Consider the following 144,179-nt stretch of genomic DNA (forward strand, 5'->3'; position numbering starts at 1 on the left):
TAGTTAGTTGGGAAATGAATTATTGTTTTCTTGGTTATTTTCTTGGATATTTCTCGGTTATGGTTATAATTTTTAATAATCTTTAAAATATATTATGCGTATTGTATAATATTGCATTGAGTCAACTATATAAACCTATTTGTTTTTACTCATATGTTGTGATATTGTCGTGTGATAATAATATATAATAAAAAAAATGCAATATTTAAAAATCAGTAATAATAATAATAATAATAATAATAATAATACCACTAATATGTAATAAATATATTTAGATAATAAATAAATTATATATTTTATACGCATTCATATTGTTTTTGGTGAAACTCGAAGGGGGGGAGGAGCCAAAACAAAGAGGTGGAGAGAATGAGGTATGATTTCCTTCAATCTGATTGGTCCATTTCGTGTTCCTGCGGCGCGCACGTGACCCTCACTTTGTCTCCCTCCGCGCACACGCGCGCACACGCACGAGTGTCGCTCTAGTGGTTAAATCAAAACACAACAGCACCGAGTTCTCTCTCTCTCTCCCTCATCCCTTACTTTCTGGTTTCCTCCACGCCATGACGCGGTTGTGCTGAAAGCGCGGCGTTACTGCGCGTCCTCTCCCGTTCCCCCCTCCCCGCCCTATCCATCCCGCGGCGGCCCGTGTGGAGGACCGGGAGCTGCGGCTGCGCCATGGCGGCCGCGCCGCTAACGAAGCGCTCGGGGACGGAGCCCGCGCGGAGGCGCGCCGCGGACCCCCGCAGGAGGCAGGCGGCGCTTTCGTTCCTCAGCAACATTTCTTTGGACGGGAGGCCCGTGCGCGGGGATTCGCTCTCACTCGGGGAGGAGGACGGCTCCCTGGAGGCGAGGACGACACGCAGCCCGGTCACCGCAGCCGAGGAAGAAGAAGAAGAGGAGGAGGAAGAAGAGGATGAAGAAGAAGAGGAGGAGGATGACGAGGCACGGGTTTCGAGCAGGCGCGCCAGCTTCGTCGTCGGCGCGAGCCCTCCCGCGGACGCGCACCTCTACCACGCGCAGGTCTTCGGCTCGCCTTTCTCCTCCGCGGCCACCACCGCGCGCGGCCGCCTGCACACGTTCACTCAGGGACTTCCGCCCTCCGCGTGCTGCAGGCAGCAGAGTCCGTGCTGCCCCGAGGTAGGAGGAGGAGGAGGTGTTGGAGGACACATCAGCACCTCCGCTTTCGACCTGCACAAGTCCAGGTACACCAATCGGCTCATCGACCTCGTTTTATGACGTAATAATGCTGACACGTGCCCGCGTACACTGCAAAACAGCGTTTTATGACGTAACAATGTTGACACGTGCGCGGTTTGCAAACATGTCAATGCTCCGACCAAGATGTTCACGTGTTTATATATATATATTTTTTTTTATTAGTTACGCATGCCAATATATTTACTCTACTTCTTATTATGGTGGCTCTAGCCCCGCCGCTCTCATTGGCTGTTCAGATTCTCCTGTTTTCTTTAGAAATTCCTCCTTGATTCATAAACACTTGCCCATTTTACCCACAATGCAACTTTCCTGTTAAGTAGTAGGATTTGAAACCTCTCTAGGTGAAAGATGCAGTGGCGCTTTAGTGCTCTGAGCCTGCCGGGCTCTGTTACCTCCTGGTATGTAGGTTCTCATCAAACTTTCATGCTGAAACCACCATCAATACCTTCACCACCATCGCACTCGTCACCTCATACGCCGCTTACTTGAGTCTCTGCCCCAACTACATCCGATAGCTATCTCATGTTCCGGCAACGAACGAGCACCACGTTCGCAGATCCACTGTACGCAGAAAAGTATTTGGACACCTGACTTTTCCAGCCATGTCTGGTTCTTGAACTATGAATTGAACTAGGAGACCCAAACCTGTTCCAGCATGACAATACCCCAGCGCACAAAGCCAGCTCCATGAAGATCTTCTTTACAAAGGATGGAAGATCTTGAGTGGCCTGCTATAGACCTCAAACCCTACAAAACACCTTTGGTATTAATTGGAACGCTGACCACACACACCCCAGTCCTCCTTACCTCACCTCACCTACATCTGATGTCTGACTGAGCACAAATCTCCACAAGCATATTCTAAAATCTAGTGGAACATCTTCCCAGAAGAGTGGAGCTTATTATAATTAGCAAATAGGAACTACATGTGGAATGGGATGTTCCAAAAGCACATACCAATGTTATGGTGAGGTGTCCACAAACGTCTTTCCAGATCAGTGTTTGTGGCAAAAGTGCTGACACTGGAGACTCCTTTAACTATTTCTTCAGGCTGTTCCTCATTCAAAGAGTGCATGCTTTGCTAAATTAGCAGTTCTTCAGCACTATAGCGTGTGTGTGTGTGTGTGTGTGTGTGTGTGTGTGTGTGTGTGTGTGTGTGTGTAAGGAAGTCAGGGTGTTTGAGCTTATCTCTGAGTCCCCAGCTGGAACACTGTTCACAGGCAGGCTACCGGTTTGCCAGCGGGGCATTAAGATTCATGAGACTAAAATGATGGAGGAAGGTGGTGAGGGAATCATGTGATCACCAACATGCTTTAGATGCATATCAGCTTTGAAAAATATCAGCTATAGTACTATAGTCTAATCGATTTTTTCACTCGAGCTTCCAAACAGCTCCAGGAAGTCCGTGATGTTGTTAGATGTTTTTCTGTAGCCGTAAGTCCGTTTTCCTGCAGTCAGCTTTACCTGTTTATATACAAAAAAATTTTTCAGGAACCTCCACGAAGGTCATGTTAGTTAAAGTTTCTGAACATTAACTAACCCTTCGTTCGTGGAGGTTCCTGAAATAATAAAACAAATTTGTACGTATGTCATGTTGTACCTAATAAATACAAATCAGAAATGTTTCCTCAGTACAGTGACGTACGTTGCTGTCGCAGCGGAAAACGCGTTTGTGCGACTGTTTTTATTCCCGCAAGCCAATCACGCCTGGAACTACAAAATAATAACCCGGAACAACTGCTCAGAAAATAGTAACACACGCGATAGTCATCCGTTCAGTCCTAAACGGTTCCAGATGTAATTGTGTGTTATTGTGGTTTTACCGTGAGATATTGTATTGTGTTCTCTCCAGATTCGAATGAATCCTTCGTGTTTTTATTGGAGACTTAAGGAAATTCCTTGGGGGTAGAAATTTAATTAACACAAGGTCAGGTCGATTAGACAGCAGAGCTTGGGGACTTGATGTGTTTTTTAATTTGCACTGTTGATTGAGGCTCCCACATTCCTCCGTTTAACATTCATGCACACACACACACACACACACACACACACACACACACACACACACACACACACACACACACACACACACACATTTCAGCTTTGCTGGACTCCCACAAACTCATTTAGATTCAAACTTGTTTTCGGTCCTTATGAGGACCTCTAACTTATAAGGACCTTCTCCAGAGATTTAAAGCAGCTCGTTAGTGCTACAAATTGATCCTCATGAACTCAGTAACATAAATTAGGCTTCTTCTAGTTGTACATATTTATTTGTTTGTTTATTGTTTGTTTATTTATTTTTGGTTTACAAAATCCCTGGGGACCAGATAAATGTTCTCATTAGATTTACAGTAAGATGGTTAGATTTTTGGTTCTCATTATAATATTAGAACATGCCCAGCAAACACACACACAAGCCCTTTTGCTTTTTACACACACACACACACACACACACACACACACACACACACACACACACACACACACACACACACACACGCACTCTCATCAGCTCTGCTAGACTCCCATTAACTCATTCAGATACACACTAATTGTTTGTCTGTCCTTATGAGGACCTCTAACTTATGAAGACCTTCTACTAAGATTTAAAGCAGCTCATTATTGCTACAGGTCGATCCTCATGAACTCAGTGACCAAAATTGGCTCTTTTTTAGTTGGATTTGTTTGATTATCAATTTGTCCATTATTCTATGTATTTCTGGTTTAGCAATACATTCTTATAAGATTGACAGTAAGATGGTTAGATTTCGGTCCTCATTATGATCCTAAAACATGCCCTAACAAACACACACACACACACACACACACACACACACACTAACCCTCTTACTTTATTTCACACACACAGGAGCAGCTGGTGAAAACAACCACAGGCTCCTGGCTGTAAGGAAGGGCCCAATGCCCAGTTTTTATTCTCCCTCCTTTATACCCCTCCCTCCTTCCTTTTCTACCTTCTTTCCAACCTCCACTTCCTCTCCCAGACTCCCTCCTGCTGCCCGCCCTGCCACTCTTCACCACAGCTTTCAGCCTGGCTGCCAAGAATGGCTTTGTAAAGGAAACACTCAGCAAACGAGTCACTGTGTGTTTGAAGACGTTTAAGGGTCTGACACACACACACACACACACACACACACACACACACATACACACACACGAAAGCACGCTTCAGGCTTTAATATCTGTGGCTGTGTTCAGGTCAGCTGAGGTTCGTCTCTGCGTCAGTGGTTTTGCAGCTACTGAGCACAGCACAACCCTTCACCCTTCACCACTCGGCGTTGTGTAACTCACCGCTATCTGCCCTGTCCAGATCCACCCCGAGCCACGCCCTACAATTAGTGCTACACTTTCATGCAGTCTAAAAGCTTAATAAACGTGATGTTTGTAGCTGCAGAAGACGGCGATGAAGATCTGCCAAAAACCCAACACTGCCCAGACTTTGTTCAGGCAGGCGCATCAAATGAGGATTTATTGGATTTAATCAGGCTGAAACATGAAAGCCGATATGTAGAGTTTAGTCCAAAATTCGAAAAGACTCAAAGTGCTTGTTTTATTTCACGTTCTTTTTAAAATCGGTATTAATAATTTATCAATTATTTTCTATTACTTTGTAATAATCCGCGTGAAACACGGCTTGAGGGGAAAAGTTGAATCCTGAGAGTTTCTCGGTATTTGGGGCACTTCTGCTTCCATGGATTTAACAAGTCTGTGCGAATGCTGACATCAGATTCAGAACATCCGAGCGAAGTCTGAACACATGCTTCAGCGAGAGACATGAAACTCGAGAGAGTGAATCAACGCTGCTTCTATTTTCATAAAAGTGACCTAGAAATATTTACTGAATTTTTTCGAATACTTTTCCTTTCCAAATAAATGAAGGTTATTATTAAGACCTGACTACATCTGGATTATATCTGGAATGGGATGTTCTTCAGGGATGGATTACGGCGAATACATTTGGCTGAAAGGGTTGTTCAAATTGCACTTTACTCCGAGTAAGATCCCAAACCAGATCCTAAATTGGATCCCAAACCGGATCCCACATCACATTCAAAATCAGATCCCAAATCAGAAGCCACATCAGATCACACAAATTGGATCGCAAACCAGATCCCAACAATCCAACATCAGAACCAGATCCCACATCAGATCGCAGGTCCCATATCAGATCACAAATCATTTCTCAAACCAGATCTCGCATCAGATCCCAAATCAGGTTTAGCATCATGTTTTCCATTGTTAAGTTACACTGTTTGGAGCAACATATGCCTCATATCACGTGCTTTGTACCGTCACAGAAAACCTCTTCCACAGACCCAGAGGCCACGCCCCCCTCTGCTGATACATTTTCCGTGATTGCGCACACTATATTTCCAAAAGTATTGGGTCACCTGACCTTTCCTGCTATATGTGCTTATTTTTCAAACTGCTACCCCAAAGTTGGAGGCACTCAATTGTCTATAAATGCACTCTAATACAATTTTCACTTGAACTTGGAAACCCAAAACCTGTTCCAGCATGGCAATGCCCTTGTGCACAAAGTGAGCTCCTTGAAGATCTGGTTTACATGCTTTGGAGAGGAAGATCTTGCTGCTATAGAGCTCTGAACTCATCCCTACTGAACACCTTTGGAATGAATTGGAATGCTGACTGCACCCCAGGTCTCCTCACCTACATAACACCCTTGTGGCTGATGAACACACGTATCCACAAACACACTCCAAAATGTAGTTGAACATCTTCCAAGAAGAGTGAAGGGAATTATAAGAGCAAATTGGGACTAAATGTGGAATGCGATGCTCAGAAATCACATACTGTACTTTAACCAGGTGACCCAATACTTTTGGAAATATAGTGTATACAGGCTCCTTCCTGGAGATCAAACTTCACCTCGTTCAGGATCCGTGCTTTAGCTGTTCAACAGCTTTTCTCATGTTTGTTGACATCCTGATGTTGCAAATATGCTAATAAGAAGTCTAATTTAGATTAATTTAGGAATCAAATATCAAGGATTCATTTTTAATTGTAGGGTAAAATATGAGCAGTTTGAACAGGATAACGCAGGATACCATCTTCTCAGGGATTCGAATGACCTGAGGTTTCTCCTTTCTCTCCGTCTCTCCAGGGTTCCATTATGTGTGAAATGTGTACATGAACCATGATTTACAGTATTGGGAATTAGTTCCCTGACCGGGACTCGAACCCGGGCCACGTCGGCGAGAGCGCCGCATCCTAACCACTAGACCACCAGGGAACCATAGTATTGGGAATTATTGAGCTTGATTAATCCCAGTATAAAAGAGGCAAGAAGGGGGTTAGTATGTCCCTGGGTTTGGATCAGTTAGGACACTGTAACCCCTGATTCCTATCTTTTATTACGAATAAAACCACTCTTCAGTTTCTGTGATGTCATCAGAGTGCGATATGTGAGGAAACTTGCCTACCATCAGATTTTATTTCTTACAAATGGATTCTAATTTGTTTTACTGACTCACGAGCAAATTCGACACACTTGAATTGAAATATAAACCCTTCTGTATTTAAGGTTGAGGACCAGAAAGCTGGAGAATCAAATCCCATAACTGTTGAAGCCAGAGTTGAGGGGCGGGGCTTATACAGTCAAAAGTGTTTTAATAGATGAACCTGAGACGAGTGAAGGATGAGGCATAGACAAATTACATTTTTTTTCCTTCTCCTTGGAAGTGATATGCTGTATTATAAGCTTTTATGGTTTGAAAATAATAAATAAAAAAATGTATAAAATAAAAATATATATAAAAATATAAAAATATAAAATAAAATTTATATATATATATATATATATATATATATATATATATATATATATATATATATATATATATATAAATATAAATATATATATATATATATATATATATATATATATATATATATATATATATATATATATAAATAAATAAATATAAAGAAAATAAACTGTAACAATGGAATAACAATATTGGGAAAAATGGAATGGAAATTGCTTTTTTTTTTTTTTTTTATAAAAAAAATGATAAAATAAATACAAAAAAACTCTTGAATAAAAATATTGAAGAATTCATTGCTCCCGGTTAAAAAAAAATATATAAACTGTATAAAATAAAATAGAAAAACAGTTTAGATATGGAATAAAAATATATTTATATAAATATTTATTTATTCTATCTTCAAATAAATATTTTCATAAAAGTATGAAGAAAAAAAACTCCACAAAATACATGTCCATAATGATAGTTCTTTAGAATAAAGTGCAGCTGAAGTAGTAATGTATGAGCGTAATTCAGCGTGTCAAGGTCCAGGCAGGGACATAAACCAGTTCACTCGTTGCCGCATTCCTTCATGCTTCATTGCGCTTAAATCGAGCGCTGCAGTGGGACAGGGCCTTTGTTTTTTTCTTTCTTTTTTTTTTTTTTTTTTGTAGCACATTTCCCTGACATCACCCACATTCCATGAGCATGTTTGACCCTCGTGAAATACAGCAGCACGAAAGCGAGAGCAGATCGAAAAACAAAACCCACTCCACGTATAGATCTTTATAAATAGTTCTTGCGAATGCTTTCAGTGCTTTCAGGAACTCCGTGACGTTCCATCCTGCGGGATTTCCAGAACAATGGCGCCGTGTTTATTAGAAAGGACGAACGAGGAAATTCCATTGTGCAGTAATGCCGAGCTCTCGTTCGGGAGCATGTTTGTGTAGGACCGATCTACTCGTGGTGGTGGTGTGTGTCAGGGAATGAGAAGAGTGGAGTCTAAATGTTGCAGCTACTTGTCTCATTGATTTAGGCATTGAATAAAAGTTTGTGAAAAATCCAATGCCTTAACACCTCTAGTGCTATCACCTGAGCATGGTACTTACGTAATGTTATCTTTACAAAAGCTTGAAGGACTTAAATCCGCTTTAAAGACCTTTTCTGTACAGATATACCTTGATCTTTGCCACTGGTCTGGTCATACAGGGTTTTTAGATTTTAAGTGCATTTGAGTGTAGAGATTTGTGTTGATTGAGCGACAAAGGTGTGAGTAAAGTCAGGTAGTGATGTAGGTGAGGTTAGAAGTCCTGGGCTGCAGTCAGCATTCACATTTGTTCATGTTTATTAGGTTTGAGTTTATAGCTCACTAGCAGGCCACTTAAGATCTTCTGAACACTTCCAACCCATGCAAAAGCAGATCTCCATGGAGTTGCATTTGTGCACAGGGGCATCATCCTAAACAAGTGTGTGCCTCCATGTTTGTGGTAACAGTTTGGGGAGGAACCACACATGGGTGGAAAAGTCCCAATACTTTTGTCGTTATAGTGCATATGGCGAATGTTAACGTATTCAAAAAGCGCTAATAATGTAAAAAAAAACAAAAAACAGCTGTAGCGACTGTTGATTGTAGTTACACTGATTAGGCATAAGATTATGACCACCTTCCTAATATAGTGTTGGTCCCCTTTTGCTGCTAAAACACTCCAGAGCAGTAACATCATGAACTTCTTCAGCAGTTTGAGCTACAGGAGCTCGTCTGTCGGATCGGAACCACACGGACCAGCCTTCGCTCCTCACCTGCATCAAAGAGCCTTCGGCCGCATGTGACCCTGTCGCCGGTTCACCACTGTTCCTTCCTTGGAGCACTTTTGATAGACACTAACCACTGCAGACCAGGAACATCCCACAAGAGCTGCAGTTTTGGAGACGCTCTGACCCAGACGTCTAGACGTCACAATTTGTCAAACAAACTTAAATCCACGCTTGCCCATTTTTCCTGCTTCTTACACGTCAACTTTGAGGACAAAATGTTCACTTGCTGCCTAATAAATAAATCCACCCACTAACAGGTGCCATGATGAAGAGATAATCGGTGTTCTTCACTTTACCACTCATAATGTTATAAAGTGATGTTATGATGTTATGGCTGATCGGTGTGTATGAAATTAACCAACACCTTCAGCACGGTGGTGTTTATCAGACGTCGCTGTTTATAAATGATACTCACGTCTCTACATTTTGGAAAGCACCGTTTCTCCTTGTCATAAAGCCTATTCTTATTCAATGTCATGTTCTCGGAGCTTCAGTAGAAGACTCCTAAAGGCAGTGGCATTCTCAGGGTCCTTAGACCGCTAGTTACCTCAGTGTATGGGGAGAAGCCATGTTAAGCTGGAGACGTTGTTCACAATCGGTGCTGCAAACCATTGTTTTCTCCCGGCTGCACAAAACACGTTTTACCTGTTTATTATTAAACTAAAGAACGATTCTTGCTGGAAGAGCCGGAACAAAGTCCTGTTTAATGTTTAGAAAAATTCGAGACGATTCGAAGGGCCGATGGTTTCCTTGTGTTTTGGTCTGATGAATAAACTGAATAGATTTTCCCCTCCTTGCTTTTGTAAAAACTTTTTTTATGTAGTTTTAACCACACGTTTGGTTTCATTCGAAGGCTTGTTTTTTGGACCTGCATGGTCCCAGTAGGAGCACCATAACCTGCTTTCTCTTCCAGGAGAGTGAAAGTTTCCCAGCGTGACATCTCTGAGATGAACGATAAATGTGAGGATATAAAGACGGGTGTTGCGTAAAGGCTTATCAGTGATCTTAAGTGCAGTAAAGTTTACAAGTTAGAACGGTCCCTGTATAAAGAGGTCACCAGACCACCAAACATGGGGCCAGACACATATGGATTTCGGAATAATACTTCACATCACGCTGTAGTCTTCCTCTTCCAGAAACACCTACCATATACTGTGTAATGTTTCAGAAGGTGGACAGGGATCTGATGGTTACCACAGAAATAGAATCCTGTTTCTATGGAAGTGACGAGCGCATCGTGATGGTTTCATACGCACGGTTGCTGAATGATGGAGGATTCTTAGTTGTTCTTTCTCAAGCCTTATTAATCAACCTTTTACTCGTCAGATGATCAGGAAATGATTGTTGCGTGAGTGTGTGGTGATTTTCCTCCATTGGGAATGCAATGATAAACTGGCTTCTCCCCCTTTTGCTGAACAGACCCCTTCAATTTGTTAGACTGACTCCTTTTATTTGTGGTCAACTGTCTCCTCCCCTTTGTGCTGAGCTGACCCCTTTGATTTGTGGTAAACAATCCCCTGTGGTAAACAAAGCCCCTTTAATTTTTGTTAGACTGACTCCTTCCATTTGTGTAATTATACCCATTTTAATATTTGTGTTAGACTGACTTCCTTCCCTTTGTGTTCAATTGGCCTGTTCAATTTGTCAGATTGGCCCCTCCCCTTTTTGCCGAACAGACCTCTTATATTTACGTTAAACTGTCTCCTCCCATTTGTGTTAAACTGGCTCCACCCCTTACATTTGTTTTAGTGTTCCCTCCCATTTGTGTCAAATGGGCTCCTTCTCTTTTTGCTTTTACAGACCCCTTACACTTGTGTTAATCTGGCTCCTCCCATTTGTGTTAAACTGACTTTGTATTAGACGAACTCCTTCCATTTGTGTTGAATATATATGCTGTTTTACATTCACTGGGTCACAGTACATCTTCCATTCTGGTTTATTCGGGTTTAATCTCTGTGTAGAAACATTTTAATGGCTGATCAATTAGCTTTGTGCAGAACCTCGCTAACTGTGTTTGGAAGCTCACACACTCGTCTTGCTGTTCTCAGGCGGAGGCTAATTTCCCAGCGTTCCTCACTCGAAACTCTGGAAGACATTGAGGAGAACGCTCCTCTTCGCAGGTACGGAGAATTTCACTGCACACACACTTTTTGTCTTTTGTTTTATCTGCTCCAACAAGTAGAACTAGACAATATATCATACTTATATCAGGGTGATATCAACAATAATTTATATTATTCTTTATTTAATTTTTGTCGTGCTAATCTAAAGCGACTATTTACACAAAACACATCAACAGCTTTCTGTCTAATGTTTTGGCTGTGCAGTGTAACTACATACACAAAAGATTGTGGACACCTGACCATAATTCCACATTTAGTTTGCTGGTTTAATGACCTCCCACTATTCTGGGAAGATGTTCCACTAGATTTTGGAGTGTCTTTCAAGAAAAGGGAAAATTTCATGCTACAGCAGCCATTTACCTCCAACTTTGGGGTAACAGTTTGGAGGAGAACCACATATCACAAAAAAAAAGCTGGGTGTCCCAATACTTTTTGTCCATGTACGTATTCTCGGAAGGAAATTGAACCTCCTACAAGAGACAGATAACATTATACACTAAAGCTTCTACACTCTTTCCCTTTTCCCTCAGATGCCGGACCTTATCAGGTTCACCTCGACCAAAGAGCTTCAAGAAGGTCCACTTTATCAAGAACATGAGGCAACACGACATCCACAACGGAAGGTACATACACACACCACACAGCTTTTCAGTAAGTTCCTGTGAATGTTGAAACTTCTGGATTTAGGATCCTCAAGAGTCTAATTCCTGGCATGCAGCCGGCTTTGAGGTTCTCCATTTCCATATGATTTAGAGCTTCATACTTTGCTTATGTTATGTTGAAGTTAAATAACGAGGGGTAACGTGACTGATCAGTGGTCACAGTTTAAAGGTGCGGATCAGAAATGGTGCAAGTTTACATTTCAGGACTGTTGAACCACAGGTGTCTGATCCATAACTGTACTGTATCTCAACTCGCTTTAGATGGAATAAATCCTGTAATCATCCATGGAATGAACATAGCAAAAAAACGCCTGCGTTTGTTTCGTAGAAAATTTTACCATTCCAGTATAACGATGTCACACAATTAAAATTCTGTTTAGGTTCCCGACTTTTCTTTCACCGTTTTCCCTTCAGTAGATTTGCTGCACTCCAGGTTTGTGTATGAGATTTGTGTATTAAAACTTTATAGCAAATGAGGAGAAAGACAGTGGTGCGATTTACAAACGAGTGCCAAATACAAATGATAGCAGGTTTTTGATTTCGTTTGCATTGAGAATGTAAAAAGTGAGAGGAAATACGCATTCAGACACTTGTTTGTGTTTACATATACAAATATATGTTTGAGTTTTTTATTTTTTTTTTAGTACAAATATTAAAAAATGTTCCAGATGTAAATGGTGCAAAAACATTTAATCTGGCCACATCATTAAAAACCAAATAAAATTAAATAAAAAAAAAAATGGTTTTGGGATGTTTGGATCACACAATCATGGTCATCTTTAACAGACTCATCCACCTTGACTTCGAAAGTGTGTTAAAAAGATCTTCTACCTTCTCTATGAAGAGCTTTAAGAAACTGTCTGGTTTCACTGCAAAGAGCTTCAAGATGCTGCTTCCCTTTAATCATGGAGAGCTTTATGATGTCCTTCAACATTCACCATGAATAGCTTAAAGATCTTCCACCTTCGCCATGAAGCGCTTAAAGAAACACTTTCACTTTCATGAAGTTCTTTTAGAAGCTGTTTCTCCTTTTTCATAAAGAGCTTCAGAGAGATTTTGCATCCTCGCCATGAAGAGCTTGAGGAAGCTTTTACACCCTCACCATGAAGAGCTTTAATAAGTTGTCCAACCTTCACCACAGAGAGTTTTATAAAGCTGTAAAACCTTCATGCTGAACAGCTTTAGGAAGCTGTCCAGCCTTCACCACAAATAGCTTGAAGATTTCCTTCCACCTTCACCATGAGGAGCTTTAACATCTCCTTCACCATCACTTGCCTAAAGTATTAAATAATATTTGAAAGATAAAATATACAGAATCATAGGGGTCCCTTAAGAAGACTCGCAGGATAACCTGAAAGCAGCAGGAACAACAGTTACACAGAGAACAACAAACAACAAGCAACAACATGATTATCTTTGTTCGAACATCTCACCTGAGACACGGAAACATGGCTAACATCTACACGTGATCATTTAGACAATTTACAATTCTTTCACTTAAAAATAAAGAACACAAACGTGTCTGAAAACATTGTTTCTTCTCACTGTATAAGAATCTAGCACTTTGTCAGTTTATAAAACGTTTATGAGGCATCATTACCAACGTTCTCGGAAAGATTTTTGGATAGCGGGTTTGATATGACTTCAGTGATGTACGTGTAGCATCAGGCTTTACTATAAACGCTGTTGCACGTGTTGTCGATATTTTTCTCCTCAAGAATTTATGCATGATTTTTTATTTTTTTTTCCATTTGATCTTACAATTCAGTATTTTAACACACACACACACACACACACACACACACACACAAACACACACAATTCTTGTATACACTAAATGGACTAATGTTTTTGGACACCTGACTATAAGATTTGTTTGTGAACATTCCATTCCACATTTAGTCTTCATTTGTTGTTATAATAAACTCCACTCTTCCGGGAAGATGTTCCACTAGATTTTGTGGAGATTCAATCAACCATAAAGGTGTTAGTAAAGTCAGGTACTGATGTAGGTGCTGTCAGGGTTCACATTCATCCCAAATAGGGTTTGGGCTCTATAGCAGGCCACTCAAGATCTTCTACACACTTCCAGCCCATGCAAAGCAGATCTTCGTGGAGTGGCTTTGTGCACAGGGGCATCGTCATGCTGGAACACGTTTAATTCTCCTAGTTCGAGTGAAGGGAAAATTTCAAGCAGTACCCAAAGATGTTCTATACGATTGTGTGCCTCCAAGTTTGTGGGAACAGTTTGGGGAAGAACCAAATATGGCTGGAAATGTCAGGTGTCCCAATGTCCATGTAGTGTACATTTCTAATATATGGCTCCATTTTCTGATCTGTTTCTCAGCATAGTTCACTGAATTAGTTGATTTATTATTTTTTGTCTTTATAGGATAGTCCTTATCAGTGGCAGAAGATCCTTCTATAGTGTATTTTCTGTCCTGCCCTATCGAGATTGTAGCCAAACAGGGTATGTATTCTTCAGCATGTAAACCTTTTACTTCATCACGCCTTTCTCGCTGCTTTTTTCATTTATTTTCGGCACTTGCTCCTAATTTGACTTCACAAACTGACACATGAATTGTGTTTTTCTTCTTGTTTGGAGATGAAGCAACTAGCATGTAGCATTATTAGCTGACCGGTTAACCCTAAACAAAATGTCCTTCAAAACATTTAGAGCAATTCAAATTCTTCTCCTCAGCGCATTTCTGTGAGGGAAAAATCCAGAAAATTAGCAATCTGGCGCATAGACTAGCAACCATATCTTAATGCAATCAACATGTAGCAATTAGCTACAAAAGTTTACTGACTTTTACTCTACTGAAAAATCTTCACGCAAAACAATTTCATTGTTATATACAGAACTGTTGAAGCTAGCAATGTGGCTAATTTTCACACTCTTGCTTAATTGTTTAAGTAAAACTCCTATGAAAGTTTTTTTTTTTTTTTTTTTCTCTTTTTTAATCATTTTTTTTGTGAGGAAACAAGTCAGATTTTTGGGGGGGGTCCAGGAAATGTCCAAGAAATTTTTTGTATAAAGGCTGCTAGCGTAAGTTATTGGAGCATGATGCATTGCTAGCTGGCTGTTTACTGAAAACATTGTCAGATTGTAGTACATGACCCTGTTCGGTATGTGTTTTTGGAGAAATATTCACACCAATGTGAATGTGAATTTGGTTTTTTTTGGTAGGATTCTTCCAACCAAGGAGTAAATTTTTTTCACTCAAGTCTGAATTTATTTATTTATTTATTTTTTGTCTTAATTTCTGGAACAAAAATGAAAACCCATATTTTGTCCAACTTTAGTGCTTTACAGCTACAAGGTCAATGCAGATAAAAAGTAATAAGTTTTGATTACTAGCTAAATTTTTCTGAACCATAAATAAAGTTAAATAGAGTAAAAAAAAAAAAAAAGAGAGCTGTGAGGAAGAATCCAGAAAATTAGCAATCTGGCGACTTGTTTGAAGATTGCTAGCAAGTCAAGTCAATATATATTATTTCAATAAGGATGTAGCATTACTGTTTTTAAGGAAAGGAAATAAATAAATCTTTGTCCTACGTTAGTACATGATGTTTTTGTGGTACGTGCCCGTATCTGAAAGTGGTTTTTAAAGAACCTTCACGCTAAACATTAGCATTTGTGTATTTTGGAGAACTCCTGTAGCTAGCAATGTCTAATTCTCAGGCTTTTGCATAATTGTTTAGGCAAAATTCCCATTAGATTTTTTTTTCCCAACACTCATTTCCTCTGTTCTGCTTTTCCTCTGTTTATTTTTACTTTCCTGCATGATTACGTGGAAAACACACGCTTTGTTCATCACGTCTAACGCTAACATGGTTGAAAAGTTCAAAACGGAAGCTTATGACTAAACGATGAAGCTCTTATTCTGCTGCTTCACTTTGCTGCTTAGACCTGTTTATTTATGAATATTTTAGTCGCATTCATACATTTTTTATTTTTTATTTATTCATTTGTTTATTTATTTTGCTGCTGCAGTGCGAGCAACGCTTATTGACGCGAAACACAGCGTCGTGGTCACAGCTGGCATCATTCACAACTTACAATGCAAACAGTTTTATATGCTTTTTTTCTTTTTTCTTTTTAAAACAAATCTAATACCGATTGAGTTGTTAATCCACCTCGGGCAAAACCTTGGCGCAGACTCCAGACTGCGAGATTTTTTTTCCCTCCTATTTAAACAATAGCAGCTTCGAGGCATATGAGCTCACAGAGTTATTATTGTCTCACGACTGGGTTATGACCTTGAGAATAAAGCGAGCATGTTAATGATTATTGGTTGGGGGGGGAATAAAAAACGCCGATCAACAGTTTAGCATAATACTGAAGACATGCCACAGTAAGTGTAGTCAAGCTGGCGAAAAAGTATGGAAAACCAAGTTTTTTCACGTTTTTGAGAGTCACTTTTTACTTTTGTTTCTATGCATCAACACAGGAATTGGACAGTGAATGACAGCGAGAAAGTTCTGTGGACAGACATTTTTGGCTCTAACAGAAGAACTTATGTAAGGCACAGAACAAGAGAGAAGTTAGAGGAGATGTTAGCTTGTGGTAGCAATGTTGGTTCACTATTCCTTTCAGTATTCTCCAACCTTCCCTGCTCCAAACAACCCCAAACCGTTAACCTCCATGTGGGTGTGAGGGAGTCTGGAAACATCTTCTCTACTTTTCCATGCCATCAAAATACATTTTGGTTTGGTGAAATGGTACATTTCAAATTCGTATATCTTCTAAATGTTTCTTTTGTCCTTGTTTAGGAGCAGAGTCGCCTACAGATAACCTTAAAGCTGAATTCAGTGGTGGACTGTAATGAAGTAAATGTATTACTGTGTTACTGTAATTAAGTGTCTTTTTCACATATCTGCACCTGACTTTTTTTTTTTTTACTTCTACATTTCAGAGTCAAACATCTACTTTTTACTGAACTACATTTTGCGTAAATCAGACGTTCCTTTTTATTTATGAGGATAAAAACGTAACCGGCCAAACACGCAGCAATCCACCAATCAGGGTCGAGCGCACGCTCTGTTTTGAACTCGTTTTGATCACCAACATACAGTTCAGCATCAGTTCAACAGCAAGCAGAACATTTAGAGAGGAATAAACGATGAAGAAACTCCAGACTCAAACTCACCACAACACTTGGAACCAAATTTACACGATTGAATTTTTATTTAGTTAAAAAGAAGGTTTTGGGTTCATGATAATTGTAATATAAATATCATAAGTGACTAATATCATTCGATTCATAGATTGAGTCACATTTAAGTCTTTTCACATTAACTGAGTTGATAAAGTAAAAAGTCTTGTGATAAAAATGATAATAGGAACATTTTAGCCGTAATAAATCATAGTACCTTCCCGTGGGCTCACCACCTGCAGGAGGGACCGTAAGGGACGGTGCTATGAGGATTGGGCGGCAGTCGGAGGCGGGGGCCTGCTTAGACTGCTACCCCCGCGACCCGAATTACGGATAAGCAGGAGAAAATGAATGAATGAATGAATAAATCATAGTACAGTGGAACCCCAGTGTACGAATGCCTTGATGTACGAGGAAATCGGTGTACAAGCGGTTTTACTAGTATAAATATTTGTCAGAGTACGAGCATAGGGGAACACGAGCGGTTTTCAGGAACAAATTAATCTCATACACCGACGTTCCACCCGTACTTTGGATACTTAAGTACATATAAAGGCAAATAATTTTGTACTTTTACTTAAGTGAAGGTTTAAAGGAAGCAATTTTACTTTTAATGGAGTCCGATTTTATCTGTACTGTAACTCAACCACTACTTCATCCACAACTGTCTGATATATTAATACTGAAGGCAACAGAGCTTCGATCCTGACTTCATGTGGTAGCTGCTAAAAATGTCAGTTTAAAAATAACACCCTGGCAACCGAGGTACCGTCCTACAGAAAATGATGAATGATGTAAGATCAATCGGAAAGGGTGTTTTTAAAGGCGATGCCAACCGAAGCTCGTTTCCTTGCTCAGTTCGATCTGGTGCGTCTGAAACACTCCTCACATGATGCTTTCTTAATGTGTCTAAAATGTCCAAAAATGCTGACAACCGAGTGCATTGTCATGACAACAATGACTGGCATTAAACACACACTTGTATACTCCCCAACACACACACACACATTGGATCTGGAAGCTGTAGCTGTTTGGCTTGTGCTGTAGTAATCCGTTCTGCTCCCTCCTGTTCGTCTGATTGATTTTGGCACAGGGAGTTGACCGAAGTATTGGTCCGCTCTCCAGAGACCCTGATGGTTGTATCCAGATCGGTTACATCAGACACGGAGCACACACGGTCCTGTTTTTCATTTTGGATAGGAAGTGTATAGCACTTGTTTTCTCGCTATCTTGTCTCGCTACGTCGCTGTCTAAGCTTCCAGCAAATACATCTGGTTTTTTTTGTTTGTTTTTTTTAACAGCTTTCGAGCAGCTGTGTTGCTTTTCTTTGGATGCTTGGTGGCAATTTTTTTTTTTTAATCACTCCATAGATCAAAAAACAGTTCGGCCTTATAAAATGTACACAATGTTTGGTGAGCCTAGCAAAGCCGTTCAGCCATGTCGAATTAGTTTTCTACCTGATGAGAAACGAGAGTCACTTTCATACTGTATGTTATACAACAATTTTGCATGAAAAAATAACATAGGAAGCACATTTTCAACTGTATTTTTAAGGAACAAAAATGTATAATTAGACCTCAAAAAGGTGGAGTTGGGACTTTTCTGAGCTCCGCAACATCTAAGTGTCGTTAACTTTGTATGTGAATAAAATACGTAAATTGCTTTTATAAATGGTAAAAAACTTTATATCGTGGAGTTGCTTATAGTGGATCGTTTTTTTTTTTTTTTACATTCCAACCAGTCTGATTTTGTTGCATACACCTTATGGTTCCAGCTCAGCCTCTGCTTCTTGCGTCAGTCTGATGACACGCTGACTGTTAGAAACTAAAGCACAACTTCCTCTTGCACCATACAAGCATGTTTTTTTTTTTTTCAGCATTTTTTTATTTATTAATTAATTTATTATTTTTTGCCCCCACAGAGCCAGATTTATACAGGTCTGATTTATATACAGTTTTTTTTATCTCGAGTGCGGTGATATCCAGGGTTTTCCCCCCAAGATCTGTTCATATTTAAGGAAATGCATGAATTCTGTCACCGAGGTGTGAAATGTAACACAGCGGTAAATCAGACTCAACTCGCTCCTGCCGCGCTCGTGAACACAAACACTTGTGAACTAGTAAATTAATCGGTTCCCCTTCAATTGTTTTTATTCACAATCTACAATAAGAAGAAGAATACAATTGCTACAGATAATAATAAATTAATAAAATAAAAATAATCAGCAATAATAATAATTATAAATAAATAATATTGTTAATAATTAGAAGAGATTGACAATAATAATAATAAGAATATTAATTGCTACCAATATAATTATAAAAGCATAATAATAATCATATATAAAATTGCTAATATAATTTTATTAAATTAATGAAATTACTAATTATACTGTTCATATGCAGCTTTTAATCCACATGTTAATGAGTAAATATTTAAATAAGCACTTTCAGGTTCAACTGACAAAATTACAGTAATCTACTTTTGTATGGTGTGAAATAAGCGATTATGGTTTTATCTGCATAATTAATACATAATTAGCCAAAGTATTTACATGTGTGATTTTAAAAATGCTGTCATAATTATTAATTTTATTGATTAATTTCTTTACTTCTCTAAATTAAAAATTATATATATATTTTTTTAAATAATAATATTTATACCGATTATAATTTGCATAATTAATAAAATAAAGAAATTGAAGCGTTAGTTCGAAGCGTATCGTGTAAGAAATAACAAATAATCAGCATGATGAGAATTGTGTGTGTGTGTGTGTGTGTGTGTGTGTGTATCACCCCGACAGAGACGGAGTGAAGATGGAGAGCGGGCGTCAGCGTCACCCCTCAGGCGGCGTCAGCGCCAAAGAGATGGTGATCGGGCTGGAGGGTGTGGAGCTCGGCGCTGACGGCAAGGTGAGGCTGAGGATCAGTGCTGCCGTGTGCTCGCCTGATTCCATTCCCCCTGTTTAATTATTCATTCATTTTCTCCCGCTTATCCGTAATTCGGGTCGCGGGGGCAGCAGTCTAAGCAGGCCCCCGCCTTCAACTGCTGCCCAATCCTCACAGCACCGTCCCTTACGGTCCCTCCTGCAGGTGGTGAGCCCACGGGAAGGCGGCCCCACGTCACTCCGACGTCACGGACCTTGATATTTCCCTCGTAAGGGACCCCCGAAGCATAGAGGGTTAAAGGCCTTGCTCAAGGGCCCAAGAGTGGCAGCTTGGCGATACCGGGGCTTGAACCCCAGACCTTCCGATCGGCAACCCAGCGCCTTAACCGCTGGAGCCACCACTCCCCTCCCTGTTTAATTAAACATCCATATATACCATGATCCTGCAAACCTGAACACATACATATACAGTGCAGTTGAATAGTCTTAGTTTATTAAATACGAATATTTATGATTTGGTTTAGTGTATTATTATTTCAGTAGAAAAATCCTTTTCCGCGAAAATATATTGCATATACTCTATACTCTTCTGGGAAGATGTTACACTCGATTTTGGAGCGTGTTGGATTTGTGCTCGTTCAGCTACAAGTAAGGTCTGGTACTGATGTAGGTGAGGTCACTCCAGATCCTTTACTCACCTATAACCAATGTAAAGCAGATCTTCCTGGAGCTGGCTTTGTGCATGTCATGCTGGAACAGGTTTGGGTCTCCTAGTTCAAGTGATGGGAAAATTTTATTCTACAGAATCCAAAGACCTCCTGTACAATTGTGTGCCTTCAGCTTTGTGGTAAGACTTTGGGGAAGAAGCACGAACGGCTGCAACAGTCAGGTGTCCTGCATGTTTAAACAAAATGGAAAACTTGTAGGTTGTATGCACTCTATTTTTAAGCACACACACACACACACACACACACACACACACACACACACAGTTTCCATAGTGACATTGATGCCTTTTTTGCCTTCCATGTCCCCACAGACTGTGTCCTACATGCAGTTCCTCTACCCCACGAATGTCCTCGGTCGCCGCAACACCATCGATTCCACTTCGTCTTTCTCTCAGTCTCGTAATGCCAGCCATCGGAGCCTCATCCTGGCACGCGCCAACAGCCACCAGAGCAGCCTAGATACGGGTGCGTGCGTGTTGCCAGATCCTCCCTTTTCCCACCTTTTTTTGCCAGCTCATCAATGCTGGTGAACTGGTCCAGGTTCATTCAGCACTTTTGGTTACGCAGGGGTCCCCAAACTTTTTTCTCTGAGGGCCAGATAATTTGAACATATTTAATGGTGGGGGGGCGGGTCTGGGTTAGTGTGTAACACCAAATTACATGGGCAAGAGTATACCAGTATTAATATGTAATATGTGATAAAATGTGATTTTATCATGAATTTAAATCTATTAATTTATAAATGTAAAAAAAAGTATAATTAATACATAAATACAGCACGTGCCGCCCATGATTCGCCTTTAGAGGCCGCTCTTGTAATGGCAGCGGACCGGACACCGGAAAAACTATCTGTATGGATTTTTGCTGATAGTTCCAGCAACCAACTATCTGTGCCTCGATCTCTGTTACTACAGGAAATTTCTGTTTGTAAGTCAACTGTTATCAAATACTGATATGATATGAAAACATTTAAAATGTAATTTCCTAAATATTTTTCTGCCATTGTTCAGAGGGCCATTCCAAATGTGGGGCCATATTTTTGGGACCCCCGCTCTAGAACAGAGATTTTGGATCTTGTCATGAGAAGGACTTCAGTACCTTCTTGTTTTGTCAAATGAACACTGAAAAAAAAGTTTTTGGACAAAAAGAAAGCTTAATTTTTAAAAGGGTAATTTTCCTTATGCATGGAGATTCTTGGGACACCCTGTAACACCCTGTTGGGAATAAAAAAAATAAACATTTCTATTAATAAAATCATCCCTCCATCCCTCCATCCATCCCTGTTCAAGCGATCAAATTCACATTCATAGAAATCTGGAACGTGTTGAAGAACGTGTTGAAGATGTTTGTATATATTCCTGGACATTTTCCTGATGTTTATTTGCTCTCTGTCCTGATCCGCAGGGAACGAAGTTTTAGAGATCAGGGAGTATGACCCCAACCTTCTGGACGACCCTCAGTGGCCATGTGGAAAACATAAACGCGTGCTCATATTTCCTTCCTACATGGTGAGTTTGTGTTTTTTTTTTTATACACTATAACACAAACCTACACTCACGTTCTCACACTGTCCTGCTGTGAAACTTCACACAACTTTAATGCAAAAGCAGCTGTTTAGTAAATTTTAACATTAGAAATTAGTCCCTAAATGTTTTGGCCCTAATGAAAGAGCCAGATGCTGGTGGTGAGGGAAAATCTTCCTGAAGAAACCTTGAGAGGAACCTGACTCAAAAATGAACCCATCCTCATCTGGCTGGCACTGGTCTGGTCTTATAATAACTTCCATTCTTCTGGGAAGATGTTCCACAAGATTTTGTGGAGATTTGTGTTCATTCAGCCACAGGGGTGTTAGTAAAGTCAGGTACTGATGTAGGTGAGAAGGTGAGGAGGTCTGGGGTGCTGTCAGCGTTCACATTCATCCCAAAGGGGTTCAGTAGGGTTGAGAGCTCTATTGCAGGAGATCTTCCTCAGCAACCCATGTGAAGCAGATCTTCATGGAGCTGGCTTTGTGCACAGGGGCATTGTCATGCTGGAACTGGTTTGGGTCTCCTAGTTTAAGCACAATAACATCCTGTACAATTGTGTTCCTCCAAGTTTGTGGTAACAGATTGGGAAATAAGCACATGTGGCTGGAACAGTCCGGTGTTCCAATACTTCTGACATTTAGTGTACTTTAGGATATTCATCTGAAGCCATCATCATGAGCAGCTGAAGAGTCTCTGACATAAGGCATCAGGACATCATGTGGTATCCTGGAAATAAGGATGGAGATATAAACACTGACCAAGCATAACATTATGACCACCTGCTTAATATTGTGTTGGTCCCCCTTTTTCTGACTCGGACCAGCCTTCAATTCTACACGTGCATCAATGAACTTCGACCGCTCACGACCTTGTCACCGGTTCACCACTGTTCCTTCCTTGGAGCACTTTTTAATAGATCCTGACAACTGCAGACCAGGAACATCCCATAAGAGCTGCAGTTTTGGAGACGCTCTGCCCCAGACGTCTAGACGTCCCAATTTGTCAAACTCGCTCAAATCCTTACACTCGCCCATTTTTCCTGCTTCTAACACGTCTTTGAGGACAAAATGTTCTTTCCTTTTCAATTATGTATGTGTGTGTGTATAAATATATATATATATAATTGAAGTCATAAAGCGTAAGGTCGAGATCTTTTCTCTGTAAAAGTGCTACACCTCATTTCTAATTTGATCATACGTGATGCATCAGCTCTACATATTTGCCCGGAGCGAATGTTTCTCCAGGTCTTTGCACTCGGGCGTCTCGGGCCTGTGGGCTCAGGTTACACAAAACGGCACAGAAAGTCCTCGTGCAGGTTTAATTGTTGAGGAAGGAAAAGAATAAAAGACCACCTGGTGCTCCGGGATGGAATTTTGAAGATGCCGTTGAGTCCGGTTTCACTCAAGGGTTCTTCCTTGAGATTTTTTTTTTCTTTTACCAAACTTATTCATTTAAAATGTAAATTTATAGTCTCAGTCTATTCATTTCTTAAAAATTATATTTATATTTATATTTAACTCTTACATGAGCTTAATGAGTTTTTGATGAGAAAATTGATGCATACGAGCGACTACAACTACGGTCAGATTTCTCTGACTCTGGAATTCATCATCTTTCCCTCTCGCAGCGCTGCATGTTATAAGGCTTCGTGTTCCAGCGGAAGCGACTTTCTTTATTGTGTTTACATAAAAGGGTTCATTTCCCCGCTCTGGCTGTGGTTTTGTTTTTTGTGATGAATAGTGCACTTGTGCTTCAACCAAAAAAAAAGTCTTTATTTATTTATTTTTTTGGTGCCTTGCCCTCTTTTCTGCTTCCTACTATTGCTGATTAAGTCGTAGTGTTTTCTGTTGAGAAAATGTTTCTTCGTATATAAAATATATACGGTTATTATTGTTATTCCAAATAAAGGAATTTAGAAAACTTTTGAAATATTGTTATTCAGGAATAAAGTGTTGAATAGAAGAATTTTTTTAGAGAGTATTAATAAAAAAAAAAATAATAATATATATATAGTCTATTTTTATATATATATATTTATATATATAAAAAATACATATTTATATATTTATATTATTTAATACATATATATAATTTATTTTACATGTGTATTTATAAGCATTTAAATAGCTTTGTTTTGTTAAGTACTCTAAATGACTCTTTTCTGAACAATTCAATTGGCACATCCATCTGTTTCTCCACAGCAGACTGTTCTCCAAGCGCTTTCGAGGAAACGTGCACGGCGCCAGGCGCGTTCTCGCAGCCAACGTTTCATAAACTGTGGCCGCTGATGTTTGAATTTACGCTGTTTGCGTAGCAAACTTCTACGGATGATCAATTTTAAGCTGCGTTTTAGCAATAGCGCCCTCTTGAGCCACAAAATACGATGGTCAAAGAATCTGGTGTAACACCAGCGGCGTCTTCGCTGAGCAGATATTTTAAAAGAAAATAAATAGAAAAAAGGAAAAGTCGTGCTCCGAAATCTCGAGCCATTGAGCGTTTGAGAGCGTTAAATGGAAAGCAGGGGTTTTTGTCTCTAAGGAGAAATTACTGCTCGGTTCCTCCGTCCTGAACAACAGCAACTGAGATAAAGCACAAAGCTTGTGTGTGTGTGTGTGTGTGTGTGTGTGTGTGTGTGTGTGTGTGTGTGTGTGTGTGTGTGTGCAAATAATATACTGCATTTCAATAATATATATTTTCAGAGAGAGAGGGAGAACATAGATAGATAGATAGATAGATAGATAGATAGATAGATAGATAGATAGATAGATAGATAGATAGATAGATAGATAGATAGATAGATAGATAGATATGGAACAAATGAATAAGTTGATAGATACACAGATGGGATGGATGGATGGATGATGGAAAGATAGGAAAAAAAAACATTGATGGGTTGATGCACAGATGGGATGGATGGATAGGAAGATAGACAGAAATAAAGGATGGATGGATGGATGGATGGATGGATGGATGGATGGATGAATAACAAATGAATAAGTTAATAGATACACAGATGCACACAAAGGATGGATGGACAGATAGAGAGAAAGGAAAAGAACAAATAGATAGGTTGATAGATACACAGACACTAAAAGGAAGAATGGATTAATGGATGGAAAAACAGTGAAAAAACAACAATTGGAGAATCGGTGTATGTACAAGTGAAGTCAGAGTTAGTCGTTGCCATAGAAACCATGATAAACCGTGGCGTGTTATTGGCGCGCAGCTGTTGGAGAAAATGAATGAATGAATGATTTGAAAAGGCAGTGAGAATGTGTGGATAAAGACTAACATTACTCTAACACTCCTCTGCTTCCACGTGCAGACGACGGTTATCGAGTACGTCAAGCCCTCGGATCTGAAGAAGGACATGAACGAGACGTTTAAGGAGAAGTTCCCTCACATTCGCCTGACGCTGAGCAAAATCAGGAGGTAAAGCCAAACGTGTGGTGGTGTAGTGGGCGTATGAGGCGAGTGTGTGTGTGTGTGTGTGTGTGTGTGTGCGCTGACGGTTGTCTGTTTGTGTGCCGCAGTCTGAAGCGAGAGATCCGGAAGCTGGCTCAGGACGAGTGCGGCTTTGAGGAGCCCACCGTAGCCATGGCCTTTGTGTATTTCGAGAAGCTGGTGTTGCAGGGGAAGCTCAACAAACAGAACCGCAAACTCTGCGCCGGAGCCTGCGTCCTCCTGGCAGCCAAGATCGGTGGAGACCTCAAAAAGCACGAGGTCAAGCTCCTGATCGACGTAAGTGCGCTCGGATTTCAGCCCCGAGGGGTCCGGCGTCTGCCGCGGTCACGGCGAGGCTGAGAGTGAGGTTCCTTCTATTTCAACGATTCGTTTATAATCCGAATGAATCACGAATCATGATTCAACATGATTCTCTAGTGTCTGCAAAAGTTGGGGATTCCCCCACTGCACCCCAAACCTCCTCACCTCACCTTCATCACGACCTCACTTTACTAACACCCTGTGTGGAGGGAATTATAACAGCAAATTAGGACTACATGTGGAATGAGACGTTCGAGAAACACATAATCTCGTGTCTATATACATTTATAATTGAGGGGAAAAAGTTAAAGCACTGATTTCGGAGAGAGAATAAGTAATGCAGGAGCCGTGGGATTACCCTCGTGCCGTCGTCACAGTTTCTCATTTAACGCTCTTCGAGTTCTCGCTTCAGAGTAGCGAGGAATCGCAGGTGTCTCTGAAAAGTATTGGAGTAAAAAGTCATATTACGCATTTAAATGTACTGAAGAAAATGTTTCTCATGATGAAATTTGAAGAAGAAAATTCTCACTCGTATCTACGTATCAAATCTCACACATTATTCATCTTCACATCTTCACGTTCATGATGTTCATGATGACGCTCAGCCCTGGAGGCCTGCTCTATAATAAATAAGCTGATGGTGTTTTTGCTCTGCAGAAACTGGAGGAGAGGTTTCGGGTGAACCGGCGTGAGCTGATCGCCTTCGAGTTCCCCGTGCTGGTGGCTCTGGAGTTCAACCTTCACCTCCCGGAGCACGAAGTCATGCCCCATTACAGACGCCTCCTGCAGAACTCCTAGCAGCAGCTCTTCATCGGGGAACGACGCGCTCATTACTCTCTCTCTCTGAACCCTAGAGAAGCTCTATGCACTCATCCATGAAGGGAGGAAAAATAACACATTTCAGCCAAAGTTTGTGGAAATTCGTTTGCCTGCGCAGGTTTTAATAGACTTGTTTGGTTTGGCTTCATCAGTGGATCTCTCGCTGTTTTCTTCTCACTTCTCGGCCCCGATCCGAAAGTGAAGCCGCTGCATGTCTCGTGCTGTTTATAGCCTTAAAATCAACCTGTGAATGGACAAACGTTTTAAAGATGGCGACGACTGTTTTCTTTTCTTTTCGCTCAGAAGGACCTCGTACGTTTTTTTTTTCTTTTCTACAAAAAGTGCACTTTTTCGGGGAGGGCGGGTTTCCAGGAGGTCAAAGGGCGCTCGTTTCATCTGTAGGTTTTCTGTGAAATTCCTTCTAAGCAGCACTCTAAGCATGTTTAACCATAACCAGTTCCTGTGCAGGAAACAGCGGCAGACGACACGACCCTTCATCACGCTCCTGTTACTCTTTTATCCGTCTCCTGTTTGTTTGTTTGTTTGTTTTTATGACGTAGTGGAGGAGGTGGTGGTGGTGTGACGAGCCGCCATTGCGGTCACTGTCCCCTTGCTCTATGTTAGAGTGGACTCTCGGCACGTTTCTAGTGCTACGCTCGAGGAGGGAAGACGTATACAGAAGGTTCGTGCTGCGAATGAAAAACCAACGGCGATGTGTTTTTCTTTTTTCCCGTCACTCCAGCGCTGTGTATCGAAGACCTACGCAGTATTAACACGGGGGTCCCATTATGAAAGCTAACTTGCACTGGACCAGGAAAAAAACATTTTCTACCATCTTTTACTCGTTCCTTTTTAATCGTTATGCTTGAATCCTTATAGACCAGATGATTGATCAGAATTGTTTTTTTTTGTTTTTTTTTTTGCGTGTGTGATTTGAACACATTTTTCAGACTTTTGTTGAACGACGGAGGGTGAAAAAGGAGTCACAATATTTACTGGATTGTTTTTTTTTTTTTGGTTGTTTTTTTTAAATACATTTTTTAAATGTGTACATTTACAATTTTAGGGTATACGGGACACAAGATTACGCCTCCAATATCATTATATTCGCATGACATTTAAAAAACAAAGCAGCCGAATTCCTGCGAGTGTTAATTCATTTATAATCATTCACCCGTTTTTTTTTTTTTTGTTGTTTTTTTTTTTTTTTAAAGAAAAACATTTTATATTTCCTATTTTACCACCTCGTGAGATTCTTCCCCAAACCTGTTGGTGAAACGGCTGTGAGAATCCATCGTCATCTCTAAGCTAATTAAAGAAGGGGGAAGTCGATCCTGTAGCGTTGGACAAACAAATGTTCAGCAGCTCACGCAAAAGGTGGGCTCTGAAAATCGATCGAGCAATTAATAAACTTCGTTTTTTTTGTTTTTTTTTTAAATATATACCGAATAACCAGCCTCAGGAAAACATATAGAGCTGAAGTACTGCAACACTAACGGGACAAACATTTTTTTTTTTTTAATACATAATACACTTTTTTTTTTAAGAGCGTCTTATATTCCAGGAAATACGGTGCATTAAACACGGTAGCAAAATTCCCAATAAAAAGAGAGAAGTATTTCTATAATCAAATGAAAATGATTGTTAAAAAAAAAAACACTCGTGTAAATATGATGCTTTGCTTGTTAATTAAAATACGGAGGATGAATCATAGTTATTGTGTCTTTCTCTCTTTTTGGTTTGTGGGTTTTAGATTTAGCGTAGCTGCAGGAGATGAAGGAGATCACAAGGATGAAAAGTTCACACATCCTTCACTCCAGTAGACGTGCAGATACTCGTGTTGTACAAGATTCTGGTTGAAGTTCTGACTGCACTTTTTTACTCAAAGTTAAAGTAAAAAAAGTTTGTGCTCTGAAATGTTCTGAAGTAAAAAGTAGTCATTATTACTACCTGTTTTAGTGTCACGCTGGAAACTGAACCTCACGTCATATTAATACAAAAAATGTTTTAATATATAATATCTATTGTCACTGTTCTATTGTATCGTATTGAAACCTACAGTAACATGAAGCTCATTCACACTGAGACACTCAAATGCGTTAAGGAAAAATGTTCCACATTCAACAGTAACAAATTAGGAGAGAAATAAATACTACAAATACAAATTATTCATAGAAAATGTGCTTACATTTAAAAAAAAAAACTGATTTAGAAAGTCTTTCAAAAGGGCAACTATTAAATATGGAGTAAAATGTAAATACAGTACAGTACTGTATTCATAAAACAGCATTTTGTGCCGTTTATTTATCGCGGTTTTTCGTTTATCGTGGGCGATTTGTGAACCGCGATAAACAGAGGATTACTTTATTATCGATTATATTTGACATTTATTTTAACTGTAATGTTTGTTCCAAGTGTTTAATTATAAGGTTAGAAAAAAAAAAACGGTATCTAAATTTCGTCTAAAGCTCACGCTTGAATCCCAAAACAACACCGAGATACAAGTTTTTCACTCGAATTTCAACCCAAAGTGTATTGTTTTGACAACAAACCCCCCTAGGCATGACACTGTATATTATCTGTGACTATTTAATCTTATTCGCAGTCGAACTCAACGCTAATGCGTGTTAAAAACGTGTAAAACGTTCCAGAACGCCATCTGCGCCACTGATCACAGCAAACACTGACAGATTGGAGTCGCTTTAATTGCTCGTAAGCAAATTCGCCTACTGCTGTTATAAACAGACTCGTGGAGAGATGGATTTAAACTCCTTTTCTTTTCCAGTGATGTGCTTCATTCTGGAGATCTGAAGTGAAAGATGATGCAGCACACATCATATCCAACCACCAAGAAGCACCATTTATGACATTCAGGCAGAATAAAGAGAGATTTTTGCTGAATTGAACTGATTATTAGTTTGTATACATGCATGCACACTAAAACCCAGTGAAGAAAAAGTTTCCTTTTTCACTCCATCTCAGAGGTGTTGGTTCTTCAGCATTTCTTGGTCAGCTGTACCCAGATGCAGTGTGATGGTCAAATTTTGTTATATATGTATATATAAATATAATGCAGTCTTATTATATAGACATATAAAACACACACACACACACCCCGATTAATAAACAGACATGAATGTAAAATTGGTTACTAGAAAACTGTGTTCATGCTGTTAACATGGAGCAGATACTGTACATGTATAAAGATACAGAGCGCCCTCTGGTGGTTGAGAAGAGAACAAAAGGAAGTGATAAAAATGGGGCCAAACCTCCTTAAATGTCTAAAAATAGAAGGGCGTTGCAAAAGGAGATCTGGGTTAAGCACTCATGCATCGCTGCGGCTTTTAGAAGAACATCATGAGCTTTAAGTGTTTGAGTTGTAGCGTGTAGTGTTTGCTGCCAAGGGCGTGGACTGTATGTTTACTCATAATCCGGAGTTTTCACACCGAGAAACAGAGCGTTGATAATCTGTGTAGAATTCATTTCAACCAATTTAATCACGTGGGATCATTTCAAAATAAGGATCTTAGAAAAGGTTTGAAATCCAGGTGGTAATTTCTTACCTTCTATTCACTCGAACATTTACTCTCCACCCAAAAGTATTGAGAGACCCGAATTCCCAGCAATATGCGGTTCCTCTACAGACTGTTTACAAACATCTGGATGCACACAATTGGATTCTGGATTTGGGAGAATGATATTTTCCGAACGTGTCCCGGCATGACGACGCCCCTGTGCACAAAGCCAGCTTCATGAAGATCTACTTTGCATGGGTTGGACGTGTGTGGAAGATCTTGAGTGGTCTGCTTTAGAGCTAAAATCCCACACTAAAAAAAATCTAGTGGAACATCTTCAGAGAAGAGTGGAGGTTATTATAACAGCAAATGGAGATACCAATTTTATGGTCAGGTGTCCAGATTTTTGTTCACTTTAAATGTATGAAATGTTTTAAAATGTTATTTTCAATTGGATGTTGAGGTTATAAAGGTGTATTTACACTGTACAGTGCAAAAGGTCAAGATTTCCAGTGTATGATGACTTTCTATACGCACTGTAAAATAAAATCAATCAATTAAATTGAATATAAAATAAATAAATAAATAAAAACACGAATTTTATACTAAATTCTTCTGGCAATAAAGCAAAATAAAATATTCTGATTTCATGTGATGTTCGGATGTCCCTCAACCTTCGGTCAGTGAACAAAGTGAACTTCGATGCTCATGTTGACGCCAAGCGGATTACAAATTAGTAGCACTTTTTTTTTTTTTTTTTTATTGCCAAAAAAACCCCAACAAAATCACACAAATATTAAAGTGTTATTCAGCATGGAATGCAGTCTCGAACTTTTCAGTACATCTCAGATTGAGACATTCATAAAAAAAAAAAAAAAAGTTAAAAAATACAATCTCCCAACCTCACTGTATAACTCTACCATTTCTTCCTCATTATTTATTTATATATATATTATATATATATATATATATATATATATATATATATATATATATATATATATATATATATATATATATATATATATATATATATAAATAAATAAAAGATCCTGTGTCTCAGGATCGACGTTCTGACGTGAGGGAGTTTCCGGACGAGTCGTGAATCTTAAATCGCCAGCACGTGGAACATGTCTAACCCTAGATCTGATATGAACTCCCAAACACTATTATTTTATTTTTATTCTTCTGAAAATTACTCCTCGGACAGTTGAGCGCTGAGGTAAACGTGTACGCTGATCTGTAAAAGATACAGCACTTCATAGAAACCGGTAAATCCTGAACCCGAGGACGTTGTGTGTCCAGCGTCCCGATTTCCTGCTTTTTTTTTAAGCAGTTATTTTGTACCATTTACTGATTTTTCAGCAATTGCAAAAAAGAAAAAACCACCCATGTGAATCAAATACAATCGGATGAATGAACCCAATTACCCATTGGTGCTGTATTTTACTTTTTTTTTTTCTTCAACAGGCGACATGATTTAAAGCATCAGAAGGAAAAAACATTTGGCAAAATAAATAACCCCAGAGATCAGGAACACGTCCGGGTTGCATGTTATTATAGTTAATATTGCATGTTTGTGTAATTCTGTTCTAGAAAGTAGCTTGAACACAGTTTCAGTCACAGCCCCCGGTTTCGTCCGTTGCTTTGCCGAAGCGAAATCCCACAGTTGAACCGTTTTCCCCCATAATCACACTGGATTTTGTGTGTGCGTCCTCCCAATCAGAAGTCCTGAGTTAGAGTCTTATAGTCGAGGTGTGAGTGTGTGTGCGTTTGTTAGTGTGTTTTTATGGGGACTGCTGTACCCACAGAGTCCCTTGTGGATCGATGTTTCAGTTTCCTTGTTGCCGTCAGTTGGCGAGCAGGTATTCGCGCTCTGTCCCGGAGAACCGGCTGCGTGCTGCCAAGACTTTTGCTTTATTAACAGACGGACCTGCGGACGAGATCATTAGAGATTAAAATATAATCCGGGTGTCTGTCTGATTTACATCACAGGGCTTAAGGTCTTCATCAAAGGGAAATACACACCGATCAGACATAACATTATGACCACCCGCCTAATATTGTGTTGGTCCCCCTTATGCTGCCAAAACAGTCCTGATCTTCGAGCATGAACTTAAACAATTTGAGCAGGAGCTCGTCTGTTGGATCGGACGACACGGACCAGCCTCTGTCGCCGATTCGCCACTGCAGACCAGGAACATCCCACAAGAGCTGCAGTTTTGGAGATGCTCTCACCCAGACGTCTAGACGTCACAATTTGGTTCTCGTCAAACAATTTTTTCTGCCTCCGACACCTCAACTTTGAGGACAGAATGTTCACATGCTGCCTAATAAATAAATCCCACCCACTAACAGGTGCCACGATGGGAGAATCAGTGTATTATAACATTATGAGCAGGTAAAGTAAATGTCCATGTTATGCCTGATTGGTGTACAATAATAATTAGCGATCGCTCTGGTCATAACATCAGCTTTGAACAATTGCTCCTTCACTACAGCTCACTGGAATAAACAGCTGTAGGTTTCATACCTGCGTAACTCAGAAGCACCGGGAGGAAAATGAGGCCGTGAGCTGCTCCCAGCAGCACAATGGCTAAATACATGCGGAAGTAGAAGACTTGGAAGATCTGCGATTTGGAGAAAGCCAGGACGATGATCCCGCCAAATTTCGTTAGCGTGATGCCGCTGAACACCTACGGACAAGATGGCGCTTAAGTCATGCGTTTCATAATAATCGACGAATAAATACATACATGTACAAGCAATACAAGTACGCCCGAGTTGGTTATAGAAGAGCCACAAAGAAGACGAAGTTAAAATAGGTAGAGAAAGAAAAGGTCCTCACAGAGCTGCCCATGTGCGCCAGGGCCTCCTCAGCTCTCTCCACCCGTGTGGCCTTAGTACTGATGGAGAACGCTCTCACGATATGGCTGCAGAACTCCACCGATATACCACAGCTCTAAATAACACACAGAGCAAAGTTTAACTATATGTAAATAATGTACTATTAAATAAGGAAATATGATCTGGTAAAAATGGACAAAATATGCAATGTATAAAGAAAGATAAACTTCCTACATGTACATAGAAAAATATTATATTTCTGATGTTTCTTCTCTTGGATTAAAAAACAAAAAAAAACAACGTACACCTATCCAATACTGATCTACGACAGCTGGGAATTATGGTGGCTTCTAATGACGAAAGAACAACCTAAAACTGAGAAAGTGCCTAATTTAAATATTAAAAAATATGTAAATTCAGAACCGTCCACATCATTAAAATGAAACATCCAAGTGGTGTTAAGGTCAATGAATTATGTGATTATATGAATATGTTTATAAAATTACAATAATCTGAATATTAAACGAACTGTACTGATGATCCTCAACCCTACAATGTAAAGTACGGTCATCCCCATTCGTTTATTTACACATGCTCACCATGACTAGGTTAACCAGCGACACGGCATTAAGGCTGATGCCCCACAGCCACATCACACCGAACATGTTGACCAGGATCATGGCGATGGTGAGGGAGACGAGAATGGCCGAACACAGCTCAAAGCCCAGGAGCACTGTGCTGACTATAAAGATGGCCCCCAGGGACACGCCCAAGTTCCGAGCCGTGTCGTGGGCGATGGTAAGGTACTGCTCGTAGAACACATAGAACACACTGGAGGGAAAAAAAAAGGACAAGTTTTCGTTAGTTTTCAATAAAATAAACAAGTGTACGGTTACATTTTTTATATATTAATTTATTGGTGAATGTGCGTTCGATACTAAACTATTTAATGATTTGAAGCACAACCAGGTCATTGGGGAAGATCTTTTTTTTTTTTTTGCATTTCATTTGAATGAAATACTGATAAAATTTGAGTTTTACCCAACTTCAAGGATTCAACCAGCCTCAATAATAAACCTTGAAACATCAGGGAAGGGTGTGCTTGTGGAGATTCAACCACAAGGGTGTTAGTAAAAATCCCATCTATAGCAGGCCACTCAAGATCTTCCACACACACTTCCAACCCATATAATGCGTGTATGTTCATGAAGCTGGCTTTGTGCACTGGGGCATCGTCATGCTGAAACAGGTTTGTTAGTCCTAGCTGAAGTGAAAATTTCATGCTACTGCATCCTGAGACGTCCTGTACTATTGTGTGCCTCCAAGTTTTCGGGAAATACCACTCACATATTACCATTGCACCTTTAATAACGTTTACGCTTGCCTTTCATAACTCACCTGTATGGAAAGACATTGTACGTCTGATTCTCCGAGCCCATGGAGAGCGAGATGTTTTTGGCCAGCTCTCGGGCCATCTTCATGGCGTCGATGTTGTCTGCAGAAGTCTTCAGGATCGTGTGGTAGCTCATGAAATGGGTGGCGCCCACGCTAGTGTCGTCCTTCAGCACCACTGCAGTGCTGTATGCAGCATGGCCACTAGGGGGAGGGGGGGTGTGGTCAAGCAAAGGGATATTAATGCTCATCTCGAAAAGGTCTTCAAACGTGATCACAGTGCTAACAACCAGAACAGATGAGCGACTTTTGGACGATCAAATGGTGGTGGGATTTGAACTCAAACCCTTCTGATCAAAAGTCCAACATTACTGAGGTACCCATTCCCCCTTTTTTACTAATGTTTTACTGACCCTTTCCCACACTTGATGTTGGGGTTATCAGACAGGAACATCGGCAGGAACCTCATGAAGTCAGTGCCGTTAGGTCTCAGTTTGCCACTGGGAGTTGAAGGCCTGCAGTGCACACAGGAAGGATCCACCACTGCCACACACACCCACACACACACACACACACCCACACACTTCAGTAAACATTCAACATGTCCTAACGTGCATGCTAGTTTTCAGAAGGGCAAAGAAGCCATAATTTCCTCTTTAAATGTGTACTGGCAAAAAAGTCCTAATACGTAAATGAAATATAAGAGCACTATCCCTTAACCACATGGGTTCAGCTTTTCACTAATGACTTCCACCAGCTACGTCCTTGAGGTGTGTTGATTCTGTGGCTAATCGTTTACCTGAAGCGTTGCAAAAGGCTCCGGTAGAATTGTAGAATCGGCAGCAGGTAGACTGCGGCTTCACCCAGTCGAAGTAGTCGTCTAACCACGAGGACGGGGTCGTGCTTATCTTCGAGCTGTTACGTAAAGGAAGATTCTCATTCAATTTCTGCCGCATTTACAACAATCCCTGTTTTACGTGTGGAACATAGTTCAAATCTGAGTTCCCCTCACGAACATATCAAGTGGCCTCACACTTTAAACGCAGTCCAAAAAAAAAACAAAAAACAAAAACACTGGCCAGTCAATCCTTCTCAGAAACACCATCTGTGCTGCGAAAACTCGATTTATGTACGGCTTCAAGAATTTCTCTGAAAAAGCATCAAGCATTCAGCATATCGAGGGAGAATATTAATGCATGAATATTGTACTGAAATTGATCAGAAATGTGAATTTTTTGTTCCAATTATATACAGTACATATACAGTCACCGGTTCTTCATACCAGCTTGCTTCACTTTTCTGAAGAAATCGGAGAGATGAGTAACTCAAAAATGGGGGAAGGGTTCAGCCGAGGCTGTAGTCAGCTGTAGTTTTAACATGGCTAAATAAAAACATGACTTGATAAAGAGGAAACGAAACGTAGGCTTCTCTTCTACTTCAGGAAGCATTGCTATTCAGATAGATCTTCTGTGGCCTTGAGCTGCACAGCAATCGTTTTTGATGTTAAAAAAAAGATTGTACAAAAAAAAAACAAAAAACAAAAAAAACACTGGACCGGAGTGAAACGTTAGTGGAAGTGTAACTGATGTGTACGATTCAAGTCTCAAAAAAAAAAAAGCCTGGTGTGTTGTGTGAGGCATTTGTTTATACATTAACCACATTGTTTTAGGAATGTAGGTGTCATTTAAACATCATCGATCCACTATTTTTAACTTGGGGAAAAAAAACTCCCAACAAAAAACTACTGTTTAAAAGTCACCTATTACTCATTTTGTCCAGATGATTAGGCATTCGTGAGAAGGTCACTTACTAGTCACTCATGAGTGATGCAGTGTAGATTTGTTGGACGAGCGAGTCGTTGTTGCAGCCCACGCCGCCACACACTTGGTTCTGTCCCACCATTGTGCGGTAATCGTGACCCTCCTTGACCACGAAGTAGACCGGAGGACCCGTATGCAGGTATTCAGTCAGGTTCCCGAAATAGTACAACACGAACGAGTCCTGTACAACAAGCCAGCAAAATTCTCTCAAATGCATGCACGGGAACAGCAAATAGCGCTAATATGTTTCCTCTGAGGTCGAGGAGTTAATGACAAGAACGTAAGACTCACGTCAGGCATGGACAGCCGCTGGTCGAGTCCGATTTCCACTTTGTCGGTGACCGCTATACTGAACGAGAGCATTCCCACAAACACGGCAACCTGAGAAAATATAAAGCACAACATTACTGATATTATTCACCTTTGATATTAAAATAAATCATTTTAAATCTTGAAAAAGCTAGGATGGGTTGATGTACCACGTTATACTTACCACCAGAGGGCGCACCCAGTCCATCAATATGAAGGGAGCATAGACTTTCTTGAAGAAGCGATAGAGGACACCATCACTATTCTCTTCCTCCTGATTGGACAGCTTGATGCAGCACAGGATGTCCAGTCGATTCCTCTAAAAGATAATAATAATAAATTTTTTATAAAATTAAAATGTGAAGTAGGCAGTAGGGGATATACACACACACACACACACACACACACACACACACACACACACACAACTATAAGCGGTGAAGTGAATGACACTGATCTCTTCATCGTGGCACCTGTTACTGGGTGGATACTGGGTCTAGACGACTGGGTATAAATTGCTGAACAAGTTCATGCTGTTAATGTGTGAAAGATCAGGACTTTTTTTGGGGGGACCGACAATATTAGGCAGGTGGTCATAATGCTATGCCTGATTGTTGTATACACATACATTATATATATAGAAAGACAGAACCAGATGCTTTGAGACAATCACCATTGTGAAAACTATGATCAAAGACACCAAAACTCCCGAATTCAAGCCCTGAATGCTGTGATCAAAGTCCCAGAGATAACGCTAAACGTTAAAACATCGCTCCATCGAACAATCACACAACATGCAGCACACCGATAAGGAGGGTCAGGCTTGGCGATGTTGCAACTAGCAGACAAATCCAATTAGGCTCAAACAGATGAGATCAGACTTTAAGTACATTATACTCAAATAACTCGAACAACTTTCAGTGTTTACTGCAGCACCATCACTACTAACCCAACGAACATAGATTTTTTTTTTTTTTTTTTTTGAAGAATAGCATTTACTACTATAATAATATAAAGAATCTTATTGATTATAGAAAATTTTATTTCTAGGATCTATGTGATCTATGATAACAGTGTGTCTAGGTCACTCTTACCTCTTGCCTCTTGATGTCCAAACCAAGCAGGGAGACAAAACAGCTGATCTGCAAGAGGAAGTCAATAAACACAGCCAATGCAGCAAAGAGCGAGAATGTTCGTACGGCCGGCATGTGGGACAAAGCTCCTGTAGAAAGAAAAACATTATACACATTACACAGAAAAAAAAAACAGAACTATTTTATAATAATTGTATAATCCTGACCATGAAGTCGTTACAACCGTAGAATACGTCCCATTTTCTACAAAATACAGCACTTGTGTTGCAAAGTAAATAAACGGTGTTTAAAGCCGTACGTGGGACATTTAACATACGAAGGACTCGACCCAGTGTGTCTGCAGAAATCCCGCCGATATTTAGCATAAGCCAGGGTTTGAAACGTGGTCCTCACCTAAGAAAAATGCCACGGTCTCCGAGAGAGAGGACAGGAACATGCTTGGGGCGACATCTCCCAGGATACGGCCAATCTGCTGATGCAGCTCTTCGTGCTCCATCCGCTCATCCCTCTGTTTACAAAAAGAGGAAGGGACCAAACACAGTCAGTCGGCACGGAGACTTCGCTTTGACGTCAATACAGCAAATACAAAAATGTATTATGTTGACATAAAATATAATAACAATAAATAACCTCTTATGATCGCACGATTGCAAATTTTGCGTTCGTGCAAATAGACACCGAAAGCAAGCGAACCCTAACCAAACCGAGAAATTTCATAAGCAACATCCTTTTTTTAAAGTCCCCACACACCATCATACGATCATCACCGATATGAACTTTTGCTGAAATTTTAGACTTGTGATGATCGAGGAATGTAACTTCCCTTTAAAGTCTAAAATATTCACACAACCGACACAAAATACAGCAGCTGCATAGATTATCACTGAAGACAAAACCCACAGGTTCTGCAGCTGCAGTTCCATAAAAAAAACAATAACAGCTGAAAAAAGCAGAGAAATTTCAACAGCTATCATTCAAGGTAAACAGCAACCTAGAAGTCATCTCCTACTTGTCTACACGGCCCACTGACCTGGAAGGTCTGCACCATGATGAAGATGTTGTCCACACCTACTGCCAGCACAAGGAAGGGGATGACTTCGATGACGATGAGGGTGAGAGGAACGCCGAAGTAGCTGAAGATTCCCAGAGAGCACGCTACGGAGCTCAGGACGATCAGGATGCCCGCTATACCCAGAGAGATCTTAGAGTCCACCTGAAAAAAAAAAAAAACCCACATGATTTGCAGGACGACACTCGTCTTGTAACAATCAGTTAATCCTGCTAAATAAACTCGAACTCACCAGCAGGCGACTGAAGCTCCTGATGTGTCCCAGGGCCAGGGAGATGTAGATGAACATGGTGGCGTAGCTGATCAGTACGGTAGCGATGTCACTGTTGCTCTCTCGGTTGATCTCATCCTCGATGCTGCGCTCCGAGTTGAAGGAGATGATGAGGTTGGGGTTGCTGTAGTTTTTCAAAAATCTGACAAACCTGGGGAAAACATAAGAGGAACATGCAGGTTAAAGTAAGGACTGCAGTAGTTCAGTGGGGTTTTGTTTCTGTTAGTGGTTTTTGGTAGCAACCATAAAGCTGAAATTACAGAATGGTTCCAAGAGCATGAACAACTCTTCAAAACATCTTCAAATCCTCAAAAAAGGTTCGGATTGTATCTTCTGGGTTATTTATACAAAGTAAGAATGGAAATCTCTTGCATCTTTAATCTTCATCAAACATTTTGTTGGATTTTTTAAAATACACAGAATATACTTTCAAAAATACTCACTCTTTCTCCCAAGCCAGAGCTCTGCCCAGCTTTTCCGTGTCGTTCAGGTAGTTATTGACTGGGAAGGTGATCACTAGAGCGGTGGCGTTATTGTACGTCGTTCCTAAACAGGGAAAACGTGATCAGAAAACGCATTTGGGTACACGTACTCTTTTACTCATGAAATCATCGCGGCTGAAAGATAAGAGATAGAGAGAAAGATAACGGGAAAAAGACAAAAACAGTTCCTGACCTTCGTAGCCTCCGAGTATGAGCCAGGGGAAGACAGGACCGCCAAAGGTGCCCATGCAGGGATCGTGGAAATGTCCCGTATCATCCAGGGCTACTGGGGAACTAAAACGTGTTGAAGAAATTAATCGAAGAAGGAAATAAAAACCTGCATTCATTCACTCATTCATAGAAATAGATAGAATATGTTATCACTCTGTACACTATCCTTAATATGAAAAACAAAAAAAAGGGGGGGGAGGGGTGTGCCATTACTTGCCACAGGGGTATTAGTCAGGTGTCCCAATATTTTTGGCCAAAGTGTAATGTATCTAATCAACAGATTAAAATGCAATAAAAACAATAAAGAGCACGTACCTTACACAGTACAGGAAGTGCGTATGATAATCAAAGTACACGTAAAACTGATCACTCATGATGTGGTCCAAAACTTCATGGCTGTTCTGGAAGTAATTAAGCACACTCAAGATGGTGCAGTTGTTGTTGTAAGGAGCCAAAGGAGATATGCAGATGTCCTTCAAGGTAACTTTCTCTCCATTAAAGTCTGCCTCCAGGTGTTCAATATCAGTCTGGAGATCCAGAATCTTGGTAAGAGAAGATAAAGTTAAGCATGGTGATGGATCTCAAATAACTTTCCGGCATTCTACAGCAAAACAAAAAACAAAAAACAAAAAAACAAAAAAATAGATTCCCTGACCTGATGTAGCAAAGAAATGTTCAAGATGGGCGCAAAGGGGATATCACCGCCGGTGGTGGACTCGAACGTGAACCAGTTAGTCCATGGAGTGGTGATGATGAGCTGCTCTGTGCGGAAAAAGGGGCCGAAGTGCTCGTCGAAGTACTGCTTCTCCTGCCTGGCACGGCTGTCTGGCGCCGACCACAGGTCCACCGGGTCGGTGGTGATGCGCATGTACCTTAAACCCAAGCAGCAGATCACCACCAGAACGATGGTTGAGAAGATCACCAGCAGGGGGCGGCGCACACAGAACGAGCCCCAGCAGCTGAAGATACGGCGGAGGAGATTCTCAAAGCGCTCACCAAGAGACTCGCAACACGTCACGCCACCTGGAATAAGAAGAAGAAGAAGAAAAAAAAAAAAAAAAAAAAGGGTACGTTTGGATTTCTATACTGATATGACAGCTAGAGATCTAAGAAACTTTTTTGGAATAAACTGAAATTATGTAAATTTGATCATAATGTATTTTTTATATATATATATAATTAAAAAATTAATTAATTATCTGCTCCAGTTAGGGGTCCCTACAGTGGACCATCTGTCTCCAGATCACTGCGTCTTCTACATCTGCCTCTTTCAAAACCAATCACCTGCATGCTTTCCCTCACCACATCCATAAACCTATTCTTTGGGCTTCCTCTTTTCCCTTCTTCCTTGCGGCTCAATCATTCTTTTACCGATATACACCATTTCCCTCACCTTGTCTTCAAAACATCCTACATGTGCAGTCCCTCTAATAAACTTGTTTCTAATTCTGTCCATCGTCATCACTCCCAACAAAAACCTCATCATCTTCATCTCTGCTACCTCCAGCTCCACCTACCTCGAAACCACTGTCTCTAAACCTACATCATCGATTAAGTTCTGCTCAGTGACATCAGTTGGTACTTACTGGATGATCTATCAGAGTCCTTGTTCAATGAAAGAGGCTCGTTGGCATCTTGAATGGGGCCATACTCCGACGTGATGTCCCTTTTCCTAAAAACAGGAGAAAAAAAAATAAAAAAAATCATAAATTTTGTAATTTGTTACCAGAAATGCATATTAAGTTCCTGTTTAGTAAGTTTCGTAGACAGGTGATTTTTTTTCCCCTTGTGACTGAAACGTGATTCGTCTGATAAGACATTGTTCTATAAGGAAGTGCATTTCTGACATACTAAAACAACTCCTGAAGGAACTCCACATGCATCGTTTCTACATTTTGTTAAAGTGAGCAAGGAACTGAGAACAATCAGATCCTGCTCATGTCCATCACTATGACTCAGTGAGCTGATCGTCTGGTATCTGCTTTCTCACCTGAAGCACCATGCCAAAGCCAGCAAGCTGCAGAAGACGATGAGAAAGGCCAGGTACGAGAGACACATGATAAAGTACATGGCATCGTAGCCCAAAATTGTCCACGGAGGACGGATGGGCGGAGGGACGGGCGAGGGCCCGCAGGCGGCACTGCAGTCCTGACACGAGCACGGTGCCGAGCCGTCGTCTAGAGACTCGGTGCAGCCAAACGTATGGTTGTTCATGAAGGTCATTCCAGATGGAGGATCACCTGGAAACAAATCAATAAAAAAAATAAAAATGAATAAAATATCTTGTTCACTATTATGACCAATCAGGAAGCAAATCAAATTCACATAAATGTCCATGATCATTTTAATTAAACTGTGTCACCTGTGAACACGGGATCAATGGCAAAAGGAACCTGGCCGTTGTTAGTATCGAACATGTACTCGATCCAATTGGTGGGGGTGCAGGCACTGGCGTCTCGGCCACACAGCAGACTAAGAGCTTTCACGTTACTGGAAGGAGCCTCTACATCCTTGCACGCGTTGTACATTGCTGAAAAGAGTGCATGATTAGCTTAATCCATATAGGAATTATTATACTATCTTCATGGTGTTCAGAATATTAAGTCATTACAATATATTTAGGCACTTTTGCTCAACAATTGTTCTGAAGGACGTAAATCGAAGTTCCCCTTCAGGAAAGTTTTGAGCGGCAGACCACAAGTACGTTTACTCTCCACCCCGCACTTTTAACGAATTTTTTTTATTATTATTAAATATGTAAACAACAATGCCAGGGGTATTTTTATATATAAAAAAATAAAAAATAACAAGAGTTTACGCAGTGTGGCTTCTTCCTCTTCTCCCAAATAGGGTCTGACAATTGTCAAATAATTCATTTTATTTTTTTCATTTTTTAATTTGAACTAATTAATCAGTTAATCAATCAATTAATCAATATATGTACTGCAATAATTTGATTTGCTCTATATGATATATATATAATGTAATTGTATATATTATTTGACCAAGCAGGGATTTTATTTCAAATTGTAAATGTTGAGAAATGATAATAATAAACTGCATTAATTAAAGGGAAAAAAAAGAAGCTATTTTAAAGTTTAGCATTTTTCCCCCTAACTGTACCGAATTGATACTGAACCGTGACTTAAAAACTGAGGTACGTACCGGACTGTGAATTGTGCGTACGGTTACACCCCCTAACAATCATGTACAAGTGATGCAATGCGGATATTTGAAGTATTTAAAACAGCTCACAGTTAGCGAACTCCTGGTTGATGTAGTACGAGAGTTCGACTACGTTGGTGCTGTTGTCCACAGCGTCGGCTGAAAACTGGGTTGCGTTGAGGAACTCGCTCTGCCGAGGGCTGCAGGTCAGCTCGCAGAACAGGGTCATGAAGTTAAAGAAACATGCCGGACACCTGAATTCACAACAACAAATCGTTTTAGTGCTCGGCAGAAACCGCTTACTACAGCTCGTAAACAGGTCATGAGAGGGTCATAAACAAATTATCGCCAGTCAAGTCTCTTTTACATGGACACAGGTAAATAGGGTCATGAGAGGACATTTTGACCTGGACAGGTATTGTAAAGGTATCTGGATGTTGCCCTTGAGTGTGCGCAGTTGCTGGGTGTCGCAGCAGACACTCTGGTTACCGTAGACCAAACCGGGGCAAAGTTCCTGCAAGCAAGAATATAAACAAGGCTTTAGAATCACAAATCACCGAAGCTTTTCAATTTACTGTCAGCCAAACAGCTGATTAAATTCAGAGGAACCGAAAATAACAGCTTATTGTTTTTCCTCATGGCTATTTGCATATGTAATATGCATGATTTTTTTTCCTAACCAGAGCTGTGGTTTATTTATTTATATAAAAAAAAAAATGAAAAAAAAAAAAAAAATGAAAAAAAACCTGCACAGATTTTAATAGTTGCTGCTGGTTTCCATATAAAGTGAGAAAACTAAATAGTTTAACATCCATACAATAGAAAACAAAACAAAATAAACACACACAAGATCTTAAATACCAGTAAAAGGTCTTGTCCATCTTTAGGCAGAGGTTTAGGAGGTCCAGTGTAGTTACAGTTGTACTTTTTATCTGGTAGAATCGTCGAGTTGCCACATTCTCCATACCAGATACAATGCTGTGCCTTGGCCTGGATGGATGGATGGATGGATGGATGGATGGATGGATGGATGGAAATAAAAAGGGGAGAAAGATAGAAACAAACAAAGAAAAAAAAAAGTGTTATATGTCCATCATTTTTCCCTTTATATATAAAATCTCTCATCTTGCATCGTAGACCCCATAAGATTAGTATGTGCTTTCTGAGCATCTCATTCTACTTCTAGTCCACATTTGATGATAACCTCCACTCAGCAGAAGAGAAAACTCTTCATCAGGTAAAGATGTAGGTGAGGAGAGGAGACCTAGGGTGCAGTCAGCGTTCTAAATCATCGTAAAAAGGTGTTCAGTATAGTCGAGGTCAAAGCAGGAGATCTTCCAAACTCATCTAGCATGGGCTGGACAAGTGTATGTAACTTGTGTTCAAGTTAGACATGTGTTACCAAAATATGAAATCCCCTAAACAGAATTGCGAAAGATAAAGTAGAAGTTTTGACTTCAGGAATTTACAATAAGGGGAAATAAATATTGGGACAATCGTGTTTGTTATTTTATAAATTATTCCAGTGCATAACATCTCACACATTTTGCACAGGAACAGACCTGAGGATTGTTCTTCATGCTACAACTACAGAGATCAAATGACAAGATGCCTACACCGAATCGTAGTAATCATCTTAATCATCGGAAAGAAGGAAAGGTGCTTGTATACTTGTCACATGTACTTTACAGCAAAGTGAAATTCTGGTAGCTGGAATCAGAGTGCATGATCTGCAATGATACAGCACTGCTTGAGCACTGAGGATTAAGGGCCTTGCTCAAGGGCCCAAGAGCATCAGCTTTGATAGCCCGGGTTTGAACCTCCGGCCTTCCGAACAGTAACCCAGAGAATAAACCACTCAACTACTACTTTCCATAAATGTCTAAAATTATTGTGCATTCATGCATTGCCTCAAACGTCATGTTTATATTTACAAAAATCACACGTATCCCAGAAACCATAATGAGAAACACTGTGGCTGGTCAATGGTACATTAGCCAATAAGAGTGCACAGTTTTCAGTTTAAGAGTTATTGCTTGAATGTTATGAAGAATTAGAAAACATTAAAACACCAAAGAAACACCTCGAAAGCTGCCAAATCAATGTGAGAGGACTGCCAGAATCTTGCTGAAAAAATAACGAAAAGTTTCCCCATGTCCCCACAGATCTCCACAAGCACGCTTCAAAATCTAGTGGAACACCTTCCCAGAGGAGTGGAGATTATTATTGCAGCAAATAGGGAATAAATGTGGACTGAGGTATTCAAAAAGCATGTTATGGTCAGCATAAGCAAAAAAAATTTACATACTTATTTCCTCTCTCGGTGTTCACAAAAAAAAACCCAGTATTTTTTCCATTTTCACACGCTGACTTTAAATCATCTGACCATGTGAGTCTAATTTTGAAAGAGAAAGCTGGCCTGATAAAGTAATAGCTGATGATCATGTGATGTTCCTGGCCTCAGAAGCAAACAGGAGAGTAACGACCGACAAGCAGATGCCAAAATAAATTTTACTAACGTGCTAAAAACAAACCGTGAACGATCAACGCTGTAAAGCATAGATGTCTCACACTGGTTTCCTTTTTACCTTGAGTGTTTTTATATGAAAAGACACATTAGCAGAAGTGACACTCCTGAGGCTCTCGGTCTGGAGCTGACTAAGTTAGAGAAGAGGATCTGAATGTGTCGGGTTTTGCATGGTCTACACTCTGACACGTGCCGAGGCATCCACACCAAAAGATTGCTGCCAGCTGCTGCAAAAACCGATGTCGACTCACTTCTTCAATTGAACCGACTCGACCCCGGTCACAAACTGTTGAGAATCATGTGTCATTGAGAGAATCTTACCCAAATGGGCAGTGCTTCCTGATGACCTCTGCAACTTGTCTGGAGAGATTACTTCATTCATAGCGGTGCAAAATGCAGAATAACATTAAGAATAAAGTGCTCGGTCTGAATGCTCAGTTCTGATTGGCTGGAAGTTCAGGTGCGAGTACAAACAGTTGAACATGCGGGTTACTGTGTTCAGTTGAATCAGCGTTCTATATTAACGCGTTGCCTTATAGTCAACAGCAAACATAACATACAGTTTTAGTTCCACACAACTATTGCAAATATTCCCTAATGGCCTCACTGAGATACTTCAGGGGGATAAAGAGAGACACACAGATAAAGACACACACACAGAGAGAGAGAGAGAGAGAGAGAGAGAGAGAGAGAGAGAGAGAGAGAGAGAGAGAGAGAGAGAGAGACACACAGAGAGAGAGAGAGAGAGAGACACACACACACACACAGAGAGAGAGACACACACACACAGAGAGAGAGAGAGAGAGAGAGAGAGAGAGAGAGACACACACAGAGAGAGAGAGAGAGAGAGAGAGAGAGAGAGAGAGAGAGAGAGAGAGAGAGAGAGAGAGACACACACACAGAGAGAGAGAGACACACACAGAGAGAGAGAGACACACACAGAGAGAGAGAGACACAGAGAGAGAGAGAGAGACACAGAGAGAGAGAGAGAGAGAGAGAAAGACACACACAGAGAGAGAGACACACACAGAGAGAGAGACACACACAGAGAGAGAGACACACACAGAGAGAGAGACACACACAGAGAGAGAGAGAGAGAGAGAGACACACAGAGAGAGAGAGAGAGACACACAGAGAGAGAGAGAGAGAGACACACACAGAGAGAGCGAGAGACAGACAGAGAGCGAGAAAATCCTGATGCGTCCTTATTTTATTAACCACTAAACAATAAAGCAGATTAACACACTCCAGAGGGTGCAAACACTCTAAACAAACTTCGCCATTAACGAACCGGTGCGATCTAAACAACATAAATAAGGAACTGTATAATAGATGCTCTACATAACCAGATCAATACATGCGTGCTTGTCAATACGGTGAAGAGGATTTGAGAGATTTTGCACAACACAAAGAAAAGATTCTCACACATGACCATGCTTGCATCAGCCATAAAATACTAGTTCAACTGTTTTGGGTGTAAAATGTGCTGCTGTACGCAGAAACTCAAACCAAGTCCAGATAGGAACGAAGTGTCAGTGACAGTGTCACACTCACGAGCTGAGCCACTGGTGAAATACCGAGTTGGCTTCACCACCCACATCGAGGGAAGTTTCTCCTCCCAGTGCTGACGAATTTGGTGACTAATTCGTGTAGAAGAAATCTTTTCGGAAAAGAAAGATGAAGAAATATCACATCTTTAGTTATAGAATATGTATATATACACACATACAGCATGAATGCACAATGATCTGTTAAAACTTAATCCTGATACTAATAGAAGGTTTGTAGGTCAGGAGTTAAAGCTCTGGGTTACTGATTGGATGGTCAGGAGTTCACACCTCAGTATTGCTAAGCTGGAAATTTTGGGGCCCCTGTGCAAGGCCCTTAAACCTTCAGTGCTGACACTGTTCTCTGACCCCGGCTTCCTAAAATCGCTGGAAGCAAGATTTTCACTGCTCTGTAAAGTACACGTGACAAGTATAAACCACTTTCCCTTGTTTTTCACGAGCCAGTGTTTAAAGAGCGTCAAAACCACGCCCACATTTCAATTAACGTTAACGCCGAAACCCCGCCCCTTGAACTCTTGATTGACAGGAGGCCCATCCAAACACAAGCACGCCATCCGGGCCGGAATTTCCAAAACTTTTCCAAAAAAAAAAAAAAAAAAAAAAAGACTGAGGTTATAGCATATATTTTGTTTACAATCGTCTAAACATCTGTACAAAATAATACATTTAAAAAAAGATGTTTTTGTACATTTAATGTAAATTAGATAGCAAAAAAACAAGCTAACATTGTAGCTAAGACCGGGTAATTCTAGTTACCAGTTAATTTCTGTCCCAAATGTAATTAATTGATGCTATCTATACATTATTAGAAACCTCAGAAATAATTATTAATACTTAGCATGAAAAAACATAGCTAGCTAATAAACCGAGCTCGCGCCGGACAGACAACAAGTTTTAGCTTGCGCTGTATTATCCATATTAACTCCGAAAACAAAATAAAACATCAACCAGACACAAAACTCACCCCTGGCGTCTCCGAGAGTAAAATAATAACTCCTGAAAGCACCAAAATGAAGCTTATGGTTGAAGGAGTCATGTTTGTTGCCCTCCTACGCGACACCGGGCTGGGGCTGAGAATGAGGAGCTGCGCTCGCGCTGGGTTATCATCTGTCACTACGCAAGCACTCCGCACCGCGCATGCGCGTCAAATGTAAACATGCGCATGCGCACTGCGCGCCGAGGCTATAACCGAGGGATAATTGGATCAATTCATTACAGGGTCGAAAAATAAAAACAAAAAAAAGGGCCTAAAAATTAATTAATTCGTAGTTATCTATTTCTTAATCACATTAAGCTTGTGTTTCATAATTGAATGTGAAAAAATTATAAAACCAGGGGGTAAGAAAGGGTCACAGGAGGGTTCAGCTGAGATCATGTGATTGTGGGGGCCAACACTTTTGTCAATAAAACAAGATGAGTTGCACAATTTCCTGGAAAATTTGAACGAAGAAAGGATTTGACTGTATACAAACTAATAACCTAAAATGTGTATTAACCGTATATATGTATATATAGATATGCTATACTATTATTAGTTTGTTAGAAAGTGTAACTACTGTATTGTTTGTTTCTTTTCTTTTGTATTTATACACTCTGTATATATTTGTGAGAGTGTGTCTGCTTTATATTTGCACGTTTTTCTTTGCTGCTGGAGCAGAGATTTTCTTTACTGTGCTACAATGATAATAATAATAATAATAATAATAATAATAATAATAATAATAATAACAGTAATGTTAATATCTAGCTAGCTAGCTATCTATCAGTAAACATTTCTTTTTTTGTACAGAAAATAAAATATTATTTCCAACTCCTGGATCTCTGGGTATTTTCCCAGAACTATAAATTAATCTCTGCTGCCCCCTAGTGTTCAGATACATGACTGACACCGAGGCCATTTTTTTTTACTCTTTATCTCAAATACACTGAATCAATAATAATAATAATAATAATAATAATAATAATAATAATATTAATAATAATAATAATAATAATCACAATTAATAAAGTATTTCCCTGAGAGAGATTTTCAAGACTGGGAGGGACTCAAATTCTTATACAGTTATACACTAAATGGGCAAAAAAACTTTTTTTTTTAAACCTTCACTCTCCTGAAAGGGCTTTGGGTCATGGCTGTGAGATTTGGGATCATTAGTGAGATCAGGTAGTGATGTTAGATGTGGAGATCTTGGTTTCAGTCGGTGTTCTATTCATACCAGGGGTGTTTTTTTTGTTGTGGTTAATCTCCACACAGCATATCTACATAGAGCTGACTTTGTGTAAAGCAGCATTGTTATGCTGGAGCAGGTTTGGTGAAAAGAAGCATATAAAGCTACAGCAAACAAAGCCACCGTATACAATTGTGTACTTTGAACTCTGTAAAAAAATCCTTAGAACGAACCACATATGAATGTAAATCTCAGGGGTGCACATACATTTGGCCCTGTAGTGTAAAACGTGTTTACCTCGATCAGATATGATCCATGCTTGAATAAATATGTGTAATGAAAAACATCCCCTACAGCGTTTAACTCGTTTCACCTCTATTCATTCGACTGAAAGAACACACAAAAGATCAGCATGATGAGAATAGCAGCCACTTCCTGTAATCAGGGTTCTTTTCTTTTCTTTCTATTTTTCTTAAATAAAACCATCCGTGCATGTGTGATTTAATAGCTTAACCATGCTGAATCACTTCATTCAGGAAATCAGAGGTAGTCAGTGAAAGTACAGAACCGTGCACTTCTCTACCTCTCTATTGCTTGGACAGGACGTGACCTGAAAACAACCGTATCCAAGATATTTTACGGAATATAACGATGTGATTTTGCTCTAATTATACCGTTTGTGGACACACCTGACCCTAAGATCAGCATGTGCTTTAAACATCCAATTCCACATTTAGTTCTTATTCACTCTTATAATAACCTCCAATCTCCTAAGCAGATGTTCCACTAGATTTTGGAGTGTGCTTGTGAAGTTTTGTGCCCATTCATCCACAAGGCAGGTACTGATGTGATGTAGATGAGGTGAGGAGACCTGGGGTGCATTCGGAGTTCACATTCATCCCAAAGGTGCTCGATAGCCAATGGCCAATGAGGGAAAAGGAGGCCAAAGTCATAACCTGTCCCGTAGACTTTCCAATAACATTAAATATAACTGAAAGCTGAAAAATCCTGGGTGATGAAAGTTATCCAGGTCACAACCACCCCTTATCTTCCTTTTGCAGCATGCGCCCAAGCATTTCCGAGCATTCTGATTGGTTAAGACTTCTCTGGAGGCCCCAAATACAGTGCAGCCTCATCCTGAATAGTCAAATAATCAAAATGTTTAGTGACAATATTGCTAATTTATTTTATACTTATTTATGTTAATTATGTTTATAATCATTTTTTAATTAATTTTTAATGTGAAAATATTTATTCATAGTAAATAAATATCAAGGAATATATGCAGTTGGAATGACAGACTGGAGGTTAGACTGCATCAAGGATCGGCTCTGAGCCCTTTCCTGTTTGCAGTGGTGATGGACAGGTTGACAGATGAGGTCAGACAGGACTCTCAGTGGACTATGATGTTTGCGGATGATATTGTGATTTGTAGTGAGAGTGGGGCGCAGGTGGAAAAGAGCCTGGAGAGGTGGAGGTACGTGCTGCAGAGAAGGGGAATGAAAGTCAGGACGAGTAAGAAAGAGTACATGTGTGTGAATGAGAGGGAGGGCAGTGGAGAGTTGCGGTTATTGGGAGAAGAGGTGGAGAAGGTGGAGGAGTTCAAATACCTGGGGGTCAACAGTGCAAAGTAATGGAAAGTGTGTTAGAGAAGTGAAGAAAAGAGTGCAGGCAGAGTGGAGTGGGTGGAGAAGAGTGATAGCAGGAGTGATAGAAGAGTATCTGTGAGAGTGAAAGGAAAAGTTTATAGGACTGTGGTGAGACCTGAGATGTTGTATGGTTTAAAAACAGTGGCATTGAGTAAAAGACAGGAGGTGGAGCTGAAGATGTTGAGGTTTGATTATGAGGGAGGCACAATTGAGGGCCGTTAATGTCAAACCAGGATTTTGTAATTTTACAAGTATGAAAATGTCCTATTGGTGGTTCCCTGATGATGAAGTGAAGCAGTCTGTTCTAGCAGGCTGTTCAGGTGCACTGACAAACCTTTTATGTTGAATCTTTTCAGTTGTTAGTTAAATGCAGGGATAAGTGTATAAATGTATCAAAGGGAGGATGTGGAGAAATAAATGCAGTTTAAAATGTGCAAAAAATAAAAATAAAAAATCAAAAGTCCCGTTTTATACATTCTTATGGTATTAAAACGTTTCGAGACTACTTTTGTAACACGCCAACAGATGGCAGCACAAAACTGCACGCGCAGTAACAGGCAGCACCGACCACAAGTGTTACCACGTCTGCGTTTTCATCATGGACAGCAAGTTAGAACAAAGAGCAAACATGAAATTCAGGAATATTAAGCTGGAAGGGGGATTATTTTAAAGGTGATGGTGTGTAAACGTAGAAAGTACTTTCTTTTAAAAAACGTTTTGACACAACTTTTTTCTATTTTCCTCCAAATGATCAAACCGGAACTGTAAAAAACACACACTTTATTTACTTTTTAAAAGTAATAATTATAGTCAGAAGAGCATACATGAAAACTTCCGGGAGTGTTCTGAACAATAATGCTTTTGTTTGTATCTTTTAGACAAAAAGTAAGAAAATTTTTTTATCCCAACTGAAAAAGAAATCTGTACACTGTATCACACATTTCTCTTCGACACTACTTTACATTAGCACTACCCCTTAAAACGAACGATTTGCAAGCTGGAACAGTTTACGGCAATATTTCAATATAAAATCTCAAAAGTGCAACAACGCAACGACGACTCGAGAACCGATTAACGTACAGGAGAGAAGGATACACGTGTGACTGTACACAGCTCCTATTGTATGATGTCCATTAACATACTCTATTAATAAACGTGAGAACAGAAAACCTCTCGCGGTCGTGTGAACGTACCGATCGCATGCCGGCTTGTTAAGACCGACCAGTGCTTCCAGCATCAAAATAGTGGTGCATTTTCTCTTGTTGTTTTTGTTTTTATCATCACAGAATAGACGTGTGCTGCTTTAAATCCACCGGAAACAGTTTGAAAGCTACACGTGTTAAACTCAAGACGCTTATGAGCTTGACTTGATGAGACACGTTTTTTTTCCCAAATCATTTTCACATTCGAGGCACGAAAAAATGGATTGCGATTTCCATGATATAAAGGAAGGCGGGATTGTGACTGGGTTCTAGTACAGGAAAGGTGTGCCATTCTTTACCTACGTTTTTTGGTCTCATTAAATTCTATATAAAAAAAAAAAAAACATTAAAACTCTCAAGTTCACTGCAGTTCACAGCCTCGACCGAAGCACTGCATTACAGCCTGCCTAAGTCCAGTCACTTTTATAAAGTCCACACACTTCGGAGGCGTGCTAGTGCACCTCCACTCCCATGTACTCTGAGTTCTCTGCTGCAGGGAGGTGCCCATTCGTCTTGGTCCCCACTGGAAAGAAGTCCTGCTGGTAGTCAGGGTTGTCGATGCTGTTTTGTGAGATGCAGCCATTGACATTCGGCTGCTTCTGGCTGGCAGTGAGGGGGGAAAAGATCAGAGTGTGCGAGGTGTTTAGGTACTCAGGGGCAGGGTTAGGAGAAGTGATAGTTGGTGGGTTTTTGAAGCAGTTTAAGTAGTCCTCCTCAGTCTCGTCCAGGGCTTCACGAGCAGGGTGCTGATAGATGGGGTTAATCATGTCCGAGACGCTGCCGTTCCCGTTCTGGTTTATGTATTCTGGATGGAGAAAAGACAAGAGGTTTAGTTGCAATGAGTGTCACATCCATCTGATTTCATCTCCACACCAGCAGAGGTCCCCATCCCCTGAATATAAACCACATCCTGCATGTGTAGACTATGTAAAATAGTGATGGGAAGATCGGATCATTTTAGTGACTTTTGGGTCATCGAAATGAATGAATCATTTAGTTCATTTTGTTCCTTTGATCGGAAATAAAATGTTTAATTTTTAATAATCAGATCCATCAAAACACAAACTTTGACTATGGTTCCAATAATTTATTTATGTATATTTAACTGCACAGAGTCTATTGGAGTCACATGATAAAAGAATGTCTCTCTGCCTGCCTGCCTGCCTGCCTGCCTGCCTGCCTGCCTGCCTGCCTGTCTGTCTGTCTGTCTGTCTGTCTGTCTGTCTGTCTGTCTGTCTATCTATCTATCTATCTATCTATCTATCTATCTATCTATCTATCTATCTATCTATCTATCTATCTATCTAAGAACATCCAGTACGAAGCAATATTCTTAACATATAGTATAAAAGCTTCCAGAATAAAGATCCATAAACTTCCATAAAAAGTTCAATTGTTAAATTTTGTCACAAAATAAAAATAAATGCAAAAAACACTTTTGGATTGTCTGTCTGTCTGTCTGTCTGTCTGTCTGTCTGTCTGTCTGTCTGTCTGTCTGTCTGTCTGTCTGTCTGTCTGTCTGTCTGTCTGTCTGTCTGTCTGTCTGTCTGTCTGTCTGTCTGTTTGTCTGTCTGTCCAATTCTGAAATACAGAAACAGGACATAAGGCACTGTTTATTCTTTCTTTTTGACACTGCCTATTTATTCTTTAGTCTGATGTGAATGCAATTTGATTAAAAAAAACATTTTCTGTAAAAAAAAAAAAAAAAAGATGTGGCTGAAGTGGATGACCGTACAATTAGAGTTCTGAGCCCGATGGAATCGAATTTTTTCAAGAAAATGTTCTTGTATAACATGTTCGGCGTGATACTTCCTCGCTGATCTTCTAACAGCGTACAGGCTTCCAGGAAGCCGAGATGCATGTAGACGGTATGATTCATGCCGCCGTCACAAAATTAACCTCCTGACATCATGACTCTCTCTGTAAGCTAAGGTGGTAATGCCGTAGACCAGTCCACCATCATTCCATTTTATCCGGTGGTACGACTTCACTGCTAGCCCCGCCTAATTGCTCATCACGCATCACCAAACTCAGGTGATGAGTGATGGTGTCCAGGTATAAACTTTACACTTGTTTACCTGGAGCAGGCTGGAAATCTCCATCCAGGAAGCGTTCGGTGGGGTCAGGGATGTAACGCGGCATGAAACTGTTCTCACGCACCGGCCCGACCGCCTGAGATAAAACACACAAAACAGCATTACTCGCTGATCCTGAGTTACCTGAGAAACTAGTGTTGTGTAACAGATATTACGTGTGCGGTTACACAAGGACAAACCCCGAGTGACAGAAGTCTCAAAACGTTTCATGAAACGTTGCTAGTAAATTGGACTCATATCTTTATTACGTATAGTTTTGTATCTATTTTGATATTTACTGTTAAATAATAAATCTTATTCTTATTATTGCTATATAATATCGATTAATTCACATTTCTAAATTTTTCTTTGAAATCCTGCTTTTAAACAATATGTCTCGTATTTGTTCGAGTATTTACTGTTAGAATAATTGGACTATTGTCAATTTTTTACACTTTATGTATTTCTTTTTAAAAGTTCTTGAATGTCTGTTGTTTTCAGAAATACATGCAGCAGAAACACATTCAGGAGTTTTTAATGAATGAAATGGAATCGGTATATCCAGAAGTGGAAACGACCAAACTGCATCGTTCTAATCGTAGCACTTTTTTTTTAATTTAAAATACAATTTGCTAAACGTTAACACTTCAGGTCTTAAATGTTTAGTACTGAGTCAGAACATCTGAAACTGATACGTATTGCTGGTGTAATTAATCTTCCGTTTAAAAAAGGTTTCCAAAGAAAAAGCATGACAGTGTTTTGCTAATTTTATGAGCTGAAACCTATGAAGGAATCTAATAACGTTAGAGAGCCGAGTTCACTAAACTAGCTAAACGAGTTAGACTAGCTAAACGAGGTGAACTAGTTACATGAGTTAGATCACATGAGTTAACTACAATAGCTAAATGACGTAGACTAGCTAAGTAAATTAGACTAGCCAAATGAGTTAAACTAGTTTATATGACTAATTAATTGAGTTACACTAGTCAACTGAGTAAAACTAGCGTAATGAGTTAGACTAGCTAAGTGAAATAAACTAGCTGAGTTATACTAGCTAAGAAAGCTAGAGCGAAGTAGACTAGCTTATTGAGCTAAATATCTTAGACTAGTTACGCGAGTTAGACTAGCTGATTAAACCAGACTAGCTAAGATTTTTTTATTCGTATGTTTTCTACTGATACAGTTAAGTGTTGGGTTAAAAACATCGAAGTGCTTTTAGAGGATATAGGAGGAAGTAAAAGGAGTAAAATGAGCAGAATGGTAAATGAGCTAAACTAGCCATCTGCTAAAAAAACCAAGACCTCCCAGACTTAATCATTTCTTTTTTTTCTACTTTCTAACTCAGCATGTATATGTATTCGTTCCACCATCATACTATATACATGCAAGCACATCTAACGTGAACCTCCAAACCTCCTCTCAGAGGTATTCAAACTCACTGCAGCCTGAAAGCCTGCAGCCGCTGATTGATGAGGAATCTGAGGTGAGGCACGAAACGAGCATCGTAGTACAGCGCAGAAAAATGTCCACATTTGGTTACACAAGAAACACTCCTGGGCTTTCTAAAAATCAATCACTCACCCCATTCCTGTTCTGGCACGACCCGATGCTGCTGTTCAGGCTCTGAAATGAGAACAAGGAACACGTACACAATCGGAAAGGATTTTACAGAGTAATGGTGCTTACAGTTTTCTAAGAAATCCCAGCAAAACAGGATTTGTGACGAAAAGACAGGTTTTGTCTTTATAATGAATTATCTACTCAAATTAGACTGCTATTATCCCTTTAATTGAGTTGCTTTTAGGTCACATGACCAGACTTTTTTTCTATTTCTATTTCTATTTCCACAAGCTGCTGAGTTTTGGATTTAATAGTTACCCTGTGGTGGGCTGCTTCTTTTCACAAAAATTCAGCTCTCACTGCAAAATAACTTGCTTTAAAGGGGAATCATTTTCCTTCATTATTTCAATCATTATTTTTTCAGACAAGGTCAATTACATTTGGATTACACTATAACTGCAAAATCATTTGGTAAACATGTTTATCCTCAGCCATTGCAACTTACTGTACATATCAAAATCTCATCACTGGCTCACTGGATTTCTCCTGCCTTTTTCTTACTCTCAAACTGTTGTTTTTAATTGATTATATGATTATACGCCCAAATGCATAATATATTTATTTTATTTTCCTACCTTCTTTATTTTTTTAATTTCAGCTAGTTACATGTACATTACAGCACAGTGAAATGGGTTTAGATTACAGGGTCAGACCTGATACAAGCCGCTGGAGCACAGGGCCTTTGTTAAGGGCCTTGCTCAGGGGCCCCAAGAGTGGCAGCTTGGCGATAGTGGGGACTTGAACCCCCAACCTTCCAATCAATAGCTCAGAACCTTAACCAATCATATCTATATAATCAATTAATTATACATAGTTATACAATAAAATATTTTTTTGTTACATTAAAAAGGTTTTTAACTAAAATAAATCAATAAATATATATAAATGTTTTTTTTTATATATATATATATATATATATATATATATATATATATAAAGCTGAAGTTTTTTGAATCTAAAAGAATATTTAGAAAAAAAAAAAAAATATATATATATATATATATATATATATATATATATATATATATATATATATATTTTTTTTTTTTTTTTTTATATTTATTTTGAAATATTCATTCAGATTTTAAAAAACTCCAGCTTTTCTTTTTTAGAATGTTAAATATTGATAATAATATTATCTTATTTTATTAATAAAAAAAAAAAAACTAATTATAGTTATAAAACCAAACTTTTTTTGTTACATTAAATTTTTATTTTATTTACAAATATTTACTTATTTAATTTTTTTTAATAAATTAATTAAAATTCTGTTTTTACGGTTATCTCTTTTATCTTTGCATTATGTATTTACCTTTTTTTTTATTTCATTTATTTATACATTTTTTTTCTCCTTTTTTACTGTCTCTCTATCAGGAGTTAAAAATATGTTACTCTTGATGAAGTGTGTTTATCCTCCCAAGATGGGTGCGGTAGTGATGTGATCTTCAGAGGGAAAAAAAAACATCTTGAACTGTCTTTTGAACATTTGAAGGCCCTGAAGCCTCAAAGGCTTCAATGTAAAAAGTAAATGAAAAAAAAATAAATAATAATAATAATTGTTTATTTTCTTTACTTATTGTCTTCTCCAGAACTTTTAGAATGCATGTAACAATAGAACTTTAAAAAATCCTACCCTTCTATGTTGTATATAAAAAAAATGTAGATGCTCGACAAGGATGTTTTTATTCCTGCTTATACGGTATATAAGTCTCTCTGAGTCTGTACATGTTCAAGATCTACATCTGCATTATATCTGTGCTTGTGCTATCCAGGTATATTCTATTTCCTGTTTCCTTCACAGTTCCTCGTTATTTTGCCACATGCAGTTGTGAAATCGTATCGCCGTTCACTTCATGCCTGAATGCAGCGTTCCCATTAGAGCGTGCTTTGACGTATATTTCTAATCATACTGTTTGTTGAATAGCTCTCTCAACATTTCCTTTTCTTCATGGCCAAGCCACGCTTGATGGATGACTAAAGACAAGATAATAACTCGTCTTTCGGGTTCAGCTTTGCTTTACACGCATGTTTCGAAATAATTATTTTAATAAAAAATCCATAGTCTGGGTTATATAAAACCCTCACTTCACACAGGGTCCCTTCCCCCTCCCCCCATCAGCCAAACATTTCTGAACAAAAAGTTTCGCCTGCAAAGGCAATCACACTTAAAAGGCTTGAGGGAGTTTAGCGAGCACTCTGCAGCGGGAAAGGAGCCAAAACACGACAAGGCCATTTCTGTGATTCTTTCAATGCACGCTGCTCATTAATCAGTGGGCACCTGGGAGGAAGCGTGGGTGCGGAGACGGCAGCGCACGAGCAAACAGGAAACGGGCGGAAGAGTGAAGTTGGGCCAGAGGAAAGCAGGTCGGTATCAGGCAGATGTGCTCAACCGTCTTATTTTCGTTAGATACAGGTTACTAAAGAGAAGTATATCACACACAATAAGCACTTTATGACTCCATTATGCAGTGTAGATCTTCTGCTTATGGCTACTGTAACACCTACAGCGCTGATCCTCTATTACTGAACAACAGCGTGTGTAATAATTTACTATGAAACGTTTATTCGCAGGCATCGGTGTTCAATTCACAGCGAATGCACAGCTGTGTGTGGAAGTGGTGGCTTATTGATCGAAAGGTCAAGGGTTTAAACCCCAGTATCACCAAGCTGCCACTGTGCCCTTAACCCTCTGTGCTCCAGGGGCGCTGTGTCCCCTAACATCGCTGGGATATAAAATGTGCTGTAAAATACATGTGACAAGTGAAATGCCTCTTAACTCCCTTAATACTGCATAATACTCTGAATGCAAATTCTATATATTTAAAGTTATCGGTAAAACACACCCTACTGCATTCATACACATGCACAACCATGATGCTTGGGTAGACAATGCGTTTGTGTGTGTGTGTGTGTGTGTGTGTGTATGTGTGTGTGTGAGTGTGTGTTCTTACCACAGAGTGCAGAAGGTGTGTTCGAGACGTGCTGGGGCTGCTGAAGAAGCCATGTTTGGGCAATAAATACTCATCGGCGTCTACGGCCTCGTCCAGATCCACCCCGCTCATTAGACTGCGGTAGAATCTGGAGTCTGTGGGACCGGGTAGGTGCATCCGCTCATCGCCCTGCAGGACAAAACAAAAACTAAATGATTTTCCTTTTTTTTTTTTGTCGTATCGTTTTTTTTAAATCAGCCTACATAATATAGTTGAACATGAAGCTTAAAATAATGATTGAATGCACGCTAAAAACCATTCAGCTCACCTGGATGACCAGGTAGCGTTTTGGATCTCGTGCCATCTTGGAAAACTCGATGATGAGCTCCCTGAACCTGGGCCTGCTCTCTGCGTCAATCATCCAACCTGAGATACATAAAAACAAGAAATTTGATTATATAAAAGCTTCAAACTACTGCTAGTATTCAGATTTTGCTCAGGTGGTCCCCGAGTTGGTTCGGCTTAAGAGATTTCGATCTTATGATGACGATATCTAAACAAGGAAATTGTAAAAACATTTTTTCACTTCGCACGACAGGTAAATGTTGCAGCGTATGCTCCGCCTTCCGGCTGTGAACCGACCACTCATATAAATTGCTCTGTTTTGCTAAATTATGTACTTGCCCATACTGATCACCATTCTTAAAGAATCCTGGATAGGCCAGGCCATGGACTCTTCTAAATACATCTTCATGGTAACTCGGGGTCGACCCGTGTTTAATGTACATTTCGTACCATTTCAGCTTCAAATCATACTGTTTTCATATCATCTCACTGCCCACCGTTGAGGTATCCCATCTTCTCTTTGATCATATTATCTCAGGAGAATAATTCACCCCAAACCTCCAAACCTTTGACACTTACATTTCACCATGATCATGTACACATCAATGGTGCAGATGGGCGGTTGAGGGAGTCTTTCTCCTTTCTCCAGGATCCCAGCGATCTTATTAGCAGGGATTCCGTCATAAGGTTTCGTCCCGAACGTCATCAGCTCCCAGACGGTCACACCTCCGGAGACAACCGCACGTTAAAAAGACGCCACATTCCTGAAGAGCTTGTACAACGAACAATGTCCCAACCAAGTGATAAACATTCGCACAACTCTTTCAAATGAGATGCATTTCGTTACCATAACTCCATACGTCGCTTTGATGCGTGTAGGTCCGCTGAAGAATAGATTCTAGGGCCATCCATTTTATCGGGACCTTAAAATAAAAAAGAGGGCTTTTTGGATGACGGAAGTAATAGCAAAGATCCTGCTAGGGCATTTCAGGAAATTGAAGAAAACTGAAGGGTTTGATTGACTGAACATTGACAAATATTCAAACCAATGAATCTTGTCCAACATGGCCTGCACTCCATAATAAATAACATCTTATATGCTAAGAATCAACCAACAGGCTCCAAACACATATCGTCATCATCATGAATAACGCAACCTAAAATCCTTCTGTCGCTCGGACATCATGTATCGGTATCGAAAAGATCCGCCATCAGGACTTCTCTCACCTTCCCTCCGTCGGCGTGGTACTCTTTCTCATCGGCGTTTAGGAGTTTGGCCAAACCGAAGTCGGTGATTTTGACATGCTGAGGTGTTTTGACCAACACATTACGAGCAGCCAAATCCCTGTGCACCAGGTGGCGCTCTTCCAAGTAGTTCATCCCCTGAAATAAAACCGCAAAAAAACTATTTCCAGGAAGAGTCAAATGATAGGAGAGATGAAGAACTAGGGTTTTCCTATATATTAAGTAGAACAAAAAAAATATAGCGACATATTGTACATATGACAAAGAGGTATACAGAATATTTATCGCTATATACAAGGCAAATCACAATTCAGATTCGAAAAATGTAATGAGGCATCCAGCGTGCTTCATTCCTCTCCTCACTATTATCATATTTCATTTTCAAAGCACCGGAGGGAAATCAAATTCATTTGCAAGGCCATCAGGGAAATCTGACAAACGCTGACAAATAACTTTAAGTGCCTTTCCGTTGAGTGTTTATCTCGGCGTATTGGTGTGAGATAGACATCAGAGCGGGATAACAGATGCAATCACTGCCATGACGGCGACATAAAACAGCTCGGATAATGTATTTTTTTAATTTATGGCTTCAGAAGATGAGTTTCTGGGAACATATGAATGCCTCTTTTTGAACTGATCTCTTCTGAGGATTACTTTCTGTGACACCCTGGTTAGTTTATCTGACTGTTCCTCAGTATAATGTCTAATACTAATACAAGCAGGGATCAAAGTAACCCTCATGAGTCCTACAAGGGATGATGCTCTCCTTTTATAATGCTGGATAATATGATAAGTCCTAGAAACGGTGATGAACGGCGAAAGTCAAGGTTATAGTGCCAAAGATATGAATGGATTTAAAAAAATGGATGACAAATAACAAAAAAAAAAAGGCTGGAAAAATGTATATATTAACATTTGAGTTTCTAAGAAAACTATAAAACTTGAAAATAGGCCAGAGCCCTGGTCTGTGTGTTTGGCTCAGGCTTTTGCACCCCACTGTAAGTGATAATTGGCTTCGGTCTGGCTCTGTTCTTCCTCAGAATGGCGCTCAGCCAAGATGGAGGCCGATCTCCGTACCTTGGCGATCTGCACACACCAGTTCAGCAGGTGCTGCGAACCGATGTTGTCCTTGTTCGCCTTGACGTAGTCGAGCAGGCAGCCGTAGGGCATGAGCTGGGTCACGAGCTGCACGTTGGAGGTCAGGCAGATGCCCAGCAGGCGGCACACGTGCGGGTGTTCCACGCTCGCCATCACGTAGGCCTCCTGAAAGCACAGAAACGTGAAATTTGCAACAGAATGGAAGTTCTTTTCAATGCGGCGAGCAATACCGAGCGAGTATATGCTTGCTAATCATTCCTGAGCGTGTTGTGATTTTAAGTAAACCTCGCATGCTAACAATTAGCAACTGATTTGACTGCAAAAAAACGGAATGAAAAGAATTCCTTATCAATGTTTTTGACTGAAAAAGTGTACATTTGGTACATTGTCACATTTAAAGCATAAAAAACTTCCTCCTTTCCATGCTAATAAATGATCTGCGCACAGAAAAAAAACATTGTAACTGCCATGAAAACAAAGCTAAATAAAAGAATGGGCAACTAGCAGCACCCGCTAGCACTGTCATTGCATAGCATCTCATTGTTTACCATAGCAACAAAGATGCTAGTCAGTCTCAAATTATATTTGTGACTTTATTATTAGCCAAAATGTTGAACTATGTGCTACTTTCTTATACGTTTGTGTTATTACATCCGTATTAATGCACTCGACACGTGAACTAGCTTATTACGCTGTATTAGCGTCCACTTGATTTCCAGTCAGCACACAGCAGCTGTTATGAGCTAGTTAATGAATTTATGATGCTAATAATATTATGATCATATTAGAAGGAACCAATGAGGAGAGGAAGGAAAGGAAGAAGAAGTGAGTCAGTTCCAGTGTTTAATAGACATAATAAAGGGAAAACAAAGAAAAACGGAAAGCAGTGAGACAGTAATTATAACCTATAGGGCTGTAAATGTGCAAGTGTGTGTGTGTGTGTGTGTGTGTGTGTGTGTGTGTGTGTGTGTGTGTGTGTGTGTGTTTCAGCACAAATCTTCAGAGTAACACCAGGCTGGAATGCAGCTTTACCAGAAGACACAAGGACAACCGAAGAACAGCGCAGTATTAAACTAAAAAGTCACTTTCTGGAAAAGACTTCACGCTCGGCCAATACAAATAACTGCTCCTTTCCTCCTTAGTCATCAGGGAGCCAGAGGAGTGTATTCCAGATGGTTCTTCGTGCAGCACATCCTTATTAATATTATCCCGGGCCTGTTCCCAATCACATTTCTCCTTCTGTAAGTTGTTTGGCCTAATCAAAGTCTGCAGTGTTTACATATCTGACTTATCTTCAGAGTAACCCTGCCATCCAGGCTATCGCTAAAAACACATCCTCTTACTCAAAGAGGATTTTTCTTTTGAACTGATATATATAGATCTTCAGAAGAAATGTTCCAGCCTTAGCGTCCAAGGACGAGCAGACCTCCTAAGAAATACCAAAACGTACTCTTTAATCTTATTCAGGAACGACCATATTTAATTTTATACTTATTATAAGCATCAGATATGATACTCTCTATCTATATATAGTGTATGGACAAAAGTATTGGAACATCTGACTTTTCCAGGCATACTGATTCGATTTTAAAAAATTACCACAAACTACACAATTGTACATGGTGTTTTTGGATGAAAAAGCATGAAATTTTCCCTTCATTCAAACTAGGAGACCCAAACCTGTTCCAGCATGACGATGCCCCTGTGCACAAAGCCAACTCTGGCTCCATGAAGATCTGCTTTCCATGGGTTGGAAGTGTCCTTCTACAGAACTCAAACCCCTATTGGGATGAATGTGCATGCAGACTGCATCCTGTGACCTCCTCAACTTCCTTACCTACATCAATACCTGACTTTACTAAGTGGCCGAATGTGGAATGAGATGTTCAGGTGTCCACACACTTTTGTCCACATAGTGTACGTTAGTTAGAGTTCAAATTATACTCAGGGCAGATTTGTATGTTCAATAAATATCAAAATGTAGTGTCTGAGGTTTCAAATGCTGTGATTAAAACAGGTCTCTACAGTGCACCTGAGCTCTGAGATAATCGCTATTGTAACATCATCATCATCATCATCATTCCACAGCAGTGTAACTGCCAGATGAAAGCAGTGCTGCTTGGTTTCTCTGAAGCAAATGATGCTAAAAATACCTTCTGTCTTACATAAATTTCTAATCAAGTCCAAGTAATTGTGCTTAAAATCATCCCAAAACTGGACCTCACTTAATTCCAAGCACTTATCATCTGTTATCTTATATCTCGTATTTCATCATAATGTAAAACAATAAAAATAATAACCAACTCACATCCAGGATCTCCTTGTTAGCTTTCTGCAACGTGGCCTCTCGCAAAACCTTGATGGCGACGGGAATCTTCACGTCTTCTCCTTCCGGGACCCATAAACCCTGCATCAAGAGATTCGATTCATCTTCATGTGAACACTCATCACTTAGAAAAACATAAAAACAGCTTTCAGTGGCCAAAACGAGGCGATTACGTCAAAACAAACGAATGGAAAAAATCCTGTGAGGATTGAATGTCTCATTGAGGAATAAAGATCCTTTAATTCAATTATGTTTACTAGAAACAGGAAGTCAGTCATACGCACACGTTCTGGGAATGTCGATTAATATTTTATGAGACTTCTCAGCTCTATTCATTTCTAAAATCAGTCAAATGAATAAATGGGATCAAAAAAGTATTGAATTTACATTGAAATGCTGTTTGTTTGTATTCTCCACACATCACGCAGGAAAAATGCCATTAAACATGTTTTCAATAATTTTTTTTTTCCATAACAGCAAGAATTGATTTATATTATTATTTGTTATTTTTGTTTTTTAACTCTTGTGTCAAAGTAATTGGCCTTTTTAATATGTTTATTTTTTATTTGTAGTATGGAAATGTACATTTTTTTAGTATGGTTATTAAAAAAATTCTTTAAAAATATCATAAAAATAACTATGTATTTAATCCAAATAAAAAGTTTATATTTATATAATTTATAATAAAGACTACCGTATTTTCCGGACTATAAGCCGCTACTTTTTTCCCACGCTTTGAACCCTGTGGCTTAAACAACGAAGCGGCTAATTTATGGATTTTTCCGGGTTTTTTCCCGGTTTCACAAACTTCAAGCCAAAAAACTGAACCCCATAACATTAGACTAATGAAATTTCCGAACAGGTTCAGGTGAACCAATGAGACTCTTTATATTAAATCAGATGCGCTCCCACTGAATCGAGCCGCACCACATCATAAATATGGATGAGGTTCCTCTGACGTTTGACCTGCCGCTCACTCGGACTGTCTACAGGAAACGTGAATCATTCGTCACGCTGAAAACAACCGGGCATGAAAACACACTTCACCTGTGTTCTGAGCTGCACGGCATCGGGAGAAAAGATTCACCGATGGTGATTTTTAAACATACTACGATGCCAAAAGAAAAACTCTCGAGAGAAATAGTTGTGAAAGGAAGGAGGAAGACAGTGAACAATGACTTTCTTGGTAGGCTACTGTTTAGATACAAGCCGTGTAACAGACACTGTCTTTCATTAAAGCCTGTGTAAAGTTCATTAGTTTCAGTGTAGACATGCGGCTTATAGACAGGTGCGGCGTATTTATGTTCAAAATAAAAATCTTTGTCAAATTCAGTGCTTATATTTGAGTGCGCTTAATAGTCCGGAAATTACGGTATATTTAAACCAGAAAAATCTATTTTTTATTAAAAAAGAAATTTTAATTACAAGGTTACACAATTAATTAATTATGCAGAATGTCATGATATTATGCAATTATTTTTCATTAATTAATTGATTTGAAAATGATGTATCACTCAACTAATTAACACCATTAACAAAAACTTATTTAATTAATATAATACCATTTTGCATTTAATTGTGTCTGTACAATTGATTAATTAATTGACTAATTATTTGAAAATACAAGCTGTATAACAATATATACGTAGAACAAATGTAAAATGTTATGGCAATAATTCATTATTTGTGTGTAAATTATTTAATTGATTAGCGATTAATTATTAATTAAGAGCATTAATACCATATTAATAAATTTAAAAATACACTATTAACCAATTACCCAGTAATAATGGATTAATAATGATTCATTATTGTGGTAAGAATTGTGACAATTAATTAATAATGATTATTTATGATGATGCTAATTAATTCAAACTAATTTGCATTTGTTATACTGCTCTCCCAGCAATCACGTGATCGCCTGTATATTAATTTTTATTTTAAACAATTAATTTCAACAGAAATAATATAATTGGGCAGGTTTAGATCTCACATTTTAAAATATTGGTGTTTTTTATACTAATTAATTTGTTAGAATAATTAGTTCAATACTACTATAACTTTTTTCACATGTTAAAACAATCCCTGGATCACTTGCATAACTTTTGGCACAACTGTTGGCGTTTCTTTTTTCCCCTACGTAGAAATAAAGTCAGATTTGAGTTGTAAAAGAGTAGCACGAGGATTCGTGACTTGTATCTCTCACACGCAGTCCATGTCACGTGACCTCGGATATCCAAAAGGGTCAGTCACCTTATACACGGTGCCGAAAGCTCCGGAGCCCAGAACTTTGATCTTCTTAAACTCGGTCTCTTTGAGGACACGCAACAGCGCCTGGTTCGGAGCTTCTCCACTGGGAGTCAGCGGCTGCACTAACTGAGAACATACACACACACACACACACACACACACACACACACACACACACACACACACACACACACACACACACGTCCTGTCAGGAAACATTTTGAAACACTCTACACACTCAGTGAGGAGCACATCCTGTCTTGATGTGCTGCTTCCTCTCCCATGATAGATGATACAACACTCTGGCTTTGTTGAGAGAGACGTACTCGTGTCCTACTTATCATCCCGCTGCTTCAGATAACAGCAGACACACTCACGGCGCTCTGGTCACTACTAAACTAAGGAAGTCCCACCGACACAGACCGGCTAATTACACACAAACAAAGCAATACAATCCTCCTTAGTGTTCTTAATATCAATTCTTACTAGCTAGCTTTGTAGGCTGAAGGAAAACACAAAAAAGTATTATAATCAATACAGTGAGCATACTGTATTATTTAGTGGTGATATGAGGTGGTATCAAAAAGTTTTGAGAGCTCCGAGTTGTAGCTCTGTCTCTATCGTCGAATGTCCTTCCGCTCAAAACTTCCCGAAAGACTCGTTGCAGCATCGCCGTAAACTTGTCAAATCATGTCAAATGTTTCTGTAGCAGATTTGCCCATAATTTCACGTTTGCTTTTTGTTCTAACTTGCTGTCCATGAACTTGCAAACGTGGCAACACACATTGTCAGAATAGCCCCAGTTGCACGGCTACGATGTAAACGTATGACTTATGGAGGTCGGTGCTCCTTGTGACTGTGCATGCAGCCTTGTTCTGCTATCAGGCGGCATGTTACATAAATAGTCTGGAGACTTTTTGACACCACCTCGAAGTGACACGTTATATTGTATTATATTATAGAATTGTACAGTGTTTGTGGAACGTGTGGAAAAACCAAATTCAGTAAAAAAACAAGAACTGGACAGTGAATGACTGGAAGAAAGATCTGTGGACATTTTGGACATTTTTGTCTCTAACAGAATAACTTGTGTACGACGGAGAACAGGAGAGCTGATGTAAGCAAGTTAGCAGGCAATTAGAATTCTGACCAGAGCAGAGAACTTAACTTTGTTACTAAAAAAGTCTGAGTGTGTTTTGTGTGTGTGTGTGTGTGTGTGTGTGTGTGTGTGTGTTTGGTTATGGGGACGAGTGTTGAGCCAGACCTCTCTCTCCTGGAGTAATCTCCGCAGCGTTCTCTTGCGCTTGATCGTCCGTCTCCTGATGAACACGGCCACAACCAAGCAGAGGATGACGAAAGCCAGAAGTCCTCCCACCACGCTGGCGGCGATGATCGACGTGCTCGAGTCACTGAGATACAAGTTAATTTCATTAGAACTGCTTTTATTGCAGGTTTTAACTGGTTTTATTATTATTCTTTTTTAATTCTTTTTCATTTTTACCTCATGCCTTTGCAGTCTTTAAGTTTTGGTCCAGTGCATCTAAAGACAATGCAGTCAAGTGTGAAAAAATCGTACAGTGCACAGAGGGAAGACGATCGGATCGAAGCTGAAATGAACAGGAAAAGGGCAGGTGGGTGCTCTTACCCTTGGGTGCAGTTGGGGTGGCAGATCTGGCACACGCGCATGTCATCGGGGTATTTCCACACCAGCGTGTCCTTCTCGCCGGGGACACCCTGAGGACAGCGAGACACGCAGTGCGGCCCGTCTTTGTAGTTAAAGCAATCGACACACATGTCAGGACCCTGCAAACAAAACCAGCAACCATTACAACTTTACGCTACAGACTATAGCATGAGCTACACTAAGCTAATGCTAACGCTAAATATGTTTCACGCATGCAAGAAAGAAAGAAAGAAAGATGGAGACAAATGGTATAAACAGACAGACAGACAGACAGACAGACAGACAGACAGACAGACAGACAGACAGACAGACAGACAGACAGACAGACAGATAGATAGATAGATAGATAGATAGATAGATAGATAGATAGATAGATAGATAGATAGATAGATAGATAGATAGATAGATGCAGACAAAAAGGATATATATATTAACAGACAGACAGACAGACAGACAGACAGACAGACAGACAGACAGACAGACAGAAATAGATAGATAGATAGATAGATAGATAGATAGATAGATAGATAGATAGATAGATAGATAGATAGATAGATAGATAGATAGATAGATAGATAGATAGATGCAGACAAAAAGTATAGATAGATCACAGACAGACAGACAGACAGACAGACAGACAGACAGACAGACAGACAGACAGACAGACAGACAGACAGACAGACAGACAGAAAGAAAGAAAGGGAAATGTTGTGATAGAGTGATAGTAAAGTGCTAAAAAGTGAGGGATAAAGGTGCAGGATCTATGCAGAAGTTCACTCTGTACACATTGCTGTATGTTGAAGCAGCTGTTTGTAAAGATCCTCATTATTCCTGTAATCTACTCACAGGCCCGGTGCAGGTCAGAGATCCGTTCAGGGGTCTGCACTCGGGGTCGCACTCCACACACGTACTATTAACCTCACTTTCACGTGGCTCACTGTTACAAAAGTGTTATGATGTTGTTATTACACAACCTTTTCTTCAGAAACTTCTCAGTTTACATCAAAAACATGTGCATGTGTTTACTGGTTTATCAGGCCCACGTCACTCACCCCTCCAGGAGGTTACAGAAAGCCACGCAGCTTTTCTTGCGGCTGCGGCTCGCGCAGCTGAAGCACATGGTGGGCCCTGGACCCCAGCAGCCCTCAGGAGTACACATCGTATCACAGGTCCGGTTCTGCTCCACTGCACACAAACCAAAAGATTTCAGGGTTAAAAACATCTCGGTTCTTTATTCCATCATTCACACACTTCTGTTTCCCAAAGAGCTAAAAAATACATAGAAAGAAAGAAAGAAAGAAAGAAAGAAAGGAAGAAAGAAAGAAAGAAAGAAAGAAAGAAAGAAAGAAAGAAAGATAGAAAAAATTAGGATAATAGAAGGATATAGTAGATGGATAGATATATAGACAAACAAAAAAAATATATAAATATTTAAATATAAAGAGAGAAAAAGAGAGACAGGAAGACAGATGCACAGACAGAATTGAGGAAAGAACAGAGAGAGAGAGAGAGAGAGAGAGAGAGAGAGAGAGAGGGAGAGAGAGAAAGAAAGAAAGAAAGAAAGAAAGAAAGAAAGAAAGAAAGAAAGAAAGAAAGAAAGAAAGAAAGAAAGAAAGAAAGAGATAGGGTGAATACATATAGGAATAGGATAGATAGATAGATAGATAGATAGATAGATAGATAGATAGATAGATAGATAGATAGATAGACAGACAGACAGACAGACAGACAGACAGACAGACAGACAGACAGACAGACAGACAGACAGACAAACAAGCAGACAGGCAGGCAGACAGACAGATAGGTACCGCAGACAGCAGCGTCGGCGTTCTGTAAGGGCCGGACCGCCTGGCTGCTGGATTTAAACAGACGTTTCCAGTGCTCTAGATTGTTGTAGCACAGATTGGCGTTGTGCGTGAGGGCTACGTCTCCGTCGCTGATCTCCCTCAGAGCACGAAGACCCAGGTACTTTATGGAAGTTTTGCTGACACCCAGACTCAGCGTTCCTCTGCAAGAAGAAAACAAAGTAATGAAGCTCCTGACTGTCCTTACGCTTTTCTCATCAAACGTCAGGATTTGTTTTATTTAAACCTTACTGGTGTTTGGTTCTTCCACGAATCACCTCCAGGTTTTCAAAAGGGCTGAGAGAAGGCAAGTCATCTGTCCAGTACTGAATCAGCAGAGTTCCTGATAACGATGGAGAATAAATGAATGAATAAGATTACAACACATGCTTCTGACAGTAATTACATAACGACGTAATGACGATAATTACAGTGAATCTGTGTGTGTTCTGAAAAGAAAGAAAGAGAGAGACAGAGTCAAGAAGTGTAAGAGGTTTGACAGTCTGTGTCCAGAAAGTAACAGATAAAAGGAAGGATATACATGCATTAAAACACTGAAAAGAATGCAGAAAGAAAGAAGCATACAATGAAAAGGAAACAATGAAAGGATGTGTTGATAAACAGATGGATAGACAGGAAGAGTAAAAATAGGGCAGATAGATAGAACATCATCCTCTATGTACGTTCTTGACAATGTTTGTTTTTTCTTTCTTCGAAAGGAAGAAAAAGAAAGAAGAGAAAAGGAAAGAAAGAAAGAAAGAAAGAAAGAAAGAAAGAAAGGAAGAAAGGAAGAAAGAAATAAAGAAATAAAGAAATAAAGAAATAAAGAAAGAAAGAAAGAAAGAAAGAAAGAAAGGAAGAAAGGAAGAAAGAAATAAAGAAATAAAGAAATAAAGAAAGAAAGAAAGAAAGAAAGAAAGAAAGAAACTATGTTCCATCATTCTGAACTAAGTGTTCAACTGAGACAGACAGACAGACAGACAGACAGACAGACAGACAGACAGACAGACAGACAGACAGACAGACAGATAGATAGATAGATAGATAGATAGATAGATAGATAGATAGATAGATAGATAGATAGATAGATAAAGACAGACAGACAGACAGACAGACAGACAGACAGACAGACAGACAGACAGACAGACAGATAGATAGATAGATAGATAGATAGATAGATAGATAGATAGATAGATAGATAGATAGATAGATAGATAGATAGATAAATACAGACAGACAGACAGACAGACAGACAGACAGACAGACAGACGGACGGACAGACGGACAGACAGACGGACAGATAGACAGACAGACAGATAGATAGATAGATAGATAGATAGATAGATAGATAGATAGATAGATAGATAGATAGATAGATAGATAGATAGATAGATAGATTATATGGACAAAAGTATTGGGACACCAGGAACTTTTCCAGTCATATGTGGTTCTTCCCGAAACTGTTACCATAAAGTTGGAGGCACACAAACGCGTCTTTGAATGCAGCAGCAAAATAATCTCCCTTCTCATGAACAAGGAGACCCGAACCTGTTTCAGCATGATAATGCCCCTGTGCACAAAGCCAGCTCCATGAAGATCTTGAGTGGCCTGCTATAGAGCTCAAACCCTATCAAACCCCTTTGGGATTAACACTGACACCCCAGACCTCCTGACCTCCCCTAGCTCTCCACTCCAAAATCTAGTGAAACCTTTTCCCAGAAGATTGGAGGGAATAATAACAGCAAATTGGAACTACATGTGGAATGGCATGTTCAAAAAGCACAGGTTTTATGCTCAGGTGTCCATAGACTTTTGCTTGCTGCACTAACCTGTGATTTCTTTGACAGTTTTGAAGATGTTGAGTCTGGCAGGATCCAGCGGCGGAGTTTTCGTAAAGCTATCCCTGAAACAAGAGATCATGATCATGAATTAGTTAACTGAATATTAAACGTTATCGGCTTGTTGTTTGTCGCATTCATTTCGGTGAGGAATCATAATCATGTGATCCAGAAACAGGTTAACTGACATATTTTTACAGAAGTGCTGTTTATTCATTCTGAAGAGCATTTCATTCAACTTTGAGAAAATGCTTTCATAGTTAAAGATCTTGCTCAAAAAAAAAAAAAAAAAAACTAACATGGTTTCCTGGGATTCAAACTCATCATGCTAACACCTAATCCCACCTAATTTACATAAAACGATGCAGGACGCGTCTCAGCTCACCCTAAGAATGTCGTCTTCAGAATGGAGATGTCACCGTTGATAGTCGTGCAGTTCTCGAACGAATCAATGTTGGAGGCGTTGACTGACATGACCTGTGTTAGATGTCCCACTCCAAGACCAGAGCACACTGCAACATGGTAAAAGATGAACTTTTATATGATTTTTTTTTTTTTATATATATATTTCTAATAACTTACATCTCTTGGAATACACATGTGACATACATGTAAAATGTGATCATTAACTACATAACACCTATGGAGACTGGGACACACCCACCCGCCTTACCCACTAAGCCCCGCCCTTAATTTCTAGTTAATTTCCACCAACAATTGAGATAGATAGATAGATAGATAGATAGATAGATAGATAGATAGATAGATAGATAGATAGATAGATAGATAGATAGATAGATAGATAGACAGACAGACAGACAGACAGACAGACAGACAGACAGACAGACAGACAGACACTGGACAAGTTTTTGGGAATTCTTAGCTATGGAAAGATGCAGACAAAAAGTATAGACAGATTAACAGACAGACAGGCAGACAGATAGAAATAGATAGACAGGCAGGCAGGCAGACAGACAGACAGACAGACAGACAGACAGACAGACAGACAGACAGATAGACACTGTACAAGCTATTTTCTCTCTTTTTTTATACCTTACCTTTAGGACACAGACCCTCACACTTCTTACACTTCCTGACCCCGTCCTCGTCTACCTCGTAAGTGCCAGGACTGCACGAGCGCACACACGCTCCGTGGTCCGTCACCACATAGTTATCTGTCAATGAAAAAGAAATAATAATGAATTAGTAGCTACAAACAACTACAGAAATGTGTCTGATGTTACTCAGAAACCAGGAGAGTTGCAGTAACGAATGCAGGCTCACGATCCACGATTAAATGATTGCCTTCGTTTTGCTCGGAATTGATCACGCTTTAACTCCGACACCGTGGCAACGATGGAGAAGAGTTTCGATTTCCGCAGATTTATTTTTACATTTAGTTTCTCTTTAAGGTGTTTTAGAAAAAATTCAGACCGTGTGTAGGTACGGGAATGAAGAAAGTCATGGCCTAGTGGTTCCTGGAGGTTTAATGGGTTAAACTGTTCCTACAGTGAACCTTGTGTTGTTTGCACTGTGGTCCACATGACAATGCTTTTGCAACTGAATGAATATGGGTGAAGTAAAGTGGTGGCTCGAGTCAGGCATGGACAATTTAGTGAATCTGAAAGAAACCCGAAACAAGGTTGTGTTCGCCTGTAAATTCGTTTAAGTGGAATTTTAATGTGTGCCTGAGTGGTGTTTTTATTGTTAGGAGATTGGTGAGAATGAATTGTGGGGATGCTTCGCATGTCTGGGAGTCTGGGAGAGAATAATGGTGATTCTTTCCTCACCTGTTGGTTAGAGTGATTCTAGATAATCATGCGACCAATAATTGGGAGATAACTTAGTAAAAGATAATCATTTTATGACAGACTCATAGGGATTAATAGGAATGTTGGGTTTTACTCAGTGTCTGGTTCGTGTGCTCGTTCGTGTGCTGAGGTCAGAGACGGCGAGCTGTTTTAGGCACTCGTGTGGCACCCTTATTTAAACTCTGGTTAAAAACAGTATTGTCTTATCTTTTTAGAGGAAAGAAGGCTGCTCAAAATGTTGCTTGAAAAAAGTGTTTGGATATGGTAGCTCAAACAAATAGACTTATCTTTGGGGTAAAAAAATTCTGATCATTGATTGGAAAAAGATATGGTCAATGATTGGTCATTGTTGATCAGTGATTGGTCATTGGGAACACATGGTGATCAGTGATTGGTCTCTGAGAAAAAGATATGGTCAATGATTGGTCACTGGGAACAATGGCGATCAGTGATCAGTCAGTGGGAACAATTATTATTACAGATTAGTCATTAAAAACAAGGCTGATCAATGATTGGTTAGTGGGAATAATGGTGGTCACTGATTGATCATTGGGAACAGTGTTGATCACCGATTGAACACTAGTAACAATAGTGATCGGTAATTGCGTGCTGGTAACAGTGTTGATCAGTGATTGGTTTCTGGCAACAATGGTGATCAGTAATTGGTTGCTGGTAATAGTGGTGATCAGTGATTGGTTGCTGGCAACAATTGTGATCAGTGATGGTTCAGCTGGAACAGTTGTTGAGCAGTGATTTGTCTTTGGGAACAATGGTGATCAATGTTGCTAGAGTTGAAAGAAGGCTTCTAAGTGAGCATTTAGTAAAAATAATGTCTTTTAGTCTTTCAGTCTATTAAAATGTGACCCGAAACAGAACAACAAATCTCACTGACAATCCTCATACAATCCAAACTGAATCCATCTGTACGAAAGTGAATCTTACGAGGACACTTTTCCACACACGTGGCCCCAAAGTTGTACTTCCCGTCCGGGTTCGGGGCCAGATGGTGTGTGTTGGGGTTGTAGCGCATAAGAGGAGGGCATGCATCTTTACATGTACCGTTATCCTGGAAGTCCCTGCAGGCCTGCAACACACAAATACACACACACACACGCTCACTTCTGATAACCAAGCATTTCCTCAGTGCTCCAGTGATTACGCTTCCTCCAGCTGTTCTCAGAGCCTCCGCACTGCGACGCTCAGCAATGTTTAATCACGAAACCACTAAGTTCAGCCACAATGTACACACAACAGTACAGAAGTCTTGGATGTTTCCTGACTCTAAGATACAAGAAGCTTTTAAGAAACAGCGTCGGCAGTAAATAAGTGTTAAAGGACAGTCAGTAATAGATTACATTATCGACTTTACACTCGATACGCTTTAGCAAGTGGTCATGTTATCAGATTAAATGCAGATTTAGTCGTTGTCAAGTCTTTTTGATATATATTCAGTACAAAATAAAAAATTTCATTCATGAATTATCATAAAAGCCTCTGGTTATGACAGCGACTAATTTGCATAAGTTGGAGCTATTTTTGCTATCATGTGACACTGAACTAAACTCGTCTTTTCAGAGATAATAAGAAACTAAACAAATTAAAAATGTCACTATGTCATGACTGCACCAACAATAAATTAATTCCGAATAAAAGATTTAGATTACAATATTACAACAATTGAAGATATCATCATGGATTTCTGGCTCTGCTTTGGAAGTAATGGCTGACATCCAGAACCATCTAGAGACGTACCAGCGCCATTTGGATTTCACTTCATGGAGAGTTTGGACCTCTTTAAGTGTTTAAAGGCTCTGGCATGGAGAAACTGGTGTTGGATTTATGACGATCTCAAATGTTAAGAAGCTTCTGGTTTCATAACATCAACTGACTGTAGAAAGATCATTACTCATAATCTTGCATTCCGGTGCTCATGTTAGTTCTCTCTCTCCAGTGTTCTGTATTGTTTAATGATTTATAATCACACTCTTGATGTCACCCAAATGAGGATGAGGTTCCCCTTTTGAGTCTGGTTCCTCTCAAGGTTTCTTCCTCATAACATCTAAGCGAGTTTTTCCTGCCACAGTCGCCCCCCAGGTTTCATCATCAGGGATAAATACACATCATTCACTTTAATTCTTAAATTCTGTAAAGCTGCTTTGAGACAATGTCCATTGTGAAAAGCCCTACAGAAATAAACTTGACTTGAATTTATTGTAATGATTAAAGAACATCTGGTTTGTCTGTCAGAGTTAAGATAACGTCCTACTTCCTCATATGACTTTCAAAGGTCAAGCCAGCCAATAAACCTCACAGGCAGTCATGATATAAACACCAGACAGTGAAGTGTTTTCTGAGCGTTTCCTCACCAGGCAGTCTGTAGGTCTCGGGCCAGTGCAGCCAGATGCACAGTGCTCATTGCAGCAGTCGCTGGGATTGGGGCCTTTACATCTCTTGGAGCACTGCTCAGCACACGTCAGCTTTGTGACTGCAAACACACACAAATCCCGTACTTGTAATTAGAATAAGATCCCTTTGTGATATTATTTAAAAAAAAATGTTTTGTGTCTATATTCTCTTTCCCCTCACATAATCATCATTAAGTTCCTTTAAGCAATGAATGATGGGAACCAGGCACCAAAAGAGACTTTCCAAGAGCTAATTCTTACACAGAGTTACACAGAGTCGATTGATTCAAGTGTTTCCCCTGTAAACGCCCTGCTGAAATCTGATTGGCTGGTTGAAGGGTCATTTCATTTCATTTCATCTTCTCCCACTTATCCGTAATTCGGGTTTGCGGGGGCAGCAGTCTAAGCAGATTCCCCAGACACTTCTCCGTGTCCAGGGATCGGGCTGTCAAAGCCCCCGCCTTCGACTGCTGCCCAATCCTCTCAGCACCGGTCCCTTACGGTCCCTCCTGCAGGTGGTGAGCCCACAGGAATGGTTGAAGGGTCATCATTAGAAATTCACTTACAGTTTGGTGCATTAATACAGCACAGAAAACTTCAAGTGAATCACACTTATGCTTTCGGAGAAACACCTGTATGAAATTGGATACTTGAAAATTGTTTTAAGAGGGTGGTGCTTTGACCCCTAGAAAATCTAACAAGGGTGATGTTTAGAGCCCTGACATTATTGATTCACAGCATCATTATTAGCATTAGTCACTGGTTTTTGCATATGGATTGCATATTGCAGCTCAGCACTTTTTAAACCATAAACCAGGAAATATTTAATCCCCTCATTGAAATCCCCTCAATGTTAACTACTCACAAGTCTGGCAATTTTCACGGCCAGGAGCCCAACAAGAGTTATTGAAACAGCTCTGGTCACACTTCTTACCTGTAAAAAAAGAAAAAAGCAAGAACCATAATTAAACTATTAATTAATTAACTAATGAAATAGTAAACAGACCAATCAGAATGTACAGATTTAATGTTAGCTTACAAAATTCTTTCAAAACGTTCCGATGTTCGATTATTTTAGGATTGCTCTTCAGGTCCACAATGTCGGCCCACTGGATGGTGTCAGCGTTACATAAGAAATTGTTGTTGGCAAACTTCACACCACCATGGAGTATTTCTAAAAAAAAAAAAAAAAAGATAAATAAATCTGTGCAGTGAAATACAAAGTTCCCTCTCAGTTCCCTCAGTTCCCTCAGTATTAAGTGTGGCGGACAAGTTTAAATGCATTTTTTATTATTATTATTAAACTTGAAAACATACTCAACAATGCCAGGGGTATAAAATAAAGAAACTAGAGTTAGAGCAGTGTCACTGTTGCTACTCATTCCATACCGGAAAAAAAATGTGTTTTGCCCATGCATGAAAACGCTAAAGAATCCATAGCGCTAGCGGCTAATGCTAACGATATGGACTAAGATAAGATTAAAAAAAAATATTGAGAAGATAAACCTTTATTCATCCCACAGTGGGAAAATCCTTCATTCTTTAGCATTTTATGTCCAGTTTAAAGAATTGCTCTTGAAAGGAAAAAATCCTGACAATTTCACATATGGAAGTGAATGAATGAAGGATGGAAAGAATGAAGAAATTTTTTTTCAAAGTACAGTATGCTTTAATAAATAAAACAGTTGAGTATATCATATCTTTAGAAAATTAAATATTATATTTAGAACAAACACACATACATATACATCTATGGGGTCTAACAAACGTAAAATATTGAATAAAATTATTTCATTTATTAAATTTTATTGAAACAAATTAATTTGTCCCAATTTAATTGAATTTTATGTACCGTTGAACCCCACAGTATGTATATATATATATATATATATATATATATATATATATATATATATATATATATATATATATATATATTACTAAATGCAACCTACCTGTAATGCAGTTACTGCAGTTACTAAAAACAATGTCTAAACATAAATAAACTTTGTTTTATCTGCAGAATTATTTTTATTCATATCTTCCACTACTTCATCCTAATCTAATCTTCACAATCCATTCCAAAATCCTGCATGAGAGTTTTTCCGTTATTGGGATATGATCATGACGTACCGGTGAGGCTATTGAGGTGGAGCTGGTTCATTCCTTTGCCTGTCGTTTGGTTATAATTTGACAGGACCGCCAGTGCAAATTCATTATCATACAGCGAGTTTCCTCGGATGATGCGGAGGTTGTGCAGTGGGATTACCGGGACTTGGTTCAGAGCGATGAGAACATGGCCTCCAACTTCTTCAATGGTCTAATATAAAAAAAAAAAAAAAAAAAGGAAGTAGGCTCTAATTTTATAACCCAGAGAAAAAAATAGAGGTGACATTTATAGTCAATTAATAATCCATGCATCAAGCATTTAAGTATTGCATTTCCTGTTCACGTCCTGTTTTCTCCCACTCCTGGTTTCACTCTGCCTTGTCTATTCTCACATTTATATATACAGTAGTTTAGTCTCAGGTGTTCCTCTGGTAGTTCAGCGTGATTTCATGGTTGCATTTTATTACTTTTCTGGACAAGAAAACCACAAGGTACCATTAAGAGCTTAAAACCGCAAACAAATGGAAACATAAAGTCTATAATCCAGCTAATGACGGACATGAACCATGTAGCAAAGAACAACGAGACAAAACTTTTGAGAACCTCAACATTTACCTCAGATGTGTTAGTAGAGCATTAAGAAATAGTAAGAAAATACAATGTAACCACTGGTACCATCAAACACTATTACTGGTTTCTTACATTAAGAATCTGACTTTAAATCAACACTGTGTCACCATGTATAACCTCAGAGCTACAAGTAAATTTCCTGTTTAAAAAGAGCTGTGTTGTTTCTGTGGAATCTTCTTCACTGACTAAGTGTGTGTGTAATCATAGATCTTGCTAGGAGTGGTAGCTAAACATTAAGCTAGCTTGCTGCTAGGATGACTGGCGAAACATTTTCAGGTGTATGTTTCTTAGACTAATGACTCACTCGGAGGTTATGTCCAACTACTTTTGTCAAAATAAAATTTGTATAATAAATAAAAAAAATTAAACAGTAAAGGGATAGCGAGTAATCTAGCTAATGTTTGTTCGAGTGGCCTGTATAATATAGGTTGTTAACAGATGACCGACAAAAACAAATTAATATAACCTCCATCAATACTGACATTGATTGTGGTTCAAGCAGCAGTCTCAGGGGAACAAGCATTCTACTGCAAATACCATTACAAGTAACCAGCTCTCGCCAAATTGAATAGAAAGTAGCAGTGGTAGCATAATGCTAACAATGCAAAATGCCTTATGAAATTGCCTTATAAAACAATTACAATACAGAATACATGCAATACATTTTGTGCTACAGATGTTTGAGTAAATTTAATTTAAACCCAATGTGGATTTTCTCAGATTTTTTCCCAAATATTGTGTACCAACACAATGAAGTAAATTATACTGTAAGTAAGTGTATATTAGACGAGGGCTTAAGGAATCCATGTACCTTCAGAAAGGACAGATCGTGCGTCTGCACGGTGTAAGTGATTTCCAGGTTCTCCAGGATCACGGTGCAGTTGCCGTACATCTTCACAATGTTTTGGTAGTGATCTTCTATAGTGCTCAGCAGAGTCAGTCTGTTATTCGCCCCCTGACACACTGAGAAGAGAGAACAAGTGACAAAAAAAGAATAAAAACACTGCTAAGTAATTACATAAATAATAAACGAGATTCCAACCAAGAAATGTTACAGAATTTTCTATAAAACATGGTGGAATTCCGAAATACTCAAGCGCGCTGTGGTTTCCATGTTTGCTTCATGTTTTCCCCAGCATGTGGCATTCCATTTGTTTGCTTCTTTATTTGTCATAAACTGTTATAATCTACCAGCCATTTATGGTTCTTCACCAAACTGTTACCACAAAGTTGAAGGCACACAACTGTGATGAGGTCTGATCCAGCATGACGTTGCCCCTGTACACAAAGCCTGCTCCATGAAGATATGCTTTACATGGGTTGAAAGTATGTGGAAGATCTTAAGTGACCTGCTATAGAGCTCAAACACTATTGAACACCAGGTACCGAAGCATCTTATACGCCTCCTCACTTCACTATAAACTTTAGTGGAGCATCTTCCCAGAAGAGCGGAGGTTAGTCTAACAGCAAATGGGTACCAAATGTGAAATCGAATGTTCACAAAGCATATGACTCATATCAAGGTGTCCACAAACATTTGTTCATAAAGTGTATTTTGAAGCCATAGAATATCACAGATTTTGCCAAATTCATATGCAATTTTGCTCCTAAATGAATAACACAAACAAGAAATGGTATCTTTTATGATAAGAATAAAAACCTTTACTCTTCTTATACCACAGTAATTTAAGAACTTTGGCAACAACCAATCAGCATCTTAGGCATTGTGCATATGCATTTATAGCTACATTTATCATTGTAGAAGCTCCCCATACTATAAAAAATATAAATTACATTTCACACAACTGGTTCTAATGAACTACTTAGCAAGCTATGTGGCATGTATTGCATTTGGCAGATGCCATTATCCAGAGGCAAATTAAAACTGAGCAGTTGAGAGTTAAGGGCCTTGCTCAAGGGCCCAGCAGTGGCAGCTTGGTGGGGCTGGGCTTTGAACGTATGACCCTCCGATTCAGAGTCCAATGCTTTAACCACTGAGGTACCACCTTCCTGAGCATCTATCTGTTACATACAACTCTTACATGTAGTACTATCAGTATATATATATATATATATATAACTACAACTATAGTATACTATCAGATAAGTCTTAATAAAAAACAGGTACCAAAGCATCTAATAAAGTGGGATTCTATCTGTTGTAGCATCTGGTTCTTTTCTTATAACCTTCTGGACCTGGTAAGATTTAAGAAATGTGGCATTAAGTCTCACCCTTATTAACCATGGGTTAAATATAATGCAAATGATTCCTTTTACTTCTTCTATTCTACAATGCAGGAACTCTGAACTCCTTTCCCTCGACGTCTGTGAAGTCCCCTTCGCTTCATGGCTGTGGAGCCAGTGGGCGTATCTTTTACCAGAACTGCATGCCAGTGGAAAGCTTTCAACCACATGCCAAGAGAAATAGTGCTTGTTCTGAGATTCTGCCTGTTTTAGTGGACGTTCTCTTTCTCAAACACTTTTATATACCGTACATAAAAAAACTCCCTTTCTCTGACCGTAAGCAGAACAGCTTCATGGACTTGCACAGCACGCACTATTTCCCGTATACTTGTTTTTCCTTTCTTTTTTTTTAAACACCTGAATGTATTTTCTGGCATCTGATTTGAAATCATCCGTTTCTGCAGCACATCCACTATCTGATTCTAGAGACATGTGTGAAAGAAGACAGACGCCTTTAGAAATTCTACCACAGAATGAAGAGGAAAAAAGTATCATCTGCTCATCTCGGATTTGAATAAATGTGTAGAATTGGAAATAAAAAGACATGAAAGGTTCTGCAATACTAAAGACAGGGCCAGTATCATGGTTATAAAGACTATTTTGGGAGGTGATAGCTTAGTGGTTAAGGCTCAGGGTTACTGATCAGACGGTTGGGGGTTCAAGCCCTGGTATCGTCAAGCTGCCACTCTTGGGGCCCTTATGCAAGGCCCCTAACCTTCTGTGCTTCAGGGATTCTGTATTATGGCTGACCCTGTGCATTAACCCTAGTTGCTTAAAATTGCTGAGATATGCAAAAAATTATTTCACTGTTTCTTTCTTAACTATTGATGTTGCCCAAAATCAAGGTCCTACCACGGCCATACCTGTCCCCTGACTTAGACCCTGTTGAAAACCTGTGGGGTGAACAAAAGAGGAGAGTCCACCAGAGTGGACATTTAAAGGATTTAGAGATAAAAATGGAGGAATGGTCCATTGTTATGTCTTCTCTGATGTCATTTAGCATTTTAGGAGTCATTAATATTTAAATAAAATCAGGCAACACAAAGCATTGGCTAAAGAAAGAGATTCCACATATATATCCACATATATATATCTTCTCACATTTGCTACCTCAGATCAAATCAAATCAAAATGTATTTGTCGCATACACATACATACGGAGTACGACATGCAGTGAAATCCTACCTAACTAGCTATTTATCTTTAGCTATTCCAATAGCAACCTCTAGCATCATCCTGGTCTGCTAGTTATACTTTTAGTAGTATTTTCATGTAGCCATTAAGCTAGCTTTCCAGGTATATATAGTGTATTATATTTCAACCATCACAGTCTGATTGTCTTTCCGGCGTTCTTAATGCTAACTAGCTTATTATAAAGCAAACGAACAAAAGCTAGTGTGCGCTAGACAAACAACAAATTAATCACTTAAACAGATTAAAAGGTTCTTTATTCACATTGCTCTATAATGTTTAAAAAAAAAAAGAGAGAGAGAGAGAGAGAAAGAGAGAGAGATAGAGAGAGAATTTCCCCCTCTGTAAAACACTGACTGGTTCAGGTGCATTCCTCGACATGTCTGTTCTTGACAATATTTCCAGAAGCTTCTTATTAGCCACTGAGACAGCAAGCGTTGCCTCACCACAGAGCTCATCATTTACGTCAAAATGTTCATCTGCGGTTATGAAATCATCGTTCGCTGCAGCACGAACGCCGAGTTCGAGCATACATTGTTATTCGAGCGCTGTCCGCACAAAGCGGTCTAACAAAAATGGTTGCCTAGATTTTTTTTGTTGTTGTTGTACTCCGTTGTTGACATACGATGAAGCAAAGAAGAAGGATTTTCCATTGTTTGAATGGAAATGAATGCAGGTACACAAGGAACAAAACGTCCACCCCTCCCTTATCTGATCTTCAGAACACACTCACACCTCTCTCGCATGCTAATTCGCCAGAACTAGCCGGGCTCAAGCCAGAATCCCTGAGAGTGATTTATTTCATTTTCGTTTTAGAGTAAGTTTTAATGAAGGATAATCATTTCGCTGGCGTGCGATCAAGCAACATAAATCGAGAGAGGTGACAAACAATTCGGCAGTCGGATGTAAACTGGACAGAGCTGCAATAAGCAAGAAATAAAACACTTCAGGGGCCAATACAGTGCCTTTACTATTCCTGTGGCTACTTTGCACTTGATTTTCCTACAAGTGAAGTGTTTTATTCAACACTGTTTGCCAGTAAGAAAATTATTATTGATGTCGTCTGAAACCAGAGACTAATTCTCCAATCTTTATTTAATTAAAAATTGCTTAATAATAGTTTATAATAGTTATAATAGTTTTCCTAACCTATTTATGTTAAGCATCCAAATAAAATTAGCACATTGACATAATAAACTGATCAATAAGAAAAGATTTTTACAGGGCCAGTATGTTGATTATATTGCTATATTGCAAATATTGCAATCTCAACAGTTTTTTTTTTTTTTTTTTTTAACCCAGTGTTATTTCTTAGGCTCATCAAACTTAGGTATGTGTTCAAATAAGCTGGACTTTCACTAAGACTGGCACCCCTAAGAAAAAAATAAACATTTGTCTTTTACTTTTGGTCTTTTGCTGTGCACAATCAAAGTCCTGCCATGGCCATCCATGTCCCCTTGCTTGGACCTTATTGAAAACCTGTGGGGTGAAGTAAAAAGTAGAGTCCTTGAAATTCGAATGATCTAAAGACATTCTGTATGGAGGAATGCTCTCAGATCCTTTGTCATGCATTCTCTGACTTCAAATCAATCAAATCAAATAAAATAAAATTTTATTTGTCACATACACATACATACAGAGTACGGCATGCAGTGAAATGCTTTTTACGACGGTCCGGCATGAGCGAATAGAATGAGGAGAAAATAAACCAAAAAAAAAATACATCAGGCATTATAAATAAATTATATAGTAAGAGAAGACTTAGAATTGTAATCTTGTCAAAAAGAAAAAGGTAAAGCAAAGCTTAAAAGGGGTGCCAATATTTTTGCCATGTATACATTTAACAAAGATTGTTTTTTTCATATAGATGAGAGCAGTCTTCACCGTCTTTTTTGCTCTTATTTACTACAGGATTACCGATTTGCCTTTGATGTGCTACATTGGAGAACATGTACCTACCAATAAACCAGTATTGATCCATTTATCAATGAATAAGAAATGATTTATAATTTGATCTACGGAATTATTATATTGCCATTGCGCCAATAAAAATAAAACTGTGCAATATCCCTTTTTATTGATCTATTTCTGGTTTTTTTTTCTGTGCAAAAATATATTTGATTTATTTATTTCTTTAAATAAAAATATGCAATTATTTGATTTGATTTATTTTTTATAAAAAAAAAAAATATGTGCAACTGGAAGCTTCTGTCACCAAAACAAATTCCTTGGAGGTGCAAACATGTTTGTCTAAATCTGATGATTATCTATAAGTGTCTATCTTCAAGTGCATCTTAGAAGAAGCATCCAGTTTAGTTGGACACAATTATAATCCTTAATTTCGCTCACTTAACGCTCACTACAGTAGTTATGTTATACTGTTATACTGTCCTGACCTATTTCCTGCTTCCACAGAGCGTCAGGGCGGACACCTGAGGGCTATCTAGCTGAGATTAGAAACGATCTTGTACAGCTAGAAAGGTGAAGTTAAAAGTAAGACGAGCCTGTGACGCAACACTGGTCTCATTTTCACTATAACAAATGCATGCTGTGTGTTTTACAGCTGTGGCGATCTGTACGTCTCCCACGCACAAGACCAGATAGATTCCTAAACAGTGCTTTTATTGCTTTGTTATCTACAGGTGATAAAGAGCTGTACTTCCTGGCTGCATCCAGGGTGCCCACTTAGAGCACATGGTTTCACTCCTGGCTTGTCACTTTGTCATGAATACAGACAATTCTTTGTAATAACACTCTTGACCTCATTAGCACATCTCAGCCAAGAGGTAATGATAGAGTTGGGTGTTTAGCTTAGCAAGGCAAATGCAATAAAAAATAAATATGTATGTATATATGCACACACACACACACACACACACACACACACACACATATATATATATGTTATAACAGTTTAATGGTAACAAATGATCTCAAATAGGAACATGTGAATAAACGAAGGGGCTCATGTGCCTGGATAAGTCCCAGAAGTGTGCAGTTGTCTGTGATGATGTCAGCATGACTAGAGGTTCTTTATATCACCTGAACATAATTGGCATCATAAAAAACCTGGGCTCTTGCATCATTTCCTGTTCGTGCTGTAACTCTTTTGGCTGAAGGACAGGACGCTGTCGATAAGGAGTGGCCAGTAGAAACAGGCAGAATTCAGGCAAACTATACTGTGTGCAAGTCGTAACTGTTTATGTCGTGTATACAAAAATGTTTGAACACCGGCTGTGTTAAGGGTTTCCATGTATTGGGATGAATGAGTAAGGATATTAGTCAGTTCCTTTCACCCACCAAAGCTGCAATTATTAAGTGCTTAACTAACGCAGCTCATCTTGTGTGTACTGATTGAGATGGCTCTGCACTTATATATTAAATATATATACTTACCCTAACCCTAGCGATCCATTATAGCGATTTCTTAATCAAATTGGGTTTGAAGTAGGGCTGCAGCTATCGATTCTTTTTACCGATTATTCCATCTATTAAGGGAAGATAAAACGGGTTTTTTGAAAATGAACAAATTCTGTGTTTCCTTTTTAGAAAGATTTAAGTTTTTATTGCTGGAATTGCAATCTATGAAAACTAAGCTCATTAAATGTATTTGATTGCCATAATACATCAAATACAAATATATAAATAAAAATAAAAAAATCTATTTTAAATGGGCATAAATACGGTAACAGCACCATACAGGGTTTTCTTTATGTTTTAGTATGTAATGTTCCCAAACTTTGGAAACTTTCTGTCGTTTTTTTTGGCCTCTATCTGTTTTTCCCCTCGTTTACCCATTTTTCATTCTGCAGAGTCTTCTGTGTTACCTGTCCAGAGCGCTCCAGAGTGTAGCAGATGGTGTGTCAGAAATAATGGTCCGTGGCAAATACAGTGCTTTGTGTATAGTTGAACTAAACAAAGCATCAATGCAAATAATTTATTTGTATTCTAATTACTCAAGTTAGTCGAAAAATTGTTTCAGCCTTAGTTTCAAACTACGTTTACCCCCGTCATGATAAGATACTGGAAGTTTAAAGGAGTTCCTCAAGGCTCTACTCTGGGCTTTCTATATTTAGAGAATGTAACAGATACAAGAGGCATAATTCAAACCAAGCAATCAAGAAATATAAGCTTTGTTAACCCTGAATGTTCCTAACATATTTTTCTTTGTCATTATGGAATTCAAACAGCCTTTTGTTCACTAATGCACAAGCTCAATCACCAAAGTATCATTATAAATAACTCTAAGTGCTGAACTCTAAGAGAACTTGGACTTCTTCCAGCAGTTGCTCTAAACCTATCCCCATCCTGCTGCTGTCTTTACTACCAAGCTATGCATCTTTAGTAATTTGTTTTACACAATACTGATTTCCATTGCTATTGTTCCTGAAGACCCAGAAATGACAAGTGAAACATACATACATTCAGGGCTGCAACTGAATTGCGTGTAAAATTGCATAAATATCTGGACATGTTCATTAAATCCTTTCAATATGTATAAAAGTTATTTAGGTGGGATTTCTTTTGCGCAACACGACCTCTCTTTATCACACATGGATCATATAGCCATTAATAAGAAGACAAATAAGCCACCTGATGCCATTCCTTGTCCCAATATGTGGTCAGATTACTCAACAAGGTTTGTACACAGGGAATTTCTAATGATTTATCGGGAACAGGGTGTGTGCCGAATTCTGTTTCTTTTCACTGTGCCAGTTTAAGTACATTTAAAAGATTAATTGTTTACTTCTAAGGAGAAGGCTACAAGACATGTATTGTTAGGAGCTTACAATTAGTACATTTGAAAGTAAGCTAATATTGTTCCTTGTAGAATCATTACCTGTAATGATATTACGCATTAGCAGTGAGTTAAACGAATTAGGTGAAAGCATATCCACGCTTAAAAGGAAGAAGCGATGCTAATCGCTTTTCCGTGATCATCACAGGACACAAACGCGACATCATTTGTAGTTTAAAATAGGTATTAACACACTAATTTATTCCACTATAAAAGCAAAAACCAAAAAAAAGTAAAAAAAATAAGTAAAAAAAATAAAATCTCTAATGTTTCTGCCAGACAATGTTTATATCACTTAAGCGTCCACATTGGAAGAACAGAAGACCAGACCCACGGATTTGAAACAAGGCCCAAACCTCAGAGGTCCACTCATAACTTTAGTGCAGAAGAATAAAAGCGCTTCCCGCAGCCTTCCTGTACACCTAGTCCACACTTCCCTCTCCAGCTAAGATCTAATTGTTATATTTTCAAGGGGCAGGGAAAACACTATTCCTCTACATACAACCACAACAAAGAAGGTTTCACAATACTATAGAAAAAATAAATGAAAATCTTGAAAGATATGGATACACTATGAATTAGATTTTTTTAAAACATTTCTGTGAAGAGCACTTCCTCTTGTGAGATAAAACTGGAACAAATCCCATTAGGACTTAAACCAATGTGCCAAATGAAGCATGGGGGAGGATTAAAATCTAAAGGATCTAAAGGATGTGACCCCCCTCATGTCATCGTTTTTAGAAAAAAAAAAAAAAGGGACAGAGAAGAAAAACTGGCCCTTCTAGCTTTTCAGGAAGTTCCCTATATGGTGGAAAGCAAAGCTCTTCGCTAGAAACGCAGATGCTGGTGGTCTCCTGGGAGGATAGAGGAGGCTCAAGGTCTGATCTGTGAAGGAAGGCACGCGTGTGAGCCAACCCAGATGCTGAGCGTCTACAGTAGAACGTGGGTTTAATTCCACTCAAGGAATGTTAAATATATTAATAGGTAAAGTTACCTGAAAAATAATACTTCACAGACCCCTATTTTGGCATCTTTAAAGGCTCTTCTTAACAAGATATATGAACACTGGTCTCAGGAGTTCCTGAGATTTTGTGCATTATCATGAAAGAACTGATTTAACCAGGCATATTGAAAGGGGGCTTGGAGTATCACCACTTTTGAAAGGGTCATTTTATAACCTCAATACAACTACAAAGTATAACATTCTATTGTGATATTCAGTATCTATCTATCTATCTATCTATCTATCTATCTATCTATCTATCTATCTATCTATCTATCTATCTATCTATCTATCTATCTATCTATCTATCTATCTATCGATCTATCTATCTATCTATCTATGGAAACATACATACAACAAGGAACAAGGAAAAGAGGAAGACCAAGGAGGAGGTTTATGGATGTGGTAAAGGAAGACATGCAGGAAGGTGGTTTGAAAGAGGCAGATGTAGTATGGAGACGGCAGCCCAAAGAAGAAAAAGAGTAGAGATGTAACAATGCAGTCTATTACATCATATCTTTTAATGCACTATATAAACATAATTTCCTGACATTTTTCCAGCCATGTAGGGTTCTTCCCCAAACTTTTACCACCAAGTTGTATAATTGTAGACATTGTCTTTGGAGAAGGTAGCATGAAATTTTCCCTTCACTTAAACTAGAAACCCCCAAACCTGGTCCAGCATGATGATGTTCCTGGGCACAAAGTCAGCTCCATGAAGATATGCTTTACATGGGTTTGAAGTGTGTGGAAGCTCTTGAGTGGACTGCTTAAAAAGCTGAAACCCTATTAAACACATTTGGGATAGATGTTAAACGCTGGCTGCACCCCAGGCCTCTTTACCTCACCTACAGCAGTACCTGACTTTACTAACACCCTTGGCTGAATGAACATAAATCTCCATCATACTCAGTAATCTAGTGAAACATCTTCTTGAAGTGGTGGAACATCTGTAAAAGCAAAAAGCATAAAGGAATATTATGGCCAGTTGTCCACAAACCTCTGTTGTTTGTATTGAGTATTACATTGTATTATTGGCTAGTACTTGTCTTCAATACCGCATTACCAATTCCACAACAGCTTTTAGCCATGAAGCAGAAACTGAAAAATGTATTTCAGAGCTAGGGGAACTTCCCAGGAACATTTTGATAGCATGCTAAATACTGCAAGGAAAAGTAGCATATACTGTACAAGCACTACTACTGCACATATATTATTCTAAGCCAATTTCACTATTTGTTTCGTGTTCAATTTCTAGTAATTATACAACCAATTTTAACATTTCTATCTAAAAGATGCTGTCCAGCTTTATTATCTATGTCGATGGACTTCTAACACTCACAAGCCTAGGACAGCTACCCTGCTTATCCTCAACCATCACCACAATCACGGTAACGCAAAGAGAAGAAAAAATAAACCTTTTCTCTCCTCTTTCCATGTTGAAAAGACAAATAAGGAACAAAATTAAGGCAAATGTTTACGTGGCTTGGAACGGCCTTCCTAACAAGTCAGTGTACATCTCCAATTACGCTTTGCTAAAGTTTAGCTGTGTTTATCCTGAGGCCCAGGGCTGGAATGCTGGTGAAAAGGTCTCTTTAGAGCATGTTGAGGTAGCATTCACCATATATGTGCACGCTAACCTTTCGCACCGTTCAGAAGAACGTCTTCTTGTGCATGTTGCGTTCGACGTCTGATAAAAAAAAACAGGACAGCATCGATCCTTAAACGTTTGCGGTGCTAACAACAGAAACCAAAAGATGATTTCAAGCCATTTGGATCCATTACCTTTTGAATTGCTAATTTGTCTGCAAAGCTTTAGAGCCTATTCAAGATGAGAGAAGTACGAACCATTAAAGGAGGATTCATAGCAGCAAAAATGACCTCTTTATGTTCCATGAAACTGTATAGCTGAGAATTGCGTTAAAGGAGACTTTGTGAACTGACAAACGAAAAAACTAATGACAGCACGCATTCTTACTATTACGACTTTAGAATTGCATTTTGTAAAGAGACACGCGGTTCTAATCCCAACTCTGAGCACATATAGTCGTCCATTATGATGTCTATAGTACCGTAAAGTCACCATTCATTGTCAGAATACTGCTCAATTACATTTTTTTCTTGATAGACAGTGGAGATAGACAGTAGTTAAAGCACCCAGAAAGGCATGAGTCAAAAAGGTCAGCTGTCGAGACGGAAGAAAAATGGTTTCCTCTGTGCAATAGGAGCACAAACTGAAAAAACATATCTACAGTGAAAAAAGTTGAGTCAGCTGACAGGCATGAAGAAAAGTGGACCCCCCTGGTTTCTAAATAATCTTTCAGGCTGTGGTTCTGACTATTTAAAATGTTATATATATATATATATATATATATATATATATATATATATATATATATATATATATATATATATATATATATATACACACACAATTTATTTATTAATAATTAGCCAAAATACATTTGGACCTTTTCTGGGCAAAAGTGGTCCGCCGGGTTACGTTCTAAGACCCCCCTGAATTCCGAAAATCCGCGAATTTTGCATGCCCCCTATGGTACCTTAGTGAATTCATCTAGACATTATGTCACTTCAATTCAATAATGTGTTTTAAAAAATTGTATGAAATTTGTTAGTAAAAACATAGTTTAAAATGTTATTCCTAACGTTCCTAAACAATCGTTCCCGCTCCGGATTCCCGCAGATTTTAAAATAATCCGCAATTTGCTGTTCGTTAGGTTCCAAATGAGAACCTGCAAATTTTCCAAACTGCGAATTCCGAACGGAAAATTATCGGGGGTTGACTGTATTTTTTTATTTTCTGTAGATTTCAGAACTTTGATGTCCTATATGAGTGAGGATAATTTGTTTTTACAAAAAAGCAATTGTGCAGGTTATATGACATCTTATTCATAGTTGGGAATTGGAAAATCAAAAAATTGTCAAAAAACAAATAAACTAAATTTTACATACATTTCTGCTTTTTTAAGTGATGAACTGAAGATTGGGTGAATTCATCTCCACACTAGCATCAGATCCCTGTTCTTGGTTGACAGAAGTGGAATCTGATTAGGTCTACTGTTGTAGCTGTTTTGAATCAAGTTTACACTGTTGAGATGCTTTTCAACTCAACATGGTTGTAAGGAGTGTTTATTTTAGGTTTTCTAACCATCCTGTAGTTCGACCCACTCAAGCTAATCTTTTTCATCAACAGGGTGTTTCTGGATGTTTTTTTTGTTTTTTATTACCGCTCTGTGTAAACTTTAGCGAGTTGCTGTGTGTGACAATCTTAATCTTAGATTCTTAAATGTCTAAATCTCTACGGTTGATCGGATAATTGCAAGAATGACCAAGGGTACCGGTTGTTCCTTATAAACTGGCCAGTAAGTTGACATCTTATACATCTAAAACAGCCTTAACTTAATCATTTTCAATCCCAGAAACAAGCTCTGATATTAAGCGTCCTCGCATGTCTGCTTCAAATACTCTCCTGGCTTTTAAATCAGGAAAGTGAGTCAGTCAGTCTCACTGTAATTATTTTCTGCAGAAAGACTTCACAAAACCTTACAAGCCCGTTTTAGGCATTTATTCCGCATAGAAGTACGTACAACCACACCAATCTGCACCAGGCTCCCAGTCACACCGCGCTCACACTTAACTCTATAACAGGAAATAGAGGAGGCCGCTATGAAGTGAGAGTGAGTGGGCAGTGGGGGCCGGACTTCTTTCCTGTTCACCACAAGCTCCTTATGCTACGGCATGAGATAGACAGAGAGAAAGAAAGAGAAAGAGAGAGAAAGAGAGAGAGGGAGACGCTACCACAGGCTGGATAACCCACACATTTCACACATCATACCAGCTGAAAAAAAGCAGCTGCTCTTCAAATCCACCCCCCCCTCAACCCCAACCACCACCCCACCATCACACAAGTCTAAAAGTTCCCAAAGTTTTTTCCCAGTCTTAAAACCAAGCAAACAAGACCAAGAATTAGATTTACTGACCCACCAGCACCAATTAAGTGGCACTGGTTTAGTATAGCGTTCCATCACAAATTAACTAAAGCATGCGCGCCAGAGTTGAGTCACTGGAATGTAGAGGATTAAATTGAGGAAATGAAAACTAGGTAATGGCCTGGGAATCAAGAACATCTGACTGCACTTCTCAGCCGTTGGTTTAGTTTAGTGTTCCAACAGACCTCGAATTAACTTACATTTGGGAGCTTAAATCCCGTTTCATTGGGGTGGCTAGGTAAGACCTAATAAACCCCCATTCTTTTAATGGGGGGCCGGGTGATTCTGTAACAGAAAATGCCAATTTTATTATGATTTTAAATGAATTTTTTATGCCCCCAAATGCAATATTAGTTTATTATTTTGTTATGCAGACAAATGCGCATTACTTTTCAAGAGATAACATTATGAACTTATAACAATATGAGTGGTGAAGTAAATCACTGATGATCTCTTCATCGTGGCACCTGTTTGTGGGTGGACTCATTCATTAGGCAGCAAGTGAACAATCTGTCCTCAAAGTTGACATGTTAGAAGCAGGAAAAATGAGCGAGCGTAGCAATTTGAGCGAGTTTGACAAGGACCAAATTGTAATGCTCTGACTCAGTAGTCTGGATATCCCAATTTGGCCCTTATCAAACTCGCTTAAATCAGTGATAATCAGTGATATTCCATCATCGGTCGTAATGTTACGTCTGATTAGTGTATGACAGTCCGAGGGTACAAGTTTTGTTTAAGAGCCCAGAAGAGGCAGCTTGGTAGTGCAACGACTTGAACATACAAAAATAGTAAATTCATTTTGTTTTATTAAAAAAAAATGTTTATGGAAATTTAAAACCCAGTGAATGAAACGGCAGTACTGACAAGTACGGGGTGAGGTTTCTTGGTGCTGTGTCCACACGGTTAGTCAGCACACACTCACGATTACTCTGCTTTGCACCTTATGACACACACACTTTTACTCAGAACCAAAAATTCCTGCCCAGATGGAGACTGGTACAGAACTCTGGTTATTTGCACTGACTATGCCTTGTGGGCTGTGTTGCAATTTTGGGTGTCTATTAGATACAGACCTGGATGGTGTGACCTATCGAATTTTTCAGCTTAAAATCCGAAAAAGCCCTGTTACAACTTGCGCATGACACAGCAAGAAATCATGATTAAAATGCCGGCTGCGGGCCAAGAGCTGGGCCCCCGTTATTTGGATACTCCACTGTAGGCCTTGTGTAAAACTCAAAAGAGGAAATGAATTAATCAGAACCATGTGGCAGGGCTCCGTGAGATTTTAACGTGGGACCGGGATGGGCACATTAGGTCTTTTCAACTGAACGTGAAGTGTAAATGTTCTTACAGCTTCTCAACCCATTCGAATCAAAGCCCAATGCTGTCTGAATGGGACAGTCATCCTTTTCGCAGACAAAAAGCCACAGGATGTGGCCAAGTGGCCAAAGAAACAATGGTTCTGCTTGTCTGGGACTTTAAATACAACACAAGCCAGTTGGTTTAAGGCCACCCCCTCAGTCTAAATACAAAGAGTAACTGGTCCTCTGTCTTGCATCAATAGTTGGAGCTAAGAACGTTGAAGAGTGATATTATCAGGCCGAGCGATAGTGGGGGTTATTAAAAATAGCTAGGACTAAAACTATGAAACACGACCAATCTTTTGGAAATAGAAAGAAAAACTCAGCTGGTGAAAAGTTGAAAAGAATGAACATTTTTCGAAAGACACTTATTTTAAGTTTTATGATTCATGAGAATGGGATGTAACTCTCAGACGAGGAGACAAAACATCTTTACATATACATCAAACTAGACTCTGATGGCACTGATAGCTGACTTGTACACCGATCAGGAATAACATTATGACATTTAACATTATGAGTGGTGAAGTGAAGAACACTGATTATCTCTTCATCATGGCACCTGTTAGTGGGTTGGATTTATTAGGCAAGTAAACATTTTCTCCTCAAATTTGATGTGTAAGAAGCAGGAAAAATGAGCGGGCGTAAGGAATTGAGCGAGTTTGACGAGGGCCAAATTGTGAGGTCTAGACGACTGGGTCAGAGCATTTCCAAAACTGCAGCTCTTGTGGGATGTTCCTGGTCTGCAGTGGTCAGTATCTATTAAAGTGATCCAAGGAAGGAACAGTGGTGAACCAGTGAGAGGGTCATTGGCGGCCGAGGATCATTGATGCAACGAAGGCTGGTCCGTGTGGTCTGATTTAACAGACGAGCTCCTGTAGCTTAAATTGCTCAAGTCAATACTGTTAATGCTCGAGGGCTCAGGACTGTTTTGGCAGCAAAAGGGGAACCAACACAATATTAAGCAGGTGTTCATAATGTTATGCCTGATCATTGTATGAGAAGAAACCCTCCTTGCTTGCAGGAATCCTGCTTTCTAAATAATCTACATAATCCTGAATCATCAAAACAGCTTGAACACTACAAAACATCTCTGTTTTCTGTTAGTTTTCTATTAAAATCTACTGCACCTTGACCACTTTATGCTTATATTATGCTATTTGCAGTCACACATTTCAACTCCCCTGGCACAGCGAGCAAACAAAACAAGCTGGATGACATTAGGGCGATTCTATGAACAGATGTTGGACTCCCTGAAGATGCAGTGATACGGTCAGTGAAGAATGTTCCATGTTTTTAAGTTTGGCTTAGCTGCACACTTGCACAAGATATGAGATAAGAACCCAGGAAATACAGCTTCATCACCATCCTGTCCGGCGATCGACTCCTTGTGCATTAGGAACTCTGGCAGCTTTGGATGGACCTCATTTGTAAGCTTAATGATCAAGTTGAAGACTGAGATCATTAAAACAGTCTCACTTACGTAAATCCGAACAAAGCATGCCAGATAAGTGGTGTAAACACTGCTGGATATGTCCGCGTCATAAAATATAATATTAATCATTAATATTAATATTAATATTAATTCATTTTGCAATGAATATTTCATCTTATTATCTTTTCCTAATGCCAGGGACACTCGAAGTTGTTTTTGATTGATTGCAAAGTAAATAATATACACACCCTGCTGATACAGCCTGATTTAAATACCCAGTGTGAATACAGTCGGAATAATGATTCCCACTGTTTAGCCCTAACTGCGTCTGAGGGCACTGACTGCACTGTTGTGCTACACCGGATTCCACACATAGCTCGGAGTGGGCCACTATGACAACACAGTCTGCCTTGCATACTTGCCCTCTCGACCTACAACGATCCTCTAATCTCTGTCATTTTCCACACTTGTGATTACAAAGAAAAGCTGCTATAAAACCAAAACAAGTTGCTGTATATTAAAAATTCCAAAAGTCCTGTCTGTCTATAATCAGTCTAGACAGAGAGAGGCTTAATATCCTGTCAAAGGGAAATGTGGTCATTACTACAGATTAAAAATTAAATCCCTATTTATATCTAAACAATTGGACAGATTTTTCTTATATCCTATATATGACTATAGAAAAAGGTTCTAGGGTTCTTCAACAAGGGTTCTACTCTGGACAGGACAGGCTTCTCAACACTGTCAACCAAAAAGAAATAAAAAAAAAAAAAATGCAGAGTTCAGCCAAAGGTAACATGGTAGAGGGAAAAAAAACCCCAATACATTTGTGAAGAACACTCACAAGGATGTTAGTAAAGTTGTGTACTATTGCAGGTGAGGTGAGGAGGCCTGAGGTGCAGTCAGCATTCCAATTCTTCCAAAAGGTGTTTAATAAGGTTGAGGTCAGCGCCCTATAGCAGGCCACTCAAGATCTTCCATGCACTTGAAACCCACATAAAGCATATCTTCATGAAGATGGCTTTGTACACAGGGGCATTAACATGCTGTAAAAGATCTTAGCTCATTATTGGTCAAATGTAATTGTGTGCCTCCAACTTTGTGGTAACATTTGGGAAAGAACAATAAATGACTAGAAAAGCCAGTGTTCCAATACTTTTGGAAATGCATTGTATGTTGCATTGGATTTCCTGCCATTTTCAAACTAAATTGTATCAGGTTCTATATAGTACTATTAAGAGTTTCCTCAGAAAATCAACCTGAAGAACTCATTACAATGCAAGCAGGAGCTTATTTTCCAGCACTCCATCTCCAAGAATGCCTCCTCCAATTCAATCGTGTGGATCTGTCTCAGCGCTGCACAAAAGACGCTAATCCAAAACATTTACGACAAGCTGATAAGCCAACTGAAACCTTATAATGTCATTTAAAATGTCTTTTCATTATTACCAAACAGTCATAAATTGTGCTTACTGTACATCCTAGTCCACCTTTAGGGCAAACACGGGTTCACGTGGAAATCATTTGTTCTAGCTTCAGACAGCTCGTAAGGAACAAACGACACTCCCAGTAAAGCGTTTCCCAACCTCTACGCATGCACTGGTTTTCATCATCAAATGCAGATTCCACTCGCTCTAACCTGAGATCGACGGTGCAAAACAAGCTGCATTTCCTGGATTGAGCAATTGTGTTTGGAGTTAATGGCGTTACCCTGTAGCGTTTTAGCCGTTTTAGGTGTTTTAATCTAGTGTATGTACATTGTCTCGCCGAACTCCACCTAATGCAACCTGTCGCTGCTTGAGAAATGGGAGAACATTCAAACATTCACAAGAGTTAATCACAACCCAAGGGTTTTATTTTGCATTTACGTAATAAGTGTCTTGAAAGGGTTTCCATGTTATTAGAAGCTAAAAGTTTGCATGTTTTTAAGGGTCAGTGCCTAATCTCATTGCAAAAACGTTCCCATTTCCTATATTTGTTCTGAAATAATTGTGCAGTTGTTGTTTTTTGCAGTACAGAATCTTCCAGCTACATGCTGTGTTTGCAATGTCTGTAATTACACCAGGGCAATTCCAGTGTTGCGGATGTGAAATCTGAAATACAAAAGCTTTGGCTAATATCCTGTTCAAACATTACATTATCGGGGTAACGGATATATCTGGGAATGTGATCTTTCATGGAGAATGTAGAGAGAGACTGAAAGTTTTTTTTCTATTGATATATTACAAATATACTTCTTCTTCTTCTTCTTTCGGCTGCTCCCATTAGGGGTCGCCACAGCGGATCATCCGTCTCCATACCACCCTGTCCTCTACATCTGCCTCTTTTAAACCAACTACCTGCATGTCTTCCCTCACCACATCCATTAACCTCCTCCTTGGCCTTCCTCTTTTCCTCCATCCTGGTGGCTCCATCCTCAGCATTCTTCTACCAATATAACTCATGTCCCTCCTCTGCACATGTCCAAACCATATCAAATATTACAAATATACTGCATAATAATAACTATACTAATCATGCAGTATTGCTAAATAAACACTAACTAATAGTAGCCACTGATAACCCCTGGGGTGACAGGAATAGATTCCAGTGTGGTCTTCTGCTACTGAAGCCCATCAGCCTAATAGTCCATTGTGTGGTTCGTTCTGACATGCTTTTCAGCACAGCATGTTTGTAAAGCGTGTTGAGTCTAATCAATATCGCCTGAGGTGAGGAAACTACTGCCCACTAGATATTTCTTCGTAAAATTTTTAAGAATGTTGTGCTTGAAAATTCCAGAAGATAAGCAACCATGACATGGTCAAAGATCACATAGACAGTAAGCAGTTGTACTGGCATTTCTATTAAAGTAGCTTACGAGTTTGTATATAGCTACATAAACCAATTTTGCAGAGCTGACATTTCAGTGTTACAGTTATGACATCACTTTAAATGTCTCCATGGTATGTCTGACGTCTGCACTGAAAAGTTCGCCTTCCGAAAAATTTCCAAACAGTAGGCTCGCGACGCTAACACATTACGTTGATAAAGGCCGATGCTGACGCTCCACGATGGAAAACCAAAGCTGGTCAAATTCCAAATATCCTTTTAAAAAATGCAGGCTGAATCTTATTCTTGGCCTTATTCCATCATTCTGTTCTCAAAAAACGCCTCTAGAAAGCCTGGTGCATTCACACCACCTTGCAGAAACGTTTTCCTGGAAGAGTATTTGTGATTTCTGTTACAGTTACACCTCAAAGGCAATGGAGCAATGGTATATTACTTCACGACTGGCCACACACAATTAAATAAAAAAAGTGGTCATCTGATTCTTCTTGCAAAATATGTCACTTTAAGATCAGTAAAACCTTGTGAAGCTGATGGATTAGTCATGAAACATCTTCTGACTGGACTCAAGCGAGCTACTGCTGCTGTCTAACAATATTATTTCAGTGAAAATTCATAATGATGATGAATGAAAGGACATACAATCCTTAATTAAGGAGGAAGTGTGCTATAAAAACCAAATTAGCACTGTGCTGTTGCTTGTGATGTAAAAACCCAGCAGTGAACCAGCTTCCTGTGGTGAAATGCAATCAACCACATTATGGGAGGAAAAAGAGTTGTTTTATATTTTCCCCAAAAAAATAAATAGCAAAACGAGTACAACCGCTTGTAATATGTTAATTCATATTTAAGATCATTTTGATAATAAAATATAGAGTTTCGACTTTGATTAAACGATTCCTTGCCCTCAGTTTTCACAATTTTACCCATACTCGTGACTCCCTTTTGTTGTTTAGGCTAGTCTTGCTAGCATACTGATGCGAATCGTGTTGTGTGGGAATAATGGTACGAAATAAATCAGATTTTTTTTTATCGAATATCCCACTCCTTATACAAGAATTACAAATTTTTATATGTACTTAACAATCTATAACATGTATAACTTATTTTTTATCACAATATTGCAAGCTGAGTATAACCCAGCCAATAAGCTAATGTTAGCTAAAATAGCTAGTCAAAAGTGAAGATTCAAGAGATTTTCCATGAGTTCTCATGAAGCATTGGGATGGCTTGGTGAGAATGTTTGTGCCACAGGTTTAACAATAAAGACAGTTATTTTGAGTAGCTTGTTTATAAACAGGCAATCTGTGGCTAGCCTTGAAGCTAATCCTGCTACAGTAAAAAAAAAGCCACAGAATGTTGGAGTAAAACACTTTGTCGGATAGGTAGTTATCTCGTGAGACTCTTCCTGTCTCAGTAAAAGGAAATCGGCCAAATCTCGTACTTTCTCCTTATTTCCTGTACGTAATTTCAAGTCAAAAAGCTTTTATTGTAATTTCTACCATATATAGATAACGCAGTACACAGTGAAATGAGACAACATTCTTTGAGAACCTTGATGCTACATAAAACAACATAGAGCTACATAACAGAACACAAAACTAAGGACTAAAGTAAGTTGTCCTGGCCACATAAAGACATGCAAGACAAAACAGTACAAACAGACAACACAAGACAGTGAAGGACAAATACACAAAACATAAAATAGTGCTACCAGTAAACCTACTGTATGCTACACAGTACAGTGTGCAAAAGAGAACTGTATACAGGAGTGTACTTGTAAATAAACACAAAATGTAAACACAAATGGATTTGCAAAAACCGCATGTAAACAGCTATGTAGTTATAATCAAATAATAATATAATGTAGGTGGTGCTGAAAAACATGGCTGTGTGCGAATGCTGTTCATGGACTTCAGTTCAACATTTGTATGTGTCCTTATTGTCCAGGTGGGTAAGGGGGGCAGATAGAGGGTTGTGGAGATGTCATCATCTGTTGAACTGTTTGGACGATACAAAAACTGCATGGGGTCCTGTGAGGGTGGTAGCTGGGTCTTGATGTGCCCATTGACAAGCCTCTCGAAGCTCTTCATCAATGGCTTCTGGTTGGAGTGTGTGGTGATGGTCTTGGAGATGGTCACTTAATCAATACACTTGCCGATGTAGCTGGTCCCTGATGATATGTACTCCTCCAAGTTGATGGAATTGGCATTGGTTGCAGCCTCCCTAAACATGTCCCAGTCAGTGCATTCAAAGCAGTCCTAAAGAGTAGACATGGATCCTGCTGGCCAGGTTTTCAGCAGGTCTGTATGCTGGGATCAGCATAACAAAGATGTGGTCTGAGTAGCCGAGGTGGGGTGAGGCGTCGCCCGGTATGCGCCCGGGATGTTTGTGTAAACAACATCCAGCGTATTTTCCCTCTGTCTAATTCTGAGTTGAGGTTCTCAACAATAGGTTAGCCTACATCATGAAACTACACACACAAATTATAAATATTTTAGATTTAGTTTCCCAAAGAGGCACACTTAGAACTTTCTTGATCTGCAACAGAGTCGTCTTATAAGGAACATCTTTACAGTAGCTCAAAGGTTCAATGGCTTCACTAGTTTGCTGTGGGATCCTTGAGAAAGCCAAAATTCTGAGCTTGGATTGGATCAATCTTATGTGGGATAAAATGACAGTCGATTATTTATCAGTAATCATTAATAACAGCATTTTGTCAACAATTCAAATATTTTGTTATTGAGGAACGTCTGACTGTTTCAAAGCTCTGACATTGGAGACTCTTTTCCGAGTGTTAACAAAATTCCATCCTTTAAAGAAAACTTCACCATATCAACCATTACACTATCTTAAATCTCTACAAGTCCATTGATGGAGCTATTGACAAGCAACATTTACAGAAAAATCATTCAACACCTCCGACCAATCAGATTCAAGCATTTGACAGTGGTTAACTATAGTTTAAATGCGTTACATAAATTGAATTGTACTGTGGTATAATCACAAAATTGACAACAACAGCAACAAGTTTCAACCCTGAGACCTTGAAAAGGAGACCAAGAGTCTTGTCTTGGCACCAGTGAGACCCATGTGTAGACCAAACACACTTTTTTTTTTAACTAAATCCTAGATATGACTAAAGACATAATGCTATCTGAGGATTAGCTCTCTGGCCCTGATACCAGCTCTTATTGAAACAAGGTAACACGTTCTCTTAAGAAACCTTGACAAAGTTGGCATTTATGTCTCCGTGTTCTTTTCCTCTGCATCAGTATTTGCATTTTACTCTTGTTAAACTTCTTTTTCACGCCTGGCGCCAAAAGCCGAAACCTGCAAAGGCTTTAAGTTTCGTTTGAGCCTTAACACAACAGATCTCGCCAAGCATGTCAGCAAATACGGTAGTTATATTTTCTTCCTTGCCTTGGTGACAAGAGCTGGCTTTAGCTTGTTCTCACACGTTATAAGCCTCGGGCTGGGAAAAGCAAACCCCATGGTAAGAAAATCCCAGATTCTTATCGTCTCATGGAAAGTGGGAAGACCAGATGGTAACAGAAGACGAGTGTTTCTGGGTGAACAGCGTAAAGCAGGGCCATTTTTCTTTACTGACGTGTGTTTGACATGTTCTCGTCCAGGTGTGTCATAAATCACGCGGTGTACAAGTTCCAGATTGCAACACAAAACGGATGGGAAAGGGGGCAAAAAGAAACTGGTTTGAATTCTTACATTTAGAACTAGGATGGTATGAAAAATGCAATGAACACAATTATGTTTTTTTCTAACAGGTCAGGAAAAAAACAGTGGGAAAAGTAAAAGAAAGGAATAGCTCAATAGTTCTAGGAAAATAAACTAACTGTAAAGTAAAGAATGCTGGTTTAGGGGGTGCACTGTCACATATACATTACAGAAGAACCAGGATCAAAGCACATGGCCAGCCATGATCGGCCCCCTGAAGTAGATAGAGTCAAGTGCCTTGCTCAATGGGCCAACAGTGACAACCTTCGCTGCTGGAGCTTGTGCCCCAGACTTTCCTTTTTTTCTGAAATAGTAGTATGTATAGTCTCACTATATTTCCTTTGAATCTATCCCCACAGCATAATGTTTCCCATAGTGCAGATATCAACTTCCCTCATCATGCTACCTACATACTGGTATGCTCAATCACAATCGGAAATATAAAAGCTCTGTTCCCTGGTGTTATTGTTGCATTGTTTTGCTGAAATCTGACTGCCCTCATCAGACACGCCCTTCGAAAGAGAGGCTCAGTTACATCACACTTGACACAATAGCAGATTTGTTCACAACAACGGTATATGTGGAAAAAAAGAGCGTTTACTTCATTTAGATTTTGTCCGATAACTGATTTTGGATCGTTTCACAAAGACTTGGGGTATATTAAAGTTACCGGTTTAAAATAATTGAATTGTTTTTGTATTTGTTAAATATAGTAAAGGAGGTGTGGAGGTATGTGAGAGAGTCACTGTATCTGTTAGCTAAATTAAAGGAGGTTTGGCCTCTGTTGTAGGCACTTTATTTGGAAGCTATCACAGAGGCCTTGCCTTCTTTACTCAGTATAGGAGATGTGTTCTCCTATATATTTATTTGGTGGAAACTTTATCCTGTGTCCATTCCTGGCATTTTTTTAACAGCTCTGAGCTTGGAACAGCCTTATTTGTAACTTAAAAGCATCTGCCAAACAATTACATAAACTCCACTGTGGTGTCTGTCTGATTTTAGCATCTTACACTTTTCCATGTTCTTTTTTTTTTATATTCCGTAAGTACGAGCTCAAGCTACTGGTCAAATATGGGCTTCTTTTAGAGAGTCAGAGCTGGAGAGAGATGAATCAGAAAGAACAAAGCTGTCCAGTGAGTCAAGAGTGGAGAGAAGCACATATAAAGCCAAGCTAAACACACACACACTTTTCTTCACACTTTTTACTTTTTATGTAATCCCATTTCTGGGTTCTAGGACAAAAATATTCCTTTTTGACTTTGATGAAAGAGCACTGAATATGTTATAAGTTCCAGTGTGTTAAAATCTGTGTGTGTGTGTGTGTGTGTGTGTGTGTGTGTGTGTGTGTGTGTGTGTGTGTGTTTGTGTGTGTGTGTGTGTGTGTGTGTGTGTGTGTGTGTGTGATTGTCTATTCAGAGACTGCTGGCCTAGAACTGTCATCGGGCTCCTCGATACTTTCCTTTCCCCAACAATCGCTAAAAGTACCACTCGAATGTAAGGTTCAGTGGAATAAAAAACTATTTCAGTTCAGCAGCAAAATATAACAGAGGGAGAACATTTTCCTAAAATATCTCCTGACATCTGTCGACTAATATCAACAAAGACGAGGTAAACATGTACACGCTTCATAATGCAACTGGCTTTGTTTGCTCAATTACTACAAATATTTGGCAAATGGTTGAATGCTATATTAAGTCTATTTGCAGTACGATATAATTTACTCTAAAATATGTATTCGGCATATTAGATGTCGGCTGCTGCACCTAATTAGTTGTTAAACTAAAGAAAAGTCATATGCAATAGATTGAGACCCAAAATTGTGATGCAATTTCCTTCAAAAAAAAAAAAACACTGTGTCAAATCGAAACCTTTTCAGAGCTCCTTTCATGGACCCGAGCCTAATGAGATGCAAAAGAAGTGATGGGAAAGTGTGTTTTTTTTCCCCTCAGACTGAATTCCAAGGTCCCTTTCCACCACTGTGGCCTGTTGCTGATGGAAAACGCAATAAAAGCCCATGACGCTGGCTGCTATCGTTCATCTATTTTAGGTTTTAGGGGGCATTCATGCCTTTCCAAATAACTAAGGGGCTCGACATATCACAGAAGATGAGAAGGCTCCATGAACGTAAGTGTCTTTCTGAACAGCTGTAAAAGAAAAAGGCGAGTAAATTGAAAAACTAGAGATCGAAGCAATATGCCAGATGGATGTTGAACTACTGGAATTATTACTCAAAGATTTTTAAATCCACATGCGTATTTAATCCAACATGTAAACAATTATATAATTAATAAATTCTAAATAATAAATATAAAATAGCGACCTTCATGCAGCACGCCGACTCATGTGTAAACACAAACAGCACGTGGCGTGAGTGATTCGTCTCTAGAGGCCGCTCTCGTAATGATAGCAGACCAGAAGCCGGAAAAACTATTGGTATGGATTCGATCGGCAAAAACAATTAATCGGTCGATCTCTAGTTTCAAATTTTCAGTTTGGCTTATGTTGCAAATAGAAAGCAGTTTCCTCTATTTCGACAAAATGAAAGCTTTTATTTTTAAACGCAATGCCTCTGTGTCTCAGGATAATAGGTTTGTTCATCAAAATCTTAAAATTGTTTCCACAATAAATGTTTGGCCCAAAATCCTGCTTTGAGTACAGTAAGTAACAGTGAAGAGGTAATGTGGGATGTAATTTTCTCAGGAGAAAAAGGAGAAAAAAGGGCAACATGGCTGGATGAAATAAAAACATCTGAATGAAATTAAGCAATACTAGACAATTATCGACCAGTTTTTGGAGCTCTGTAATAAGTATTGCATTAAAAATCCGTCTAGTGAGACTCAGCAAGCTTTTATAAGCTTGTATGTCTGTGAAACCGAGTGAATGAATTGAAAGTCCATCTAATGAGTGAAAAAGGAAACTAGGCTGGCACACACAACAGCCAGATTGCTGCTGGGAATAAAGCAGCACAGACCCAAATGGATTCAGGCCATTTCCAAACCCACTCAATGTCATTACAATCAGCAGAACGGTCCGAGGCGATTTGCTGTCGCAAACGTCAAAAACATCATGGAACTCGACACTGGCGATCAAACCTCGCTCTTACTGGCCAGATTAGACCCCGCAGAAACCCACTCATTTTCTCTGTCAAACATAGAGACACTTTCAAAACTTGCAGGAAGCGTGGGGTTGTGCCAGGTTAAGTGACTGCTCGATAGCTTAGCCAAGCAGGAGGTCTTGCTGTTTTCTCATGTCGGTTCACTTCTCAGCTCCGAGCTCTTACGCAGATGTGGGCTCTGGGAAAGTTGAGCGTCCGGTGCAATCATCAAGCCGCTGTGACATTCCGTTTTAATAGCTCAGCTTTTTTAACAATTGCACCTCCGGGAGCTGGCGGAAGAGCCGAGAGAGGGGCTCCGACAACGTGCTTCGTAAGGAACCATGAAAAGCTAGCTGAGGAGGAAGCAGCGAGAGGAAAGCTGAGAACGATCTGGCAAAGCAACATGATAACTATGCAAAAAACAGGCAAATTGTGTGGGTGCTTCGCAGAACACAGAAAAAAACAAGTCATTCATCCGTGTTTTTTTTTTTTTTTTACCTAATTTTTCCCCAAATCCAACCCATTAGTGATGTTTACTTTGACTGATCTCATATCAGAATTATCGCAGATTTATCGGCCAATCTGACACAGCACGCGCCACTTGTTTACTCAGCGGCAGAATACTTCAGTGCGTAGGCTGCTTCTATAAACAAAGCATTAAAATTCAAATTTCACAGAACACTTGCGCTTTTAATACAAATTCAGTCTCTTGAGTCGGGGATGAATCTGAACCAACAGTCAGGTACAGTAAGAAACAAAAAAGTCAACAATTAACTCTTTTCCAAAAGTAATGTTAAACATGTACCAATATAGAAAGTAGACTTGGGACTTGATTTCAACTCTCGTGGGGTTCGAAATGCAGGCAGAATGAGGAGTTATTATTTACCTCACAATGATATTTGTGGTAAAGTTGAGACAGATCCTTGCATGATGAACGCTTTCTAAGGGAACTAAGCTCTGATTTCATTTCCTGGTCTCTAAGAAAACAGCCAAAGAGCTTGTCATCAAATTTAAACCTCATCAGAAGGAAAACAGCACTAAAAGGTTTCGTGTCCGATGCGTTCCCCATATGCAAGCGCAACCGACTAAACGAATTCAAATCCCATGAGCATCATGCTGGCAGTACTAAAGCTTCTTTCACCATTACTGTAGGAAGCACTGATGGCTTTTCAATCTAAACAAGGATATGACCTCAATGGAGTGAAACTTGATTAGTGTCCATCCATCCTTCACTAAACTTCAGATCATTAAGAGGAAATGTCTGAGAGTTAAAAAGAAAAAATTAAACCCCATATTTGTCAGATCTCGCTACTTATTTACTAGGGATGCCTGGTAGGATGGAATGCCTGGTTGGTTTCTAATAATTATGTGCCGTAGATACTTTTTTCAGTTACTAGAGCTAATTCATGCTCATAAACGTCACTACAAGTCACCAGATGATGTCTTAGACCTGTTTACTGATTTGCCATAATAAAGCCTTATATCACTACAACAAATATTTGTAAAATACTTAGAAAAAACAGACAAGAAGTACTGGGTAACTGGGAACAATGGATATTAATGGCTGGTCACTGGTGGTGATTATTGTTTATTGGTTGGGGAAAATAGTGATTAGTGATTGTTAGTTTCCAAAAATGGTGATCAGTGCTTAGGCAATCAGAATACAATGGTGATCAGTGATTGGTAGTTGTGAAAATTTGAGATCAGTGATTGGTGGTTTCAAAAATTGGTGATCATTGATTAGTAATTAGGGTATATAGTGAATAGAGATTGGTGGTTTTAAAAAATGGCGATCAGTGCTTAGACAATCAAAATCAGAATCGAATTACAACGGTGATCTGTGATTGGTGGATTTAAAAATGGTGATCGGTGATTGGTGGTTAAGGAAAACGTGATCAGAGATTGGTCACTGGAAACAGTGGTGATCAGTTATTCGTGGTTGGGCAAAATGGTGATCAGAGATTGGTCTAGTTGTTTCAAATAACGATGATCGGCCATTGGTCAATGGGAACAATAATGATCAGTGATTGGTGATGAGAAGAAGACAGCTCAATCGAGGTTTACTTTGGGAGCGAGTACTCGTAGGACCATTACGTAACGACAGCGGCTTGCTAGTTATCCAATTAAATGCATTAATGCAAAATAAGGGAATTGTCATTCTTTGTGTTGAGATCTGTGCTTCCCTTGAGATTTCATGACCTTTAGATTATTTCTCTTGCCATTGTGCAATTGCTCTTGGATTAGATTACGCTACCAGCTGGGATTCGGCATTGAAATGGCGTTATTAAATCCATTCTCTCACCTACATTTGCTGAGTTTGTGCTTTGACAAATTAGAGCAGGTAGGCACTTTTTTTTTCGCCAGATGTTGGTGTTGGCAAGGATGCCAGGGCAATTTTGTAAAATGAGCATGTGACAAAGAGGCCGAGCGGAATAGAAACATCTGCCTTAGGCTCTGAAGAAGAAAAAACAACTTGGCTGCTCTGGAGTCCTTGTGGCATTTGTGTCCACTCAGAGACACTCAGGAAGTGAGGCAGTAACAACAACTGCAGCCACGCAAACAGAGGTGCATTGAATATCCGAGGGTTTCGCTGGAACATCTTTCCGTGTAAAGCGCATGTGCCTTGCACACAACCAGCTTATTTGCAAGCGGGCCTAGCACGTGCCGTCTGCTTTGTTTAGCCATTCTGAAATATTTGGGAGATCTGTCTTTAAACACGAGCGGTTTGTTAGGATTGGGAGAACACCGGTTTGGAGTGGACGCTGATCATTGCAGCCAGGAAACTTGACTTGTTTAATCTTCTTACCAGTTTCATCTTAATACAAAGCAACACAACGGGAAGAAAACCTGGGCAATTTGTAAACTAAGACCAAAAAAATTAAGACTTTAGCAAGTCACATGGTCTAAGGTCTGTGCGAGAGAAAGAAGTTCTCTAATCCCTCCAAGTTGTGTTTAGTAACAGTGGCATCAAGCTGTGATGGTGGTTCGCATAAACTCCATAAAGGGCCTGGGTTTTAGAGCATGGCTTCAAAAAAGGTTACCGTGCTGACAAGCGCATTCACATAGCATTAGTGTTCGAGCCAGTCAGATCCGCCTGATAGATAAAACAACAGAAGAATCGCCACACACAGAGAGACCATTAAGTGTCCATTAAACCCAAGATTCTGCTCATTATTGCAAAGAAGATGTCCTTTTCATCTCAAGTATATAGCGATACACAATTAGTGTGTGAATTTAACATTCAAATTTACATTTATGGTATTTGGCAGATGCCCTTTCCGGGGCAAATTCAATTTGATCTCATTCATAAAACTGAGCAGCTATGGGGTTAAGGGCCATGCTCAAGGGGCCAAGAAGTAGCAGCTTGGTGTGTCGCAGATTTACATACATGCTTACATTTATGGCATTTTGCAGAGCTCTTTTAGTTAGAGTTACAGTGGAGCAAATATATATGTTTATATGAAGAACACGAACATATAGCAATAAATATCATGACTGTTAGTTGTTTAAAATAATAAAAAATAGTTCCTTTTGGCCTGAAATTGTGAATAAGGGTTCAGGGTCAAATTGTTGTTCTGCAGCTGATAAGATGGAGCCCAGAGGCTGAATTTTATCCCCAGAACAATAAAAAAAAAGGTAAAATAAAGGAAAGACTAAACAGTCTCCAGTCTCGCTTTAGTGCAGCACAAGGTTGACCTTCGGTGTGAAGAACATGGATGACTTTAGGGAGCATGAATGTCCTTGTGGAAGAGGTACACATTGAGTCTGCTTGTCTGTTCTGTTACAGAGCACAACAGTGCAAGTAGGACAAGCTGCTTTCGTTTCCTTACCAGTATGATTTAAATCATGCTATGATTTAATTCTACATGAATTCTACATCCATGGTGATCATTCTCAGCCGTAAAGCTCTACATGAACTCGATGAACTTACAAACCTTCTCCATCCTAGACATCCAAGACTTTCCTGTGAGGAAAGTTGAAAATCTTAGTTTTGCTGTACAGTACCTTTAACTGTAACAAAGTGCTGACACTGGAGACTCCTTCCACAAATGTCTGCTTACTAAAAAAACCCTTAATGATCAACGTGATCAATCACAACACGTTTTTAATACATTTTTGTTAGGCGTAGATGACCTGCAATACTCTATATCCCCTGTGAATGAGTTGCTTTCAAACAAGGGCATTATATAAACCTGGGATTTGTTGTTCTTTAAAATTAATCCATACCTTCTGACCAATCAAATTAAAGAAATCAACACCAGGGTTTAGTACTAAGGACTATAGGGGTTTGAGAAAAGGTTGGGTTTAAGAAAAGCCAGCTGCTTTCTAGTTCATGCATTTCTCATGTCCTTGTAGTAAATAGTTTTGACATGAGTCTGTGTATCAAGGCAGGGTGTGTAGGGGGGTTGTTCGTGTCGGAGCTGGTAGTGATTCAGCTAAGCTACTACAGTACATAGTATTAAGTGTAACCCTTTCCTGAGAATGAGTTTTTTTCTGGTTTCGGGTGCCTTTTTAAAAACTATTTCTAGGTATCACTTCATCACTTTAATACGGATTGTGACTTCAAATATGACAACGCCCGAATGAATAGTAGATGAATCCTGGCGTAAGCCCAACTAACCCTCGTCTTCATCTTCATCGTAGCTGTTTGTTGGATCGTTTCCTGTAATTCATTTCGGGGGGGAAAATGTAACCTAATATATGCTTTTTGTATTTTCCATTCCTTGCGTCATGTCGGAACCAGCTAAAGATTTTAATAATAAAACCCTCAACAATGGAGATTCTTTTTCTAACAAACAAACAAAGCAGGTAATTCCTGGCCTGGTTCGGTCTGGTCTGGACTGAATTTCGCATCAGTTTGGCCGGCCAAAAGAGGAAGCAGACTGTAATAAACTGATTTGGGTGCATCCCATCTGTCAATATTGGCACAGGCAACTGTTTACACACAGGACACCTCTCAGCTGACCCGACTAACACGCTGAATTATTGAGAAACTCTAAACAAACAGCAGTAAACAGCATTACATGGGCCAATTAACAGCATGGACTAATATTTACTACTATTTTTTTTTCCATTTTACAGCCGTCACAGACTGTGACAGGGAACCTAAGGCACAATAATTAACCCGTACAAAAGTTTTAATGTCATGCTTTAATTTAGCATTTGTCGATTAAAAGAAATCTTGTTTGTGTTCTTAAATCTCTGTCATGGCGTTCTCCTGGATTTGAGATTTTACTCATCTAGCACAACATGTCAGCTTAACAATACTTATCATTAAGTTAAAATCACTTTTAAAACAAGAACACACACACACACACTAAGGGAAGATTTGCTGTGTACTAGCTACTTGCCTGACTAGCCTAACATTCTTCAGTGTGTCTGAGGTATTTTTTTTTACAAAATAGTCATGAATTATGATTTGAAAAGAACATTTATTCTACAAAATATGATTAAATAAAATACAATTTCTAAAGGATAGTTAGTTTAGAAGTTACCCCTAAACTAGCATACTAAAGAGTACGTCGAAATATTAGCTTGCGTATCTTTTTTTTGCTACATAGCACAGTAATATGCTATTACCACATACATACAGTATCAATTCATGTTGTTTTATGGATGTCACGTTTTATTTGAAATAAATACATGAATATTTGAAATAGGTGATTGTATATCCAAGTCGAAATGTTATATAAAAAAATGAAACTGGTAAATAAATCGACGTAAGGTATTCTATAATACTAAAGGGACATTTGTGGTAAAACATCAAGACTTAAGTGTGTAGACGGACGGTGTGGGGGTGGTGGTGGCCTTCTGTCTGACAGTGTCGTGGTATCGTCATATGTGTGACGATCATGTTAACACGACTGAAGAACCAGCAAGTCATATACGCCCTCTGTGCAGCATGTCTTAGACAAACTGCAGTCTCTGATTAGGAAACATGTTAGCCTGGCTCATTCAGAGTGAGTAAAATCACTGCGGCTCCATTTACAAGTCAAACTTCCGCGCTCTTCCCACGCACCCTCAGCTGCTCGTCATCACTGAGGAAGACTCGTGCTCAGCTACGGCATGTGGCACTTTCCCCCGCAGAGAATAAGCACTTTTGTGTCTAAAACCCAAGACCTTTTACCTCACGGTTTGACCCCAACACACTCTTTTAAAAGCTATTTAACCCGGGATAGTATCGTATAGACCATATCTATTACCTGAACACACACTTCTAGCGATATCACAAACCACACTGATTTCTATTACACCATTAAACACAAGCCTTTAAAACACATTTATCCCATTAGAACACATTTATAAAAGCATTTATAGCCAAAAAGCTTCAAAACATGGACTAACTTATACTCATTATCTACCTGGTGTACATTTATTCCCTAAACAATATACGTCCTAAATGATGGTTTTAATATCTTAAACATTGATACCTATTTTATCACTTAAAAAAGATTTTTATAACCCTGCTTGATATCCTTCCTTGTATTGATAGCCAGGAAACCCTGTTTTACATCCTCACTATGTATGTTTATATCCTAACAGATGTTATATAAGTCCTGAGCACTGATTCTGATATCCTGAATGTGGACACTTTGACCCTAACCACATATCTCACCACTTTGAACAACATCTTATTTTTCCTTGTGTTAAACACCAAATATCCTTCATTCATTTCCTCAGTGTGTATTTTTATACCCTACCATACACGATATACTGATTTTTAAATCCTAAACACCAACACTTACACCTTAAACACCTATCTTACCACTTTGAATGAGATCCTATATACTTTTATAACCTGAATATATATTTTTCCATAATTTACATCCTCACTACATACATATATATATATACTCTACCATACATGAGATATGTCCGGAACACAGATTTTAATGTCCTTAACACTGACAGTAAAACTTGAACACCTATCTAAACCCTGATTTATAGAATATGACCATTTGTAACTTTATACATTCTTATACACCACAAAACCTGAAATTGCACCCTCGTGTACTGTATATACCTCGAACCCATGGTAGAAAAACCTAAACACTAATTTTTTTTAAGTTATAACAGCACCCTTAGGTCTTTCTTAGTCTCATTACATAAATATAACCTTAACTCTGATCTGCACACCATGGAAAAAATCTCAACACAACTTTATAGCTTTGTTTTGTTGATTGGACTTTACAAAAGACTGATTTTATATCCTTAGTGCATAAATATATAGCTTCAACCACATGCTGTACATATTGGTGTTGGTGTTTAATTGAATGCTGGCAGCTTTAGATAGACAGACAGACAGACAGACAGACACAGACAGACAGACAGACAGACAGACAGACAGACAGACAGACAGACAGAGACAGACAGACAGACAGACAGACAGACAGACAGACAGACAGACAGACAGACAGATTTTGCACCAGCTCTGTTCATACCAGATCACATCGTGTGCACATTTTCAAGCACTGAAAAAACCCGCAACCCGAAAACACGCACTTTTGCGCGTCTTAAGTACGCGCGCGTATCATCCACACACCTGAGCTCTTTTATTTATGATTATTTATATATATATATATATATATATATATATATATATATATATATATATATATATATATACATATATATATATATATATATATATATATATATATATATATATATATATATATATATATATATATATATACCTGTTTCCAAATCACTGCTTCTCACACACTGGGCGCGCGCTTTTCTATTTCTATCATACCCAGTACAGATGTTTGAGCCCTATCCAGATGTTTCTAAAATTGTTACGTCGTAATGCACATAGTAAAGTCTAGAAGTTGTTACCTTTCTTTTCCGGCGTCGCGCACGAGCCCAAAGAGATCAGCAAAGAAAAAACGAATCCGGTCTTGACCAAAATCTCCATTTCTGTCCTTATATGAACGTATTGTTTTTTTAATACGCAGTTGATGTTACTCCATATCCCTAACCCACCTTCTTTGGCGGACGTGTGTATGAGTGTGTGAAGTTTTTGCCCCAAATCACGTAACCTCTCCCAACTTAAAACTTTTGACAGCTCCTCCTTCTGCCTTCTGCACTAAAGAGTAAGAGCGAAAGGCTCTACTCTTCAGGCTCGATCTCAAATTACTGCTTCCACCCTATCCGAGTGCACTAAAAAGTGTTACTCAAGGGTTTTTGCGCTCTATGTGGTGCACTAGACTGTCCAATAGGGTTCCAGATTGGGGCTTTTAGACATGACGTCATACAGGAGGTATTAAAAAAAAAAAAAAAAGAGGCATGTATGCAAGAGAAATGAATCAATAAATCAATAAATCAATGAAGGTATGTTAGAAAAAGGTGGGTTCTTAGATCAAGACCTGGGAAGAGCAGATTTTTCTGCTGCTGCTGCTGCAGCTGCTGCTTCTGTAGCACACCTCAAAGAAGTCATCAGCTCTTTAACAAGAATCAGATGTTTGAAGTGGAAACAATTTAGAAACTATTGCAGGACCAGTCTAAGAAGCAGGTTTGAACTTGTAGTGATGTCTACATTGTGCAAAAAAAAAGAAAAATCAAGTCAAACCATTCAGGGTTCTCAATTCAGGAATGCAGCTACAGGAACAGGGATTAATCGACTAACTAATAGATTAATAGACAAACCAATCCTTCCCATCAAATAAATGCAAAATTAATATATCTATTCTTGAGATATCTGTGAGTTCCATATTCCTCACACAACAACTGAAAATGCTGCATGGAAGGTAAAAAAAATACCTTCCAAAAGTTCTTATATGTCACTATGAACCATAGAATAGAGTCCCAGAGTCCCAATCCTGATCTTTCAGCCCTGTGCACATTTAAAAACTTAAGCACAAATCTATCTTCATATCTATATATCATCCATTTATACACTGTGTATAACCTTCTACAGTTGTACAATGTACATATTCCATATTGTAAATGTACATACCCCACATTCTCTAGACACATTGTGCCTCTAACACATCTTACACTAATATAACTTCAAATAGACAATATGATAAAAAAAGTATTGGGACACCTGACCTTCATGCCATATGTGGTTCTTTTCCAAGGAACCATGTTCAATTAAACATGGAAACACAAGCCCCTGTGCACAAAGCAAGCTCCATGAAGATCTGGTTTGCACGCTTTGGAGAGGAAGATCTTGAGTGGCCTCCTATAGAGCTCTGATCTCATTCCTACTGAACACCTTCGAGAAGAATGTGAACACTGACTGCAACCCCAGGTCTCCTCACCTACATCAGTAATTGTCTTTACTAAAAACCCTTTTGGCTGATAAACACAAATTCTGTATATTTTAATAATTGTTTTATATAATTCTTAATTAAACCATATACGCAGGATTATAACACTATATGGTGCACTACTTCACAAATTTTCCTGCGTTATAGCAATAAAGTGTGATGGAGAATATTCCATGATTTCCTGACTTCCCAGGGTTAGTGTCCATTATACATCTCACCGTAGCCATTACAGATTTTGCAGATGAGATGAAGACTGACCCGCTGTAATTAAGCATCCTTTTATTTCCCACTTACCAAATGAAATTTCAAGCTGAGAGGCATTCTCAGGTGCCATCACCTCTAAAAATCTTAATTCATGACTTTATTGAGCTAACCAAGCATGTCGTATTGACGTATTTAGGTTGTATGGACATGCTTGTCCTCTCACCCTGTTGTCTCTAATGTCTGATGATGTGACGGCATTCGAGTTTAGAGTTTCACAGCTGGCGCACGATGGTTCCGGGGCGATGGGATTCCAGTAAAGTTCGCAGTAGAATGCACTTATCAGTTTGGGAAAAGCTTTTATTTGAAGCAACATCCAATTCAATCCAAGTGTAAAACGAAACTATTAAGTCAACATGCTGGAGATCCCACCTCTCAGTAAGGATTAAAGCACTAAACGGTGTGCTGTTACCGGAAAATAATCAACAACGTGATGGTGAAATGTAGTGTGACGCAAAGCAGAGTTACAGTTACTGAGCCTATGATAATTTTCCACTTACTGCACATCCAACGTTTTTTATTCTTATTTACATTACAGCAATTCACCAGGTACAATTTGTGTTACTGGAGAACATCTAATACTTTTTTATCCATTCATAGTTCTGTTTAATGTTTTGAAGGCTTCCTATCCCACCAACATTTGTTTTTAATGTAACCGTTGGCACGTCATTAAGAACTTGCATTGTAAAGTCACTTTCCTGTGACTTTACCGATTGTTACAAAACGGCTGACGTAAGCCATAAATAAATGCAACTTGCATCACGAAGACTTTCCTGTGTTGTAAAACTATCCGAATGTTACAAAACTGCTAATATAAACCATAACCAAATGTCACTTGCATCGTGAAGACTTTCCTGTGGTGGAGAACGAGCCGCATGTTATGAAATTGCTAATATAAACCACAATCAAATTGTGATCGTCTTTTTAATTTCTTTTTGGCAAAACAATGTGTATGATTTGTATAGAATCTTCATATAACAATGCCTATAAATAAGTTGTTTGATAACAACATGTGCCACAATTTTTCTATTTATAGAAATTTTGCAATAGATTTTGTGATATTTTCTTTAGTCATGCTAGATTACGCTACATGGTTGCTTGAGAAATTCCTTTAAGTCCATTATGCAGAATTCGGAATTGTTATCTCCTGAAGTGTCAGTCTTCATCAGCATGACATGACCCTCATGTCCATTTCCATCTCCTGGCAGCTGAAGGATCTGTACAGCAGTTCCTTGTGAAATCTTGTCAATGTGTCAATCTGTGATAATTTCACCAGACATCCTGTTGTGGATTAATGGCATTGTATATAATATAAACGAACATTGTAAGCACCTTGCACAATTTGTAATATAAAGCAGCTGTGTAACTACATTAATAATTATTGTCCCCAGATCTGAGGCTTGTACTCTTTTTTAAAGGAAGCAGAGTTTTCAAAAGCATTGTGAGGTTTTGATCACTGATTTACTTTATACATTTATGACATTTGGCAGAAGTTTTCATCCAGAGCTACTTACATTTATCTCATTCATACAACTGAGCAGCTATAGAGTTAAGGGCCTTGCTCAGGGGGCCCAGGAATGGCAGCTTGGTGTGGCTGGGATTTGAACTTAAGACCTTCAGAGTACAATGCTTTAACCACTAAGCAATTATAATCAAATTGGACAGAAAAAAAGCGTAAAATAATTTGTAAAAAAAATACATAAATAAAAATATCTACAGTAAGGAGCAATAGCAATTATAAACTAGTTTATGTGATTAACGAAGTCTTTTAATAAACGAATCATCATAAATTATTGATCAAGAATTAAATTGGTCACAAGCTGACTTTAGGTGTATGAGGACTAACAGTTTGTAACCGTACTTGCAGTAACATTTTGATAAACAATGGTTCACCATCAGAAATGTTTCCAAAATGAAATGCTATTTTAGTTCTTCACTGGAAAATCAGGAATGAAATATTTTCAGTGTTTGAATTTCTTTATATTTGTTAAGAAACCATTTTGCGATTTGATTAGTCAAAAGTAAGTCAAATCCAACAGCTTCTTTCCTGGTATAGTTTTCTTTTTAGGACTTCTTAGTAATAAGTAGGTGAAACATGAACAGTATGGAGTAATGTAATTATCCCTCCACCATGGCACACTGTTTAATACGGCTGTATAACATATTAACAGCATGCTTACTGCATGTTCCAGGACTTTCCAACATACAGCACACACTCCAGCACATTGCAGTATCCAATACGCCACGTCACTTTGTCATAATAATGCCATTCTGTCCTCCGATGCCCCGCCAACCTGGAATGTGCTAATGTCGGACATACATTCTCTACAGCTTCATTCCGGCAAGCCAAGCAAGACACAAATCTTGATAATGTCTCCAGCCAGACTGAGAGGGGACGTGACTGAAGCATCATATATATCTCTAGACAGTTGCACGAGCTGTTATTGCATTATAGTAGGCGTATGCCTCTGGGAATGGGGTTTCGTACGGGATATGAGGACCTGCGGATCAGTAGGTGAAAGCAGGGATGTCATCAGTATCGTGATATAAATGCATTAAATAAAATGCAGGGCTGTGAGATAAAGATGTAACCGGGGGTTTCTGGATAAGTTCTGCAAGGTCTGAATGCATGAAGACACGAAGGCCAGTTAATGTCCACAGTACATGTCTTGGTGTTTGTGCAAGTTATCAGAAGGCTGTGAGGTTAAATCCCATGTCATAGATTATTGGGTCATTGTTGATATTGTTGATGTACAGACATTTTCCATGAGGAGACATTTATGTAAGATAAATAAACAACATGGGTAAAAAAGGAATGCATGCTTGGGACTTTCCTGGTAAAAAAAAAAAAGAAGACAAAATGTGTTTTACCACTTGCTTCCAAGGTCTTCTCACACCACACACTACACCACATGATCCTCTACCACTGCTCCACCCATCCCTCCATCCTCCAGTTTTTATAATACATGTACAGATGGTCCCTGAGTTATGATGGTTCGATTTTTCGATCATTCGATGACGATAGCGATACGACAAAATTGTAAAAATATAAAAAATGTTGTGAACAGGTTCAGGCAGCAGCGTAAGGATGTGCAGCTGGGATGAGCATATCTCTCGCCCTGTGGGATGCCCCACAGCTGTTTCAAACAGAAATTTTAGTGCTAAAACCAAGTCTTCCAAGCATCCAAGTATGTCTTCTGCTTGTAGGGAAAAAAGAAGAGGAAAGACATCAGTTTAGAGCAGAACATGAAAATGATAAATCATCATGAAGAAGAAAAAGTCTGTCACAGTCATAGCAGCATCTTCGACATCTTCGATATTTTTGACTTACAATGGGATCGTCGTAACGTATCTCCATCGCAAGTAGAAGACTACCTGTATTACAAATACGTATTTCAAATATAAAATAGAATTTTGTAAATACTATTTTTAAAATACTGTAAAATACTTTGTAAAAAGTCTACATGATGACATCATAAAAATGTGGCCTCTGATTGGTGCCTCCTCAGTAGTTTGCCCAGACTTCAGAATAGATAATTGATCCATATGGAAGAAGATGGTGAAGGTAAGAAAGACTGCAGCATTCAAATAGGTCCAAAGTTCAAAAGATAGATAGATAGATAGATAGATAGATAGATAGATAGATAGATAGATAGATAGATAGATAGATAGATAGATAGATAGATAGATAGATAGATAGATAGATAGATAGATAGATAGACAGCTAAATACAGACAGACAGACAGACAGACAGACAGACAGACAGATAGATAGATAGATAGATAGATAGATAGATAGATAGATAGATAGATAGATAGAGAGATAGAGAGATAGAGAGATAGATAGATAGATCGCAACGTCCATGTAAAACAGCTCATATCTGCTATATTTGAAATGTTCACTGTACCTGTGATGTTTGTTATTTGGCATGATTGAGTAACAGTAATATTCCGAGACGTCTCGGCTCATCCAGAGTCAAGCTTCTGCTTGAGCTACCTGTGCATCATGGAAATTTACATGCTACATTTGGATGACTTCCAAATGAGTGAGCAATCTGACTGGAAATGAGAGGCTTCCTAGTGACATCACTATGCAACTTGAAGTAAAGCAGATTCCAGATAACAACACGAATGTCATACCGGAAAAAAAAACGCCTTTTCTTTTTAGTCAAGTCTAAAGTATCTAATTCTCATGCCAACCAGGAGAGAAGCTGGAGATTAAATTGCAAAGCATCTGTGCAGATAAAGTTAATAAACAGCTTCAATTGGAAGAGATTTTTTAAATCCTGCAGGATTAAATGTGATCTGAGTTCTCAGTGTGCTCGGTGCTTATCCTGATTTATCTATAGTGACCACTGATTTTTAATCAAATTTTAATGTTTTTTGGTCAGGTGATGTTTTGGACCAGCTCTGAGTAAAATGTTATCATGGGGTTTCTAGGTCTGGTTTCTGTGCATCAACTACGCAACAGTGGGCGCTTGTTTTTCTTGCCTTTCTGCACCATTTTGCACAAAATACGCTAATGGAAAATTCCACATGTAACAACAACAACAACTGCAGATCAGCCACACAACAATCATGAACAATGTCATGTCATATATATATATATATATATATATATATGCAGAATGTGTGTGTGTGTGTGTGTGTGTGTGTGTGTGTGTGTGTGTGTGTGTGTGTGTGTGTGTGTGTGTAAATATATATATATATACTTCAAAATAAATCTGCATGTAAAAACACAAAAAAACACAAAAAAACAAAAAAATGTACACAAAAATTAACACAAAAAAAGAGATTCTTTATTGAGACCGAGTTAATCCATCAAAACTGACAGATATTCCCATTCGCACTGAGGTATTAACACACACACACACACACACACACACACACACACACACACACACACACACACACACACACACACACACATTCTGCAGGGGTCAAGAGCAGGTTCAAGGGTGCCATCTGGGCATCCTAAATTATTTACAATCCTATTATCATATTTTTAGATCGCACAAACCAAAAAGAATAAAACGACACGTTCCGATTGTTGCAAAAGGGCATTCAAGGTTTCCTTGTGTGCTTTAAGTGTCCCGAGTCAAGTTTCATTTCACTGAAACGCTGGACGTAATTAAGTTGATTATTGATGCAGAAGGGATGATGTGCCAAGCAGGAGGTGTCTCTGAGCTCGGCTTTGATCTCACGCGACAGAGACCAGCTGGACCACGAAGACACCGTCCAAAGCACAAAAGAAGATGGACATCAACAGCTTACAACCTGCTGTGGGAGGAGTCAGTAAGCTTCCTGAAGCACTCAGATTTTAGTTGTGAGAAATATAATAATAATTAATCAAGGGTAAGAAATAAAGGCTTTATTCCTTTTTGTAAGATAAAACCAGCACATTCATTGTTTACTTATAGCCAATTATATTTTAATAGAAAAATGTCCCTGATTCACTTACAACCCTGTAGTGCATTCTCTTCATCCCCTAATCAGCTACAACAGGGGAATTTTAAGCCTTCTCTTGGATCAAATATTCATAAGTCCTAATCCATGTTCCTTATTATTTCTACTATAAATAGGGGTCTGTAATGAAGCAACTTTCCGGACCATGTGTTGTTCCTAATTAGCCTGGACTATCAACTCCACCGATTAGTCATTGCTGTGTTTTAGTTAGAACAAAGAGCAAATGTGAAATTCTAGACAGATCTGCCACAGAAACATTTGACATGACTTACTATTGAAATACGGCGATGCTGCAAAGTTGATCGAGGTGTTTTGAGCAGCACGTGCGTTACAAGAGCATCACTGAAAGATGACGAGAAATCGGGAAGACTTTCAACGAACTCAACCCCCAGAAATGTCGAAATCATTCGCCAACTTGTGCATGATGATCATCGGAGAACAATGACCACAATGACCACACCAAAGGCTTTGCCCTTTTCCCGAAGGATGAAGATTCGGCTCAAAGGTCACTGTTTTGACACCATTGCAGAAATCCAGCACTAGTCCAGAAGTAGCAGGAACACTTGGAGCACTGTATTGCTGTGCAAGAGGACTATTTCGAAGGTGATAGAACTCCAAATAGACTGAAGGGCTGCCATGTGCTGCCTTCAAAAACAAGTAGTCTATTCAGTCTGCTGCTCCTGCTGTGTCACATGGCAAAGTAACTACAATCTGCTCTCTTCTGCATACCTGAGGTCATGTCCACACTAATACGTTTTTTTGTTTTGTTCGAAAACGCATATTTTTCTCTACATTTTGTTTCACACCGTGGTGCCGTTCGTAATCGTTTTCAGACTGGATGAGATTTTAGTGTTGATGACTTTTGGGAAACAACTGTTTTTAAATGTATGTAAAATTGGTGTAGACGTAGCCTGAGTTTACAGATGACTATGGTTGATTGTTGTTGCTGTGATTGACATTGAAGCAAGAAAGAGATAAAACATCCAGATCTGGCACCAGCAGAAATGCTGTTTTTAAAGCGTTATGGACATTTTACTGTTACAATTCATTTGTACTTGTAACATCAACGAGCCTAAAAAAGCACCCCAATCATGACTCAGCTTTTTTTTCTTTACAGATACAATTACTTTAATTTACATATTTTCAACTGATTGCTTTTCGAGGGTTACGCTATAAACTGCAACAGTCTCTGTTTCCTGTTTAACTTAAGGTTTCATAAAGGTTAAATAAATAACAAGGCTGTTCTGTATGCACCGGGAACATCTCAGTAATCTCAGGAAATGATCAGCTTTAATTCAGGAAAGAATATGGAGGCGTACATTGTCACAGCAGCTGCTCATCTTTGACCTATTTTTGGCGTAGTAATAAAAAAGCAACGATGTACAGTGGAATACACACATGGCCTATGCGGTATTTGAGTTCTGTTCCAGGATCGTGCGTAATTGAGAGTCTGCTAAAGTCAAGGAGAGAAGGATGTGTAAACGTTTGCTGAGTGTGTCCTTGCATAAACAGGAAAATACAGTATACACACATAATTGCTGTGTATGTACTGTAGTAAGAAAGCAATGATATGGAAAAAATAAATTTGTCATTCTTTGTATATAATGAGTGAATACTTGCATGACTGTATAATTAGGGAGACTTTACGTCAGTAGGTTGTGTAAAGACCTATCCAGAAATACCTGTTTCTTATATTGCCCAATATGTTGGGGCTAAAAGGGGAAAAAAATGGCAGAAGATAAGACAGGTATCTTAAAAGGCATGAAAGGCCCAAAGAAATGACTCTAAGAAAATAAATCTCTAAAAGCATTCCTGTTCTCCAAATGTAGCTGATCAGCCAACACATTAACTGACTGGTCTGTAATATATGTTTTTGTTTTGTTTTGCTTTGCTGAAATCTTGACGTAATTTTATATTAATATGTCTGTGTCACCCAAAAGACATTATTCATGAATAGGTTCTCAAATTAGTGTGGATTTATGCGAGATTGACGAGAGCAAAATTGTGACGTCTAGATGTCTGGGGCAGAGCATCTCCAAAACTGCAGCTCTTGTGGGATGCTGCTGGTCTGCAGTGGTCAGTATCTATCAAAAATGCTCCAAGGAAGGAACAGTGGTGAACCGGCGACGGGTTCGTGGGCAGCTGAGGATCATAAATGCATGTGAGGAGCAAAGGCTGGTCCATTGTGTTTCCGATCCAACAGATGAGTTCCTGTAGCTCAAACTGCTGAAGAAGATCCTCCTTGCATTATTATTAATATTTTTTACTCAATAACGAATAGGATTTAGTAGTTAAGTACAATACTTCAAACAAAACATACTTACTTAAAAGTAAAATTTGTGATTGTAAAATCTACTTTTGTAAGTAGAAGTACAGAAAAAACTACTTAATTACAGTAAAAGTAATTTGCTACATTCCACCACTTAATATCTAATAGTTTTCTAATAACTGTAGGTGTGAGAACGTCACTGCATCTACTACAAGGACAAACTGTATTAATGATTATTGAAGCAGTCTGTAGTACTAATTAGCAACCTCGCTCAGGTTTCAGGCATATTTCCTGGACAGAAATGAAATCATGTCAACAGTTCCAGTATCTTTAGGACATTATGCATTCTGTTTACCTTCACACACCGTTTCACGTGATGTTACACAACCGGCCTCTGAGCACCTCTGCCAAGGCACACTTGCCAGAGCATGTATGTCTCCATGGCTCCTGTGGCGGTTAAACAACAAATACCTGACTCTCTGAGAAGCTTGTGAAATCCATAAAAAAGATCTGTTGGTGCAAGCGTGCAGCTCGCTCTGTCGGCTTTCTCGGCTCTACAATTCATACTAAGGAAAAGTTGACTTCAAACTAACCCGTGATATCTGACTGTTATGACACGTGCTGCATGAGGTCTTTGTTGAACGTTCATAAAAAGCAAAACAGAAATATGGATGATGTAGGAAAGTTAACATCCCAGTTCTAGATATGAGGTGGGGCGTGTAATCCAGCGTTCAAGAAGTTTAGTCAAGGAGTGATTAGTGCGCTTCTTCTGCGGTTAAGTGTCTCTCTTAGAGCACAGTAATTCCCTGGGGCTCGATTCTCTGTGACGTCTTAGATTTTATTATTTCACAAGTTCGTTTTTTCAATTCTTGTAATAACAAACATAACAAACGAGCTCGTTTTGAAACTTTTTGTACCACCTTGTAGGTCAGGAGCTTCCTCCAAAGCAACAGACGTTGGAAATAATATATTTTCAATTCCGTTGAGATGAAATAAGACGCCAAATCCAAATCCAAATCCAAATGATTGGCCCCTTAAACCAGGGGTCCACACATGCTCAAAACATTTTCATTCAGATTACATTATTCAATTTGTGTTTAACCAGTTATCTATAGAAGCTTTATACTTTAACTATAATCATTTCCTGTTCGAAACTGAAACGCAAGCATCTATTAATTACAGTCACACACTCTCAAATACAAATGTGCACCTGTAAAATCAATTTCCTACTGAAACACAAGTGGTGGAGTTGATGGCTTCAAGAACTCTCTGAATGAAACCATTTAAAAAAAATTCTACAGTGCTAATTCAGACCACCTTCCAAATGCTGATGCAGCTAATAAAAGCTAAATGTTCACGGTAACTGCATCCATGTGATCCGTGGTGTTCAGTGTCTCCCAGCTGATATCGGGAGAACCTGCAGTGTGATTTACACGGCCCTGTCAGACGGAGAAAATGAAAACCAGGAGCCTGTTTTCAGTTCGGCTTTATTAATAGAGAGCAAACCGCAGCCGTCGAAGCTCGGCTTTTCATCTGCGGTGTTTAATGTGTGAAACAGATGAATTACGCGCTCCCGTGGATGAGCTTTCGTTCGAGCTCGGCCATATAAATGATTTGCTTTTTCTGTGCTCTAATTGGTATCACTGGCATTTTCGTTAATCCATAACACAAGTTTAGTCTGTAGGCTTTCAAAAAAATATTTGACATGAAACTTCTCCCTGTTCCCAAAGGCGACTTTAATCGAAACTCTGGTTTCCATCTGCTCATCATGTGGCAGCCATGCAATACATCAATCCAAGCTGATGCAGGTCAGGTGATTTTCGCATCGAACTTTAGATTAATGGGGAAATGTAGTGACCGTGGTATTGTTGTTGGTCCCAATACACTAATATGCTTCCAATATTCTACGCTTCACATCTACTACCACCTCGACTCCATCTAAGCTACTATCTTGTCCTGGCATTTGACTTTTCATACATGTGTACAGGGAAATCCTGGATTCTGGAAAAAGTACAACATTACTCAATGGCCACAGATCTGTGCAGGAGACTATGAGAGAAGGTTTTTAGTATCAAGGGTGCAACACTGCAGTATAAACCACCAGCTACCTTATTTAATTCAAACCCGGAGGACCTGTAGGGGGTCAACAGGGGGGTCTTGGTGTGAATCGCAGAAGGTGCTTCAGATAGAAGACTTTCAGGACACATTCCAGAAGTGGCACTAATGCTGGGAGATTCTTCTCCTCATTTACTGATGAGACTGCTTTAAAAAAAACAGGCCTCGTACTAAAATCTTACACAAAAACTTTATCTTACTAAAGATTTAGCAGGACCTTATGAATGTCCTTATAGCAGTAGTGTGGTTGCCAGATAACGCTAACTGGGGCCACAAACACATATTCAAAAACAAAAAAATTCTGCATAGTCGGCGAATAAACTAGGTCATAAAACAGATAAATGCTTAAATGGTAATGTTAGATTATAATTAATTAAATACCAAATATTTTTTAAAGCTTAACAGCTTTGCCATCATCAAACCTCCCATCATTTTTTTCTCTTTCTATTCTTAGTGGTTCCGCATGTAGGTGTTGCAGCCATTCTCAATCAACCCTCTTTTGTCAGTAGCGTTTTCCTCTCGAGTCTTACGCAGAGAACTTGCGCCACACTTAATGCCATCCTTCCATGCAGTCCAGTGACTGGAAGGATTATCTCGTATCAATCACCTCCGTTATCTGTCAGCATTCCATGGAAAGCACTGCTCGTGTCACAGCCTGCCTCTTCTTTATTATTCATTTCTTCTAACTATTTCAGACAGGATCTTCAGTAGCTTGGTCTTGCCCATGTGTCAATACTCATAGATATAAGAACATATAGCGTATGTAAACAGATCCGATTTAGCAACCGATTGAGTTTTGTGAGCATTTTACATTTTGGATGATGGATTTGTTGCCAGTGAATATGCTGGTGTTATCACAGTGACATGCACTTGAAGCCTCATCATCCTTGGCTGCAGGAGGAAGCCAATACATTCTGCAATTTTTTTTACAAGGCCATGAGTTTTATTTATTATTTTTTCCATTTGGCTAGTCCTTGTGTCAGAACGATACTGGTTGGTTTGATGTATTTTTGTTACAAATGCATTTCCAATGATTCAATTATGCGTGATATTCTAATCTCATAGAATTTAGGTGGTGAGGTTTTTTTTAGATACTTTTTTTTTGTGAATTCTCATATTTCCTGTCAGAAACTTTGCGCTCTTTTGTGATTTCTTTCATAACGAAACCTTGGATTAAACCAGGAATACTAAACATGATGAACTGAAAGTCTTCTTTAAAATGTCTTACAAGCTTCAGAATATCCTAGTTAGCACCAGTCAACACCACGGCTGAAGAATTCACCTGAGGCCACACACAAACCCAAAACACACACACACACACACACACACACACACACACACACACACACACACACACACACACACACACACACACACACACACACATTCACTGAGTTGCCTAAGGACAGTTCAGCACACCCAGTCCATCTACTATGGACCGAACTCAGCTTTATGGAGTTGTAACCATGCAGAATATATTTAAATATATTAAATATATACACAATTTTCATACAACCGTACAAATGTTCCACAGTTTATTTATTGCTATTGTTAATTTTTTTAATATGACATGGACAATATGATAGGACAATGTGTTTATTTCTTTATTGTTCCTTCAAATAACACTGTCACGTCAACATCTTCAAAGAAGCTCTAGTTTATGAACACTTTACTGTATTAAAGCCGACGAAACAGCGCCATCTGGCGGTTTTACTGATTATATACTTGAAATCTATATATCTATCTTTAAATTATAGACAATTTCGCACGCGTGTAAATAGGTGAAACATGTATGTAAGGCAAATTATGCAAAAGATTATTGAAAATAACGTTTAATATCGTTTAATAATTAAATTTGTCTCAGGTGATATTACTGGATTAAGGCAATAAATAAAGCAGTAATTCATATTGTTTGTAATTGTAATGCTGCTGATATGATGTCGCGTTATCAGTGTGTAAAACAGTGTGTGCGCGCACGTGCGGGCACGTGTGTGTGTATCCATGCGTGCGTTTAAGTGTGCCGCACATGCACTATTTATGAATTGACAATCTCAGAATGAAAGCGCCGGACGCATGCGCAGTAGAAGCAGAGTAGGCAAACGCGCAGCATCGCAGGGAATTAAACGCGCATGCGCAATCTCCAGCCTCCGCTTATACCATGGGATGCTGCTGATGCTGATGCTGCTGATGCTGATGCTGCTACGGCTGGAGAGAGATCCAGCGTGCCTGCTCGCCAGCAGGATGCCAAACTGATGCGTAAGGAAATGCGTCTGGGAGGCGTGTGTGTTCCAGAGCCAGACAGAATCCGAGGAGATGCGGTTAAGCGGAAAAAACCTCACGGATGCTCTTATGTCGCGCGCTGGTTACTCCATCCCGCTTCATCCAGCGAGTCGCCCTTGATGTAGGAGCAAAGCCTTCACGTCTTCAGCCATGAACACCACCGCAGTGTGTTTTCTTCACAAACCCAAAGCGAGGCTGGCGTGTGTGTGCGCCGCGCTGTTGTGGCTCCACGCATGCTGCTGGAGCGTGTGTGTGGTGGGGGCAGAGGACCACTTCAGCCCCGAGGTGAGTGGCGTAGAGTCGGCCCCTTCGGATTTCTCTTCCAGCATCTGCTGGGGCTCTTTTGAAGAGAGAGAGAGAGAGAGAGAGAGAGAGAGAGAGAGAGAGAGAGAGAGAGAGAGAGAGAGAGTAATAGGGGGGGGGTATAGGGGCTACGCATCACTCACGTTATCAACGTTACATGTGGATGTTATTCATTCACTTTGTCTCCGTTTTTATTGAAATGCCAGAGAAGACAGTTGAATGCCATCTGAGTCTTTTGTCTTCTGTTCTATTCTGTTCATTTCTTCTCCCTCATCGTGTTGGAATTCTGGGTTTCCATTTGCAGCCATGGGATTTTCTTCTGCTCTGTTTTTCTGCCGCTGTTCATTCCATTTCATTCTGTCCTGATTTATTCTTCACCATTGCTTTTGTCAGAAAATGTGAAGGCACACTTCTATTCTATTCTATTCTATTCTATTCTATTCTATTCTATTCTATTCTATTCTATTCTATTCTATTCTGTCAAATTCTTGGTTTATTCCATTTACTATTATAGAAATGTATGTTATGCTCATTACAGCCATTGTGCACTTCAAGTGTCCAAAATTACAGTCACTGCTTTCTATTCTATTCTATTCTATTCTATTCTATTCTATTCTATTCTATTCTATTCTATTCTATTCTACACAAAATTATATTTCACTGTTATACCTTAGAGATTCATATCCATACAATTTCTTCATGTAATTATCATTATAACTCCCATAGATTTTTACTCAGCTTGCATTCTATTCTATTCTATTCTATTCTATTCTATTCTATTCTATTCTATTCTATTCTATTCTATTCAGTATTATATAAATGTATTTTATGTTTACTGTAGCAAAATTGTAGCATCAGATTTTGAAAACATTACAGATAAGGTTATGTCTATTCTATTCTATTCTATTCTATTCTATTCTATTCTATTCTATTCTATTCTATTCTATCAAATTCTTGGTTTATTCCAGTTACTATTATAGAAATGTATGTTATGCTCATTACAGCCATTGTGCACTTTAAGTGTCCAAAATTACAGTTAATGCTTTCTATTCTATTCTATTCTATTCTATTCTATTCTATTCTATTCTATTCTATTCTATTCTATTCTATTCTATTCACCCAGCAAACAGTGCTGATGAACGCAAAAGGAAATGTTTTATTAACACCATGTAGTCAGCTAACTCAACTCTAATGAACACAAGATCTATTCATATCGTATAATCATGGACGCCTCTTTCCATTGTGAGCACAGGCCCGGGTGCAGCGGGTGGGAGGACAAGGTGTAGGCTGCGCAATGTAATGTGACAGCTCTATTATTGGCCCAGACCCTTCATTTACACTTCTGTTGTTTTATTGTACTGTAAGCCGTTGTTCAGACAGTCATTCAGTGACGTGCCAATAACTAGCCGGATATGAACTGACAGAAAGGAGGCTTTTATTAGTCTCAGTGTCCAAATGTTACAATTAAAAAAGTGCAGCACATAAAGAAATAATTTCTTATGTAATCTGCCTGCTTTCTCTCCTATATTTACATGACATGACAGAACAGTGTCTAACCACAAGGGACTGTAATTTTTTTTAGTCATCATTGGAGGCACACAGATGTATACAGTTGTGTAAGATGTCTTTGGATGTAGTAGCATGAAATTTTCCCTTCACTTGAACTAGGAGACCCGAAGCTATATCAGAATACCCTTGTGCAAAAGGAAACCTCATGAAAATATGCTTTACATGGGTTGGAGTGGAAGATTTCCAGTTAAACAGTATACAGCTTTGGGATGAATTGAAACACTGACTGCACCCCAGGCCTCCTCACCCTACCTACGTCAGAACCTGTGTGGCTGAATGAGCACAAATCTCCACAAACACCTTCCCAGAATAGTGTAGTTTATTATAACAACAAATAGGGACTGAATGTGGAATGGGATGTTCAGAAAGCACATATGGTCCGGTGTCTACAAACGGATGTGTCCATATAATGTCTATAGTTTGTATGTAGTCAATGAAATGTAATTTATAGTTGTAGATAAATAGTGAGAGAACTTCTGCTTTAGGGTGGGTTTCTAACACAAACATCGGTTCCTTGTTTCATTGTTGAAACACTATTTTAGGAGTGCCATGGTTAGTTTTTTAAAAGGTTTTCACATAACAGATATTGAAATGCCTTAATCATAAAAACTTAATTTCATGATTATTATTAAACTGCTTATCCAGTGCACACTTGTCATGTAATGAGAGCAAAGATACTACCTAGCATAAAAAATGCTAAGAATATTCATCGCATACTCCTTAATCAAGAGCAACGATTATCTTATTTAGTCAACAGGGCAGTTAAGGGTTAAGGGCCTTGTTTAGGAGCCCAGGAGCATCAGCTTAGAAACGTGTGATTTAAATGAAGAAAAATCCATGTCTTAATCACTAAGCTACCACTTTCACTAAACCAAAACACAACAAAGCTTAGCATAAAAATGAACACTGTCAACTAGGATGGTAAGATACACTAAATCGCATCAGTGCATCATCAAAAAAGTGAAAGTCGTGCGCGTTCTCTCAGCGCCACTTCTGCTACGTTAATACGACCGAGACCGAGAATATAGATTAACATGGCAGAGGTAGAGCTGCATCTTCCTGGAGAACAGAACAGGAAAATAAAGCCTTTTTTCTTTTTTGGATTACGTTTTGTGAAAGGGTCATGCGTTAGAAGTCAGAAGGCAAAAATTGCAAGAAATCAAAGAATGAAACAAAAGTGAACTATCTGTACTATATTAAATTACATAGCATTATATTTTTTTCCATTGCATCGCATTTCATTGAATCGCACTGGGTTAATTCAAATCGAAATCGGAAATCGCACTGCTTCGTAATGGGGTGAATCGCATCGGATCTCTTCGGTAGCTGATTCAGAAGTATCTTTAATGCATCTTATCGTTGGCTATGCATCGAGATGGGTTCCCTCTTGAGTCTGGTTCCTCTCAAGGTTTCTTCCTTATGCCGTCTCGGGGAGTTTTTCCTCGCCACAGTCGCCACCGGCTCGTTCATCAGGGACAAACTTACTTAGAAAGAACATATTCACTTTTAATCAACACATTATCTGTGTAAAGCTGCTTTGAGACAATATTCATTGTTAAAAGCGCAATACAAATGCAAATAAAAATGAATTGAATTGAATAGAATCGAATCGAGATGTGAATCGCGTAGGCCTCAGTTATTGAGATCCGCATCCCTACTGTGAACAATAGCACCAGACATGGACGACAATCATGAGACACAGAGTGTTGCAAAATAAAAGTGAGTGTGATTTAGGTGCAGAGATCATGTGACCTTATAAGGCATGTAATGGTGCTGATGGGAATTGAAGTCCAGGGCCATAATCAGTGTTACTGTTTATTTTAAAAAATTGTGGGGTTTCCTATAAGCTTTAACCTGACAAAATGAAAACATCCATCAGTTTAATCCATTTAAAAGTGCACAATGTCCAGGTTTCCAGCTAAAAGATAAATATCAAAGGGAGAAAAGATGAGTACCAATCGAGTGAGTAAGAAATGTACTACTTTATGGCTAAAACCCACACAAATACACGTACACAAATCATACGCAATTCCTCTCGCCCACTTTCTTCTCAATTGTGCCTGTGTAACACTGTCTTTTTACTTTTTGTGCTGCAGAGTCGTAGGCAGACTTAGGAGACTACAGATCAGTGGAGTGTGTGTGTGTGTGTGTGTGTGTGTGTGTGTGTGTGTGTGTGTGTGTGTGTGTGTGTGTGTGTGTGTGTGTGTGAGAGAGAGATAAGAAAGGTGATGGTGCTACTCTGCAGGCAGAAATCTGCTTCAGCCTGAAATACCTCTGAAGGAAAGAACCACGAGCAGACTTCAAACAGACTTGAAGGGAATTATTAGAGCAAATGGGGACAAAATATGGAATGCAATGCTCAAAAGGCATCTGCCAGACTTATGACGAGGTGTCCACAAAGTTTTGGCAATATAGTAACATCCACATTACAGTTACAAATATAAAAAACATCTAAAAGTCCAGAAATCCAGAGGCTGCTTTATATAAAAGAAGGGTTTATTTTGGCTTTATTTAGTATAGGTCTGCACTCCAGGGTCAAGGTTCCATGCAAGTGCCCTGAAATCCTAGGACTACATTCATACAACCTACTTTATCAAAACTGAACTCTATAAACCTTATGATATCCTTATGACAATCCGACAAAATATGAACCTTCATATGAACCTTAATCCAACACAATTTTGATGAAATCAGACCCAAACCCTCTGACCACTTTAACCCCGTGAAAGACCTTTTGGGATGGAATGTTGACTGTACCACAGACCTCCTCATCTTCTCAAAATCAACATGTTCACCAAGCAAAAATGTCATGGTCAGGAGTGCACTTTCTTTTGCCAATCTAGTGCATTTCACTTTTTTGGTACCATAAATAGTCCAGATATATAACAAATTTTTGAATGTATCACAATAACTGTTTGTACATTACATTGAACCTTTCATTGAATCAGCACGAGGTGGTATCAAAATTTCTAAACTGGTACTGGTACTATTAACTGGTACTATTGGTACCATGTGTGAACCTGAAAACATAAAACTGGCCAAATCTTCCACATTTGACATGACATACGCTTGACATACCGCGACGCTGCAACGAGTCGTTCGAGGTGTTTTGAGTGGCACGAGAGCGTAAGAACGTCATCACAAAGAGATCACGAAGACCTTTAAGGAGCTTCACCACTGAAAACATTTGGCAACCTCTGCATGACGATCGTTGGGGAACAATCCATACCTCAATTCTGCACCCACTTGCTTTTACTTGCTGTGGAATTGTCCAATCAAATTCTCTTCACGTTCGTTTTTAAAGACTTGTTATCACTTTATCTGTCATGCAAGAATGGGGAGGTGGAAGCTTAGTGGTTAAAGCATTGGACTTGGCAGCTGTAGGTTGTGAGTTCACTCCTGGGCCCCTGAGCAAGGCCCTTAACCCCATCACTGCTCAATGGATGACAGAACCTGCTCAATGCTGTAAATGTACAGCTCTGACCCAGTGGAATCATTTACAACACAAAATCTTTTGCGTTTTATTTTTATTTTCTTTCGACTTACATTTTCAGTATCTTACAAGATTTCTGTAGAAGTAGGAGTTGTGCAATGCTCCCGGTTGAAGACATGAAATAAGGATAAAACAGGATTTGGCTCTGTGACTTTGCACTTGAATCTTCAGTGCACAGCAGCTCCTTAGCAGACGACAGATGGAGACCAACATTTCTGCTTTGACACTTTTGATGATTGGCTGCTTCCAACCATAACCTCTAGATGTGGCTCAATTTAACTCCGTTTATCTACATTCACTTTCAATATAGAAACATTTCAAGTTTTTTTTTTTTATGTTTATCAGTTCACGTAAAGCGATTTCATGTCCAGAACATCACAGAATATTAAATAGAGTCATAATAAATACTCAGAAACCATAACTCTAACTGTAACAATGGTAACTGTAACAGTGGTAACTGGTAGCTCACTAATTATCCAGTAAACATACATTAATTTTAAGTCAAATTAACAAAGTAATAATTGACTCAACAGTTGATCCCAACAAACACAAAACAGGTGCACACAGTTGGGCAGCAAACCAGTAACCAGAGGAAAAAAGTTAGGGAAAATAAAAACTCATGGTGCTTGTCGCCATGGAAACCACAATGTAAATGAGGAATCAGTAATAATTGGCAAGCGAAACAAATCTATATTCAGTATTATTTTCTCTGCCAAAAACAAACGCAACAACAATGAGCTCCGAAGCCTTTCGCTGCGATTGGCCACACGGGAGTCGATACACACTCCTGAGTCATACAGCAATCGAAAAGTTGACGAGGAGGTCATTAAAAACAAAATTAAAATGCAAGAGCTGTGTGTAGGGCATGAAATTGAGGCCCTTTAAGCCTACACAAATATGTGATTTGCATATTGCGAGAGAAACACGCATGCAAGCAGATACACCCTCTTGTACTACTGTATTATTGGGATACAACGAGGGATCGATAAACACTGTAATGAAATTCGCTCTCCATGAAGAGAGGAAAACAGTGTAACTAGATGGGGATGGCTGAGGAAGTTGTCCCGGTTCCGGGCCAGGTGGAGACCCAGGGGATCCGTACACAAATAGAACTGGCCTATCAGTTTGTTCAAAAACTTTGGATTTGTCCCAGAAGAAGATCTTTTTTGTTCTAGACATTCCAGCAGGAGACTTATCACCATAATATAAGATTTGTCTTATGACCTAGATAGGTGTATTTTTAGCTGTCCTATACATACCGTGTACATTGCTTTATAAGGCCATCTGGATTTGTTTTTTCATCACAGCAACTCTAGCCAATAGTGGGGAAATGTGAGCTCGAGTATGCGAAAGATGGCAGATTTCTGAAAATAAAAATGCATGTCTATTTTCAGGTGTGATGGATTCCTGTAGGTATTACCAATATTATTCGTGTAACTCTAGTCCAAAACTAAAAAAATTTCAATAATAAACATATCTAAGCCACTAAAACTGAAGTCTAGAGCAGGTGTCTCCAATCACATGGGCTGAGACCCAGTACCAGGCCATGAAAGAGTCAAGTCAGAGAAGCATAATATATGAATAGATAGAAAAGACTTGACACTGTACTTTTTATCATGTGTTTTGCCATTTAATAGCCAATATTCAAATTGCATACAGCACAATTTTAGAAACCATCATTTCCACAGTTTTGGCTCTTTACATTTACGGAATTTAGCAGATGCCCTTATCCAGAGAGACTTAAAACTGAGCAGTTGAGAGTTAAGGGATTTGCTTAAGGGCCCACTAATGGCAGCTTGGTGGTGCTGGGATTTGAATTTGTGACCTTCTGATTCAGAGTCCAAAGTCTTCACCCAGGGGTTCAAAAATATTATTCTGTAAGGACCACAAACTTTGTTCTTTATTGGGGGGCCGGATCTGTAAAAGAAAATGACATGGGCCGGAGTGATTACCAAAATGATTGTGAAGATTTTATTACGATTTTAAATGAATTTTTTATGCCCCCTAATTCCAGATTCGTTTTTTATTTTGTTATGCACTGTACAGATAAATGTACAGATCGTTACTTATTCATACGGTTGGTGGGTGAATCTAACAAATATTATCAAAAATAGTTATATGTTAATAACTAGAGGTCAACTGATTTGGTTTTACTGATACCGATAGCTTGGTTGGATCATACTTGCCAATAATCGATTAATTAACTGATTTCTAAATGGTTACCGGATTAAAAACAAACACTCAATGTAAAATAGTACTGAACTTTATTAGAAAATAAATTAATAAAAAAAACAGTACTGAATCATGACAATCTGCTAAATGAAATAACCATGAATATATTCATTAATAAATATAATGACATAATTAATAAATAATAAATATAATATAGCGCTCTCTGTGCAGCACGCAGTCCCATGTGTAAAAACAAACAGCATGTAGCATCACTGATTTGCCTCTAGAGGCCGCTCTGATAATGACCGGAAGCCGGAAAAACTATCGGTATGGATTTTTGCAGATAGCTGATAGTTCCAGCAAATAAATATCGGTGCCTCAACCTCTATTAATAACTCAATAAAATAAAAATATATCCAGTATTTATAAAACCCCAACCATCTCACTAGGCGATCTGCAAGAAAATTTTCAAATCAAAACTGATCTGTAGTGTACAAAATCTTGGAGACCCCCTGGTCTAGAGCTAATTTGACACACAATTTCGCAAAGACTCATGAGCCTTACCCTTTGGCATGTGCTTTTTAATGGAAATGACATGTTACATTTCCTTTCCTTTTCGGCCTAAAACTAAGCCAGTTGGACGAATGTCTTGTGAAGAAGCCTCATTCTTATCTCAGCTCAGTACGGCTCATTTAACTGCCACAGCTAGATTAAAGTTGATGTATAGTTACTAGCATCACCTCATTATTCAGACACATACTCCACTTTTTCCAGATAAGAAGTTTCCTCCGACTCAGCAGGACAAATTAAATGATGACTTGTAAAACCTGCAGGAACGATAAAAAAAGATGATGAAGAAGAAGAAGAAGAAGAAGAAGAAGAAAATGTTATTCTGGCTGATGTGAAGACAGAATTTAAACTTAAACGCAAAATATTTATTTACTGATTCATTTCTTATATGCAACATACAAGCATTATGATGTGCAAACACATTCCTCTGAATAAAAAAAAACATCTGCATGTTCGTGTCCGCTTCAGAGCCGAACCTAATTTGATCTAATCTGAATCTGATATATAGCAAAACTAACAAGTGCTTGAGCTGCATATACTCCCAATGTGCTATTAAAAGCATTTTGGCAGCTACGTCAGCTTAAGAATTAACCCGCCTGCCTCAGACTGCACAACAGATCCGCTTCAGTGAGAAATTTTTTTCAGACCAGTAGCTTGATGATGCACGAGTGCTAAAACAGGAAGCGCATCATCAAGAACCGATGTCAAGTTTCTGTGTATTTGTGGAACCGAACGTAATTGATTTCACCCTGGACATAAAGAAGTGAACGAGCCTCGGCTTCTTGGTGTCTGCACAAATATGGCTGGTTTAATAACATCCTCAGGGCTTCAGGCGCTTCTCTGGAGAAGGACGTTAATCGATATTAAAAGACAAGTTGTTGAAAATGTTGGCTCATGCTGTGCTTTATGCCGTACTTTGGTATTGATTTGACATTAGCGCACTGGCAGCCTTTAAATATATTTAAGGCTTATTAAAGACTCATTTACCTGTTGACATATGAAGCGTTCACACCGGATGTGAATTAAGAAAAAAAAACCGTTCGGAATATAAAGTGTGTTTACTTCAGGATAGATCTGCTAGCACATCAACACAAATCCATTCATATGAATCATAAACTGCTTACCTAAAGAGACATCGTTTTTAACTGCAAAATGGCTCCCAAAATGGAAATAAATAAATTGCAAATGTACATTTTAACATAAGAAATGACTCCCTGAGATTTTACACCTAATGAGCGAGCCAGTGGCGACAATAGCAAGTAACACGCTGAAATGGAATAAGGAACAAACCAGACTCCGAAAAAAACATTTACATTTACAGCACATTTACGCTATTTGGCAGATGCTCTTATCCAGAGCCAGTTACAATTATCTCATTCATACAACTGAGCAGTTAAGGATTAAAGGCCTTACTCAAGAGGGCCTCCTTATCTGGGTGAAACCGAATGTCCATTCATTATAGTTCCATCATTATTAAGGTTATCAACTGTTCACTGCTGGGCACCTGAGTGCAAAAACTGTTTCATTTTACGACAGTTGCAGTTCGAAGCCATTAAAGCAGTTGATATTAGTTTTTATTAGTTATATTAGTTTTTTATATTAGTTTATATTATTCCAGATTAATCTTTTCCTGGTTCTTAAGTTTAACCTTCTATGGTAACCTCACGGATCTTTATGCTGTTTATGAGGGACGATCCTTCTATATTCTATTTTGTCATAAACATAAACGAACTTTGGGAAAAAAAGGTTTCAGCATAAACCATCAACAGACACTCACACACTATTTAGACCAACAAGGAACAAACAGGAGTTTTTTTGTATTGACGTATTGTCTAAATTAGATGTTGTTTCCCTGAAAGCATTTCTATTAACTCACATTGGAAAAGTTACTTTTTACTGAAAAATAAGGGGGAAAAATGACATATGACAACATATTTTGACTTTTATTTAACTTCTGTGGATTTTTTATTAGCTTTAGTAAGTATCTATGTTTAGTAAGTATTTTGATTAATTATTATTAGTAATATTTTATTATTATTATGATTATTATTATAATTATATATTATTATTATTAAGGTTTTATTTATTTATTTATTTATTTATTTATTTATTTATTTATTTATTTATTAATTGTTTTATTAAGTGTCTATAACTATAGAAAACTCCCTCTATACAAAGTCTGCTGGTTAGGAGAATGAAACACTGCACTGCAACTAATATTCACATAGATTTCTCATAATCAGTGCTTTTACTTTTGGTACTAAAATCGATTCAAAAGCAAGTAATTTTTTACTTTTACTCAAGTACAACTTTAGATAGAATACTTAAGTAAACAAGTAAAAACAGGGATTTTTTTTTAGTAGTATTTTTAAGAATGGTCCTCAGTCAAAATAATGTTTCTCAGTATTTTAATGCTACTACCATAGAAACTATAGAAGGCTCTGACACTGAAGAATCCTTTCATTCAGTGCAGTCAGCATTCCAATTTATCCCAAAGGTGTTCAAAAGATTTGAGATCAGAGTTCCGTTCAAGATCTTCCACACACTTCCATCCCATGTAAAGCATATCTTCATGGCTTTGTGCACAGGGGCATCTTCATGCTGGAACTGGTTTGGCTCGTCTAATTCAAGTGAAGGGAATATTTCATGCTCCTTCATCTTAAGACATCCTACACAATTGTGTGCTTCCAACTTTGTGCTAACATTCTAAGAATAAACAATTAATGGCTGGAGAAAATTGGGTAACCAAATACTTTTTGTTCATATAGTGTACACCAACACATGCTCAATCAATTTGGCTGGTCTAATCAGTGATTAAATGATGGCTAGGACACAAATCCAAACGCAAATGTTGTCTTAAGGTTTACAATATGTACAGCTAACAGCTAACCTTTTTTTTAGCATGTGAAAAAAGCTGTGAAGGAAGACTGTTTAGATGTGTCACAGGAACATAAGTGCAAATAGACACTTTATCCTCATCACAAAGCCTAAAGCGCAGGAAAGTATATATTGCAAATATAATGACGTTTTGCTATAAACCAAAGAGAGCCTTGGTGTTAGCCACAATGTTGTACATACATGCTTTCCTAAGATTTTGTCAAGGTTTTTGTATTCTGCCATCACTGACTATAAATCTATGACTATAAATTATGTTTTTTTTCCATTTTTCTTGTCAGGTTTGGCTACAAAGGTATGGCTACCTCCAGCCCACACAGCCCAACATGGGCGTCCTGCGCTCTGCTGGAACTGTTGATTCAGCCATCGCCGCCATGCAGCGTGTCTACGGCCTTAACGTCACGGGACATTTAGACCTGAGCACTATAGAGTGAGTACACACACAGACCCCCTAGGGATGGTAAGATTCGCCGATTTACATCAGTGCATCAGGATAAAAGTTTACGATGTGATGCATCTATCTTAAAAAGTGTGCAAGGGATACAAGTCAGCATTTGTTTCATGAAGCATAATTTTTGACATCAGTAAAAAACAATTTATTTATTAATTCATTCATTCATTTTCTCCCGCTTATCCGTAATTCGGGTCGCGGGGGCAGCAGTCTAAGCAGGCCCCCACCTTCGACTGCTGCCCAATCCTCACAGCACCGTCCCTTACGGTCCCTCCTGCAGGTGGTGAGCCCACGGGAAGCAATTTATTTATACAGTCATAAATGTATTACGACATTCCGAAGCTATATATATATTTATTTATTTATTCTTATTTTTTTTTTTTTGTTGGAGGTGATTGTTGTATCTCCAAAATGTCGAGTGGTCATAGGTTGAAGTCTGATTGTTTAAATAAATATTTTTTTACCGATGCAATTATGTTCAAAATGATGCTTCCTGAAACAAATGCTGACTTGAATCCCATGCACACACACAAAAAAAAAATAAAAAAAAAAAATAAAAAAAAAAAAATATATATATATATATATATTTAAAAAAATAAATTATTTGTACTTTGTAAAAAAAAAAAAATGTAATGTGTTTACAGTGCTTCTTTATGTCTGCGTCAAGTTTTTAATAATCTAAAAAACATATATATGGGCAAATATGGATGCTTTACGCAAATACATGTTTATTATTAGTGAATCCAAATTCAACCTAGACCATGAAGACAAAATATTCTTGTAAATGTTTTAAAGTAATTATGGTGAATTACGTAAATCATCAGAACACCGAACGGAACTTTTGCTGTGTTTCCACACGGACGGTTTTAATTGCCGGATGTGTGCATCATGGTGTATTTTGGGGCTTGATTTGAGACTTGGCACATCAAACAGAAATGCTCGCTGCATGAATCGCACGTTAAGAAAATTAGTCACATTAAAATATATGAGCGTTAACGAGTTATTAACGCGTAAATTTTGACAGCAGTAATTTATATCTTAAATTATTAGTGATTATATTACAAATCGTATTTGTTTACATACACTGTATAGACAAAAGTATTTGTACACCTGACTTTTCCAGCCAAATGCAGTCCATCCCTAACCTGTTAAAGACACAATTGTATAGGGCGTCTCTGCATGAGGTACGATAAAATTTAATAAAAACCTGTTCCAACATGACAGTGGGTTGGAGTGGAAAATCTCCTGCTATCGAGCTCTTTGTCGCTAAATGATCATAAATCTCCACAAGCACACTCCAAAATCTTGTGAAACATCTTCCCAGAAGAATGAAGAAATATATATATATAATTTGTTATAATATATATTATAACAGAAATAAGAACTAAATGTGGAATGGAATGTACAAAAAGCACAAACCAATCTTGTTCACAAACTTTTGTCCATATTGTGTATGTATGTCGGTAATTTGACTTACCTTTATCTTTTTAAACATCTTTTATAATTAAACTTTCCCTGTTCTACTTTCAATGTGTACACTGAAATGTGTGCTTTTTTCTGACACAGATTTCAACATCATCATCATAATCACCATCAACACCTTAGACGTTTAAATTTGCTGAGTCATGCTATAATCCCAGAACAGGACGTGCTTTTAAAAGCACGCACAAATGACTCATATGTATGCTTTGGCATTAAACTCAGGTATCTAAGGCAATATATTAACAAAAAAAAAAAAACATTTATTGGTACCTTAGGATACTGTTTTTTCAATAATGCATTGATGGCACAATAAAGTGGCACACTAAAGTGTACAAAATCGCTGAGTAGTCAGTAATGAACAGCTCGAAAACAGACACAGCAAAACCCAGCTACCAATCGATGATTTAACCTTCGAGGGCATTTCACAATCTCTTCAAAGCTTAGATCTCTAAAAAAATGATATTCAGCATCTTTCACTGCTACCAGCTATGCAATACAGTCAATCTGTGCCCGGAACAGCTGTGTGTGTGTGTGTGTGTGTGTGTGTGTGTGTGTGTGTGTGTGTGTGTGTGTGTGTGTGTGTGTGTGTGTGTGTGTGTGTGTGTCTTTTTAGAATACTTCTGAAATCAGTGTTTTCTAAGGAAGTATCTGTATATTTAAAGATTTTAAGGTTTTTGGCAGCACTATAATTCAGTGCAAAAGACTTAGCATTGTTTGTTGATAACTGAATAATCATTTAATTTGAACTTATCTAATAAAAGTGATCAAGTAACAAGCAGTGCTTGTGATATCAGACTAATACTGAGCTTTATCATTTGGCCTGTACACACGGCAGTCACTGTGAATCTTTAGACTGCTAGTTTGCTTTATTAACCATCCTGGAGTTTCTCTCAGGTGGATGAAGAAGCCCAGGTGCGGAGTTCCAGATCAGGTCAGGAGACTGTCCGGCTCACCGTCACGGACACGTCGATACGCGCTCACGGGACAAAAGTGGCAGCGCACGCACATCACTTACAGGTAAGCGTATTTTGTATTGGATATAATGGAATAACAACTACGTCATCAAAGATAACATTATAGAGGCAAAAGTATTGTGACACCTGACTTTTCCAGCCATGTTTGGTTTCTTTTTCCACACTTTTCCCACAAAGTTAAAAAACATATGGACGTCTTTGAATGCAAAAGCAATACATTTTCCCTTCACTTAAACTAGGATACCCAAACCTGATCCAACATGACAAAGCCACTGTGCATTTATATTTACAGCCATTTACATTTACATCCTTATCCAGAGTGACTTACATTTATCTCAACTCAGCAGCTATGGGTTTAAGGGTCTTGCTCAGGGGCCCGGGTGTGGCAGCTTGTTGTTAACCACTAAGCTACCATCTGTGCACAAAGCCAGTTCCACACAAATCTGCTTTTCATGTGTAAGATGGGTGTGAAAAATCTTCAGAGCTCTCATCCCAACACTATTAAACACATTCAGTAGGAACTGGAATGCTGATGGCACCACGGGTTTCCTCAAGTCATCTACATCAGGCGGACGTAGATGACTTGAGCACAAATCTCCAAAAGCACAGTGCAAAATCTAGTGGAACATCTTCCCAGAAGATCAGGGGTTTTTATAACTTCAAATAGGGACTAAATATTGAATGTTATTGAAAGCACACAATCTTATTATCAGCTGTCCACAAATTATTGTCTGTTCTGTAGTCTATATCCATTTATAGTTACACTATAAACACTGTACACTGTGAAACACTCACTTATGATTTGGCAGTTTTGAACTATAATAACTTATTTTTGTGGGAAAATAAAATGAAAAGTTACAGCTTTACCCCTCACCTTATAAGGGGCCCTTCCATAAATGGTAGTTAATCCTCACTGTATTAATACCCATAACTACTAGAAGTTATTAACACATAACTACTGGGTTATTGCCGGGGAGGAGATGCTACTGGGTCCCAAGGACGTTCTGGGGAAAGTATCTATATTACCCAAATATATAAACTAAACTGGTAAAACATTTTTAGTTCACTAAACATTTAATAATAAACATGTACCGATTTCTTGTTTTCACAATTTAGTTTCAACAAAAATGCTCAAATATACAACGTAAAAACTCTTTTGACCTGAACTGAGAGCACATCTTGTCCTAAGTTTGGTTCAGAAGGCGTTACAGTCCTAACTAAAGGCCAGCAAACTGATTCAAGGACAGTCGAGGCAGATTGTGTCCAATGGCTGCAAAATCCTACTTTCCAATCCTTCACACTGCACTGGAGATATACTCAAGCATAAAATAACCTCCACCAGTGACTTTAGCCATTATAATTTACTGGAGATTAGTCTTTGAAGGGAAATGGAGGGAGTTCTCACCTCAATTTAGACTAGCCTGGTTACAGTGGGCGATAACGGGAAAATGATTTATTAAAAATCTGCCGCTTTTTTTTCTCCTCTTGACGAGCCGCCTATGCAGATGGAACGTGAATGAGGCCAAAATCTGGCAGCTGTTGACGACTCTTTAATGAGAGAGAGAGAGAGAGAGAGAGAGAGAGAGAGAGAGAGAGAGAGAGAGAAGTGAATGAATGAGATAAAGGAGATTTTCAGCTTCTTCCCGTCTGTCAGCCAGAGATTAAGCCTTCGTGGTGCAAAGTTCGGCAAAGCCGCCACTTCCTAAACTTCACTGTTGAGTTCTTAGAAACTGAAAAAAACAAAAAAACAAATCACTTTTCTGTTTGTTCTATGTGCAGGCAATCCATCATCCTAATAGGCCGCTATGAAATTTGTGCCGGTGCTTGGCCTTTTGTGCTGGTATTTTTTTATAATGGTTATGATAACAATGTAGAAAGAAGAAACTGTACCTTGGTCAGAAGCAAAAAGAAAAAAAAAAGAAGAAAATCAATAGTCTTTGCACCTGTTGTGAAGCAGAGGGAATATATCATAGAAAAGATGGTTGTGTTTTTTCAGTGAACCATTTAACATTGAGCTGTTCCATGTGAATGTAATTGGGTGTAGGTTATTTATTTGATTCTGTGCCTGTCAAACGATGTTCTAATGGTACAATTTTTTTTTATGTGATGCCCAAATGAAAGAGCACTTGAGCACAAAGTGCATTGGGGTTACGAGAGGTTTGCGGTTTGAATCTCCAGCCATAGAAACTTTGAACTTTTTAAGCTATAAATGCCCTCTAAACAATGCCAAAGACATTGAAAATTTTATTTTAAAAATCTCATATCATATCTGTATTTGTTAATAAAGGTTGGCTTTCAAATTAAAATTTCCAGTAGTTATCAATAGAGGTCGAGGCACCGGAACTATCAGCTATTGGCAAAAATTCATACCTATAGTTTTTCCGGGTTTCGGTCTGCCGTAATTACAAGAGCAGCCTCTATAGGCGATTTATTGACACTACGTGCTGTTTGTTTTGACACATGGGATGGTGGGCCGCACAGATATATCATATAATATATATATATATATATTAATTATAACTTATTAATTCAATAATTATATTGAATATATGAATATATATATTATTTTTTTATCCAAGTACGATCCAACCTAGCTATCGGTATATAAGTATTTACCTTGCCCAATTATTTGTTAGATTCACCTTCCAAACAAATGCTTATGCATAGGAAAGTTAGTGTTTTGATTTGTTTCAATAGCAATGAATATAAAAAAATGTCAATATATTAATAATAATGCTCTTAATCTAGCATTAGGAGGCATCATAAATACATTTATCATAAATCATAATAAAATCTCCACAATAATACTGGTAGTTACTCTGGCTAATGTCATTTATTGTTACAGACCAACTGAGACCCCATTAAACTGAACTTGTGACCTTCTGATCCAGAGTCCAATCCTTTAACCACAAGCTACCCCTTCTTGGATACATGACAAGAAGATACATGACATATCTCAGTTCCATGTTTAAATGAAAGACAAATTTCATCCGTAACCTTTACTAATAAACCATGTTTTTCCTTCAGTATTAAGAATGTGACCCCAAAGGTGGGCGCACGGGAGACTCACGAAGCCATCCGGAGGGCATTTGACGTGTGGCAGAGCGTTACGCCTCTGAACTTCGAGGCTGTTCCATACAGTGCGCTGGAGAGCGGTAAGCGTGACGTAGACATCACCATTATCTTTGCATCCGGTTTCCATGGTGACAGCTCTCCGTTCGATGGAGAAGGTGGCTTCTTGGCTCACGCATACTTCCCCGGGCCTGGGATAGGGGGTGATACGCATTTTGACTCAGATGAACCCTGGACCTTGGGCAACCCCAACCATGATGGTGAGAGAACGGCAGGTTAGGGGCTTTTTGTTGTTTGTTTGTGCAAGTCGTTCCATCTTTCTCAATCCAGATGACATTAACAAATTAATTGAAGGACCTAAATAAAGAATTTTTTTTTAAATTAAATAGGTATAATGCTATGGCAGTAAAAATTGTGCATATACATATATGTTTGTGTGGACTCTTTATACCACAAGGCAATTTAATACACAATTTTAATTTGGTCAGATGGTTCTGCCAATCTGCCACAAATCTTGGAAGTTGCGAACACTACAATACAGTTTTAGACAGAACCAAAATATAAACCAAAATAATTGCTGCTTTAAAAAAAAATTATATAAAAAGAAAACACATGATAACAAGTCAATGAGGTATTTTAAAATAGATGAGATTACCTTCAAACTGTTATCTGCATTAATTTATTAGCGAATGTCAGGTGCTAAAAACAGCTTGTATGATCAATCAAATTTTTTTGTTTAGTTTGTGGTTTTGTAAATGTTCTGTCCATGTTTGTTTGTGTGTCAGAGAGCCTATGTTTGTATAGCGAAATTCGACAAGACAATGTTGTTCTTGTTCCAGACATGTTGTTTGTAATGCACATCCATTAGCCGAGAGGTAATCAGATTGTCATTGTGCCGTGAGCCATAATAACTAGTCTGGCTCATCGAAAAAGGGCTTTTAAGATGCTCCTGTGCCTGTGCTGAACATCTCCATCATGGCCATAATGGATACTGACAGCTACGCTTCATACTGCAGTCTGCCTAAAAGACAGATAAAGCTCTGGCATGCCTGTCTGCTTTTATACAATCTTTATCGCTACATGACATTCAATTTTATGGACTTCCATATGTTTTGCATTCAAGGCTCTGTAAAAATGTTCGAACTAGAAACCTGGGAGTTGTTTGTTTGGATCCCACACACTGTTACACTTTTGTGACAAACACTAAAACTTATAACATTGATTTTAGTTCTGATTTCTATATTCAAATTATTATAAATTATTCCCAAGGTCATGAATTATTACTATTATGTAGTTAAGTTTGTTATAGGCTTGGCAGCATGCCATGTAGGAGCTTCTCATAATGAGGATCTCATGTCAAATAGTTGCGACGGTATTATTAGATTTCTCTCTTTATTCATTTCTTGCTAGCATTAGATATACACAGAGAAAGTTTACAAAAAAAAAAAATAATTCATAAAAAAACATAATCTGGGAGTGAGAAATGCTTGAGATCACTTATATTAGCTAGTTGGATATAACAGCTAGTCACATATGCTATTTAGCTACAGTTTCCCAGCAGTTATTATGGTCTGTTTAGCTAGCTGGAAAAATTTGTAAGTTACGTTTATAGTTAGCTACTTCTACAAATTATGTAGACCAGAGTGTTTAACCCATATATATCCTGTTTTATTTTAGCTAAATTTTCCCAATTATTTACAAGCACTTCCTATTTCACTTCCTTAGTGCCTAGCTTTATAATGCTCAAAAAGCTGCGTCCTGATAACACTGGAATTGTTTCTGTGTTTTCTCCTTCATCCATAATTCATAAAAAGAAAAAAAAGCTT

At 38.8% G+C, this 144,179-nt stretch overlaps 4 protein-coding genes across 6 annotated transcripts in view; 2 read left to right on the forward strand and 2 right to left on the reverse strand.

The window, feature by feature from the left end:
* The first annotated feature begins 221 nt into the window (after positions 1–221).
* Positions 222–28,204, forward strand: cables1 (Cdk5 and Abl enzyme substrate 1). Of its 2 annotated transcripts, XM_083525133.1 has the most exons (10): positions 223–1,202; positions 10,871–10,942; positions 11,476–11,568; positions 14,000–14,077; positions 19,570–19,678; positions 20,693–20,846; positions 21,786–21,889; positions 25,233–25,339; positions 25,441–25,648; positions 26,330–28,204. In XM_083525133.1, exons 1-10 carry the CDS (start codon positions 676–678, stop codon positions 26,468–26,470), a joined length of 1,593 nt encoding a protein of 530 aa, XP_083381259.1. In that variant the 5' UTR covers positions 223–675; the 3' UTR covers positions 26,471–28,204. The 2 variants fall into 2 exon arrangements, with proteins under 2 accessions (XP_083381260.1, XP_083381259.1); XM_083525134.1 differs by lacking the exon at positions 14,000–14,077 and having other exon boundaries at positions 222–1,202.
* A 3,123-nt stretch (positions 28,205–31,327) lies between these two features.
* On the reverse strand, positions 31,328–47,922 carry npc1 (Niemann-Pick disease, type C1). Its single transcript, XM_083524992.1, has 25 exons — positions 47,746–47,922; positions 43,548–43,676; positions 43,094–43,200; positions 42,777–42,940; positions 41,884–42,051; positions 41,512–41,761; positions 41,108–41,193; positions 40,177–40,544; positions 39,837–40,063; positions 39,484–39,584; positions 39,252–39,354; positions 38,770–38,959; positions 38,499–38,681; positions 37,862–37,976; positions 37,469–37,596; positions 36,559–36,693; positions 36,357–36,446; positions 36,056–36,246; positions 35,045–35,160; positions 34,659–34,788; positions 34,252–34,449; positions 33,453–33,684; positions 32,855–32,968; positions 32,540–32,702; positions 31,328–31,939 (listed from the first exon to the last, which is right to left on the reverse strand). The coding sequence occupies exons 1-25, from the start codon at positions 47,815–47,817 to the stop codon at positions 31,857–31,859; spliced, it is 3,843 nt and encodes a 1,280-aa protein (XP_083381118.1). The 5' UTR covers positions 47,818–47,922; the 3' UTR covers positions 31,328–31,856.
* Positions 47,923–51,364: 3,442 nt separating this feature from the next.
* Positions 51,365–111,874, reverse strand: egfra (epidermal growth factor receptor a (erythroblastic leukemia viral (v-erb-b) oncogene homolog, avian)). The gene is made up of 28 exons (XM_083524999.1): positions 111,547–111,874; positions 78,822–78,973; positions 77,405–77,591; positions 76,311–76,445; positions 76,137–76,205; positions 75,233–75,351; positions 73,809–73,950; positions 72,114–72,230; positions 71,441–71,567; positions 71,047–71,120; positions 69,470–69,560; positions 69,182–69,381; positions 68,426–68,558; positions 68,220–68,310; positions 67,335–67,492; positions 67,191–67,229; positions 66,954–67,098; positions 65,693–65,815; positions 63,422–63,520; positions 61,093–61,278; positions 59,998–60,153; positions 59,618–59,693; positions 59,350–59,496; positions 58,754–58,851; positions 58,447–58,614; positions 55,457–55,498; positions 53,879–53,972; positions 51,365–52,605 (listed from the first exon to the last, which is right to left on the reverse strand). Exons 1-28 carry the CDS (start codon positions 111,623–111,625, stop codon positions 52,253–52,255), a joined length of 3,600 nt encoding a protein of 1,199 aa, XP_083381125.1. The 5' UTR covers positions 111,626–111,874; the 3' UTR covers positions 51,365–52,252.
* Positions 111,875–125,106: 13,232 nt separating this feature from the next.
* Positions 125,107–144,179, forward strand: part of mmp16b (matrix metallopeptidase 16b (membrane-inserted)) — a 26,091-nt gene continuing 7,018 nt past the window's right edge. Inside the window, exons 1-4 of one of the 2 annotated variants that reach the window (XM_083525115.1) lie at positions 125,107–125,657; positions 136,656–136,804; positions 139,202–139,324; positions 142,309–142,628. In XM_083525115.1, the coding sequence (XP_083381241.1) occupies positions 125,523–125,657; positions 136,656–136,804; positions 139,202–139,324; positions 142,309–142,628 (727 nt within the window). In that variant the 5' untranslated portion in view covers positions 125,107–125,522. The remainder of the gene's footprint in view (positions 125,658–136,655; positions 136,805–139,201; positions 139,325–142,308; positions 142,629–144,179) is intronic. The other variant, XM_083525116.1, reaches the window with a different exon arrangement.

The sequence above is a fragment of the Silurus aristotelis genome (assembly GCF_946808225.1).
Source record: "Silurus aristotelis genome assembly, chromosome: 22".
Lineage (NCBI taxonomy): Eukaryota > Metazoa > Chordata > Actinopteri > Siluriformes > Siluridae > Silurus > Silurus aristotelis.

What these genes read in the sequence shown, in the direction of transcription:
- npc1 (XM_083524992.1), bottom strand. Translation starts at nt 47,817, where the DNA reads ATGACTCCTTCAACCATAAGCTTCATTTTGGTGCTTTCAGGAGTTATT. An exon ending in GCTTTGGCATGGTGCTTCAG is followed by an intron (nt 41,194 to 41,511) that starts GTGAGAAAGCAG and finishes TCCTGTTTTTAG; the next exon opens with GAAAAGGGACATCACGTCGG. An exon ending in GGAGCTTCAGTCGCCTGCTG is followed by an intron (nt 38,682 to 38,769) that starts GTGAGTTCGAGT and finishes TTTTTTTTTCAG; the next exon opens with GTGGACTCTAAGATCTCTCT.
- egfra (XM_083524999.1), bottom strand. Translation starts at nt 111,625, where the DNA reads ATGGAGATTTTGGTCAAGACCGGATTCGTTTTTTCTTTGCTGATCTCT. An exon ending in TGAGGGTCTGTGTCCTAAAG is followed by an intron (nt 71,568 to 72,113) that starts GTAAGGTATAAA and finishes ACCATGTTGCAG; the next exon opens with TGTGCTCTGGTCTTGGAGTG. An exon ending in AACTGTCAAAGAAATCACAG is followed by an intron (nt 69,561 to 71,046) that starts GTTAGTGCAGCA and finishes CATCGTTATCAG; the next exon opens with GAACTCTGCTGATTCAGTAC.
- cables1 (XM_083525133.1), top strand. Translation starts at nt 676, where the DNA reads ATGGCGGCCGCGCCGCTAACGAAGCGCTCGGGGACGGAGCCCGCGCGG. An exon ending in CGAGATTGTAGCCAAACAGG is followed by an intron (nt 14,078 to 19,569) that starts GTATGTATTCTT and finishes TCACCCCGACAG; the next exon opens with AGACGGAGTGAAGATGGAGA. An exon ending in AGCTCGGCGCTGACGGCAAG is followed by an intron (nt 19,679 to 20,692) that starts GTGAGGCTGAGG and finishes ATGTCCCCACAG; the next exon opens with ACTGTGTCCTACATGCAGTT.